Raw genomic sequence first — 144,179 nt, 5'->3', positions numbered from 1 at the left:
TCCCCCCCCTCCTCTCCTCCCAGTCCTTTCCCCACCCTGACTCCCTCCCATCCTTTCCTCCTCCATTTCTCTTCAGAAAATGGGAACCCTGGCATATCAAATTGCAGTAAGACTAGGCACATGCTCTCCTATTAAGACTAGCCTAGGCAGCCAAGTAGGAGGAAGGGGTCCCAGAGACAGGAAACATGGTCAGAGACAGCCCCTGCTCCCTCTGTTAGAAGTCCCACTGGAAGACCAAGTTACACAAATGTAACCTATGTGCAGAAGGCCTAGGTCATTCAGGCTCCCTGGTTGGCAGTTCAGTCTCTGCAAGCACCTGTGGGCTCAGGTTAGTTGACTCTGTAAGTTTTCTTGTGGTGTCCTTGACTCGCTCTGGTTCTTACAGTTCTTCTTCTACAGGCTTTCCCCAGTCCACCTAATGTTTGGCTGTGGGTCTCTGCATCTGTTTCCATCAGTTGCTTGGTGAAGCCCTTCTGATGACGATTATGCTAGGCTCCTGTCTGCAAGTATAGCAGAGTGGCATTAGCAGTGTGTGGGGTGGGCTCCTGCTCATGGTCCCAGAGGTCCCAAGCTGGGCTCCTTCTCATGGTCCCATAGATCCCAAGCTGGGCTCCTGCTCACGGTCCCAGAGGTCCCAAGCTGGGCTCCTTCTCATGGTCCCATAGGTCCCAAGCTGGGCTCCTTCTCACGGTCCCAGAGGTCCCAAGCTGGGCTCCTTCTCACGGTCCCAGAGGTCCCAAGCTGGACCAATTATTATTGGCCACTCCCTCAACTTCTGCTTATCTCTTTATCCCTGCACATCTTGTAGGCAGGACAAATTGTAGGCCATAATGGAAAGAATCTCATTATGTTTTCTAGGCTGGCTGACTTTCAACTTGTGATCCTTTGCACACTTGAGGTAACTAAATTTGATAGAGTTCTGGACCCGGTTAAGTCATTCATCAAATGTGAAGATGGAATAAAGTCTTTTTTTTATTTTTTTATTTTTTGAGACAGGGTTTCTCTGTATAGCCCCGGCTGTCCTGGAACTCACTCTGTAGACCAGGCTGGCCTTGAACTCAGAAATCTGCCTGCCTCTGCCTCCCAAGTGCTGAGATTAAAGGCGTGTGCCACCAAAGTCATTGTGCGACATGCTAGATCTCAGAAACAAAGGAACTTTCCATGACATGACCCCTTCTTGGGGAGCTAGCAACTGGGATCAGCCAACTGGGTCCACAGGTCCCGATAATTTCTAATTTTATGTGTCTTTACATTTAAATGGTTACAGTTTACATGTTTGTTTAAAAATCTGCTTTTATTTTATATTCTGCCTCTTGATGCTTTATTCTCTGGCTTTTAATGGTGTTTGTTAATATCAATCCTGGACAAAGTGCCTATTGTGGTTTGAAACCAATACACCAGGCTTGTGTACTGAATGCTTGATCTGGACCTGGTAGCATTATTTTGTCGGGGGGTGGTTCTACAAAATGTTAGGAGTTAGGGCCTGGGTAAATGAAACACATCATCAAGGGTGAGTCCTTAGGTTTATCTTGTTCTGCCCTTGTCCTTTCTCCTCACTTCCTGTCTGCCCTTAGATGAGCAGCCTGTTTCTTTCCCCTGTACACCCTCCCACTGCCATGATGTTCTTCCCATGTTCATGGGGCTGAGCCACTGTGGACTAATCCTCTGGGCGTCCTTGGGTTGTCTCTGTCAGGCATTTTGTCACAGACGAAAAAAGTAACAGCACTCTACTGGGTCAGGAAGTGAATTAAAAAAGAGAATCATGACTCCAAGAACTAAGGCACAGAGCCAAGAAGAGGCGAAGGAGGAGGGAGACATCAGGTATGGAATAAAATGTGCTCAGACCTTAGCAGAGGACACACAGTTCCCAGAGGGGTACTCAAGAAAATAGTAGAAGTGGTCAAGTAGTTGATATATACAACCTGATGAGGAGGACTTTTGTGCCTCTTAGGAACTGGGAGAGTGTTTTAGCTCTAGCTGGATAGGGAATTAAACAAAAATAGACAGGCTGTGTCAACTTCTTGGGAAAATGAGATGAGTAAGAAAGGAAGTGCAGTCACAGACATCATAGAGCATCCTGAGCAAGCTATGAATGTTATCTACATCATAAGAACACAGCTGCCAAAACGGAATTAACCAAAGACCGACAGAGAACCAAACTAGAAGGTAGACAGAAAGACAAACGGGAAAGACAATGACATTTCTACCCTCTGTACTATGAGGTTAAAAGCAAGTAAAACCCAGAACTAAAAGTATAAGCATATAATTTAAATAGTGGAGGCCATTAGTCATGGAAACAGACAAAACAGCTTGGAGTGGTTTGTCTCGAAGGAGCACATCAGAGATGGGTCAGAAGATGTTTTATGTGTTTGTTATAAGTTTTATAGATAGGTTTGATTTTGAAATGATATACTTGCATTACTTTGAAATTAAAAAAAAAAAAAACCTAACTTATCAGCCTAGTGAATAGTGGTAGCCAGACCCCCTACACTGACTGGATAAGGAGCGCAAAGCAGGGACTTTCAGCCTCTGATGGAGGAAGCAGACTTCAGTATCCCAAATGTAAGCTAGCTCCAGATTATCACTGGTGTTCTCAACATGAATTCTATTACATGTTAGAACTGAGAGACGTTCACTCACCTAATGGTAGTTTTCTATATTTCAAGTTCAGGCTGTGGCCATTGGCTACATGAACCACTGTGATTTCTGGTCTCAAGGAGTTTAGATGAGTGGGAGTAAAAGTTGTTCATCCAGGCAATAGATGATTACTGATGACTAATGCCTAAAAGGTACCAAGAGTATGCTTAAAGATAGAGAACTGCAGGAAAATTTTTCTCAGGAGTCTGAAGTCCTTCAAGTGGAGCCCTTGGGGTTGAGGAGGAATTAGTCTGAGAAGGGGGTAAGGTGTCCTAGCACAGGCGACAGATTGAGCAGAGTCATAGAGGGGGCTTTGGTATTAAAGGTCATGGTATAGCTGAGACCAGAGTATAATGTCAGATGAAGATCTTGTAGAGGGACAGAGTGAACAGAAAGGTTGACAAACAGCTCAGAGTTCTAGGTGAGCCATGCCTGGGAATCTGAATAAATCTGTGAAGAACCCCAGAGTGCTGAGTGAGGATAGCAGAGACACTCCCCTCCTTGGACCTCCCCCTTGCAGCCCTAAGAAAGGCTCCATGCTACTGAAGAACAGGACAAAGACTGAGAAACCTATCTTGGCAGTGCCCTTTTCATTCCTTGCCTTGGGCTGCCCATTAGTTAGCAAATCTGCCCAGTAAAAGATGTAGTGCTCTTTTATTCACACATTACACACTACACACTACAAACAAAACCACCCTCCCTCAATTTCAGACACCCCTTGTGGATAGGTAAAAGTCTATTTGGTTGGCCAACAAATGTTAAGTATCATTAGCCATTAGAGAAATGCAAATCAAAACGACAGTAAAAAGACATCTCAGCACATCTAGAATGGCTGTTATCAAAAAGCCCAAAATAACAAATATTGGCAAGAATGTGGGAAAGTATGAATTCTCATTCACTAGTGGTAGGGATCTAAATTACTATAGACACTGTGGAAAAGTTTATGGAAGTTCCTTTAAAAAAATTTTAAAAGGAGCTAGAGAGATGGCTTATGGTTTAAGAACATTGGCTTCTCTTCTAGAGGACACGGTTTCATTCCTAGCACCCACATGGTGCCTCAAAACCATCTATAATTCCAATTCCATGGGATCCAGGCACTGCACACACTTGGCGCACAGGCATACATCCAGGCAGAACACTCAAACACAAAAGAAATAAAGTCTAAAAACAGACCCATTACCTGATCCAGCTATCTGATGTCTACATATAGATCCAAAGGAAATGAAGTCAGCACGCCAAAGATACCTGGGTGCTTATGTGCATCATGGCCCTCTTTACAATGGCAAGATAAGAATCAGCACAGGTGCCCATCAAACTTAAAGGATGAAGAAAATGTTATCTCGCTCTCACGCTTTCTCTCTCACACCAAATGTGTATGAATATGTATGTGTATATGTATATGATGAATATGTAGTAATTTAAGCCCTAAAGAACAGTAGAATCCTGTCACCAGCAGCAGAATAGAAGGAACTAGAATACATTATGTTAAGTGAAATAAGCCAGGTACAGAAAGGTAAGGACCACCTGCTGTGTTTCACACATGGATATATCAGTTCTGCCTGAATGTAGAATATTGATAGTTAAAAGCTAGGAGGCAGGGGATGGATAAAATAAGCCCGGATTTGGTCAGCACATGCTGCACACATGTACTAAACATCACACTGACTACCATCAAATGTACAGTTAATAAAAAAAACAACCCAGAAAATTAACTATAGCAATTAAATTGTATTTGACAGTGTTTTTCACTAAAAGTCCATTCATAGCACTGGCAACAGTAATCACCATTGAGCTTGGAGTGAAGGTGAGGAAACACAATGCTACTCCTCTGTGTCTTCCTGTGCTGATCCAGCTGCTATGTATTTCTTGAGGTTTAAGTTTATTACATGTTTTCCATGTGTCAGGGATATCCCTCTTGAAACTGCCAAGGAACAAACAAAGGCCAGTGAGAATTCTCCAGCTAGGCCTTCTGCAGAGTCATTTGTCCAGAGGAGTGTGTAAGAGAGTAAGCTGGACTTGTGCAGACCTGAGAGAAGATGTACAGTGTGGTTGTGATGAGTCTGGAGAAAATAGGAGTTTACATTTAGGGGAGACAGGTATGCATCATCTAATGGGGTAACAGGAAGAACTGGAGCTGAAGTTTCTACAGAGCCTGTGTAGACAGCACAGGACAGCTTGCTCAGGCCACAGGCTGGCAGAGTGGCAGTCTGTGGCTGAATCTTGGGTACTGAGGCTGGCACAGGAAGGGGCTTTGGGAGAGATCCTGCCAACTTCTTGTTCTGTGGTTGGCATACACAGAGGTCTGCTGGAGAAGTCAAGAGCCCCAGAAAATAAACAGGAGAAGGCCTTCTGTAGGGAAGCTATAGAAGAGGCACGTTGCAGGCTCTGGGGTGAATGTCCCAGGGATTTTAACGGAGAAGGCAGCATCCCGTTTCTAAAGACAGCAGCAAAGGGGGGAAATCTGCACAGCATTGAGAGAAGCACGGCTGTGACCCACTCCACACTCATACTTGATATCTACCCAGTGGTGGGTTTTGTGGATGAAAAATTCAATTTCTGCTTCTAAAGGGGGTCTCTATTAAACTGAGAACACAAATCACTGGTCTGCTTCCTTATTTCACCGACTAAGAAACCAGGAAGGTGAGGAGATTGTCACCTAGGAGAATTTGGGGGACTTGGCAGAGGGACAGGAAGTCAGCTCTCCTCCCTTCCCTGCCACCATTCCTGAGTCAGATCAACTTTGTTTTCTCCATCTTTGAGGAGTGACAGCTCTGGCATTGTGAGCCACAGGACAGTTGTTCTGTGTCCTGGAAAGACGACATGATAATTCAGCTCACAGTCCTTGCAGTAGTCCAATTTTGTGTTTCTTTAAAGTATATATATTTTATCCTGGGCCATTTACTGTCCTAGAGACAAACAGGGAGGGTTTGATTTAGAGAGGCAGAAACCTCCAGGAAGACAGACCTCCAGCAGCACAGAAATACGAGTGGGTCAGGCTGTGTTCAAGTATACAAAGCCCAGGATCACAGCCTCAGATCAAATGGATGATCATTCTACCGTCCACTGTGAACTGCATGCCCTGTCTCATCAGTGCTGTTAGTCCATAGCCTGATGTTGACCGTGATGATCCTGAATATTCCAGTGCAGCTTGACTCCAGTTCCAATCTTATTACAGCATATTCATGAGGGATCTCACAAGCAATATGTTACAAGTGTTCCTTTCCTGCTGTTCCATACATTAACAACACTAGATAGAACACTAAGAAAGATGCACTGCTCTCTGACAAATGGTCTCCCCTCTGCTTTCCTTTGCTTGCCTCAACTTCTCTAACTCAATTTACAGGTGTGTGTGTGTGTGTGTGTGTGTGTGCATGCGTGTGTGCGTTTATTTAACTGGGCTTTTACATGTTGCTGAATTAATTAGATTATAGTGCCTTTCAGGATTTTCAGTTTCATAAGCTTAAATTCCCACCACCTCAGGCTGTGCTTTATTTTCCCTGGAGTTTGTTCCAGAAAAAATGTCAACTACTAAGTTTACTAATAAAATTCATAAGCACATTAACTACATACATCAAGACAAGATAAAGCTTGTCATGGGAATGCACATATGATTTATGTTTAAAACTATTATGATTATTTAATTTGTGTATTATGAGATAAACAATCTCAACAGGCACACAGAAAATGTTTACTAAAATCAGGTATGTCATTTTCCTTAAAAGCAAAAAACTTTGGAAATAAGGAGCAGAATGAAGATGATTCTACCTGGTGTTGTCTATCAGGAACCCACAGCCGGGAACATGAAATTTGGGGTAACCTAGGTCTGTGTTCCCAGGGCCATCCATGGCTCCAGAATAAACTCACGCTCCCCTTAAGACAAGAGCTGTGTTTATTTTGTCCACAATTGTGGGGCCCCACATGGGTCTCGAGAGTCTTCCACTTTTCACTGGAGGAACCAACTGAGTGGAAGACGGGTGTCAGCACAGGCTCGTTCAGTCCAGATCACCTGGTGTCATTTCCTTAAGTGCATTGTTGGTTAAGTTCTTTCCAGGGCTTAGGGAGGCCCTTGGTTTGGTTGAAGGTCCATCTGTTTATTCTGAGCTGGTTATCAAGGATTCTACTTTAACAGAGACCTTTTGGGTCTGTTCCCAATGTATTTGGTTTATGAAATCTAGTTAATTTATTTGCTTTTAAAACATTTTGGTGTAGGCATGTGGTTTGGGTTGATTTGGTTTGATTGCTTGCTTTGGATCTCTAGAAGCATTTGTGTCAGCATTTGGTTTGATTTGGAACTTTGAAGGCATTTTCATGTGTGTGCAGTTTGTCTTGGTTTTCATTGTCTGAAATGTTTTGATTTATTATCCTTTGGCCTTGTCTCCTGACATTCCTCCTCAGACTCCTAATTCTGCTTTTTTCTTTTTCTATTGCTTCTCTTCTGACCTTGCTAAGCTTTAATAAAGTCTCCAAAGAGAAGAGGCACCTGTTTCCTTCTACCGAAAGGTGTGGAGATTTCAGGGAAAGCACCCCGTGATTTACCACAGACTCATGGAGAAACCTAACCAACATACCACATTCCTGAGTTTGAAGGGACTTTATTAGCTTGCCCGGGAAGACACCTATGTCACCAGTGTCTTGAGTCTCTCATGTTTGTGTACCCAGGAGGACATTGGAACAGGAAGCCCCTTCTCCTGAGGTATTCACACAAGTGGCCATTCCTTGGCAGGGACTGGAGAAGCAAGGGCCTTTTAGATCTCCACAGACTTTGTCCAAATTATTGGCTATGTCTAAGCAACAATTGTTGTCTTGTGGAAAACCCTTGTGCACAAAACAGTCCTAAAAGTCCCCTCAGGCTTAAAGCCAAAAATCAGTTTGGTGTGCACTGATGTCCTCACAGTTTAGGGGAACGCCTCAGGCTGTTAAAGATAATCAAGTGAAACTCTGTCTGTGTCACCTCAACAATACTCATGGGGATTTATGCTATGTCCCACCTCCAAGCTTCTTGGGTGAGCTTCTCTCTGTTCATTGACTGGTGGGTCCTGATAAATGTGGGTTCTGTGTTACTTTGCTTATGTTGCTGTTCTAACAAGAAAACCACTTAACATCTGAGAGATACTGACACCAAAAATACGTAAATCCTAGACCCATCCATTCTCTGTTCTTGGACTTTTCTAAGGAACAGTTTTATAAAGCCTGATTTCCACCCACCCCACTCATATAAAGATCCTGAAGAGACACTTATGTCTATCAATCTATCAGGCTGTTAGAAGAATGGGTCCTATGGATCGGGATGTTTTTCCAGGACTGCATTCTGGGAAAAGGAAAGAGCTGGAGCTAGAGGGATAACTTGTCTCTCTGAAGGAGATTTCAAACTGTTCTAGCAGCTGTTAGATCGCCTCACTGGTGAGACTAAAATCCAGATGTTGATGAGTCAGTAGTGGGTATAAATGCTCCTTGACAAGGACTGCTCAAATGTGCATATCCTTGGGCCTCTATTGAAACTCAGTCCTAAGGGTGGGCTTGAGAAGGGTTTGTAGGGTCTTTGTGACCCCTTCTTAATGTGACCACATTGAATAAATCTCTTCTTTAACCCCTGATAACTACTTTTAATTTTGATCTTTTAATTGGCATGGAGTAGAAAAGTGGCCAGTCCTGCTTGCCATGAGATGTGACCTCCAAGTTACCGGCTAGAAATTGGTCTGAGACACAACTAAAAAAACAAAAAACAAAAAAAAAACAAAACTGCTCCCCCGCCTCAGCTAGAGAAAGAGTTTATCTTAAGTGTATAAGACAAAAGTCACCTTTCAGTCTCCTGTTACTAAACCTTATCACATCTTAAAAAAAATAAGATAAGCTTTCTGGTTTTAATTTTCTAAAATGGGTGTATCTGACTTCATTTAGTTGTGTCATGTGTCTGTGATAATTGTTTTAGTATTTTTTGGTTGTTTTCACATATTGCTTGCATCAAAGATTTTTTTTTTACACACTGTGGCCACTTTGGTTCTCTTTTTAAATTATTTTTTATGTGCTAAAATTATTTTTGCTATGCCCAGCTAAAATGTACATACAGATTCAAATTTCAATACTATGATTTTGCATTGGGAGCTGATAAATACATGCTGTTTATACATTTAAGTGCTCTAAACATCTTAAAACTGATTAAATAATGTCTTTTGGAATCTTAAATACTTCATAAACCTTTATATAGAGAGATTTTGATAAGGAGTTCCTTCCAAAACAGATCTTTGTTTACGTAATGGCTACATAAATTCATGTAGTTTTTTAAAATTTCTTTTTTTTTTAATTTTTATTTATTCCTTCTGAGTTTTACACCACGCACCTCAGTCTTGCTCATCTCCCCATGCCTTCCTATCAACCCTTTGTCCTTGCAATCTACCTCCCAAAATAAAACACCCACAAACAAACAAATGACAAACAAAAATCAAGCATAAAATCCATCTCACTGTGGAAGCTATAGTGTGTCACACACAGTGTGTCTCACCTTCGATCCCTCTGTCCACACATCTTCACTTGAAAATGTTCACTGCAGCAAGTCATGTCAGGCCCGAGACCTCTGGCTTCTATGACATCCCATTGCTGCTCTGTATTGTGGGAGATCCTATAGCCCTGGATCAGCAGAATTGGCCCCTTCATGCATTTTAACTATTTACAGATTTTGAGGTGGGCCACCTCAGAGCCCTGGATCTAGAACTGGGTGGCAGCTGAGCTAGTCAGTGTTCAGGCCTTCCCTTATCTGCACCACTGGGGCAAGCTTTCCAGCTTTGCTCCAGCTAGGTCACCCAATGCCACCATCTGTCGGAGGCAGGGTCAGCTCTCTTGCTTTCACTTGGAGCCGGCTTGCCTGCACCCAGGCCTTCAAAGCCTGCTCTACTGTGCTGCCCAGGCAAGGTGTGTTGCCCATTCTCCCAAGTGCTGCAGCCTGTGAAGGGCTGGGCTAGCTCTCCTGCTCTTACATCCTAAGGCTCACCTGTGCTTTTGCCATTAGGGCCAGCTCCACTGCGTTGACCAGGCAAGGTCCAGGACCTACTTTCCATAGTGCTACACACAACCAGGGAAGGTCAGGACCAGCTCTTCAGCTTTCATGACCCTAGGGCCAGCTCTCCAGTCTACTGAAGGTGGTGAGGAGGGGAAGGGGGGTATGACCCCTGCAACCCCACCAGCACCCATGCCACTTCACCAGACAAGTGGTGGAGCCAGCTCTCCAGTGCTCTCACCCTTGGAGCTGACTTACTCACTTGTGAACCCTCCACCAGGGCCAGCTTTACTGTGCTGCCCAGGGCCCTGTCACCCGAGTGCTGCAGCTGGCAACGGACAGAACCAGCTCTCTTGTTCTCATGTCTTCAAGGCCAGTTCTCCTGACTGCCTCAGGTGGTGGTGACTGGGAGGAGAACATCTTCCCTACACCCACACCACCTCACAGCAAAGGAGTGGCAGGGCTAGCTCTCCCATGTTCTCTCCCTTGGGGCTGGGTCACCTGCACCTTGACCATCAAGGTCAGTTCTGGTGTGCTATCCAGGCAAGATGCAGGGCCCCTCTCCCAAGTGCTAGAGCTGGTGAGGAGCAAGGTTAGCTCTCTTGAGCTCATGACAGGAGGTGGGGGCATCACCTCTGTGCCTGTGCCACCCCCATGGCAGATGGGCTAGGTTAACTCTTACACATACAGGCCACCCAGCTGGCTCATCCATTCCTCTTCCACAAGGGTCAGCTCCACTGTGCTGCCTGGGCCAGGCACAGGGCTGGCTCTCCTGAGTGCTGCTAGCAGTTGAAAGATAGGGCCAACTCTTCAGAGCGCCATATTCAGGCTGATTCAGTGAGCAATGGGGTGAGCTAGGTATAACCTCCAGACATCCACGTAGTTTCCAATGGCTGTCCTGACCAGGGAGTCCCCATGTTTTCCAATGGTAACATAAGCCACGGATGTCAATCAACACTGATCCCTGCCACTGACCCAGACATGGCACTCATTTGGGGCTGGGACTTCACCATGGTCCCAAGTGGCAGGGTTGGCCAGTCACAAGGATGACCTTTCTACTCTCAAATCTCCAGTTTCATCTTTCTTCATAAAGTTGAAGTTTCTTCGCTTCTCTTTCTCATTTGACCACCACATACTTGTACTTTGTGGTTGCTCCTGCTGCAGGCTGGACACAAAGTTGGTGGGCCCCTGGGTGACATTCTCCATCTGTGCTGTATGGCTTGGCAGCAAATGGGTGCCTATGGACCCTCCTGTGTGTTAGAGGGAAGGCCTGTGGGTGGCACAGGCGACAGTAGGTCTCTGTCTTCCTGCTCCTACACTTCGCTGCTGATATTTGATTGGATTTGATTGATTTGATTTTATGAGTCTAAGGCATAAGACAGCTTTGGCCACCAAGCCAGGCATCAAGCTAGGGCACACAGGCCTGCCCTCTGCTCTGCTCTGACTGATATAGGAACACCACCACCATCTAGGGGTCCCTTTGCCCATTGCCAGGGATAAAAAAAAATCTTAGCATACAGCTTAAATGCTTACTGGAGTAGACGAGTACTGTGTGACACTTAAATGTAAGGTTTTCATTATTGTTGGACTATAAATAAATTAGTAGAGATATATGTTTATTGACAATCTCTGTGCTTTATCCTTTTTATAATGAACATCAGAAAAAATTCTAGCATAATTATGATAAAACATATTGGTTTATTAAAATATCTCTTATGTAATATATATTGTCTCCATTTGGCTATGTTTTATTTTTACATAATGTATGTATTGACAAATTGGTTTATAAGTAAGTGCTTATGTAAACTAACTTGGTTCAGCTTCATTTTGGTTAGTGGTAAACTAAAATTTAAAAAAAAAACATAGTAATGAGAAAAGACAAACATGTATTTAATCAATGTGGCACACAGGTAAAAAATAGAAGTGGCTGGTCCTCAGTCTCTACTCAAGACAACTAACAAGAGCTTCCAAACTTAAAACTTTGAAACTGCTTTTAATGTCAAGATATACATAATCATGCAATTTTGGCCAAGATGTTATCCCTTGACCTTCATCCCAGTTCATGTTCTGCAACACTGGTCCCATTGCTTGAGGGTACAAATAAACCTTAAGAGGTGCTTACTGCTACTGCAGGGTATGGTTTTCCTATTAGACAATTGCTCTCCCTTGAGAAACTGAGGTCATTACTACAAGGATTAAGAAATGTAGCTCATTTAAAAAATGCCTACGTTTTTAGATATGATATATATGTATGTATATGTATAAAAACACATGTTTTAGGAATTTTAAGGATTTTTTTTTAACCAAACATATAAAAAATGTGTTTTCTAAGACCCTTACTTTAGTTAGGTCTATGTAAGGAAAACCTCCAAGCATTTTTAAATTATCATTTTGAAAACCTACTTTGAAGTTTAGGCAGACATCTTAGAGTTCACAGATCATCATAATGTATTACACCATAGTGATATATATACAATATATATATAATATATACATATACACACATATATATTTTTAAAAGTAGTCATCTCAATTTTTAGCAATATAATAATAATAATAATAATGATAATAATAATAATGATAATAATAAATAATAATAGTAAGGGTCAAATGTCATCCTGCCCTGGATGCCTCACACTACTTTTGATGCTTCAGAAACATCAAAAATGTGAATACTTTTTCTAACTAAAAGCCATTTCAAGCTATCTTTTATAGCTTATGTCTTTAACAAGTAACTAATTTAAATTTGGTTAAGAAAACAAGAACTATTGATGTACTTTACCTATGTTTATAATTATTACACAGCTAAGATATCATACTTTTTATGTTTTAGATATAGCCTCCTGAGCTTCATTTAAAATAACCTCATTTAAATTGTTTTTGAAATTTTGTAATAATAATAATAATGTTGATATTAAAGTATGCTGTAATCAGTTGTGTAAAAAATAAATGTGGTTATAAATAAATTAAAAAATAATGTAAAGACTATAAAAGTTATGAAGGTTAATTCAATGCCCTGAGATAACATTAATGCTCGCTTTTAAATAATAATCTTTTCTAAGTGACAAATTGTTCTTAGCCTCCTCTGACTACATGAACATTTAGGAGCTGTTATTAAACATGGTTTCTTATTGCACAAAGCCGTCTCTTCTTAAGTAGCCGATGCTTGCCATATAGTGGACAGTCGAGTACTAAACAATTTCTCACCATTTCTGTTTCTGAAATATTTTTTGTAATTAGATTTTTTTTTTTTTTTTTTTTTTTTTGGTTTTTGGTTTTTCGAGACAGGGTTTCTCTGTGTGTCCTGGCTGTCCTGGAACTCACTCTGTAGACCAGGCTGGCCTCAATCTCGGAAATCCGCCTGCCTCTGCCTCCCAAGTGCTGGGATTAAAGGCGTGTGCCACCACCGCCCGGCTGTAATTAGATTTTTAAAAATTGTTCATGACATCTAATATTTTGCCTAGCATATCTCTAATTGATAAAATGCTAGTTCTGGTTTTAGTGGTGATACAAATGAAGGTATCATGTCCTTTCATTTGGTCAAACCTTCAGCCATGACTATTTGCTCATCCTAAACCCTTAGATAAGTCATACATAAAACAAATGTATGAGAGACTCAAGGTTTTTCATTGTCTTTGTATTTTGGAATAACTTGGGTTAAAAAAAATCCAGTTAAGTTAAACTTTAACTCCATTTACTCTAGCTAGAGATACCCACAAAGTTTGGTTAATTCCTGTTCAGATTATATAAAAGATATCAATGTCTAATAATATTCACGATGTTTTGTACCTTAAGTATTGGTGTTTCTTGATAATTAGTCTCTAGAATGTTCTATAATATAATTTCCTGGCTTAAAAATTAATTACATAATGTTTACATTTAAGTAATAAAAAGACAACACTTCAGTGACTTCTTCGAAAATCTCATTTCTAACCTTCTAAATATAAGTAAGATAGTTCATAGATTACAAGTAACTATAAATATAGAAGGAAGTATATAGTCAATCTCATTGCAAATATATAAATTTGGGCTATTTTAGACGTTTGATTCATCTGTAGACTTCACTCTATTGTGCCAAACTGTGTTCTTGACTGCTTAAATTTAGGTATGGTAATCTGTCGCACATAAGTGCTATGTCAGATACAGAGGATATAAAAATAATTCAGATCTAAATCCTAATGATCCAAGGGTTTCTTTCTTAGTGACATTTTCCAGCTCTCCTCTCTCCTGGAGACTGCTGTCCGGTCCACTACTCAACCTCACCAAGCTCACATCCTAGAATGAGCTTCCTAGCTATGCGACACCTTACAATATTTCACAAATAACATGCAGCCCCTGTGTGTGCAAAGTGCATTGCCCAACAAGGGGATATGTGAACCAAGTCTCCTAAAAAGGAGTTGTGTCTGCAGAGACTGGCTGAGTAGAACATCAGCTCTGTGGAGAGACTAGAATGGTGTAGATCCAAAGACTTGTCACCTTAGTGTGGGTTCACTTTAGCCCACCTCTGGGTTAGAACTAAATTTGTGATTAATAGATTAAGACCTTTTATAATCTATTCATTTTGATGACTACTAGCTTCCACAAATCCAAAAGCTAAGAATGTCATCAGACAGCATCATGGGTCCATAGAAAATCTTGCTGTACACCTGTCTGTCTGACATACCCACCAAAGTATTTCAAACTTGTCTTGATTTATGACTTTCTTTGTTCTAAAAAACTATAAAACCCTTACAAGAACCACAGCAGCCATCACATTTGATGGAAATGGTTTAGAGGTAATAATTTTGAAGTTAGGAATGAGACAGAAATACCAGTAATTCTCATTTCCCAAGACTGCACTGGGTAGTTCCACCATTGTAAAAAAAAAAAAAAAAAAAAAAAAAAAAAAAAAAAAAAAAAAAAAAAAAAAAAAGAGAGAAAAAAAAGCAATAAAACAACAAACAATAAAACGTGGGGTAGGGGATGATGAATACGTGTAGGCAACATTAGCTACCTTACAGTATCAAGGAATGCTACATAAAGCCGACTAGAGCTGTCGGCAGAGCCCAGCATGCCAAGTAACTGGGAGAAGTGGAGGTGAGCTCGTTTTCTTTGATGTGGAAACTTCATTTCCTTTAAACATGATTTCCTCACCAGATTTTTCTCTCCCCTCTGATCACGCTTATAAAGCATTTGCAAATTTTGCTCACCAAATATCTTTTGATATAAGTTATGGTTAGCGTCTTGATTATTTTTGTGTGAGTCAATGCGCATGTGCAGAGGTCAGAGACCAACTTCCGAGTTCTCATCTTCCACATGGCTTCTGGGGGATGAAACTCCCAGTCATTAGCGTGCACAGCTATCTCATTGGCCATTTCTTGCAGTTAACTAAATGGCTGTTAATGACTGGATTTTTCTGTATTTATCACCAAGACACTTAGCTTGCTGACTTCTGTTATTAGTTCTAATAGATTTTATGCATTTGAACAAATGATTTGAAAGTTCATTCCGGAGAGGAAAAAAATTATCAAGAGAGTTTCTAAGCAGAATATAGGGGAATGTGTACCTACTGTATTAGCAACTAAGTTGTGGTATTGTTGTTGAAATAGACAAACTAAAGAATACACTAAAAATTTCAGAAGTATATCCATTAAATGTGGACGCTTGATATGGACAAAAGAAAGACCAAAGAGGTCTGAGAGGTCAGTAGCAAAAGGAATGTGTTCCTTAATCAAAAATAAATAAATAAATAAATAAATAAATAAATAAATAAATAAATAAATAAATTGTGTGGAGAAAAGTAATTCAAACCTCATATAATATACAGGTATATTTTCCAGGTAGATGGAAGACCTAAATGTGAAAAGCAAAACCTTAACATTCTAAAACATGTATGGAACTTTTATTACACCATGGCAAGAAAGAATTTTTTAAAATCAGATTTTAAAAACTCAAGGGGCTTGTTGGCCAATGTCTGTTAAAGTTTAAACCTTCTATATACCGTCATGAGAGAAAGGTAAAGCTGCTGGCTGAGAGCAATGCATGTTAAAATACCATTTTTGTCTCATTCATATGGGCAAACCATTTTAAACATGGGCTATTGATGAGGAAGCTTAACCCCAGGAACTCACTACTGCTGGGAGTGAAAATTGGTGCAGTCTCCTGGGAGACCAGTTGGCAGCACTTCCGCCAGGAATTGGGAGGCATGTTCTAGATGCAGAATCTGGCAGACTGCTGCTGTGTGTCTGCAGGGAGTGTAATGAATTTAAATGTCCAGCCATGGGAACGATGCAGATATGTTCATACTAGGTAAATCTTGAAGGCGTGATGTTGAGTGAAATGTTCCTGAAGGGTTTATGTGACGCCTCTTATGACAAGTTTAAAAGTATTCATCTATAAAAACCAGAGATCAAACACATCGCGTCTAAAGTCAATTAGATTCAAGAAGAGAGAAGCAGGAGAGAAGTTGAACAAAGAGACCCTCACCTCTCTCTGCCTTGGAGGACAAAATATTAAGAACTGCTCCTGGGTGGCCATACTGCTTGCCTGGTAAAGTGCTTGCCTCACAACCTGATGACCCTAGTAACGACCCCAAAACTCATGTAACAGTGGAACAGAGGACAAACTACACAGAGTTGTCCTCTGACCTTCTGACCTTCATATGTAGGCTTTGGCACATGTACATACCCATACGTACATATCATCTACACACAATAACAATACATTTAAAAATAATTTTAAAAGAAATTGTTTCTGGGCATTGGCCATATAGGTGTTATATTTTCTTCTATTTTATTTATATGCTTGAAATGCTTTATTGGTTCAAAGATTTGTTGTAGTGTGTGTGTCTGTATGTGTACATATGGGCTTGTCTGTAGGAGAGTATACATGTGCCCATGGAGGCCAGGAGAGGGTGTTGGAACTGGCCCATTGGAACTGGAGTTACAGGCGTTTCTGAGCACCTGATGAGGAAGTGGGGATCTGAACTCTGGCCCTCGTGATAGAGCAGTAAGTAGTCTTAACCATGGAACCATCTCTCCAGCCCCAGTTTTTTAAAAAGAAATTCTTCTGAGGGAGACAAAACCAATCAATCTTTGTTTCAAAGTGGGCAGTAATTCAAAAGATCATTTAAACTAATTGGTTTGTCCCTCATGCATGGAAGTTTAGTATGTACTGAACTTAGTTTGGGGTGAAACTCAGGATGATGGGGCAGACTGCAGGACCCAACTCTGTTACTTCTTCCTGCATGGTGGATTTAGAGAAGTAACGCCTCTCTCTCTCTCTCTCTCTCTCTCTCTCTCTCTCTCTCTCTCTCTCTCTCTGCCTGTCTCTCTCTCTGTTTCTCTCTGTGTGTCTCTGTCTGTCTCTGTCTCTCTCTGTTTGTCTCTGTCTCTGTCTGTCTCTGTCTCTGTCTGTCTCTGTCTCTCTGTCTGTCTGTCTCTCTCTCTCTTTCTCTCTCTCTTTCTCTCTCTCTGTATTTGTCTATCTGTCTGTCTGTTTCTCTCTGTGTGTCTCTGTGTGTCTCTGTCTCTGTCTGTCTCTGTCTCTGTCTGTCTCTGTCTCTGTCTGTCTCTGTCTCTCTGTCTGTCTGTCTCTCTCTCTTTCTCTCTTTCTCTCTCTGTATCTATCTGTCTGTCTGTTTCTCTCTGTGTGTCTCTGTGTGTCTCTGTCTCTGTCTGTCTCTATCTCTGTCTGTCTCTATCTCTGTCTGTCTCTGTCTCTCTGTCTGTCTCTGTCTGTCTGTCTCTCTGTTTCTCTCTGTGTGTCTCTGTCTGTCTCTGTCTCCCTCTGTCTCTGTCTGTCTCTGTCTCTGTCTGTCTCTGTCTCTCTCTCTGTCTCTCTCTGTCTGTCTGTCTGTCTGTCTCTCTGTTTCTCTCTGTGTGTCTCTGTCTGTCTCTGTCTCTCTCTGTCTCTGTCTGTCTCTGTCTGTCTCTGTCTCTGTCTCTGTCTCTCTCTGTCTGTCTGTCTGTCTCTCTCTCATCTCTCTCTCTCTCTCTCTCTCTCTCTCTCTCTCTCTCTCTCTCTCTCTCTCTCTCTTGTTTTCCTTGAGTGTAAACTGCTGCTGCTGTCATGTACATCATAGAGTTGCTGTAGGAATAGGGTCAGTTATATGCATAAAGTACTTCAGTGATCAAAACTACCCCATAGGAAACACTTTTGTTATTATACCCAATGATAACCTATCATTTAAAGGGACCCCATGCAAGGATGAGGATTGACTAGGCTTTGTTTAAAATAATTATTTAAGTTGATGCTGGCTTTGCTGATGGATGCTCTTCTGAGGTATAAAAATCTCTCTCAGATCATCAGAATTAACCTGTCAAGTTGGAAGTGATTCAGTCTCTAGTTTACCTGCTTCAGATAACTCTGGGAAAAGAAAGTGATCAAAGACTGATTTACTTTACAGCGCTAGCTATAAAACTCAGTAAGAGAAAAATCTACATAATTGTTTAAAACAGACACAATTCTGTCCAAAAACAAAAACTGTATCTATTTTCTATCTTCAACTTCTGGTAAATGTGGTATTATTTGATCAGAATGCTGGTTTGTTTCTTTTCTTTTCTTTTCTTTACTTTTGGTGTGTTAAATGACAAGTATTAACTTTCCTAGCTTGATGGAGATTTAAAATGAGGTCCCTTTAATGTTTCACATAAGGAAGAAGCTTTTTAGTTACTCTTCTATGTCTGTGAAGAGACACCATAACCAAAGCAACCTACAAAAGAAGGCATTTAACTGGAGACTCGCTTACACTTTCAGAGATGAGTCCATGGCAGATAATGTAGTGGCAGAGCTCATAAGATATCTTATAAACCAGCAGCAGGCAGGGGTCATGAGGAGGGAAAGAGAGATGGAGACAGAGACAGAGAGAGACAGAGACAGAGACAAAGGAGACAGAAACAGAGACAGAGACCGAGTTGGGTTTTGAAACCTCAAAGCCATTCCCCAGTGATCTTCAATAAAGCCACACCTCCTAATCTTTTCCCAGAACGATTCCACCAATTGGAGATCAAGCGTCCAAATAGATGAGCCAATTGGCTCCTTATTCAAATAACCTCAGGTACTAAGGCCATTTCCTGAAGGAAGATGTACAAAGACAAAGGATGCAGGCTCTGTCTGGAATCTTGTGAGTTAGGCTCTGGAGCTCTGCTACTGACTAGCCATGTATCGCTGAGTGAACTAACTGCTGACATCCACTGAGCCTCAGTTTCTTAATTAATGAGCTGGGGCACACAGGCCTTCTCTTACAGGTCTGCGAGAACCAAATGCATGGTCCACTTGGCCTCAGGTTCAGAATCGTGGGTTGAGTTACAGATTGCTCAGTGTAGGCTGGTTGTTGGCTGGGGTGGGTTAGAAAGGATGAGATAAACTGAAAACTTGGGCAGCTGACTCCGCCAAAATTTCTTGATTTCACCTAAAATGAAAGGGGGAGGGGGAACAAAACAAAACAACCCCTCCCAAAAAGAGGATGAGAAACCTTGGTCTTCACAGTGACTGTCATAAAACACTGCTTTTCTGATGCGATGATTTGGAATCCAGTTCCGCAGCAATCTGAACCTGCTCTCATGCTTTTGCTATTGTGGCTTTTGTGCTTACAGCACCCTAGATGTTTAACATAGGTCAGACATCTCCCCAGCTCACGAATCCCCACTCCCAGGACTCAGCAGCCACCACAGGTAAATCCAAACTCTGCCTGCTCACAAGCTTGTGAGAGGAGCTACACTGGAGATTTCAGGGCTCCCTAAGTGCCAGATGAGAGTTTAGGGGGCTCCTGAGTACCAGCTGAAAGCAGGAGCACCAGCTATAGGACAAAGGAGGAAGATGCTGACACAGCACTCCTTGCTCTGTGAATACAGTCTCATAATCTAGTCTTTCCTTATGTTGCCCTTCACCCTGTGATGCTCAGATCTGCCTTTCCTACCTCGTATAGTCTTAAAAACACCCATTCTCTTGGTTGGTGATTAAGGGGTCTTACTTAAGTGGTAGGCTACAAAAGGTATAGGGAATCCCAAGATGGATACAACATGGCTCCAGCGGGAATATTCTTTAGCAGGACAAATGTCTGCATTTTGGAGAAAGCCAGCTTATCCTTCAGGGTGGCTAACGGTTTGTTACAGGAAGTCCGAGTTCTCATGCTTGTTAGAAAACAACAGGGGACCTATGGGAAACTTAGAGACTGGGGGTCAGATAAGTGAGATTTGAGGTGCCCTGTTACTTAAGCCAATTCGACTTTATCTGCATCTTCATGCCAATGCCCACAAGTACCTGGGACTCAGGGCTAAGTTCATCTTCTCCCTACACTGGCTTTTCTTGTTTCAGCTGGTGACATTTCAATATCCTCCTACTCCACCTAGGCTACAAAAACCAGTGTCATCTTTAACTTTTCTCTCCCTCCAAAGCAATTGATGTGGTTGCTTATCTCTCTCTCTCACCCAAATGACAAGATCAAACCCAAAATTTATGTAACTGTCTACCTAATTACAGTGGTTTGCCACTCCCTTTTGGAAATATCTCAAAGCAAGTGACAACACTGAAATACAATCTGTATTTCATATATAATTTTATTAATTTTTGAAATTTGTATGGGTATTTTTCATTGTTAAGATATGCTAGTATCTTAGTGTCAAGCTCACAGCGATCCTTCTGCCTCAGTCTCCCAGTGCTAAAATTACTAGTGTGTACCATCATGCCTGGCTTTATGGCTAATTTCTTATTAGATCATGCTGGATCGTTGCTTTTACCTTAAAAATGTGTCGTGAAGAGATCTTGCCAAAGGGACAGTCATTAACCCTGCCGTCTCTTCTCTGCTCATATGCGCTTGCGTACAAAGAACATAGTCCCCAGTCTTTGGTTTTGGGTCTCGCAGACCAACACTTTTTGAACTCACTGTGGAAGAAGTTAAGTTCAGAGTTGTTTGTGAGCCTGTCCTGCTTGGAATGCCTTGAATTCTCTATTCCTTGGACTGAGACCTAAGTGACTGGCCGCCAAATCCACGAGATCTCAGCTCATCGGCCTGAGCCTTACCTTCTTTGTGGTCTTGGCCTTACCACTTTCCTTTCACATGTGATTCCCGGCCTTCACAGATGGTCTCATAAACAACATCCATTGCTTCCATCTGGGTACCCTGCCCACTTCTAACTTCTACTTAACATTTTGCAGATATTTCTCTTTCCTGCTGTCATCTTGAACTGTCAGTGGAAGTGAAGCAATGCTGTTTGCTTGCTGTTGTGAATAATTGTCTGTTGCAAAAAAAATATGTCTCTCTGTACTTAATATGCAAGTTTTCCACACACCTTTTAGGGAAGTGACAAAGGTGGAGAATCAGAGTCCTGTGAGGAGGAGGACAGAAGAGTTGTGCTCTGGCCCTTGCACCCCCACATCCTGGTGATGCTTGGGCGCACTTTCCTGGGCTCTGGTGACAGCTCAGTGTCTAATGCCTTTTATAACCATCATTTGCTTTGACTCTGATGAAGTTTATTACCTGATTCCCACTAGGCTCCTCTGCCTCTTTCCTGCCCACTCACCAAACTTGGTAAGACGTCCCTGCTGTTCATCACTATAAGCATGACATTTTGCCATCTGGGAGGGCTTCGTGTTTTCTAGAAATATGGAAGCATAACTTGTGTGCTGACTGAACACTGATTTTAAAGCAGCCAATCATTGTGACCCCAGGCCTTTTCCATGCAGTGAGGTGTCCACTTAGATATTTGGTGTTCTTTCTCTAGACTATGTGATTCCCATTGTCAGACTATAGTCAGAAATCCTGAGGCATCATAAATTACTCCTTACCCTTCATGACTAGGTCATGGGAAGTTTTGTTCAGAAATAACTAAGAAAAACATCCCCAACCAAAAGCACTTTCTGAAGGCTTGTAAATAGGAATAAAAACTAAAGTACCAATACCTATTCTGGTTATTTTGGTGTTTCCCACTAGCCACAGTGAAGGTTGTTTTCCAAATCAGCTTACCCCTGGCATTGGTTCCCAAATTTAACTCATGTTTTTCCTTCAAGCCTACAGTCTCTTCCTAGTATGTTACTAACATAGTTCTTCTATAGACTGCAAATACATAAGTATGGATAGAAAAAGCCCAGGATTTTCATGTGAAAAAATACCTCTGAATATGACCATACCCTCAGGTCCATACTCCCTTAAATCATTACTAACATTGTGTATCCTCTCCTCCATAGATCTCTGTAAAAATGTTCTGTTGATCAGGTTGTCTTGATTTTACTTCTATTAATCCTGTCCACTGTTTCCAATAATGCATACCACAGGATGTGTTTTACATATTTATATGTATATGAATTGTGTGTGTAGGGGGTGCCTAATAAGTTTGTGACTGGGTGATTAAACATACCCATGGGCCCATCTTTACTGCAGGACTTCTTAAAGCCTTGACAATATCTTATGTGGTGAACCATCAAGAGCCTTCATTCCCAGGACACCTAATAGGATAGATTATATGTGGCATTTGTGTTGAGGTACATTCATAGAATGCAAAAATCTGTGGTCACATGGGAATCTACTTGGTGATATGGGATTTTTTTTGTTTTGTTTTGTTTTGTTTTGTTTTGTTTCCTTAAAGGTTTCCTGGTGGATTTGATGGTCCATACACTCAGCTTTTTCTGCTCAAGGCTCACAATCTTTAAGTCTTTGTAGATGTTCATATTCTAACCCTCTAGAGTTATGAGAGTAGAAGACTGTAAATCCTGTTTATTTGCAGATAAGTAATTTTTCTTCAGAAGAGGTGGTCAAAAGCATGAGAGAAATAACCTAGGAGCTTGGTATCATGGTAAAAGTGGAAGATCTCATTCTACCCACCTAAATTAACCTCCTGCCACCATAACAGTTTGCCATTAATGTAGAAACTTAAGCCACTATTAGCTTGTCTTCATGTTTCTGGAACACAAAAATCTGAAGTAGGTTCATGGTGTAAGGAATAATGCTTCGTCTTACATTTTTAGCTTCTACAGGCCACCCAGAGTCCTTAGTTCACATCCTCATGCTCCATCTGAAAAGCTAGCAGGCATGTCATTCCCTTGCCCCAGCCTTCCATTCTCACTCTCTTTTTCTCTTGCTCCTTTCTACCCCTATCTTCCCTTACAACAAGATGTCATTTTATGGGCCTGTGGAAAGAACAATAAAATCCCTCTTCTTCAAGACCCTTAACTTAACCACATCTGTTTTGTCATGTAAGATAGCACTGATTCCAAGCACTGATACAGGACATCATGGTGGGATCAGGCATTATTTCCACCAATCATCTCCTTCTCTTGGAATTGATAGAAAACCTTAACGTATTTATTAAGCCTCACAGAAAATACTCTATTTCATTCTGTGTAATAGCCAGTGCTCTTCAAATTTATTTAATTAAGGAACTCTTTTTTTCTTCACAAGGTGTAGAGTCTAGCCAGTGGGTCCGGTCCCTTCAGCTCCTATTTTTTCTTTTTATACAGAGCTCTGTGTCCGACAGTGTGGTCTTTTAATCCATTTCTCTCATGTCCGAGCCCCACATTGGGTGCCATTCTGTAGAGTCTGGTCAGCGGATCTACTCAGGTCGTGGGTAACTTCAAACTGGAGGTTGGACCAGACCTGTGGGAATACACGGGTGGAGAACAAAAGACAGAGAGACGCTAAGTAAATGTATCAAAGCGTGCTTTACTTGGGGTGAAATGGGTTTTTATATCTAGGTAGCAAAGTGAAACCACAATATCCAAACATAGCACATGCATAACGTAAATACGACAGCAGACGTAGAGAGTGGTTCTCAGTGGCATCACATCACAGCAAACAGTCTGTTTATGGTGAGCAGAGACTTCAAACAGGAGTCTTAGCAGAAGTTAGTTGTAAGTCCATCTTTTGATTTCAGGAGGAGCTGCAGTGTTTGTGGGCCATTGTCTTGTACCACAGTTGGCAGGCTTCAGCCCGGGGCTGTCAGTTCACTTTCACTTTCAGAATTCCGCAGCCAGGCAGCATTGGAGGGAGACAACAAGGCACACTTTTTTGTCTAAAACAAACAAACACAAAAACCACCCAGATTTATTTTATTTTAAATTTCCTATCTGTCTGTCCATCTGTCGGTATGCATGTGTATATGTGCACCTGAGTACAGGTACCCACAAGGGCTAGAAAAGACATCCTCTGGAGACAGAGTTACACAGTTGTAAGCTGCCTAGTATGGATCCTGGAAACTGAACTTGGGTCCTCTGCAAGAGCAGTCATACTGCTATTAACTGCTGAGCCATGTCTAAGCCTGATTTCTTGTCTTATTTTGAAGCTTCTCAATAGCTGATCTCAAACTTTGCTCCTCCTCCTCCTTAGCACAAACATGCATCACCTACCTAGCTCAAAGAGAGTTTCGAAGGAACAGACTTCCAGATACAAGTTCTCTTTCTATACATCCTCTCTGTGAAGACTTTATACAAATTCTTTCACCTGGGAAGGTATACGAAGCCAAGGCATGGTGATCATCCTTCTTTCCACAATTCAATCATGGTGTTTCCTCCTAGGGAGAACTTCAGAGGAATCTGTAGTTCTGAGATGGAGAACCTTCCCAGACAAAACAGCAATCTGAAATTCACATTGATGATATGTCTTTTAATCAAAGTACCTTAACCTACTATTCCACATGCCATTTAGAGATCCGTTTTTAATAAAACTTTTATTTTTAAAAGATTAATAAATATCCATCCCAGGCTAGTCTTGGTATGAACACTATGTCTGCTAAAAGAAAATTATCAATCCTTGGGGGTTTATTGTCACAGAATCTTCCTTACATTTCAGTTTACCTGCACACTTTAGTTGTACATAATTATGATGGGTTAATAAAGTGTCTTTAAGCATTAACAACAGACATGAAATTAAAGTTCTGTGGGTGAGACAAGTATAATGGCCCATTCCTATAATCCCAGTACCAAAGAGGTTGGCATATGAGTATTGAATATCAAAGCCAGCCTGGGCTACATAGACCATTTGTAGAGTTTGTAGTGTATTTCAACAAATTCAGGATAGGCTTATGTAGACACAGTGTTGTAGGATAAAAAACAAAAAACACATATGCTCTCCTTTATTCACAATGTGGATAAGAAAAAAATAAGTTGGCTGTAGTTTTCCTAAGTTTGATTCAGTGTGCTAGTCGTACAAGACATATTTGATTTGTCATTTGTTGATATTTCTATTTTCCACACAGTACCATTTTATGCCCTCAAGATCTGTAGTGAGATGGGCATAGTGATACACATCTGTAATCCCAACTCTTTGGAGAGAGAGTCAGGAGGATCTAAAGTTCAAGACTAGCTTATACTACGTGAGAAGTTCTAGATCAGCCTAGGCTACACAGTGAGACCCTGTGTCTTTGTGTGTGTGTGTGTGTGTGTGTGTGTGTGTGTGTGTTATTGTGGACCATGCCTAGAACTTGTGCTTGCTAAGGAAGTGCTCTCCCACTAAGCTAGGTCCCTACCCGTATGAGATTCCTAACTCAAAAATAAAAATAAACAATTAAATAGGTAAATAAATAATAAGCAAGTAAGCATTGGTTGGTAACATTTCTTAACAGAGTTCTTTTGACTTTCCAGTTTTTTATATCTATTGTATAAGTTGTTGTACATATAGGTAATGACAACCACAAAACAACAGCTGCCTGGCATCTGTAACATATCACAATTTCCAAGATCTTGACAGTGAAAATAATATATCTTAGACTCAACAAAATATAGATCCTGAGACTCAGCTTTAAAAAGTAGTTTTATGATCAACTGCCCCTATGTCTCTGGAACTAAGATTAACTACTACATTACGCAATAATTCTCTTGTATAAGTTGCAAAACTGAATAGTTTCCATGGAACCAGCAGCTATAGGGAAATCTTTGGTAAGTAGTCAAGTTAGAGAAGCTGTATGCATGGAGTAGGTCTAAAATGGTATGATTTGGTCTGGATGAGAGGAAAACACTGGCACAGAGGGTGAGCATGCCTGCCATTTAAAGTTCTCAGGATGAGCAGGCATATGTGAAGAGGGCAGAGCAGCTGGTAGTTTGGCATGGTTGGTGTCCATTTCCCCAAACAGTCCTTCCTTATACTGTCAAGAACCATAGCAAGGGCTGTTGACAGTGAATCAGTTATTATAAAGGTGTTTACCAAGCCTGACGAACTGAGTTTAATCCTTGGGACCCACACAGTAGAAGGAGAGAGCTGACTCCCAGAAAAACACGTGTGACCACAACATACATGCCCACACATGTATGTGTAAATTCACAGAGTGAATAATTCAATGTAATTTAAAGTTAATAACATTGGTGACCAGGTTATGGTGACACTGGGAAGATCTGGGGTACAGTTTAGTTAGGGTAGTTGTGGATATAGGCATGAGGTTTTGCTCTAAGAATGTAAGTTCAACTTAATGTGTTTTATTTGAAAAAAAAAAAAAAGCAACAGTTCTCATGTTCCTGCTTGTATCTCTTTACTATAGGTCCTCATGTGTTTAGTTCCAAGAATCTTGCCCTTCAAGCCCAGAAGAAGATTCTGAGCAAGATAGCCAGCAAAACTGTGGCCAACATGCTGATTGATGACACCAGCAGTGAGATCTTTGATGAGCTGTACAAAGTCACAGAAGAACACACCCACAACAAGAAGGAGGCCCACAAGATCATGAAGGATGCAATCAAGGTGGCAATCAAAATTGGTATTCTCTACCGGAACAAACAGTTCAGTCAAGAGGAGGTTATAATTGTGGAGAAACTCCGGAAGAAACTGAACCAGACTGCAATGACCATGGTCAGCTTCTACGAAGTAGAGTACACCTTTGATACGAACGTGCTCTCTAAGCTTCTGCACGAGTGCAAGGACCTGGTACATGAACTGGTACAGCGACACTTGACACCCAGAACCCATGGACGCATAAACCATGTCTTCAACCACTTCGCTGATGTGGAATTCCTTTCCACTCTCTATGGTCCGCATGGAAACTGCAGGCCCAATCTCAAGAGGATTTGCGAAGGAATCAATAAACTGTTAGATGACAAGATCCTCTGAACAGCTTCCCCTCTCTTGGACTTTGCTGCTTCGAAGTTAGAATATTCAACCTCATCCAGTAAGAATCAAGCAGCAACCCTTGTTCAAGATGTTTTTGTGTCTTCTTTGTCACTCTGATGCTGATTCGAACCCAGACTTGAGTGTGTTTACTCCCTGGACACAGGCAAGATCTCTCAAGTCTAAATGAACTGTGTTTGGAAAGAACAGTCAACTGTTCTAAGCAGAAAGCCTGCTTTGGTTACTGTCCTGAGCTCTGTCCATCTCAAAATGGAAGGTGTCCTGGATTAGGATAAGGAAGACACGGGTGTGGATACCAGCCCTGCCGCTCTTAAGGAGATCTTCTGCGTTCTGGAACTTGATGCTTCCTGACTACCTCACAGGGTTGTAGTGAGGACTGAACAGGAAAGCTCACATTCACAGTTTTGTGAAACAGAGACCAGTGACTATACATAATAAATGGATGTGGCATAATTGTTCACAGTTAGTTAGTGGGTTTGTTTGTTGCCAGTTTTCACAGCATATCTAGTAATCACAGTACCATGGAGGCTGGGTTATAAGAACTATGATTGGGGTTGCTGGGTGTACAGACTGTAGAATGAGGTTCAGACAAACCTGGCCTGTACAGAAAACTCTCAGGAAAGAAGCAGAATAAAAGGAAGAAGAGTTCCTTGCCTCCTTTAAGAGAAAGGAGAGTCAAGGTGATGCTGCTCCGTCTATTCTGCATATGGACTGGGGACACCCGTTCAAGGCTGCAGCGATGACTCTCGGTTTAGGAAGAGCAATGCTTTCCTTATTTTCTGATCCTCTCTGGTTTCTCCGACTCTCCAGTTTCATCTCCAGCTACATCTGTTCAGAACCACTCTACGTCACAGGCTGCGTTGACTCACCCTCTCATGTGTCCTTTCCTTTCCTCTTACACAGACATGTTCTGTTTGGATGAATGGTTTTTAATTTCCCTAATGAGATGATAAATTCTGTTTTGTAAGGGGTGGGGATTCTGCCCTTAAATTTTATTTATAATTGATCTGTACTCATTTTAAGTATTTGTTGTGGTATAAAGCTTTGGTAGATGTATATATTGTATTATCAAATCAGTGTAATTAGCAAATCTATCACAAATATTTATTTTTTCTGGCAGTAATGTTCAGAATCCCTCCCTGGAGCTATTTAGTAATATGTAGCACATTACTGTTAGCTATAACTACCCTATTATGAAACAGAACAGTATAATTTTCCTATGTAAATGTGACTATCAACCCCTTCCTATCTCTTTCCCTTTTCACTTCTCACTCTGTAATAACTGATGTTCTACCTTTTATTTTTTAGATATTGACTTCTGAATTATTTCCTGTTTGTGGATTACTCAGTGTTTGTTCAATGTCTGTCTCATTTCACTTAACATAAAGTTTTGTAATTTTATCCACATTGCTGCAAATGTCAGAATTTTTTTTACAATAAAAGAAACCACTCCATTCTGTTCAAATGTCACTTTTTCTTCTGTTGCTCATCTGTTGATGGGTGTTTGAGTCTGTGTCTTAGCTATTGCGACTATTGCTATAATAAATATGGGGAGTCCCTGTAGCTGTTTTCAACATGATTATTTCATTTACTTGTCCTAGAGAACCAGTAATGTAGTTTCTGTTAGGTTGTAGTTTTTTCCTTTATGTTATAGGAAATATCCACTCTTTTCTGCAATGGCTGTTTTGCTGTGTATCAGCAGCAACAATATATAAAATTTCCATTTCCTCCCCACTCCTATTAATATGTGTCATCCTTTGTCATTTTTTATATTATCATTGTATCCTCAGAGAAGTAAAATCTCACTGTGATTTCTATGTGTATTTTCCTAGTAATTAATGATTTTAATAATTTTTACAAATATTTTGGCTATTGGTGTGCCTCTTTTTGAGAAATTTCTTGTCTTTTCCCTTTTAAAATTCAGATTAAGTTTAATATGCAGTTGAGATCTTTGGTTATGTTAATAGTAATATGGTATTAGAGTTAGTGACTAGGGCTATGTAGTCTGTAGATAGAAGGGCCAGTGAAGCTGAGCTGCCTGGGTCAAGATCTGAGTCAATTCCAGATGTGGGACCTTGAGCTACAGGATTTAATTCCCACTGTTAAACGTTGGCTTTGCTTTGATTTATTGTGACTGTCCCGGTTCTTCCCTCTTGGAATAAGAACTATGTAACTTGTCTGTGATTTTAAAGGAGCCCAAACTTTGAAATTTTATAGAGACTTTGGATATTTAGAGACTGAACTTTTAAACACTGTGCGACTTCAAAAGTTATATCGTGTCTTATATTGTGACACTAATATTAATATGAGATCTTGGGATAATCAAAAAGGCAAGGTTATGGATTAATAACAATATTTTAGCAATGGCTAGCATGACAAGGGGTCCAGTGACAAATATTGGTTGAATATTTGTCAACTTGACATAAGCTGAGGTTTTCTGGGAAGAGTGATATCTATTGAGAAAACACATACATCCAATTCTAGGCAAAAGTCTAGGGCATTTTCTTAATCAATAATTGATGTGAAAGGGTCTAGATTGCTGGAAATGGGTTTCACCCCTAGGTGGGTGTGTAAGAAATCAGGCTGCGCAAACCATGGGCCAAGCCGGTAAGCAGCATGCATCAATGGCCTCTACTTCAGTTCCAGTTCCTGCCTTCAGGCTCCTACTATGAGTTTGTGCACATCATTCCCTTCATAGAGGACTTTAGCCTGTGAGGAGACATAAACCCTTTCCTTCTCAAGTTGCTTTTAGTCAAAATGTCTTATCACGCTAGTAGAAAGCAAACCAAGAAATAAGATATAGAGTCCCGTAAGTATATCCTGAGTACAACCTGAAGTCTGGGGTGGCAGACCCTCCAGCCATCTTTCACTGTTTAGGGGTTTGATTGTTGTGAGTCTTTTGTATTTTCATATAACATTCAAGTCTTTTTCTGTAAAGAATTGCATTTGAATTTTGGTAGGAATTGCATTAAATCTGTAAGTGGCTGTTTTTTATAGTATTAATCCTGCCAATCCCTGAGCACGGGAGCTCCTTCCATCTATCGCCTGGTATAATCAACCATGTCCTCTTTTCAGTGTCTTCAAGTATTTATTGTACAAGTCTTTGACTTTCTTGGATTTATTCCATGATTTTTAAAGGCTGTTATAAACTTGTTTCCCTGATTTTTTTCTCTTGATATGCTTGTCATTTGCGAACAGAAAGGCTATGTTTTTTTTCAGTGTTATATTTGAATCCTACTACTTTTCTGAATGTTTTAATCAGGTGTGGGATATTTCTTGTGGACTCTTCAGGGTCTTTTGTGTATAGAGTCATATCTACAAACAAGGATACTTTGCTTCCTTCTTTGTATCTTCTCTATTGCCTTCACATGTCTTATTGAGCAAGATAAGGCTTTCAGCACTTCAGTAACTAGGAAAAGGTGGCATACTTGATTTGTTCCTAGTTTTAAAGAAAATGCCTTTAGTTTCTCATGTGCTCCCTTCTTCCTTCCTTTGTAACTCTTGAATATCGTTAAGATTAAATAAAACTAAGAAGAGCCTATTAACTTTGATTTAATTTGTTTTTCAGTTTAGCTGTACCTTGTGTAGAAAGTTGAGAACAGCAAGTTCACCTATTTCAAGTTAATTTAAATAAGCCTCAAAACACCACAAACTTGCAAGTATCACCAGGTAGCAACTGCAAAAACAGAGATCCAATGTTAGAGCCATTTTAAAAAAATACATAAGAAGAGGTCCCAAGGACATGAAGTACTGAGCACTTAGAACGGGACCCTTCTTTTATCTACTGCTGAGGTCTGTGGTTTCCCAGGAGAGACTCTGTGGGACTAAGGCTAGATCTGTGAGCAGAAGGATCGATGCCAACTGCCTGGTGGTGGAGACACTTAAAGGCTATGATAAAGCTGGTCCATAAATATTAGAACAACTACAAACTAGATTCAGCTGCTGCTGCTGAAGTAAAGAGGTGTTGCTATGGTGATACTAGAGCAAACAACACAAGCAGACTATCTCCTCCCCTACTCAAGCCCTGCAAACTCCGGAACTATAGAGTCCAACAGGAAACCTGACAATGCAGAAATGTGGTCTGGAGTTCTAGTCCCAGTATCACACAACAAATATTGAAGAGTGGCCTTAGAACTCAAAGCTAATGGATTGAATGACATAGATACCTAGGTATATAGAGTCACTTTAGGTAATTAACAAATGGAAGACAACTGTGGATCGTTAACTAATATAAATAAAGTTAAAAGCTGAGCTCCATGTATTGTGTTCTGAGTTATTCTGTGTATTATTCATGATTCTATAGGATCAAGAAATTTCCCCCTTTTGATCTTGGTCTTTAGCATATATATTAATAGATTAGGTTACACATTTTTATTTATGATAATGAAGCTTTTGTAAAAATTATCAACATAAGTTTGTTTCTTAGAAGGAAATGAATAAAAAAATGAAAGTAAATAAGAATTCAATTGAATGAAAGAAGATAGATTATAAAGTGATGGTATGTTGTAAATCTCCAATATAGTCATAAAACTAACTCAAGACTCAGTAGGAGAAAAAAGCTTATGGGATAAAAAATTTTCAAATTTATGAACATAATTTAAATTTTTCCTTTAAAATATCCAGGAAAGAAGTATTACAGGAAGATAGAAAAACAGAACTGAAAATATGGAGGAGTCCAGGTACATTTCACATCACACAAATCACTGATTAGATGAAAAAGAACAATAAATGAAGCATTTTACTGCCACAAACATCAAGTGTCACACACACATGTGTACGTGTGCACATGCACACATAAGCACCACAGACACACATACACACATATAACACAGACATCTACTAATACATGCATGCATGCACACATAATACAGATGCACACACACATAATATAGCAATCTACTAACACACACATATACACATTACACAGACACATACACATATAAAACATAGATATCCACTAACACACATATACACCTGCAAAACATGTACAAAGAGGTACACACACACACAGATACATAACACAGACACACACAAGCATACACATATAATACACCCATACACATAGACACCCACAAACAGACAAATACACACAGAGACACACCCACTCTTGAAAGAACAAATAATTTGTAGAGAGAAGATAACAGTTTATATCTAACTTAGATGTCCTTTGTTGTAATTTCATCAGTGCATTTACATTAAGAAATAAAAAGGCTGTCAAAAATTTTAAAAAAATGTTAATCTATAATTTATTAGTGCTTATAAAATATATTGCTTCAGAAGTGTTAAAAATTTAAGACCTCTTGTTTAGGTGTCTATGATGTGTAGTATGAGTATATAGGCTAGTGATGACATTTGATTCCAAGTGTTTTACACTAAGAAGGAAAACAATGCTTTGGAATTTCAAAGTTCAACTCCTTGAGTATATGGATTTAAAAAAAAAGGCTTATGTTTTTTCTTCATTTTCACAATATGATAAATTGGAAATTCATGTGTGTATTAGTATTCAGTACATTTCTGTGAAACAAGGCCTCATCGTACAACCCAGTCTACCTTGGAAGACATTCATAGCCTATTCTGGCCTCAAGTTTTCGGCAACCCTTGTCCCTTGGCCTCCTGAATGCTGGAATTACAGATGTGAAGCCTCTATACCCAGAACATGAGTACGCCATCCTTTAATTGACCTTAAGAGATCACTTTCTAATGGTAAGCTCCATTAGTCTGTGTTCTTCAAGATGGGCACACTGACACACAGAAATGACCAAACTGCATTGGAAGGTTCCAAGGGGAGAAGGGGAGAGCCTTCAGCCTGGGGGAGAGTTGTGGCACCTATAGAAGGAGATGGGAAGGAGGGAGGGCAGATGAACAGTAACTAACTACAGCACAGTTTTAACAAGGGTTGAGCAAAGGATGGAAAGATCCAAGACCACAGTGTGGTGAGTACAGGCAATCTTCTGGGAGTATGTATTGTTGACATGGGTGCAGTTGTGTCCAGAACTCCAATTCTTGAGATCTGTGGGAATGCCAAAGTCTTCCTCTGGTCCCTAATTGGATTTTGAAAGTGTGTGAAGCAAATGTCATCCACAGCTTCCTCCTCCTGGATGTTTACAGTGTGAACTATTCCCCTACAGAATGCCCCCTACCAGGATTAGTGAAATATGCTTCCTCTTTTGGCTACATGCAATAAACTCACAACCTTGCTCAGCTGTATATAATAAAACATGCTGGCATTTTGGCCTGCTCTTGGTGTGTCTCTATCAGAGCACAGGCTTGCCCAATCCTAGCTTTTCTTTTTTTATATATATATTTTTTATTAGATGTTTTCTTTATTTACAATATCTCCTTTCCCAAATTCCCCTCCAAAAGAAAAAAGAAAAATAAAATAAAATAAGAAAAAAACCAAAAACTAAAACAATTCCCTGTTTCCTCCACAGTCCCTCTGCTCACCACCCTACCTTTTCCCATTTCCTGGCCCTGGCCCTGGCATTCCCCTACACTGGGGCATAGAACCTTCACAGGGCCAAGGTCCTCTCCTCCCATTGATGACCAACTTGGCCATCTTCTACTATACACATGCTGCTGGAGCCATGAGTCCCTCCCCCCATGTGTACTCTTTGGTTTAGTTTTAGTCCCTGGGAGCTCTGATGGTACTAGTTAGTTCATATTGTTGTTCGTGCTAAGGGGCTGCAAACCCTTCAGCTCCTTGGGTCCTTTCTCTAGCTCCTTCATTGGGGACCCTGTACTCAGTCCAATGGATGGCTGTGAGCCTCTACTTCTGTATTAGTCAGGTACTGTCAGAGCCTCTCTGGAGACAGCTATATCAAGCTCCTGTCAGCCAGCACTTGCTGATATCCACAATAGTGTCTGAATTTGATGATTGAATATGGGAAGGATTCCCAGGTGGAGCAGTCTGTGGATTGTCCTTCCTTCGGTCTCTGCTCCATAGTTTGTCTCTGAAAAAAGGACACATGCTCCACTATGTTCATAACAGCCTTATTTATAATAGCCAGAAACTGGAAACAACCCAAATGTCCCTCGACAGAAGAATGGATACAGAACATGTGATACATCTACACAATGGAGTATTACTTAGTTATTAAAAACAATGAATTTATGAAATTCTTGGGGAAATGGATGGACCTGGAGAATATCATCCTGAATGAGGTAACCCAATCACAAAAGAACACACATGGTATGCATTCTCTGCTAAGTAGATATTAGCCTAGAAGATCGGAATACACAAAGTACAATCCACATACCACAAGAAACTCAAGAAGAAGGAAGAGCACAGTGTGGATACTTCCTTCCTTCTTAAAAAGGGGGAACAAAATGCCCATGGAAGGATTTTCAATCCTAGCTTTTCTGTAGGTATATCTGTTGTTTCTGTGTTCCCTGTTGCCCCGGTTAGGTTAATCCCTAAGCTGTGAAGGTCATGACAAATGGAGCCAAAGCAAGGATACCTGACTATGGGAAACTTCAATGGCCAGAAAAAAGGAAGGCTCCAGTGAGAAACAACCACATAAAGGTAAATGTGAGGCGCAACTCAATATGTTGAGCATATAACATGGGACCAGTAGAACCTATAGACAAGCAGTTACATATTAGTACTTTAAAGATTTTGAGGAACCTCAGAAGTAGGTAGAACATTATAGCTTCATCAATTGGTTCTTATACTGTGTTCCGGAGACATGCCCCTGGTTTCCTGAGGGAAGGACAGTAAGTTTGGCTATTTAAAAAAGAACAGGAGAGGAATTAGGAGCTAGCTACTAGGCTGAAGGACCCAAACTTAGTTTCATTTTCACTTTTGGTTTATGGAGTCATGTATGTAATCCCAAAGATTGCAGCCATTTCCTTACAAAACAGAAATCTCTGCCTTAATGAATCATGGGTGAGTCTGGCTTTGTAGGCCTTTGTCCCTAAGAGATAGCCATAAATGGTGACCGGGGGTGAGGTTCACATCTGTAACTCCAGCAGTGTCTCTGCAACCTGGAGAGGTAGAAAAGTGAATTTGATTCACATGCCATGCTTGCCCTGGCCTTGTGCCTCGGATGCTGTGCCGCCAAGAGATTGCAGGGGAGTACTCTCCTTACAGCAAACCTTGTTTAAGTCAGAGACTTAGAGGAAGGGTTTTTAATTGCTTTCCTGTGTTTGAGCAGCCTGATCTGCATAATCCAAACTAGGTGGTGTTCTATCATGAGACTGTGCCTTTCAATCTTTAAATGAGATCCAACAAGCCTGTGCAGCCTAAGGGCCTATGGCTCTTTATGCTTAAGGACCTACTCAAAGTGTCCCTCGGTGACAATTCCTGCCCTATGTCTTATTGAAGGGGATAAAGCCCAAGGCATTACTTTTGCTTAGTAATGAGTAACAGTAATAAGTTAGACTGAGTTACAGAATTATGTCAGGACTAGGAACAACATAATCTATCCTGTGGAGTTGCTATAACCAAAGGACCTTACAAAGGGTCCATCAATGAATTAATTACACTAACCTTTGCAAGCCTGAGAACATGGAAAGAATTGCCCAGCAAGGGACAAAAATCTTTGTCAATAATTGAGGTTCATCAGGGTCCAGAAGAATTGTACATGGACTTTGTGGCCCAGCTCTTACAAGGGCACCTTACAAATGGTCCTGAGACAGGGAAGGTACTCATAAAACAGCTGGCTTTTTAGAAATGATCACAAGACATGTAAAGACTTGGGGGATTGTACCAACACTTAAATTTGTAAGAGAAGATTAGATAATGTACAGACACAGGTCCTCACCACCTTCCAGGTGTTGCTCTCAGAGCAGCCCTTAAGGAAGTTCCATGCCTTGTGAGGGATGGGACACCGGCTACACATGTGAAAAAACCTTTCTGCTTGTGACTACCACCACAAGGATTTACCATGTAATAACAAGCAGGCCTCAGCACCATCTGGGTAATCATCATCGCCCCTGTGTTTATGCCACAATGTCAGAGAAGAATCCACTGGGTTAGCAAATCCCATTGGCAGACAGATATACAGGGCGATCTCTGGCAGGGCTAGGAAATGGAAAATGGAGCCTGCCCTAGCCCCATCAAACTACAAGGGCTATCACCTTGTGAGTCCCTGTGAGACAAGAGGGCTGACAGATGACCCTCAGCCACCCCAGTACAGCATCAGTCAGCTCTGTCAGGTAACTTCGGGCAGTGGAGGATTGGACCTCATTTCCACCACATGTCTTATACTCACCTCTACATGGGACTCCAAGCCATCCCCACTGGCACAGTATGTCTAAATTTAGGGAAAGCAACCAGACCCTATGGGGACTACTTATTTACCTCGGCATAATAGATGAGGATTATACAGGGGAAATAATAAGGTTCTGACTCAGTTGCCCCAAACTTAGTTTACATTATACAGGAATTAAAAATAGCTCAACCGGTGATATTCTCCAATAATAAACAAGGAAATGTGCTCATGGCTCATCCTCATAACCTTCTGTCATCCAATCTATCTTCACATTGCTTCCGATGGAAAGTTCTTCCCCGGGGTATGAAAAACAATCCTACAATGCATCAGGAATCTGTTGAGGCTATCAAGCCCATGTATGACAACAACCCTAAGGCTTGTATCAGTACGGTATGAATGATATTCTAATCAGCCATCTTGACTCCTAAATTGGCAGCTGTCTTTGTCCACCTCAAAAACAGCTTTTAGGCCCATAGGCTTCAAATTACTCCAGAAACAAACAAGCAAAGAGGTTCAAAAACATCTCTAGTCCAACATCTAAGTATAATTATAGAGGAATATACTCTCTGCCCTCAAAAGTCTAGAAATCTGCAAAGATGGTCTCAAAATTCTTAGTGATTCTAAAACCTGCTGGGAGATAATAACTGGCTCAGACCCTCCCTGAAGCTTACACCCAGAAACTTCCTACACCTTTCCAGTCTTTAGAAACGAATGCAGATCCCTCTCATTTCTGAGGCTGAGATGGCTTTAGCCAAAGTGGAAGCAGCTGCGACCCCTACTGGGCTATTGGAAAACTGTAGGACAGTTTAGAATAGCTGTATTTGGAACAATCTACCTCCAGGATTCTAAACCTTATACTATGGTTGGGTGGGAAAATCAATCTCAAAAGGGTGCACATGTGCTATGGAAATGGTGAGTAAAAACACAACAGTAATCACCATTCCATATTCAGGAGATCAACAACATCAGCTCTGCCAACAGCCCACTGCCTGGCAATGCTCTTTGGCTAGTCACCCTGCCCAGCTTAATTCTCATTTTCCACCATTCAGGATATTACATTTTGCATCCACTCATGGATTTATTTTTGCCAAGGTAACACAGTCTCAATGCTTTCCTTTGGCTAAACTGTCTTTATGGACACCTCTGGCAGTGACTTGCCGCCTACACTCTTCCTAGAGTTCTAAAGTGCAACAAATTCTGCACTGCAGCTCAACAAAGCAGAACTCTTAGCTTTCAGCATGATTTTAGAGATGTCTGCTTTCCCCATCAATATTTACAGTGACAGCTCCTATGTAACAGGCGTAAAGCAAGCCTCCGAGGCAGCCAATATTGCTTGAACCCCAGATCAAAAGTTAGACCATCGTCAGGTGTGGTCCCACATTCTGCCTTGTCGCTGGGGTGGGGGACTGCAGCTTGAGCAGGTGAAAGGAGAGAAGCTAGATTGCATTTACCCTATGCTGCCATTGGGTGCTAGGCTTGTGGAAAGCACCAAGGTATAGCTCAGAGGATGGGAAGATGCAGCCCAGGCTGGGGGTCTCAGCTGGAGTGAGAAATGGCACAGGCTGATGTGGAAGCTGGGGTTCCCAAGTTCTCTGGCAGCCAGTCACCACTGGAAACCTCATGGAGTCTGGAATAAAGGAGGCCCTCAGGCTGAGGAGGATGAGCCCAGGGCTGGGATTCAGGAAACCTGTCTCAAGAAAGAAGGAAGAAGATGGAAGAAAAAAGAAGAAAGGAGGAGGAGAAAGAGGAAGGGAGGGAAGGAGGGAGGGAGGGAAGGAGGGAAAGAGGAAGGGAGGGAGGGAGGGAGGGAAAGAAGGAAGGAAGGAGAAAGTAAGAAAGAAGAGTTATACCATCTTTCCCACAGGACCCAGGAACTCTTATGTTGCCACCAGAGTCCTTACTGTGTTGGCCATATTCAGTCACGCTCAGGTCTCCCCAGGCCATTGGCTGAAGGTAATGCACAAGCTGATGCCTGATGCACTTCTATGCTGCTCTGCAATCTGACTTGATAAAAGCCCATGAAGAGTCATGATCTGTAACATCAAAACACTGCCTCTTTCTGAAAGTAATTTGCTATTTCCCAAGGAAAATCTGGGCAGATAGTTAAGCAATGCACCCACTGTGTCCCTTCTCAGTCTGTCAGGCACGCTGCCATTACTTACCCCAGACGATTACTTCCCAGTGCTCTTTGGCAGGCGGAGGTTAGTCATGCCTCCCCTTTGGGAGAGTACAATTCATGCTCATTTCTAGTGATGCTTATTCTCATTTAGTTGATGCCTCTGCCCACATGGAGGAAGCTGTAAGATGTATTGTCGCTCATTACCTTGCTCCATTGGCTGTCATGAGCTATCCACAGCACCTCAAGACGGACAATGCCACTTCTTATACATATGCATCTGAAAATGTTTGTGCCCACCATAATAGCTCACAACGTGGACATTCTTCAGCATATGCACAGGGGGCCTTAGAATACTGTGGTAGATCCAGAGAGACATCAACTGGGGCTGTTGGTTACACTCTTTACAACAGAAGGCTCCCCTAAAAAATGTACTTTTTATGGCCATACATAAAAATAAAATAGTCCAATCCTCTGTCATGAGATTCAGTCTGAAAGTAAGGGACAATGCTTATAAACTATTTTCGCTTTTCTCAGCTCTGCCATTTCACTGCCACACAAATCTGTATTGTGATGCACAACTGATGAAACGACAGCTGAAAAATGGAAGACATTTGCACCATAAGAATGTTATCGAGGGTGCAGATGATGTAGAAGCAGTATTACAAGTTGGCAGATGATGCTGAATTGAGGAAGATGGTAATAATGAGATCACTGAATCTGTACACAGAGCTTCAGCCACTTAGACACTGTACTGGGCTAACATGATAACTGCACCTGGACATAAATCAATGTAAATGGTCCCCTGAACAAAGCACTTAAGAAAGGCATGTATACTAAGTAGAGTTCACAATAGGCTGCCAAAAATGATTCTAACATTGGGGCACAGAGTTAAGACAGCAAAATTCTAATTACACATTAAAAATGACTCTTGTAGGGAAGTGAGCTTCTAACTGATTACAAACGTATTGTTTTGGAAGACTCAGCAGGGCTTGGAAATGAAACATAATGTCTTGGTTTATAAGAATAAGTGGCTACCATTCCTCTTTATTAAATCCTCATGAATCCAACACCAAGATTTATTGCAGTAATAAATTCCAATAGGTGAGATTCATGGCCTTCTGAAACTCTTTCAAGAATAGAAGTATGTTAGGGAATTAGCTTGGTGTAGCATTAGGGTATGGGGTACAGTTAGTGTTAGAGATCCATTTATGATTGTATTTTAGAACTACTTTTACTGTATAGGCTAGATGTAGAGTTAGAGTCAGGGTTTTGACTAGGTTCTGACTAGAGTCATGGTTAGGGTTAGTCCATGGATAGTTTCAGTTTTAGTCCTAGAATTAGATTTAGAGCTAGGTTTAGTCTTGGGATTTGGATTGGTGGCATTACCAGGGTAAGGATTATGAATGGGCTTAGATTAGAAACCGATACAAGTTAGTGTAAGAACTATATATAGTTTATGTTAGTTTTAGGGTTATGTTTAGGTTTAACCTTAGTTTTAGGGTTCTGGATGGAGGTGTAGTTTCAATTTGGATTATGTCAATGGATGTAATATTTGAACTAGGGTTGACTTTACTGTGGTAACTAAGGTTTAGATTAATGATGAAATTGGCTATATGGTTAGAGGTGGTGTAGGTTTAGGATTAGAGCTAAGGTCAGGCTCTGGTTAGAAGTAAGTTAGGGCTGGGTTAAGAATTAAGTTTGATGTTAAGCCGTATTAAGAGTCAATGCACAGGCTCAGTGTAGAGTGTCAAAAGCCAGTTTTGACATATCAGGGTCTGAAGGGGAAGCATGGAATCAGTAGAAAACATGGACACAGGAATCTTTTTGATAGTTCAAAGAGGTTCTCAGGGGTTGGGGATTTAGCTCAGTGGTAGAGCGCTTGCCTAGCAAGCGCAAGGCCCTGGGTTCGGTCCTCAGCTCTGGAAAAAAAAAAAAAAAAGACAAAGAGGTTCTCAGGTTCTCTAAACTTTACTTTTTCCCCACAGCTTATATCCCCCAGCAAAATCTTCCAAGCAGTATAAAAATTACAATATGGTTTCCTGTTTTTCTTTAAGTGAGCAATTACACATACAATGAATATATGTAAAACAAAACAAAACAAAACCCAGCATATTCCCCAACACCCTCACATGGTTAAACATTTTACATATTACAGGTGAAGAACAAATCATTCCCAAGAACCACATGTGTTTGTGTCTAAGCAACTTATTATAGATTAACCAAGCAAGCATGGTATTCTTCTCAGCCAGTTCTCTTACTGGCAGGCTGCAATTTGCAGTTACAAAGAAAGGATCAATCATTTTATTATTTATCTTAAAAAGTAATCTTATAAAAAAATCTTAAAAGAATCACAAGTCTAAACTTTTATATAAAAAACATCAGTCATTTCTACTTTAAATCCTCAGAGTACACACCCACTCACCAACAATTTGTTATTAAATCATATCAGGAAGCCAAAGGCAAAATGAGTACCAAAAAAAAAAAAAAACTAATCATCACATTGATCACCAACTCAGCTTTAGCAAGAAAGACATGCCAGCTAGTACTAGTTGGGCTGCCATTGTTCTTGTTCCATGTCTTCAAAAACTCCCTTGCTCAATTATCAAGTTTGCCTTTCTGAACTTTAAAATTTCCCCCAAGATTTTCTACATCAAATCCACAAACAAAAACATCCTAACTATACTATCAATCTACATCTCTAAATTCTTTCCAAGGGCGGTGGCTGAATCATCAATCTGTTCCAGTAGCAGTGCTTGAAAAAGATCAATCACTATTATTGTAAGTGCCAATGACACTCTCCAGTGAGGGGCTAGAAACCCCCTTAGGGATTTCATACAACCCATAGACTGGAAAGATATGAAGACTGCAAGGGCAACAAGCAGAGAGATGCTCCACAGCAGCATGAGGTCTTCAGGATACGAAGCCCTCAAGGCTCTGCCTCTCTGAGGCACACCCACTGGGGTTGTGCTAACCAATGGGCAACCCTCCATGAGTTCTAAAGCTGTTTGCCATTCTTCTTGCATAGGCCCCAACAGTATAGCTTGATTAGAATTATGGATACAATGGGGTTAGGCTTAGGTTGTGGTTACGATGACCATTAGGGTTAAGGTTTTGGCTTATGCTAGTACTAGGTTTTGTATTGTGTCAGTATTTGCAGTTCTGTTGAGTATTGGCTTAGGGTAAAGTTAGATCTAGGATGTAGATTATTATTGGATCTGAACTTACAAATAGAGCTTTGTGAGAGTTATATTTGGGTTTGGAATAATGGTTAGGATCAGAGCATAGGACTCGGGATAGGGAAACGGGGGAGCATTAAGGAAATGGGTACAATTAGCATTAGAAAATGATTTATGGGAGGGTTTTTGGACCTAGTTTTAGTGTTGTGGCTAGATAAAGTACTAGGGTAAGGGGTTTGTATCTGGCCACAGATATCCCTCTTACATTATCCCCAAAAGTTGAGTGTTAGAAGTTACCCACTTGTGTGTGTGGTTCCTTAACTTCAGGGACAGTGGGAATAATCTTGGGAAGAAGTAGAATAATTTCTCAAGGATTATTGTGCATCCACGTATAGTAGATGGGGATATCAAGGAAGAAATAAAAATTATGGCATGTGTGAAAAAGGAGATGTACCCATACATTTTGTCTGCAATTACAGGGAAAGCATATAAGGACATTAGGGGTGATATGGTAGATGCTTCTGGGGAAGGTATTGATACAAGTGATTGAGAACACCTTAAATTTTAACAGATTTAAAAGCAGTTAATAAGATAATTCAACCAACGGTCCTTTACAACTTTCTTTGCCATCTTTGTTACCAAAATCATGGCCTATTATAATAATTGATTTGAAAGATTGTTTTTTTTTTTCAATACCCTGGCATGAGAAATATAGGAAAAGGTTTACTTTCTCAGTACCTTCTTTGAATAATAATCATCCACTAAAGAGATACTACTGGAAGGTACTTCCACAGGGAATGTTAAATAGTCCAAATTTATGTCAGTATTTTGTGCAACAACCATTAGAAATTATTTGTAAGCAATTTCCTTGATATCATTTATCATTATATGGATGACATTCTGTTGGCTGATTCTGACAAAGATGTTTTAGAGAATATGTTTAAGGTAATACAAAGAATTCTGACAACTCTTAACAATTTTCAAAACTTAATGAGAGTTATTAACTGGCTAAGATCTTCAATTGGATTAAGTACATATGAGTTAAGTAATTTGTTTCAAACATTACAAGGAGATTCTATTTTAAACAGTCCAAGATGTCTAACAGCTGAAGAGTTTTTATAGAACAAAGACTAAAAGAGGTGTATGTGGATTGAACTGATCCTAGCCTTAATTGTATTTTGGTCATTTTATCTTCAACTCATTCTCCGACTGGGCTCATTATGCAAAGGGAAGATAGTATTATGGGATGGATTTTCTTAGATCATAAAAAAATAAAAAATTGAAGACATATATAGAAAAGATTTCTGAATTCATTATAAAAGGTAGAATAAGACTGCATCAGTTAGCAAGAACAAATCCAGCTGAAATTGTTGTACCTCTTACAAATGTTGAAATTGTTTTTCATTATGGTTGATTAATGAGGATTGGCAAAAAGCTTGTAGTAACTTCTTGTGTGAAATTAATAACAAATACCAAAAAAAGCAAATATATATAGAACTAATTGGATTCTTCCATGTATAGTAAAGAGAACACCAACTTCAGAGGCACCAACATTTTACACTGATGCAAACAAGATGGAAATGGCAGGCTATAAGTCAGATAAAATAAGTAAAGTGGTCAAAAGTCCAATATGCATTGGTTCAAATATCAGAATTGTATGTAATCCTTATGGTATTATTAGATTATCCTGAGCCTCTTAATTCCTGCTTCCTTATATGCAGAAAGTCATTTTGCATATAGAGACAGCTAAATTTGTACCTGATAACTCAGAATTAAGTTTGTTATTTATACAATTACAACAGGCCATCAGAAGTAGAAATTATCCATTATGTATTATTCATATTCAGTCTCATACAGGTTTGCCTGGTTCATTAGCTCAAGGAAATGAGGAAATTGACCAATTACTAACAGGAAATATGTTAGAAACTTCAAAATTTCATGAGAAACATCATATTAATGGGAAGGGTTTAAAAAAAAATCTACCACTTGGCAACGAGCCAAAGAAATAATAAAAAAATGCCCTATGTGTTCCCTATACAACCAAACTCTGTTACCTGGTGGTAGTAACCCTAGGTACCAAAGGAAATGACATCTGGCAGATGGATGTTTATCATTTTGCAGAACTTGGAAAACAATAGTATATACACCATACCATTAACACATATTCAGGGTTTCTATGGTCAACTGCTTTAAGTTCTGAAAAGGCTGATTGTGTAACTACATATTTATTGGAAATAATGGCAATTATGGGGATACCTGCACATACTACAATTGACAGTGTTCCCGAATATGTATCCAATAAGATGAAGCAATTCTTTGCATATTATAATATAAAACATGTTACTGGCATACCACACAACCTCACAAGACAAACAGTTATAGAGAGAGTCAATTGGACTTTAAAAGAGGTGCTTATTAAACAAAAGGAGAGAGTAAACCCTTTCCCAGAACAGACTAAATAATGTTTTGTTAACTCTCAGTTTTCTTAATGTTGGTGAAAAAAGGAACAACAGCAACTGAAAGACACAGGGTTATCGAAAAACTGAGGAACTAGGCCAATCAAAATACTATAAGGAGTGTGTTGACATTAGAATGGAAACCTAGAATAGTTTTACAATGAGGACATGGTTATGCTTATGTATCTACAGGGAATGAACAAAAAATACAGTTACCAACAAAACATATAAAAATCAGGTCTGACCTTGGAAAACCTCTTATCACCTGAGACATGAATGTCTTCACAAAGCAGGTAACCCAGATGACTCACAGACTGTCTCAGTTACTGATTTCTAAACAACAACAACAACAACAACAACAACAAAACCAACAAAAAAACCCATGCAAACCAAATTCAAAAGGGCTAGCACAAGTGATCAATCACATTGAGACTGGACAATACATGAACTGGATAGACAGTATAGAGACTGGATAAACACAGACACTGAGCAGTAAATACTACAGCTAGCTTTAGACTGACTATTTTTTCCCTTAGGGCCCCAAAACAGGAACTCTTCACCCCAATTCAGCAGGAAAAGAAGACCATTGTCCCAATGCCTTGAATTGGAGTAGGTAGTTTTGGTTACTTGATATGTTATGGTTGTTATCATCTAGGATGGTAGATTGTTATGTTTCAATTATCGTATGTTAATAGAAATTTAAGGTTTTAATTATTGTATATTAATAAGGTTTGAGGTTTTTGTTTACTTATTATATTCTATATTGATAGAAATACAAGGGTTTTGTTTAATTACTGTATATTGATAGAAATCTAAGGTTGTTTTGTTAGAGTATTGTTTGACTATATTGTACATAAGCCATTTATTGAAAATGTGACAGTTCTTATAATTATTCTTATTGTGTATAGATTGTTAATGTTTGAGAAAAGGAAAATTCTTAAACAGAAAGGGTGATACGAGATGGAAAGGTAAGGGTTCTTAGGAAAGTCAGTTATGTCAGTGGTGTTTTGCTGGGACAAACATGGGAGGGAATGTTTTCCTGAAGAGGACACGAGTGAAAGGTCTTTTGCTAAGGCAGACATGGGAAGGAACATTTTACTGAAGCAAAGCAGATGCAGGTGAAAGGATGTTCTGCTAAAGCAAGCACGTGAAAGAACACATGAGGAAGGATTCTCTGCTAATGACACACATGTATTGGTCCGCCTTACATTGTATAGCTGAGCTTCATTTGTTGGGACTCCATAGAGAGACCTACACCAAAAAAAAAAAAAAAGAAAAAGAAAAGAAAAAAAAGAAAAACAAAAAACCAACTTCTGGTGGTGTGTGCTGAGGCTTCTTATCACTTCTGAGAACTCTGGCCAGTTGGCAGAGTGATGACAGCTGAGACAGACTCACATGGAGTTTTGCTAAGATACTTATGTGCTGAGGAAAGACTTGTGGTGAGGCAAGACCCAGGGGCTTGCTGGTAGAGCTAGCTGTGCGTTCCTTGCTGGTCTCACATCTTCACTGATCTCCACTTCCTTGAGAGAACTTCTCCTGGTGTTCCTGATGCTCCTAATCCCTCCGGCTGACTGGTGCTGATTTGGTTGAGGTCTGCCTGTTCCTGCTAGGTCGTGCCACCACTGCTGCTATCCAGACACTACTGAACTGGACTTCTGGTGTATCTGTGAAGTGTTTGTGAGTGAATCAAGCTGCTGCTGCTGACCTATGAACTGAACTGCTGATTCCTGACAACACAGATGGGATTCGTTCTAAAGAACCACTTCTAAACAGGTCTACTTGCCCCATATCCTTTTTTTTTTTCAACTACCTCTGGTGAGGGGTGGGTTAGAAGAGAGGTTAAAGCTTTTAAGAACCATCATTAAAAGTAGGCATTGAAAAAATTAAAGTTACAGTAGTTAGGTTTAGTTTTAGTGTTGAGAATATATTTAGAGTCAGTGTTGTAGTTATATGTACTGTTAGGATTAAAATTAGCACTACCTTAAGGGTTATTTTTTCTGGTTAAGTCTAGGTTAGAGTCTGTATAGGCTTAGGTAGAACTTTGCTAAATATTATAGTTAATGTTATGATTAGGTAGGGCTAGTTTGGGGTTTTATGGTTATGGTTAACCCTATGTCTAGTTTTGTCATTAGTACTAGATTTAGGGTTAAAATTTCTCTATGATTTTAGTTATCATTAGTTGTAGGCTTAGTGTATGTATATCTAGGTTTAATTTGGGGTTCAATTTAAACTTACAAATAGAGCTATCTGATGGTTAAATTAAGAGTAGATGCTATGGTCAGAGCTAGACTTAGGATTAGGGTAGATAGAGTTTGCTGTGGCATTAGGGAAAGGACTATAGTTAGTGTTAGAAATTGGTTTATGGTCAGTTTTAGGATACGTGATCTTCATGCTCAATGTATTTTGGACAGTGGTAGGATTATGCTTATTTTATGGCAAAAGTTAAGATTAGGGTTAGGATTGGGGTTAACTAGGGTTATGATTAGTTATGGTTAAGGTTATGACTAGGATTAGTTTAAGTTGGAGAGAGTAGTAGCTTTATTTTGTATTACGGTTAAGATAGTGAGCAGAGTTAGCTCTAGGCTTAGGTTAACTCTGGGCTTATGGTACATAAGTAGTTAGATTAGAGGTAGTACTAGAACTGAGATTGTCATCATGGTAAGTTGTGGGCTTAGCATAAAGTTGAAATAGGTATTAAGGTGAGATCTAAACTTTAAAAATACAGGTACTTGAGGGGTAGGGTTATGAACTAGGCTTTGACTCACGTTAGGTATAGAACTAAAGGTAGGATTTGGGAAGAGGTACAGTTACTGTTAGATATTAGTTTCTGGTCAGTTTTAGACCTAAGTGTAATTAATGTTTGGGCTACATTTGGGGTTAGGGTCAGATTTACTGCTGTGGTCTGTGTCTGTTTTAGGGTCAGGATTATTGTTAGGTTAGGTTTAAGGTCAGGTTTATAACCAGTGTTAATGTTAGGGCTAGAGACCGTTTAGCTTTATTTAATCTATTAACATTAGAGTTAGAGATAGTGATAGGATTATACTTAGGCCTTGGTTACGATCAAGGCATGGAGTTTTAGGTTGTAGGAGGTCTCTGCTATTGAAGTCTCTGTCCACCATGTCCAGATATCTCTCTGAGCCTGGCATAAAATGGAGGACTCCGTTTCTCAGTGAACCTTCCTTTTCTCTGCACAACCTCAACTGGAGAGTATCTCTAAGCACAGATGCCTGGTCTTACTTGGAAGATGACCCTGCACAAAGCTTCCTGCAAGCATTGCTCTTTCCTCCTGCCCATAGGATAATTAGGTGCTGTGTTGTAACCAATCAGCCCTTCCCACCAGGAACCCTAAGAACCTTTATATACCTTACCCCTGGAACAATAAACTGAGCTGTCTCTCTGATGCTGATTCCGGAAAGCTCTTTTCTGTCACACTCACAGGCATTGAACCCTGCTTGCCACTCCTGCTCCCTTCGCCCTTGCCGGCCAGTGACCAATGACCTGCAAGGAGATCCACAGCTGTCCCACTCATACAGGGAATCCTGGAATGCACCGAGCTTGTGAGTATCCCCCTGCGGGAACTGGCATTGACTATTCCTCCTAAGGTCGAGTGGCCTTTCCTTTCTCTGCTTTACTTTTGGTCTGCGCCTTTACTGGGAACTGGATATGGTTTGTGGACAACTGAAGCTTCTCAGTTAGGGCAATTCCCTGACATCCCCCTAATTCTTTTTAGGGACATGGCAGTCTGAGTGGGCGTGGGCAATAACCTTTTGCTTCTCTTTAAAATCTGGCACTGCAGCAACCAGTTGAAAGTCCCTAGTAAGGTTGCCAGTCTCTTAAATCTGCAAGCAGCCCTGTGCTTATTGGTACATTTTCAATCCCCTGCTGGTGGATTTGCCTCGGGAATGTTGAGTGCCGGTGGCACTTCCTCTCTTTTCTATAATGGAATTCAACATCACCTTAGAGGGATTTCCAGATTCAGTCCCTTAGAGCCTTACTTAAATCAAAGGCCTTAAACATCTCCCAAAAGGAGAGCTTAGAATTTTGGTGTGAGGTCTTCAATTCAAACCCTGGGTCCTGTCAGTGACTATTTCCCAACCTGATGTCTAGACCTGTTGTTGCCTACCTGGCTAATAAAAAGGACGTCCAGGAAGGCTACCTTTTGCCCCCTCTCTTTCCTCCCTGTGATAGCTACCATAGCAATGCATAGGGAACGCCCCCCCCCAAAGCTTAAGGATGATCCATTAGAGGAAAAAACACAGAAGGACAAAGGAGGAGACTCTAATGAGGAAGACCCTGAGGATTGTACCGTGGCTGATTTAACTGCTCTAGAAAATGAAATTGATTTAATCAGACAGAAGTTACTCCCCAACCCACAAAACCCCTCTACTCTTTATCCCTTTCCTTTCTATGAGTCCTCATCAGCTACAAAGACCCGGAAGTTAAGACCAAGGCTCCTAAAAACACCCAAATGAGCCCTCTCCAACCCCTGAGCACAGCCATTGAGCAGCTCTGTAATCTTTGTTTGTTTTGTTTTTCTAGACAGGGTTTCTCTGTGTAGCCCTGGCTGTCCTGGAACTCACTCTGTAGACCAGGCTGGCCTCGAATTAAGAAATCCACCTGCCTCTGCCTCCCAAGTGCTAGGATTAAAGGCGTGTACCAGAATCTCCACCCATATGGATCATTCCCATTAACACACATGTATCAAGACAATATCTACTGGTTTGATGTATCCCATCTTGGCAACAGACTTAAAAGAGTTGTATCAAGCTATCCACAAGGATGAATGTATGCCGCATGGGCCATTTTATAAAGTTTCAATAGCACCTCCTTTTTTTTTTTTTTCAACACCAACTTCTTAATTCTTCAAGACTGGAGAAATATATGCCAATCTATTCTCCCTAGTCTTCTGTTTATAAAATGAGAAGCCTTATTTAGAGATGAATGTCACATGCAGAGTAGTAAAAAAATGAATTACATAATTAACAAATAGGATCATGCCAAGGACAAAACCACCCCAATTCAATTAATAAATTGGAACCGTGAACAACTGTTTGACCAGGGTAACTTCCTGCCTTACCCCCTGCTGGCTGCTTTGAGCAGGTGCACCTATGTGCACTCCAGGCCTGGGGTGGCTTAACCCCCTTGTCTGCAGGGCCTGGAGAGGCTTTCAATTACTTTCCTAAAACAAAAACCAACCAAGACTCTTCAGAATTTTATACTAACTGTGCAAGCCAGTTTAGACAGAAAACAAAAGACCCTGCCGGCCAAAGCAATGCTCCTACACAATCTTATCTGGGATAGATGACCCTAGAACATAGACAGGCATGCCAGGAACAAAAAGTGAGCATTGTGACAAAGGGGTCATGGCTACCTAGGACACTGGGTCTGCCTCATCTCAGGCATCCTCTCTCACTCAAGCCTTTGCGGCTGCAACACAATCTAATTCAAAATGTTTTAAATGTGGAGAGACTGCACACTGAAAAGCAGGCTGCCCAGTCAATGACCTGACTGCCCTTAAACCTCCTAAACCAAGCTGTCCCCTCTGTAAGAAAGACTTTCATTAGAAAAAAAGGACTAAAAATCCATATATGACAAAGATAGCAAACCCCTGCCACTATTAAACTCCTTATGGGGTACACCTCAGACTTATCAGTCAGAGAGGAAACCCACACAACCACTGGGTAATTAACATGCTGGAAAAATCTCACCTTAAACCTTCAATAAAATTTGACAGCAAAAGTTTTAAGTAGCTAATGGACATAGGGACAGATAAGATCATCCAAAAATGAGCTAAGGTTCCTCCACATTGAACCCTCCTATCAGGGCCTCAACTGATGGGGGTAGGTGATCTCTTCTGAGCATTCATTACCCAAACCTTTTGGGTAGACCCAGATGGAACAAACAGAACCATTATACCCATAGTGGCTAACGTGGCCACTAACTTGCTGGGTAGAAATTTCTTAGAAGATTTAAATGTGGCCCTTGCTAGTGGAGAAGAAGGGAGAAGCCTCCAAATTGAAGATTACCAAAAATATCAAGATCAAAAGAACCCCCAAGTTTAAGGGTCTCTGTTGAATACCTTATTAATGAATCACAGAAGATCCTCTGTGACTGTAACAATGGCCATTAAACATGGAGAGATTAATAATTTTAGAACAATTAGTTAAACAACAGTTAGACATGGGACACATTCATCCCTCTAGAAGCCCTGGAATATCCAGTTTTTGTAATTAAAAAGAAGTCCTGGACCTAAAGGCTCCTCCAGTATTTAAGAGGAATAAAGAAAACCATGAAGATTTGGGACTCACCTCAACATGGCCTTTCCCTTGCCTCTGCCCTACCTATAAATATTTCTACTATTAGTCTTAGACATTAAAGATTGCTTCTTTTCAATACCACTTCGTGAACAAGATTGCAAGTACTTTGCCTTCTCAGTACCAAGAAGTTGTGCTGATTCACTAAAGTCCCTTATTAAGTCAGGTCTCTCTATATATATCATCATATGGATGACCTATTATTACAGGACAAAAGACAGGACCAAAAATAACTTTAGAGAATCTTAAACAAGCTATAAAAGCCATTACAAAAAGAGGCTTTACGACAGCAGAAGATAAGATCCAAGTCATTCCTCCTATCACGGTCCTAGAGACAGAGATTACCATAACATCAGTCTGGCATTGACATTCTTAACCCATCACCCTAAATACCCCTCAGAGCTTTTTAAACAAAATTAATTGGCTTAGGCCTTGGCTCTGCAGATCAACCAGCCAATTACAGCCTCTATTTAACTTACTTAAGGGTGACGAAGACCCCTCCTCTCCTCGTTCTCTGATGTCAGCAGCCAAGGAAGCCTTTGTTCTATTAACAACCAAGGTAAAAAGGCCTCCCTGGCTCACTATGATCCACAACAACCAATCCAGATCCTTATATTCAACTCATTCCCAATGGTAGTCAGAGCCTTATATCAACCTCAGGGAATCCTAGAATAGCTCCAAACACCAACAGGGGGAGTGCCGTGTCTACTAATGATGCTTTATCCACTATGACAAAGACGGGAGGAGGGCACACCTTACACATTACAGGTAAAGAACCTGATGTGATTGTTTTGCCTTTCCCACTCCCATACATTCAATGGCTCCTGAGAAAACATGCCTCTTTGGCTAAAGAGCCAGCTTCCCAGGATAGATAGACAACCACTACCCCAAGGATAGATAGCTGGTGACCATACCACTCTTTAGGTGGCTCCCTCTTTACTTTTCCTTTCAATCCCCTATCCTAGGGCCCCCACACAGCTTTTATAGACTAAGGGCTGACAGGGAGCTACCTACACAATATATCAAGGAGGCAATGACTCTGAGTCACATTTTTCCCCTCACAGATAAATCTCCCCATGTATGCCGTGTTCCTGGTCCTAACACACCTAAAAAGAACCATTTAATCTATACTCAGACAGGATTTATGTGATCAGCCTACTCCCCTGGCTAGCCTACTTTTATGTCAAGATTGATGGTATGCATCTTTCACTCCTATTAATAAATATTTTAAAAAACACTCCAGGGGCTGGAGAGATGGCTCAGTAGTTAAGAGCACTGACTGTTCTTCTGAAGGTCCTGAGTTCAAATCCCAGCAACCACATTGTGGCTCACAACCATCTGTCCAACTACAGTGTAATCATATACATAAAATAAGTAAATAAATCTTTAAAAAAAATAAAACATTCCAAAACAAGAGCACATCCCGTTTTTATTAACCATATATGGTCACATACATTCCTCCCTGAACCCCTGTCTGGTGGAAATGCCTTAGTCAATAAGATTGTCACAACTGGAGCCTTTACTATGTCATGGATCACTGCTCAAGAAGTCCATCAACAAACTCATATCGGCCTGAGAGGGCTACAACTTAAATTTCCCCATATCCCCACAGAACACTTTAAACGCATTCTCAAAATGTATTCCTCCTGTGCTTTTCTAATCCATAGCCCTGCTATACAACAATTGGACATCAGCCCCAGAGGCCATAAGGCCAGTGTCCTCTGGCAGAAGGATGTCACCCATTTCCAATCAGTTGATAAACAAAAATTTATATGTTGCCACAGATATCTACTCCCATTTCATATGGCCTCTGGCACAAACCAATGAAAACTCAAAACATTAATTAATTAATTAATCACATGCTATCCATTTTCACTATTAGGCAGGGGGGTTTCATCTTTAAATCAAAACTGATGATGGACTGGCTTTCAAGAGTTGCCAATTCTAAAATTTCTGCAACACTTAGAAAATTGTCTCCCACATTGGTATCCCTCACCACCCTCACGGCCAAATCCTTATTGAGAAGACATGTCAAACACTTAAAAAATGATTAATTAAACAAACATAAGGCTCCCTACCTCCAAGCACAAAATTAAATCTGGCATTATTTACACTCAATGTGTTATACATTTATGCCACCCAAGACAAACTTCCCGGTTGTCTGTTACTGGAGTCAACCAGCACATAGACCACCCATTCTGGTCAGATGGAAGGACCCACTTGACTGCTGTTGGAGGGAGTCTAACTTCCTATTAATGGTATGAAGGAGATCTATTTGTGTCTTCCAACAGGACCAAACTTGCCCTGTATGGGTACCAGCCCACAATGTCCAACATGACCCATCCAGTCAAAAAGATGGCATGCCTGTTGATCATAGAGAAGACAAAGAGGAAGTGGCACAGACACCCAAGAACACACAACCAGATCAACTGGAAGGACATTCAAGTCCTCATTGACACAGCCTTATGCAGATGCCCCACGCTTCTCCCCAAGCCTCCTTCTCTGTCATTCTCATGGCTGTTTTTACTCTGCTTAACATCAATGCTTGGGCTAGCTGCACCCCAACCCCAACATTATGCTCTGTCAGTTTTATGTCAGGGAAATGTACCAGGGGAGGAGTCAGATAATTGGGACAGGAGACTGCTTGCTAGCAAGATGTCCAATGCCCATAGAGACTCCAATACACCTGAATGCCACTTCCGATGTTGACTCCTTTGCTAGCTCTCCTTCCCCACAATCAGGCCCATTGTGCCTTTTGGATGTTAATATCTGTGGGGAATATCCCTATTGGTCCTCTAAGATAGAAACAGGAATGAGAGGGACAGCCCACCCCACAATGTATACCACTCTAAAAGTGCTAACATTAATTATGCTTCAATAAACATTGGAGATCCTTGGGATGAACACTGGGAAATGGGGGTGATGGGTAAACCTTATGTCTCTCTTGATACCAAACCCTCTGCTGACCTTCATTTCTCTTGATAGCTTGTACCTGCAGCTAAGCCAGTGTTGACCTTTCATAACACTGTGCTATGTGAAAAACAAATGGATGAACAAATACGATCAACAGCATCCTGGAGTCGATATGTACAATATGATACTGACTTCCTCCTGTTTACCACACATCCAACACCCTCCCATTGTTTCTTTGGTGCCTCTAGCACCTGCCCCCTGCTTGCAGCAGCGCCCACCAATAGTTCTGTGATAATGCCAACTAAAAGAAATGACACCTGTCTGAACCTTCATGACAATCCCCTTTTTAATCAAATTTCTACCCTGCCCCTCTGCCTTTCTCCTAAGCCTATACAAATGGACCACCAATGTGACCAATCAAACTGTTACCAGCTTGACTTCTGTATTACCCCCTTTCTTCTTTTGTTGTAAGGGAAAGATAACCCCCTGCATAGACACCCCCTGCCAGGATTTTTTACCCATGTTGTGATTATTCCATAGGTTTGTTTCTATGAAGGAAAGGAGGCAACAATACTACTACAAATGAGATGAAGATGAGAGATATTTCTCCCTTTGCTAGTATGAATAGGACCTGATATCTTCCATCAGGGCCATGACAGCTGCCATCATCATCCAGATGTACCATCTAGCTCTGGAGACTTTCCAGACAAGCTTGATCAGGTGACGGCATCTACAGCTGATAGCCTTGAATTCCTCCAGTTGTAGTTGAACTCTTCTTTCCCGGGTCATGCTCCAAAACAGGAGAGCAATAGACTTAATAACTGCTGAACATGGTGGGACTTGTAGACTACTGGGAGAAGAATGGTGCTTTTATGTAAATGAATCAAATGTTCTTGAGACTAATGTTAAAACCCTTAAAAAATTTATATAGATCTACTGTCAAGATTTCAAGTCACAGAACATTTAGGTTGGTTTAATAACCCCTTGTTTTCTTGGCTTCTGCCCTTTATGAGCCCTCTAATTATGCTATGTTTTATTTTGATGATTTTTCCCTGATTTATACAATTTTTCCAATGATATATTACCACCATTTCTAGAATTACCACCAACTAGGCTATGCTATCAGACCCTGGACCCCTCTGATACAGATTATAAGGCTCTCAATGCCTATGATGATACTCTCCATTATAAAATAAAATAGGGGGAGATGTTGGAGGGGCCTGCTATTAGGGTCACAGTCTACCATATCTGGGTAGCTCTCTGAGCTTGACATAAAATGGAGGACTCCGTTTCTCAGCAGAATTTCTTCTTCTCCACATAACCTTGGTTGGAGAGTATCTCTAAGCACAGATGCTTGACCTTATTTGGAAGATGATCCTCCACAAGTCTTCCTGCCATTGCTGCTCTTTCCTTCCACCCATGTGATGATTAGGTGTTGTGTCATGACCAAGCAGCCCTTTCCGCCTGTAACCTTAAGAACACACACCTTACCCCTGGAACAACGAAATGAATTGTCTCTCTGAAGATGACTCCCAGAAGTTCTTTCTGTCATACTCACAGCCGTCTGAACCCTGCTTACCACTCTTGCTTTCTTTGCTCTTCTGGGCCAGTGGCCAACAATGTACAAGGAAAATGGAGATCCACATTAGGTCATTTCTAGGATTAATATTAGAGTTAGCACTGTGGTTGGAGTTAGTGTTTGTGCTGGTCTGTCACTGGGTTTAGTGTTTAGTCCTACATAGGGCTAGAGCTAGGTTTAGGTTTAGGGTTAGCCAGATTCAGGGTTATAAATAACAAATAGGGTGGAGTTAGGGTTAAACAGATTAAACAACATAGGGTTAGACATAGTTTTAAGTTTAATGTTAGAATTAGATATAGATATGGTTAGTGTTGGGGATACTAACAGTCTTAGATTAATTTTAAAATTAAAGGTATGGTTAGGGTTAGTGGCATAGCCATATTCACTATAAATGAAACAAATCATGAAGCCAGCACAGCTGTTTGACACAGCAGCACAAAGCTGAGCCTAATGCTGTGGTCACCATCATTCTGTCTCTCACTTTTAGGTTTTGGTCTCTGCATGTTGCATTCTTGAGGACTTTCTGCATTATGATCCACTTTATGTCTTTCCCCCAAAAAAACTATGTGAGTCTTTTAAGGACAGTCCTAAACTCTTTGGCTTTCAGGAAAATAACTATCTGATCCCATTTGGAAGTCTTTCTTATGCCCTGGAGATTACAAAGACATTAGGAATTTCTTCATGAGGCAATGACTCCAAGAGTTTTCTTGGGATACCCACCCCTAAGCAAACTAAAACAGTGTAATTGAGACAAGGTAAACCTAGAGAGAGTTGACAAACTCAGACTGTACAGGAGAATTGGTAACAGATAAAAGACCTCCTTTTACAATACACTTAGAGATCTCTGAAACTGTAGTTGAAGGATAGGGGATAGTAAAAGGTATGCCTCTGGAGGAATAGAATTCAGTAAATGAAATAAATTAACTAAAATAACTTTTTCTACATAATAGCTGTCTTATTTAGGGTTTTACTGCTGTGAAAAGACACCATGACCAAGGCAAACCTTATAAAGGGCAACATTTAATTGGGGCTGGCTTACAGGTTCAGAGGTTCAGTCCATTATCATTAAGGTGGGAGCATGGCAGCATCCAGGCAGGCATGGTACAGGAAGAGCTGAGAGTTCTACGTCTTCATCTGAAGGCTTCTAGGAGAATACTGACTTCCAGGCAGCTAGGACTAGGGTATTAAAGCCCACACTCATAGTGACACACCTACTCCAACAAATCTACACCTCCTAATAGTGCCACTCCGTGGGCCAAGCATATACAAACCATACCAATAGTATAGATGATGCAAGGATAAGTAAAAGGAGTTAGGTGTTAGTATTCACTGTTCACAAAAAGAAAAGTTCAGATGTTTTCTATTTGTCTGGAGTACTTTAAAACTACAAGTACTGCCAGCCTAAAAGATGTTTGTTTTGGTGGAGACTTTCCTTAGATTCTTTGAATTGGAGTTATGGGGCTGATAATAAAAGTGAAATCTGTTCTAATTGTACTTTCTAATCGTGTCTGAACTTATAACCACAGACATGTAATGGAAAATCAAACACATATTCAGGACAAAGTGATATAATCTGTACCTCTTAGAAAATCATGAGGCTGTCTTGGTTCTATGAAATCTGTGTAAATAAAGAAACTACCTGACTGCTAGTCAGTCAGAGTGGCAAGACACCACTGTGCCTGACTCACTCCTCTTTTACTGACTCCTTATCTCCTCTTGGAAATCTGTCCACTGCCCGGGGCTGGCCCCCAGCAGTTAGGATATGTGCTAAGGACAGTACAAATGTACATTTAATAGTAGTGATAGAGTTAGAGATTGGCTTGGGGTTATAGTCATGGCAAGGTTTGATGCTAGGATTGGCTTTAGTCCTGAGTCTAGGGTTAAAGTAAAGTTTATCTTTAGGTTTATAATTGGTGGCAGAGCCAGAGTTAGGAGTATGGGTAAGATTAGATTAAAGCTTGGGGTAGTGTTAGTGTAAGAGCTGCATTTAGTGTTAGCATGAGGGTTTAGGTTCGTTTTTAGGAATTGAACTAAAGTTAAGGTTAGAATTTTGTTTAGAGACATTTATATATTGGGGACTAGAAGTTTATGGTGCCATCTAGGGTTTGTTTCAAGTTATGTCTAGGATTCCAGATGGTGTTGAGTTACTATTAAAGTTAGGTCTAAAGTTAGAACTTGTTTGGGTTAGGGTTAGGGTTCAGTGTCCAGGCTTAGGTTAGAATTAGGGCTATGTTGAGGGTTACTTTTATGGTTAAGTAGGGTTAGAGCCAGTATTTGGGTTAGTTGTAGAGCTTTGGTTAGTTTTCTCGTTAAGTTGTACATAGGGTTAAAGCTAAGTTCATGGTGTGGCTATTGTTTGTGCTAGGTTTATAGTTATGATTAGTGCCGGGGTTATGGTAGTTAAAGCTGTTTATAAGGTTACAGTAAGGTTAGAGCAATGGTTAGAAATAGGGTTAGATCTAAACCAAAATTAGAGCTATATGAGGGTTAAATTTAGGCTTGGGTTAAGGTCATGGCAGAACTAGGATTAGTCTTAGGATATAGTGTAGGGGTAGAGCCTAGTTTAGCATTAAGGTAAGGGATAAAAATAATGTAAGAAATTGGCTTATGGTGATTTTCAGATATAACTAGTATATAGGCTAAATATAGGGTTAAAGTTTTGCTAGAGTCTCATTAGAGTCATGGTTGGGTTTAGTGTTAGGACTAGAGATAGTTTATGTTCATTTCAAATATTAATGTTAGAGTTAATTTTAGATTTATGGTTAGGTATGAGGCTGTTAGGAATTAACCCTTCATTTAGGGCTAAGTTAGACTATGGTTATTTTTAGCTCTTGTGCTAGGGTTGTGATTAACTCTAACTCTAGCTTTAAGGTAAGAGTTTGGACTTAGGTTGTACTTACAAATAGCTGTAGGCTTAAGGTAAGGCTAGATCTATAGTTAGGTTTCAGGCTAGATGTAAATTTACAAATGGAGTTTTGTGGTTAAATAGTTATATATGTGGTTATAGTAAGATTTAGAATTATGATTAGTTTCAGAACTGAGACTGGAAATAGTGCCCAGTAAGCATTAGGGTAGGGCTACAGTTAATGTCAAAAATTGTATTATGGTTAGTTTCAGAGCTAGTTTTATTGTTTGGGATAGATCTCAGTTTATGTTTTGGGTGTTAGCTAGTGTCTGATTGTGATTAATGAAGGATTTGGGTCAAGGTTAGGGTTAGACAGGATTAGGATAAGGGTTAGGGTTAGGGCTAGTGACACTCTTTTTATTTCTAAGATTGTTGTTAGAGTTAAAGGTAGCATTTTCATTGTGAATAGGGTTAAAGAAAGCATTGGTCCCATTTCTAAGGTTAGTTTTCTATTTAGGCTTAGGGGGAAAGGTATGGCTAGGTTTGTCCTTAGTATTTGTGCTGGTCCTCAAGTTACAGACCGCTGTCAGCTGCCACTTAGGAGCTAGCACTAAACTTAGATCCTCTGGGAGGGTAGCTAGTTCTTACACTTAATTCCTGATCCATCTCTTTAGATCCATGAAACTGAATATTTTTTCCAAAGTCATTCTATAGCACAAGGTTTTTTGATATAAAAGCATTTGAGCCTCTGAAATTTGTTCTTATGTATTTTATAAAATAATAATGCCAGGCACCTTCTACATGTTTACTGAGTGATTTTGAATATTTAATAAAAGACACATGTGCTAAACTGGATGTGGTGGCCTATTATTTTAATCTCATAAGGCACACACCAGGAGATAGGTAGGATCAAAGCCAGTCTGGTCTACATAGCAAACACAAAGAACAACCACAAAAATCTTCCTATATTTCTGTTACGAGTTGGAGATGCCTTTAGTCTATCTAGACACTTCTGCCAGTACTACAGTTTTTGACACAGGGTGGATTGGACTGTGAAGTGGAACCATGAAGATTTAATTCTGTAGAAACGGAACTTGAGCCACTCTTGCTAGCCTCTCTTCTCAACCTGGCCCTCGCTGAGGTTCTTCTGACTTGTGTCAGAAACCAGCAATGGCTTTTAACTTTTTATTTTCTGTGGCTGGGGGTGGAAACCATGTGTTCAATACCCATTGATTTACTTGCTTTTTTTTTTATTTATTTTTATTAGATATTTTCTTTATTTACATGTAAATTTCTCCTTTCCCAGTTTCCCCTCCAAAAAACAAAGAAACAAACAAAAACAACAAAAACAAACCCCTGTTGCCTCTCCCCTCCCCATGCCTGCCACCCCATCCTCTCCCACTTATTGGCCCTGGCATTCCCCTACACTGGGGCACAAAACCTTCACAGGGCCTCTCCTCCTATTGATGATTGAATTTGCAATCCTCTACTATACACATGCTGCCAGAACAATTAGACCCCTCCATGTTCAGTCCTTGGTTGGTGGTTGAGAACCTGGGAGCTCTGAGGGTACTAGTTAGTTCATATTGTTGTTCATCCTAAGGGGCTGCAAACCCCTCAGCTCTATTGGTCCTTTCTCTAACTCCTTCACTGGGGACCCTGTACTCAGTTCAATAGATGTCTGTGAGCCTCTACATCTATATTAGTCAGGTACTGTCAGAGCCTCTCAGGAGATAGCTATATTTAGGCTGGCTTGCCCTTCCTTCAGTCTCTGCTCCATAGTTAATCTCTGCAAATCCTTCTGTGGGTGTTTGGTTCCCCCTTTTAAGGAGGAATGAAATATCCACCTTTTGGTCTTCCTTCTTCTTGAGTTCCTTGTGGTTTGTGGGTTGTTCTTCCTGTATTCCAAACTTCTGGGCTAATAACCACTTATCAGAGAGTTCATACCGTGTTTGTTCTTTTGTGATTGGGTTACCTCACTCAGGATGATATTCTCCAGATCCATCCATTTACCTAAGAATTTCATAAATTTATTGTTTTTAATAGCTGAGTGATTTACTTGCTTATTTAGTGGGGATATAGGCAGCAAGTTTGTCACAGTGAATATTGAGAGGTCAGAGGGCAAACTGTCAGCTGGTTCTCTCCTTAATTATCTATAATCCCAGCTCTAGTGAATCCAACACATTCTTCTGGTCTTCAAAGTCACTCTGTCTCTTTCTCCATATGTCTGTCTCTGTCTCCATCTCTCTGTCTTTAAATGAGTAAATACATAAATAATCAACAAATGAATAAATGTTGTAGGTATGAGAGGAAAGAATACAGGATGATACACTGGAATGCTTCTTCTGGCATGAAACCTGTGGTTCCAGGTTCTGCTCTCCTCTCAGGGTGTCTGGACATCACTGATAAGCCTGCTCAGAGAGGATTGGGTGAATTCTGGAACAGGTGGAGTCCACAGTCCATCTCTTCCCTCCAAGATATCAGATACCACTGCCAATCAGGGTGGGATGAAGTGAAGCAGAGTCTGGGATGGAAAGGATCCTGGTCCAGTTGGGATGGAGGTTGGAGATGGGGATGGGAGATGGAGGGCATGGGAGGGTAGAGAAGATGGAGAGATGGGAGGAATGAAGGGTGGGGGATGGGGTCAGGGATGGGAGGGGCAGCAAAGGGGGAAACCTTCTCCAAGGATCTTAGTGTTATGGTCCTTTCAGGCAAAGGCCTTCTCCAACAGTGTTTAATGAAGCAGCTTTCTGAGATTATCTTAGTTTGTTCATATTTCTTTATTTGGGGTGAGTTTGTACAGTTTGAGTGAAGGGTGTGAGAATATCTAGGGAGGAAAAAGGTCATTGGCTGAAGGCTAAGGCTACTGAGATGCCACATTAACATTGGAGAGGCATTCCAGGTACTCAGTAAGTGACTGATTACCTGTGACCACATGGTTTGGGGTTGCCTGGTTACACCTCCAAGGCAGGCACGGAAACGGAGGAAGTCAGTTCCACTCTTGTTGGTCCCAGGTTCTGAGATTTCCAGGGTTTGAACATGCTCTACCTCGCCAGTCCCACCAGTTCTTCTTGGGGCGCCGTCCTCATGCTCCACAGAAACCCACCAATCAGAATGGAGTATATCAGGCACGTACTGTGCTGCTCAGAGTTTCTCACTGTTGTCTTTGGGGAATGGAGAGATGGGTTACTCTCTATAGAGCAGGCTTGTCTAAAATTCACAGAAAGAATGTAGGGCAAAGCAAAACTGAGAATCCAAAGAATCAACAAAAGGGGAGGGAGGAGGCAAGAAAAGAGATGGTTGAGAGATTGCTATGCTCCATCACACTCCACCCCATACTAAAGGGAGCTTGTGCCATCTAGTGTACATTGTGTGTAGTTAACTACAAATTGTGCTTCAGATGGCTGGTTCAATGCCTAGCAGGGATAGATAGGGACCCTCTCTTGTAGAAATGAATGCATTACACAGGAATAAATAAGCAAGTAAAAACCTGGAAGAATCAGTACATGCAGAGCTGAGAGGTGTCGGGGAGCTAAGAGACCAAGATGATGGTAAAACGCAGAACAGGGAGATTTATGACCATACTGGGAAGAGGGCCATCTTACTAGGCCTCTTTCCTCTCCCCTCAATAGCTCCCAGAAATAATGTAAAGGTTAAAGATATAATGATACTTGGTGATTAGTAATGTGTTATAATAATAATAAACTTAAAATACTTCCAATTCCTTTCATGGCTCACTCAACACTCAGGAAGAAGTCCTGGGCCAGGTGGTGACATAATGTGTCCTGAAGGTAACAGAGGCAGGACAATTAGTAGGACTTGCTGAATTCCAGATAAAATTCAGTTACAACAAGTTTAAAACTAAAGTAAAAATCAAATAAGTCAAAATGAACTTAAGCACAAGGTTTGCTCAAAAAAGCTGAGTCTGGAAGGCAGCATGGAGGCCCCTCTTCCCCCACACCCCAGCAACAGATAAAGTTTAACTGGAAGGTGAGAGCTGTGCTTGTCTAAGCAGTCCTGTCCAACCATGGCCCTGCACATCATGCCCCTGGTACAAGGGCAAGGTGCAATGAATGGATGATGATCTCAGTTTTTGGAAAAATAGACAGGTGCCACCATGTCCTATATTTTCCCATTCAAGTCTGAGATAATAGAACTCCATGTCACCCAGCTCATTTACCTGCATACCAGCAAACTCACGTATCTGTATACCAGCAACCATGTAGTTGATATGCCACAATCAATTTCAGAGGCCTATAGGATAATGTAAGTAGTTTCAGGGCCTGGGTTATAGAGAGAGATCTTAGGAAAACCTTTCCGGAGGTCAAGAAGGGCACAGACAGACAAAAACAGGTATGCATGCACAAGCACCAAATACATAAATAAGTAAATAAAAAGGGAAAAGAAGACAGGACTGTCATTATCACTCTTTCATGACCACCACAAATGAAATGGTGAGACTATGTTACTGAGGACAAAAGGCAATTTGGTAACTGGCTGGAGAAATACACTTTGAAGTGATGTAAAACATCAGCCTATCCAGTTGGCTTGCATGTATCTGAAAAGAAGGATCCTAGTGGCTTTCCATTTATAACGTTTGTTTTTGTGTTATGGCAGGAGTCATTTTATGTAGTCTGGGCATTTGGAAGAGGCAAGGATCAGAGAGGAAATGACAACATGTGCATCCACCACTCTATACACTACAGAAAGTGCAAGCGCATCCATCATTCTATACACTGCAGCAAGAGCACATGCATCAGCCACTCTATTACACTGCAGGGACAGCAAGTGCATCCACAACTCTATACACTGCAGAGAGAGCAAGTGCATCCACCATTCTATACACTACATAGAGTGCAAGTGCATCCACCATTCATTCTATATACTGCAGCAAGAGCACATACATCCACCATTCTATTACACTGCAGGGAGAGCAAGTGCATCTACAACTCTATACACTGCAGGGAGAGCAAGTGCATCTACAACTCTATACACTGAAGTGAAAGCAAGTGCATCCACAAATCTATACACTGCAATGAGAGCAAGTTCATCCACAACTCTATATACTGCAGTGAGAGCAAGTGCATCTACAACTCTATACGCAGAAGAAAGAGCAAGTGCATCCACCACTCTATATACTTCAGCAAGAGCACAGACTCTCACCCCTTTCAGAGGAGAAGGAAAGGCAGGTCCTCTCCATTAAGATGCATCATCACCTCAATGCAGAAAGAGCAGGCAAGTTATCATAATTACATAGATACAATGACAATTGATGACCCCTGCCTACCACCATGGCATGGGTAGGATGGGGGACACCCAAAGGTCTTAGAACCACTATGATGAGTGAGTAAGTGCTGGAGAGATGGAAGAGAAAGAGAAGCAGAGCGGTATGTGCATGAGGAAGAAGGGCAGAACTGGAAAAGTGAGAGTGGTGAGGAATAGCCTGATGTGAGCAGCCTGGACTGCCACCTGAGGCCATATGAGGCCCAGCCCATGCTGCTACTGAGGACCATGTCTGGGTCCGTGGCCCTGCAGCAGCAGGGGTCTGTGTTGATGTCCATGGTCCATGGTACCACCAAAGGCCATGTGGAGGTCCCTGGTGAGGGCTGCTGCCTAGGGCCATTTTGTTGTCCAAGGGCTGCACAGAGCTGTCCCTGTCCCTCCATGGCTGCAGCACTAGGGAGAGTATCTCCACTCTACCCCCACTCCTGGGGCAGCATGAGAAAGCTGGCCCTGGTGATGGAGGCACAGAAGAGCAAGCCAAGGGTCTGAGAGCAGGACCTCTGGCCCCACCATTGCAGGGACAGTACTGGAGAATTGGTCCTAATGACATGAGCTCAGGAGAGCTGGCAGTCTGACCAACTAACTCAGCTACCACCCAGGCACAAATCCAGGTCTTTGAGTTGGCCCACCCCAAGGTGATCTGCTAGAGAGCATGAAGGGGCAGTCCTGCAGATCCAAAGCTGCAGAACCTCCATGACACAGGGCAACAACAGCATATCCAAGAGGAGTCCCAGTAAGGATCCTGTAGGATAGCTGTAGCAGAAGCCAGAGGCCCCAACCAGACCAGTAACTCATTGAGATGAACATTTGCAAGTAAAACTGTTTGGGCAAAATGGTATTCTGTGTGACACGCTGTAACATACCACAGCTTCTTTAACAAGATAATTTATTTTAGTTTTTAAATTTCTTTTGTTTTCTTTGTGGGGGAGGTTGCAAGGGCAGAGATCAGATATGGAGGGGTGGGGAGATGAGTGGGATTGGGGTGCATGGTGTGAAATTCACAAAGAATCAACAAAATGTTTTTTTTTAAGAAATGATAATTATACTAACAAGAACTGAAAATAATCATGAGGCTTAGTCATTCACTCCTTTTTTATTTTTAATTTTATGGAAATAGTTGTTTTGCCTGCACTTATGTCTGAGCACCACATGGGTGCCTAGTGCCCTCATAGGACTTAAGTGGACATCAGGTCCCCAACAACTAGATATTAAGCAACTCATTCATTACTGCATAATGAACAGGTCAAGAAAGAAATAAAAATACAGAAATAGGAGAGTTTTCAAACTCCTTCTATAAAGCTTTTATTAACCAGTTTTGGGCAATTAAAAACCAGATAAAGACACAGGGAAGAAAGGAAGGAAGGAAGGAAGGAAGGACAGAGAGACAGAGTGTCCTGATGATCACAGAATAAAAAAAACTCACTTGAAAACAAAGTACAGATATCCATCAAAAAGAGTACCCACCATGACTGAGTTGGCTTTATCCCAGAGATACAAGGATGGCTCACCACACTCAGGTCACTAAATGCAGTGAACCACATAAATGCTCTGAAAGACAAAAAACAACCTGATCATCTCCATAAATTCAGGGGGAAAAAAACTTCCATGAAATCCTACGTCCCAGAAATAGAAAGGCTAGAGGGACCTTAGGGACCTGTTCCTACACATTAGAAGCTGTAGATAAGAAACATAAGCCCCATCGTAGCTAAGCTGAGAGTTGATAGTTCTGCTGCACCAAGAAATGAATTGTAGGCTCGATTTTTGAATACAGACTTCCTGCTATGCTCAAAGCTATTTGACTTGAGTGAGTGACTTCATTCTCAGCCCACAGAGAACAGGTTACATTTATTTAAGAAATGGTGTAGGTATTAAGATGGTCTATCCATAAAGTCATTCAACAACTGTTTCAGTGAACAATGGTTCTGCTTGGAGGGTGGCACAGACATTAGGTGAGGGTAAGAATTTGGTTCATTAGCTGTGATAATTTGGGAAAGCATTCATCTCAGAGAAAGAGTAACTTATAAAGTCCTCTTCTTCAAACTTGATACAAGAGTTACAAATGTCAAGCAAAGCATTCAGTCTCACTTTGTTGTTCTCTTACAAGCCACCTCCCTAGTTAATCATCTATGTTTCTTTTGGGTATATAAATACTTTTGAAATATATAAGCTGTTCTGAAAACCATAGTAAAAACATGTAAATAGACAATACTACTAATAGAGAGGCCGAGATAGGAGAAGCAAGATTTCAAGACCCTTATGTTGTACACAGCCAGACACAGTCACAAACAAACAAGCTAACAGTGTATGTAGATTGTACAATGTTGGACCTATTTCTCCAATTACCAAATCCTTTGGTGATGTGAGGGTTATTGAAGTACAGCCTTATTACAATGAAACCCAATGTCTAAAAATTGTTCTTATTTTGGGCTTGTACCACAGTAAGAGCCAAGATTTTAAACTCTACTAAATACAAAACAAACAAAAAGACTTTATATATTCATGTTCATTTAAGAAAATACTAGTAGTGATGTATTATTTTTAAGTATACAGTTAATATGTTTGGAGTTATTTAAAATTTATATTGAGAAAAATGTATTTTCACTATTGCTGTAGACGAGCACCTACGTAAGACTGTTAAATTGTTGTCTTATCTCAAACAACTTTTATAATTCTTATTTTTATTGTTATAATATTTTATATATTTTAAGGAATATGACAAAAAGATATTGTAGGTATTGAAGGGGGGTCTCAGGGAGGAGCAGTGGTACAAAAGGGAAACAAGAATGTGATTCAATTATATTTAATTGAAATATGTTTTTAAATGTTAACAAATTCAGATAAATTGAAATCATGTAACTTTTCTCATCATAATGCAATAAAAGTTTAAAAAAATAAAAAAGAAAGAAAGAAAGAAAGAAAGAAAGAAAGAGAGAAAGAAAGAAACCTAAGCCCAATGTCAGTCTAAATGGAAAAAGCTTGAAGCAATCTCACTGAAATCAGGAATAAGACAGGGCTGTCTACTAAACCCATCCTTTTCAAGACTGTGCTCACAGCACTAGAGGGAGCACTAAGACAGGAGAAAGAAAGTGAAGGGACACAAATAGGAAAGGAAGTCACACGTCCCTGTTTGTGGATGATGTGATACTATCTGTACGAGATTCTCAGTATTCTGACAGAGAGCATCTAGAAATGAAACACCATGTCAGCAAGGAGCCGGTATATAGAATCAACTCGCATAAGTCCATAGCCTGACTATGCACCAGTAAAAAACATAAAGTGGAGATGGTGAATATGCTCCCTTTTGCAATAACCTGAAAGAAATGTAAATATTTAGGAATAAACCCTAGCCCAGAAGGTTTAAGACCTCTACAAGGAAAACTTTAAATTTCAGAAGAGAGGAGGGGAGGGAGAGAGATGGGGGGGGGACAGGAATTGCAAAGGCAGACCCTGCTCTTGGATCAGTAGAATTAATAACTTGAACATGACGAACCTATCTGAGGTGTAATCAGATTCAGTGCAACACAAATGAAAAGTCCCACCACATCCTTTACAAAGTAGAAAAGAAAGAAAAATTAACCTAAAACTTTTTTGGAATCACAAAAGACTTCAGTTAGTCAGAACAATCCCAATGCCATTCCAAACTTCAAATTATAGTACAGAGCCTTAGGCATTAAAACAATATGTTACTGGCTCAAAAATAGATACAGAGACCAGTGGAGCCATATCCAAGACCCCAGTAGGAATACATGTAAATATTCCATCTACAACACACACTGAAAAAAAGACATTTTCTACAATGATGTTGGGGAAACTGGATGACCACATGTAGAGAAATGAAATTGGATTCCTATCAATCACCAGGCACAGAAACTAATTCTAAATGGAGAAGGGGATCTGGGAGAGAGGAGGGGGAGGAAATAAGGGGGCACTATCAGGAACTGGAGGGGATGCGAGAAGGGTACACAGGGTCAGGAAATCGAACAAAAATATGTAACAGAGGGGATGTGGAACTGGGATAGCTACTGGAGGGTCCCAGACACTAGGGAAACATGAGGCTCCCACGACCCAACAGGGATGACTTTAGCTGATATCGCAGAGAAGGGGGGATAGAACCTGTGGAGACCGCCTTCAGTGGATAGGCATGGCCCCTGGTCGAGGGATGGGTCCACCCACCCATCTCAAAGATTTTTAACACAGATATGTTCCTGTCCTGAATAACAGGGACAAAAAATGGAACACAGACTGAAGGAAGGGCCAACCGGTGACTGCTCCACCTGGAGATCCATCATGGTGCAGACACCAAACCCAACACTGTTGCAGTGGTCAAGAGGCGCTTGCTAAAAGGAACCTAGTGTGGTGTTCCTTGGGAAGTACAGCCAGTAACTGACCAACGCAGATGTGGATGCTTGGAGCTAACCATCAGATTGAACTCAGGGAACTGGTAGAGGAGCTAGCAGAAGGACTGGAGGAACAGAGGGGAATTTCAACCCCACTGGAAAAACAACATAGGCTGGCCTGACCACCCACCCAGTTCTTCCAGAGTCCCGAGGAGCGTACCTGGAGGGATCCATGGCTCCAGATACATATGTAGCAGAGGAGGGCCTTGCCTGACAGCAGTGGGAGGGGAGGCCCTTGGTTCCAGGGGAGATTTTATGGTCCAGCATTGGCAGAAGCTGGAGCAGTGGGAGAGGAGAGTGTGGGTGGGTGGAGGAGCAGCCTCATACAGGCAAAGGGCAGGGGGAAGGGCAGATGTGGAATTGGAGGTTGGTGGAGGGGTAACCGGGAAGTGGGATATCATTTGAGATACAAACAAATGGAATGATTAATGTAAAACAACAACAACAACAACAACAACAAAACATAGATGTGAAAATTGAGACACTCAAATGGAAGGAAACAGGCAATACCCACAGTGTATAAGCATGGGAAAAGATCTAGGGCTCCAACCGCCCAGTGCTCCGGGTCAAGGCTTTACACATAGGGTGTCATATAAAGAAAAAGCTCTGTACAGCTAAGAAGATAATAGAACAAGAGATGATGGTCTCTTTTTTTTTTCTTTTTATTAAATTAATTTACTTTTTACACTCCTCTTTCCATACCCCGCCCCCATCTGCCCTTCAACTGCTCCACATCCCACACATCCTCCGCACCCCCTGTCTCCACGTGGATGCCCCCCACCCCACCCAACCTGGTCTCCTTTTTAAAGATTAATTTAATTTTCTTTTACGTGCATGGTCTGTGTACATGTTTGCTGTTCCCTCGGAGGCCAGAAGAGGGCACTGGATCCTCTGGAATTGCAGTTACAGACCACTGTCAGATGCCACTTAGGGTCTGAAAGCACCCACATCCTCTGAAGTGCAGCTGAAGCTCTTAACCCCTGAGCTGTCTCTCCAATCCCACAACAAGGAATGTTTTCAAAAGCACTCTACATCCAGAGTTTTCCCATGGAAATGTTTGATTCTCTGAAGTTTATTCCTGTGTCTACTATGAAGTAAAATTCCAACCATCCTTTCTTCTAGATGGTTATTGGTCGATGTCCACTACATAAGAAACACTTACTATGCTGGGTAGATGGGTAGCTGGGTAGCTGGGTACAGAGGCATATGCCTTTAACTTCAGCACTCAGGACATCCCACATGCTGGGATGTCAGTAAGGCCAAGGCTAGCGAGTTCCAGGCCAATTATGGTGACCCAGACCCTGTCTCAAAAATCAAAAGTGTTTCTGTCACTGCGTGGAGATGCCTTTAATCTGTCTGGACACTTCTGTCAGTACTACAGTTTTTGGCACAGTGTGGATTGGACTGTGAAGTGGAACCGTGCAGATTAATTCTGTAGAACCAGAACTTGACCCACTCTTGCTATCTCAGCCTGGCCCTCGCTATGATTCTTCTGACTTGAGTCAAAAAGCCAACAGTGTTTCTCTAAATTTTACTATATGTGACTGGGAGTGGGGACCATACGTGTGATACTTCTAATTATTTAGTTGGACGTGGGTAGCATGTATGTCACAGAATGGAAAGGTCAAAGAACCAACTGTGTTAGTTGATTCTTTACCATTTGTGACTTCAGCTCAACTAGATCCAATACATCCTTCTGGTCTCCAAATTCTCTGTCTATCTCTACCTGTCTTATTCTCTTTTTGTCTGTCTGTCGTTGTACCTCATAACACACACATTAATTTTCTAAAGAAATTCAGACGTAAATGGGTATGTATACACATGTGCATGTATATGTGTGCATGCATATATGCTTGTGTAAATATGTATTTACATGTACATGTATGTGTATATTCATATGTGCTTGTGTGCATGGTCATATTGTATATATATTCATATGTGCATGTATATCTTACCTGCATGTATACGTGATCATATATGCATGTGAATGTTTGTTTTCATATATATATATAGGTATGTATTTATATGGCAATTTATGCATACATATATGTTTGTGTGCTTTATATGTACATGTATTCATTCATATGTGCATGTGATATATTCTTATGTATATATTTGTAATCATGTATTTATTCCTATGTTCATATTTTCATGTGTATTTTTGTTTTTATATGCTCATGGGTGTGTTTTAGGTGCATGTACATGTGTATATATGCATTTGTGTTCATGTGTGCAAATGTATGTGTGTGTTCATATGTGCATTGTTTATTCATATATGCATGTGTATGTCTATGCTTATGTGTTCATGTGTTTATATAGAGGTTTACATTTATGTGTGTGTACATATGTATATGTGTGTATACATATATAAATGTAGCTGTTCATTTATATGTTCAGGTGTCTTAGAGTTTTATATATATTAGGTATGTGAAGAGACACCATGACTACAGCAACTCTTATAAAGAAAAACATTTAATTGGTGCTGGCTTACAGTTTCAGAGGTTTAGTCCATTATCACCATGGAGAGAAGAATCCTGGCAGAAAAAATGGTGCTGGAAAAGAAGCTGAAAGTTCTATATCTTGGTCTACAGGCAGCTGAAGGCGACTGCCACTCTAGGCCTAGCTCAAGCATATGAGATCTCAAAGCTCACCTCCACAGGGACACACTTCTTCCAATAAGGCCATACCTATGCCAACAAGCCCACACTTACTAGTAGGCCTCTCTTTATGCGCTAAACATTCAAACACATGACTCTATGGGAGCCATTCCTATTCAAACCACCACAAGGTGCAAGTGTGATTTCATGTGTGCATGCCCGTGTGTGTGCATTTGTGTGTTCATATGTGCACATATATGGGTGCATATATATATATATATATGTATATATATATATGTATATACCTGTATAGGTTTATAGTCATATGTACATGTGAACATTCACATGTGCATGCTTGTGTTCATATATATGTGTGTGTACTCCTATGTGCTTAACTATGTTTACATGTGCTGGACTTGTGTATATGCATGATCATAGAGATGTATGAATGTGTTTGCATTTATATATACTTGTGTGTGTGTGTGTGTGTGTGTGTGTGTGTGTGTGTGTTCCCATGTGTAGGCTTCCCATTATACAACCTGGAATCTGGCCTCTTCTGTCATTACTAGAATGGCAGTCTTAATTTCTTTCTGCCTCAGTTCATCATCTATATGTAAAATGGGAATAATAGTAGACTTACCTTTATGGCTGTTATGAGGATGAAGTAGATACTATCTCTATAATGTTTTGAATAAGGCCTGCCATAAAGTAAGACTCTATAAATGTTAGATGCAATTCTTTAAATGCTTCACTTTAAAGCTGTAAGGCTCTTCCTTAATCTCTGTCAGCTACATCATGTTCCCTCATAAATAAACTGCCTCAGTCCCTTATAACCTTACCAGGCCTACCACAGCCTAATACACATTAATGGTACAGGATGGCAAGCCTTGGGGGGAAGTTGACTTGCTGGCTTCTCCCTGTGCTGCGTTTATTAAATACTCTCACCATCATGCTAACTCTGAACTGACTTCACTTGGGCAAAGGAAGGAACTAGCCCGATGAGGCCAATCCAGAGAAGGCCTGCTTAGAAGGTCCCACCTGGAGAAGCATTTTATTACTTTATTTCTTTATGGAACAGGCTATGAAGCAAATGAGACTTGGTTAATACTTTTAGAGAACCAGACTTCTATCCTGAGTGTTTCTTAGTTAGCTACATGCACCAGAATCACCTAGGGGAGTTTTCACAGTACTCAGGCCTGGGTCCATACCCGAAGCATTCAAATTGGAGGGAACCAGGTAGTGCGCTGGCTGCTTATTTGGAAGTCATTTATCCAGATAATTCTGAATCAGATCTGCTGGACCAACTTTCCCATTTCCTTCCTACCCATTCAACAAAAGCCTGCTTCAACTGGAATATACCCTATCTACCGTGTTGATGGCACTTTCCACAATAGCTATAGCATTGACAGACAGTTCCTCTCAAGTTCTCAACTCCACAAAAGAAATGCTCTGGATTCTTTCTTTTTTCTTTTTTCTTTTTTTTTTTTTTTTTTTTTTTTGGTTTTTCGAGCCAGGGTTTCTCTGTGTAGCCCTGGCTGTCCTGGAACTCACTCTGTAGACCAGGCTGTCCTTGAACTCAGAAATCTACCTGCCTCTGCCTCCCAAGTGCTGGGATTAAAGGCGTGCACCACCACTGCCCAGCTCTGGATTCTTGTTTGAATGTCCCATGTGACTATGAATGATGCTCCAGGAGGACCAAGCAAGTAGCAGATTTCCTAGTGAATTTTCTGCTCTTTGAATGAGATCAGCACCTTTGAGTTGTTTGCCTGGACTGGCTCCTTTGACTGTAGGCTGATACTGCACCAGGGTGCGGAACTCATGGTGGCATTGCTGCTGCAATATCTAGTGTTCTCTTTGGGTGCTGCTCACAACTTCTAAACTTTAGGATAATTGTCTACCTTCTTGTTTAGAGTCCCTCAAAACTTTGATTGGGGGATAAAAGTGGAACAAAGAACAGGAAAGTATAATTGAGTTCTATCCCCTTAAATAAATCATGTTCTTAATCTTCTTTACCTTTTTAGGATTCATTTTTATGTTTGTTTATGTGTATGTATGTGTGTAGATACCCACAGAGAGCAGAAGAAAGTGTCAAATCCTTGGGAGTTGAGGTTACAGTCAGTTTCCTGATGTGGATGGAAACTGACTTTGGATCCTCTCCATGTCCTTAACCACTGAGCCATCTCTTCAGACGTAAACCATGCTTTTCAGGTCCATAAAAGAATAGAAGTTATAAAACAAACAAACAAGCAAGCAACATATATTAGGTCCCAGCTGATGGCTTCTAAGCCTCCAAAGCTCTCTGTACCTTCACTGGATACTTTCCTGCCTCTAAACACTGTTGATTGGTGTGGAAATTTAGCTCACTGGTAGAGTGGTTACCTAGTATGTACAAGGCCCTGGACTCAATCCTAGCACTATAAATAATAATCATGATCATAGATGAAAATAAAGTGTTGCTGATTTTGCAATCTGTTGTCCTTTCTATATATGCTCTAAGGAAGTCATGGCTAAAGTGATTTATCAAATTCAAATATATATATATATATATGTATATATATATATGTATGTATATATACCCAAACTCCAACTGTTTCAGGAACTGAATGGAAATCTTCCCTGGAAACGAGTCTCATTTATAGCAGGCACTTGAGAACTGCTGGTTGAATTGAAGTAAGAGAAGTTAACAGTGCTAAGCTCCCGACACTATACTTCAGAGATGCTTCATAGAGGAAATGCTCTTTCTGCAGGACAAAAAAAAAAAAGAAAAGAAAAGAAAAGGTACTCTCAGCTCAGCTTTTATGTCGGATTCTAAGAGCTGAAAGGTTAGAGCTTCAAAAATGCACCACTCCAGGCTATTCAATGTTGTAATTAATACACTTAAATAAAATGCAAAGCTACCGACTTTCAAAGGAACTACAGAACTGGGCTGTATGAAGCACAGGGCCCTGGCACAGCAGCTATGAAGCTAGAGTCCGCCTGCTTGGGAGTATTGCTGCTGTGTGTAGGAAATGCCTGTACGTACTGAAGGTCACAGACATTCCCTGCAAGAGAGTCCTATGAGAATATTGTCTAATCTAGAGTCCACAGCTTTATCTCTTGCCTGAAGCTGAACTGTTTCTGTTTGTCCTTTTCTATTAGATTGTGAGCCTTTTGAAGTCACACTCCATGTGTTCATCTGCGTGTTCTCAGTGCCCAGCAGAACCAAACATAGAGCATCACAAAATGTTGAATGGCAGCATGATGTTGAAGTAATTTTCTCGTTTGGTCCAGAATTAAGATAGTAGAAGAAATGTCTCCACAGACATAATAGTGTGTGTGTGTGTGTGTGTGTGTGTGTGTGTGTGTATGTGTGTTTCTAGGAATTCAACCCAGTGCTCTTGACACAAAGGCAGGCAGATACCTGTAGGTTCAAGGCCTATAGAGAGTTATAGAGCAGCCAAAGTTTTACAGCAAGGTCCTGGCTATAAATAAATAAATAAATAAATAAATAAATAAATAAATGGAGATATGCCATCTGGAATACAGACAATGGAACAAAATATATGAAATTTAAATAGTCTCAGAAAGTTCTAGAGAGATGAGGGCCTGTCTACATATCAGCGATGTTATTCACTCATCTGTCCAGTTCTCTCTCTCTCTCTCTCTCTCTCTCTCTCTCTCTCTCCCATCTAATACTTACCTATCAATGTTCATTTGCAACCCATAGTTCTAAAAATATACATAAATACATTGCTTTGACATTTAAATAAGTAGGCCTGGGCTGGAGAACATTCATTGAATAAAAGCACTTGCTTCTCTCTCAGAGGACCCTGGTTTGATTCCTAGCGCAGAATGGTGACTCACAACCATTGCTAATTCCAGTTCCAGTAGATTAAATGCCCTTTTATGGCCTCCTTGGGTGTCTAGCATGTGTATAGCACATATGCATACATGCAGGCAAAATGCTCATACACATAAACTAAATTAAATCATATATACACATATACACAAGACCAGCATGATGGCTTAGCAGGTAAAGACATCTGCTTTAAAAGTCTCAAGACCTGAGTTTGATCCTTGAAGCAAAGTGTCTTGTGACTTCTACATAGGAGCCATGGCCCATGCACTCACACACACACACACACACAAAACACACACATGCACACCATCATCATCACAATTATCATTATTGTCACAAAAAAGTGAGATTTAAAATTTAAAGATAATTATAAAGACAAAAAAGTGTATCTTTCTGCTCTTAGTATAAATCAAACTTTTCTCCCCACCTAAACCGCGACCATGGAAAAGAATATATGCTCTGTATCTCATTTCATGTCCTTCTACCACAAGCTGTTAAGAAAAAATAAATTCAAAGCCCCAATAGCTATAACAAATTTGACCTTCAATGTTGCCTCATCTAAAAGGAAATTAACTATCTAGATATTCAAAAGAATTAGATATCTTCAGTTTCTGAAACTAAAAAGCTCTCCATCCTAGCTAAGCCTGAGGCTCACATCTGTGATCCCAGCACTGGAAAGGCATAGGTAGGGTGATGGAGAGTTTGAGGGCAGCTTAGACTGCATAGGAAAACTTCATCTCAAAAATAAACAAGCTGGGCACAGTGGTACACACTGATCCTGCTGAGCCAGGAGAAATGCTTTGAGTTTAAGTGCAGCCTGTGCTGCACAGTCAGTCCCAGGCCAGGATGGGCCCCAGGGTGAAACCTTGTATGAAACAAACAGGCAAATACACAACACTTCTGTTCATAGCAACCCAGGTAAACCTGTAGGTTTCCTCCCTTAATTGTGGAGTAAAGGCGGCCTTCAACATTAGGTCACATGATATGATACACATCATCAACTACTTTGGCATCCAGTCTTTGCTCAATACCTCTACAAAATGTTATAAATGTAAAAGTATCAATCTTACATTTGAAAATTTAGAAAGAACTCCCACCCAAAATATCATAACATGGTTTAGAATGAGCTCCTAGAAAAGGGATGTGTGTGTTGGCCTCCTTCAGGAACCTTCTGCCAGTAATTTTATGTGGCCAAGCCATCTGTTTTTAATGTAATTTTACACAAGTTTTTTGCTTATCCTTTTCCTTTGTTCTGAACTGAATGTCCACCAGAATTCTCCCAAGTAGACTAACTCAATTTTTCACTATCTCTACATTGTGGGACCATATTCATCTCTCTCCAAAGCCAACAAAGTTTACTGTGACAGAAAACACAACAGGGAGGAAAAGGCCACAATATTCATGAAGATAGCATGCAACGGCAGAATTGTTGAGATTACTTGGATACTCACTTCTGGAAAAAGACCAGTTATGATATTTTGCATTATTGATTACTGATTATTGACTCTCTTCCATAACTCCTTGTTTTCTTCTTTCCCAAATGAATAACTATTTTCTTCCCAGGTATGAGATCTGTCTTTTCTCTAGGGTAGAGAGTTCCTCCCCAATGGATTAGAAAGGGGACAGATTTTGCCACATTGACCATATCCTGCTTAAGTCTCCTCCAAGTCAATGTTAGGAGTAAATTGAGAGTTCTTGAAAGACAATGAGTCCTTCAAGCCTGACCAACTGAAAATCCAGGACTATCGCTGATGATACTTATAGATATTAATAGCCATGTTGAATCCAGCTGAAGATCCAGGACTATTGCTGATGATACTTATAGATATTAATAGTCACGTTGAATCCAGCTGAAAATCCAGGACTATTGCTGATGACACTTGTAGATATTAATAGTCATGTTGAATCCAGCTGACACTTCAGCTTTGTACCCAGAACCCCACTGGTCTATAGAATCCATTCTTCTACAAAGCATGGTGAATTTCTCAACTTTACACAACTAAGCAAACTTACACAAGACCTAAAACATTTACATCCATGGATTTCCTTTTTTTTTTTTTTAACTAAGAAAATTCATCCAAGAATCCTCTCAATTCCTAGTTCTCCAAATCACAATACTCAAAGCTCAGGCTAGACTGAGAATAAACAGATGGGTCCCAGCATCCACCCCACCCACAAAATGATCTAGATGAGACATTCCTGTTTGCTTGTTGCTCAATCTAGTCTTGCTAAAGAAAGAAACCTTTGGGTGGGGAAATTCTTAGGCAAATAAATTCCTAAAGAGAGCGTTCAATAAGTGATGCCATCAAGGAGTATGTCACTACCCCAGAAAGACCTGAGTTCTCTGTTACTAAGGGTGAGTCAGCACCAAGCCCGTGGAGATGACAGAACACAACAGCTTCTAATCCTGCCCCTTCCTCTTCAGCTCTCCTGCTGTGACTCTGGATACAGATCTTCCTCTGTAGATCCTTTATGCATTATTTGTAAAAGATAATTCACATGGTCTCAATCTCTTTGTTGTTAATTGCATGTTAATCTTTTGATCAAGTTTGGATTTTTATCTTTTGCTTTTTGTTTGTTTGTTTGTTTTGTTGGTTTATTTTTCCTGAGACAAGGCCTAACTATGTAACCCTTTCTGGCCTGGAACTCTCTATGTAGAACAGGCTGGCCACAAACTCATAGCGATCTGCCTTCTTCGGCCTCCCAGGTGCTAGGTGTAAAGGTGTACAACACCACACTTGGTTTCTTCTTCTCCTTTTTTTAAATCCAAAAGCAACTCATAACCCAGAAGAAAAAAAAAGTAGATTTGTGGTTAATGGGAAATTCATAGATCAGGCAAGGGCCAAGTTAAGTTGCATGATGTGGAATTTATTCCACAGTTAGTAGGAAGACCCATTAAAAAAGAACTGTGGTGGGAAGGACCAGCATTCCTGTAGTTGGTAAACTCACTGAAGATCCCCTACATATTAGTCATCTGCTAAGTTCTTTAATAAAAAGATGAATGAGATCTTACCCTGGAGGTGTCCACATTATACAATGTCAAAGTGGTTGGTCATTAGCCATCATGGATACTCAAATACAAACAAACATAAGGAGAGTTGGTTCTCAGGCTCAGACAACAATAGGATCAGAGTGAAATACTTGCATCATCCAGACAGACAGCCAGAAGGTATAAAGACTCATATGATATATTATGGAGAATAACTATTTCCATAAATACAGGTATAGGTGGTAAGAGACTCGTGAGATCTGGGCATTTAGATTGACTTTGGCCACTTAACAAACACTGTTCCTTAAATTAGATAATAGATACAATAGTGTGGAGACTGGGGGTTCTGTCTCCCCCACACAGGCCTCCTACTCATTACTTGGGATGGCAGGTTCTTCCTACAAATAATTTGAGATTAGAACAGTTTTAGCTGATGGAACCAAATGAAAGGGGAAAAAAAATCAATGGTTTAACAACAGACTAGCCAGGACTTTGGTTAGCCTGAGGCCATTATTAATACTTTTATCCATTGTTTCAGAGAGATGAGTCAAGTCTCTGTGGATTCATTTGACAGGTAACACAAAGTCAAAAACAACTTGACCTCTCTCCTTGATTATACTATTTTAGGTATTTATTGCCTTTTTCTGTTTTTTATTATTTTTTATTTTATTTATTTATTTATTTATTTATTTATTTATTTACTTTTCTGGTTGTTGTTGGACTCACTATGTAGACCAGGCTGGCCTCAACTTCAGGAAACCCACCTGCTTCTGCCTCCCAAGTGCTGCCATCATACTGGCTTGCCTGTTCTTTTCAAAGATTGTAACTTCTCTGAGGAGAAAAACCTTGTCTGCCTCGTTTGTTGTTGTTTTCTTGGCACATTGTTCCATGCCTGCACAAAACAGTTGGCTCGGTTGTTCGACCTTCTTATACAGTAGTAACCAACTCTACTATGTGACAGCAGTGTGCCCGGATGATCTCTGACAGCCAGGCTTTAACTTGTATTGGAACCACCTTTCTGAGAAGGTGGCATTGATCACAGAGAATGAGTAGGTCTCATGACGTGGAACGGAAGGGGTAAGGTAAACCAGAAAGAACGGAACACCAAGAACAAAATCAAAGCCTTTTGAAGAAGTCAGTAGATGTTCTACATAAAGCTGAAAATAGGACTGAGAGAAAAGCGGGGGGGCGGGAGGGGTTCAGGAATGTTAGGCCATTCCACTGCGAGGCAGTGTCCCCCCCCCCAAATAACTGCAGACCAGGATATCTATAATTCATCCCATTATACTTAAACTTGTAATGAGCTGTTGTTTATGAAACCCTGCATGAAACAAAGGTATGGACCTGGGAAGACCGACCCGAGCTCTCAGTTACATCTAATTAAAGACAGCTTGACCTGACCTGTCCAAGAATCAAGAGAGGAAGGAGATACCTGGGAGTCAGAACACTCAGGAAAGCAAGTAAGGGTTAGGTATCCGGATTGGGAGGAGGTTGAAGATGAACTGAAAACAAACTTTGACTTCTGGATAATCCACCTCAGAGGAACTGGAGAATACGCCTTGCCCTGGACTGACAGGTCTCCCGGGGTTCACAGCCCGGGACTTCTTTAGGGGTGGTGGACTCTGACTCGTGCACAATTAAACTAGGCCACTGCGGGCAAGTGCGCAGTTTTAACCCTTTCTTCCCACACTCTGGCGCGGGGGCCTGCGCTCACTCCTCCCCCGCCGCGCCCGCGCCCCGGGGTTCCGCGACTGAGCATGCTCAGTAGCCGCCAGCGTCTTGCTCCCAGGGAAACCTCTGCACGCCCTCCCCAGCTGCTCTCGGTCGCCTCCTCTCTGCCCGCTGCCCAGGGTGCATCCCGACTTGCAGGGCTCCACGCGACCCAGATTCCCGCCCCGCCCCCGCCCCTCCCGCGCCCGCAGCCAGTGCGGCAGCCGCGGCCGCCTCTGTCCAGCATCCGCGCGGGGACCAGCCGCGGCGAACACGGTCGCTAGTGCAGAGCAGAAGCGAAGGCGGAGATGGAGAGCACACCGTCGCGATCCCAGAACTGCTGAGCCCACCGCCGTCTCGACCCCGGTGAGTCGCGACCCCACAGGAGCCAAGGGTGAATGCCCTTGGAGAAAAGAGAGGTGGCGGCAGACTTATGTGTGTAGGGTACAAAAGAAATGGGGACAGTGAGGGGACGTAAATGAAAGTGCGCACTACCTGGGTGCAGGGGCGCCGGAGTCACCCAAGACTAAATCCTCTTTCTCATCCTGAGTCGGGAAATTAACACCCGCGGCGCTGCGGGTCAGCGCTGGAAGCTGTTTGCGTCCCCGGGGGCGCGGGTCGCCTAGCGACTGAACACCACCGCCGGTGCTTAGGGAGGGATCCCAAGAGGGGACAAAGGGCGGCCTGGCCGGGGCCAGTGGAGGGTCCTGGCCTCTGGGAAGTCCTCTGTCCTGCTGGTCAGGCCCCGGGGCGGTGCCAGGCGGCAGAGTGGCAGAGCCGTAGACTGGAGGTCTCTGAGCCTCCACCCCGAGCCAGGTCTGCGGGGCTGGCGAGCGCACCTCCTCCCACTCGGAGAAACTCCACTCGGAGCATCTCCCGGGCAGGTGCAATTGAACAGGCGGGCGGAGAAGAGCCCTGAGAGCTGTTAAAACAGGAACAGTGGAGCGAGGTGTGCTGTTTTTCCTAGAGCCTTCATTTCCAAGTGTGGGCACCAACTGCTCCCCCTCTTCGTGTTTCTGCTCAACCTCTAAGTGGCGAGTCCGGTAACAGTCCTTATGAATATTTCAGAAACGACCTCACAGACTCGCTTGCTTCAGATCAAGTTTAATGAATATGTGTGTAAGCCTTTCTGCCCCGCACCGGCCACTGCTTGGAGCTTTCCAAATTTCATCTTTCCCCACATCAACCGAGAAAAAGACATCGCAAATCCCCGCAAGCCTTAGACTGGTGTCATAAATTGGGGCTGTCATTTGGAGAGACCGATTTTAGGCAGCCATCCAGGCTTTGTTCTGCATCTCAGCAGCGTGTGCATGTTGTGTCGGTCGCTTGACAACCGTCCTTAACTGCTATTGCCAATATGGTGGAAAGCAGGTACATTAGGATAAACGTCATAGTTCCTTGTTGTCTTATGACAACATGAAGTAATAACAGCCTTAGTCATTTTCTCCCTAGAAGTTTCCTTTTGAGATCAATCTGGTTGAAATGTTGCCAAAGGCACATACTCTTGTTGTTCCTCACCCTTAGGAGATATTTCTTCTTAACCTCTCATATGGGGTCGGTGAGGGGGAGAATGCTTTCTCTGTAAGACATTGCTGTTAAGAACAGCAGAATAATGTCTTATTTCAGGGAACTTTGTGGATTGTAGCAGACTTACACTTTGAGCTATATAACTCGTGTTGTACCATCACAATTAACCAGTAAGCTGGAACACTGCATAGTTGTCAGTATCCTAAAATGGTACTCATTTACAGACAGTCAGCTTCCCCCCACTCCCCCGCCAGCCCCAGGTGTGTGGGAGACACATAGGTAATCTTGACCCATCTATAAGGAATTCTTTTGTTGATCAAAAGCTCAAGCCTTCTTGTGAAGAATGACAGAAGCAATAATTCTCTCACACAAGTCTGCATGTCCAAGGAGGAGGCTGGGGGGCTTCAGTTTACATACATATGCTTCTCATTTAGGAAAGGTTCTACCCACAAAGACCTACTGCAGTTACATCACTGGCTCCACCTCCGCCTGCCAGGCTGCTTTTCCCAGTCGAGGACAGTGTGCGTTGCTGTGTTCAATTAATGAAGGGAAAAAAAAAACCTGAAATGAAAAATGTGCTCCTTTTCTCTATTGTGTCTTGCTGATTCAACTAAAAAATATATGCATGTTAGCTTTTCAAGAGATTTTGAAGGCAACATCACAATGTCTGTGCTACTGTGCCGAAAAATTGTTGCTAGGTGGTCTTATAAAGGAATTCTATAGCATTAACAAAATAAGGGAACTATTATGTAACAGGCAACATCTCCTAAAGCGTGTCACCAAGTTGCTTAGAAATAAACCCAGGTGTGTTCACAGATGTAAAAAAAAAAAAAAATCTGGCTAATTGGGAAGTTTGCAGAGCTCAGACACAAACTTCCAGGTGTACAAGGAAGCTGACCCTGCATCCTCCATGGATTTTTTTTTTAAATCATTTTTAGGGTTGTTGGATTTAGCAAATAAAAATTCAATTTGCTTCACCAAATTTGAATTTCAAATCAGCAGCAGATACTGTTGGAATTTAAATATGTCACTATGATACTTGGAATTAGACTTTTAAAATTATTAGTTGTTTCGCTGAAATTTAGTTTGGATTGGGCAGACATTTTTTTCTGGAAACCCTATAATGAAAACACTTCTTCCCTCCCTTTTTTTTGGGTCACTTATGGGTTGAAAAAAAACCAAAGTGGAGCAGAAGTCATATGCTGCTCTGCAGACAATCTGGGGCAAGCTCAGCTCTCGAGCTATAGAGAGTAACTCATCCCTGAAAGTGGAAATTCTTTGTTCTGCACATATTTGCCTAACTTCTTGTTAGGTTCTGTGGGAGTTGCCAAGACTCCAAAGATGAGAAGAGACAGGGGCTAGAGATGGATTTACATCAACTTATGTAGGAGTTGCTTTGACAGAAGAGTGTGTGTGTGTGTGTGTGTGTGTGTGTGTGTGTACGCACGCGCGTGTGCATGTGTATATATGTGTGTGCATGTGTGTGTGTGCATGTATGTGTGTGTGTGTGTGCGTGTGTGTGTGTGTGTGTGTGTGTGTGTGTGTGTGTGTGTAATGTAAGAACCTAGGGGAAGACACAGAATTCTGCTAGACACCACTCAAGGAATGACATCGTCAGCTGTCCAGCAGTGTTGACAGAAATGGCCTCAGATATGAGAATGAGTTCTTATCATAGGAGAAAGGTATGAAGAGAGTGTCATGGGAGCCAGATGGAGCTGGAGCTACAAGACACAGTCTCACTGGCCTCAGTCAAAAAAACAAAATGGCCTCTGATGTCCTGAACACAGTGTTTCACAGCACACTTCTCCCTATCTTTCGGCTCGTACCTTGTTTTCTCCCCCCACAAGAAAGTTCTTAGTGGGAAAGAAGGAGGGACTGAGATGAGACATATGTAGGGACTGGCAAATGGCAGTTTGGGCAAAGTTATCTCACTACATTTAAAAAAAAATTAAAACTACTTTTTTTTTTAATGTGTGTGAGTGTTTTGCGTGCATGTATGTCTGTACATATATGTCAGTATACCAAGTGTGTGCCTGGTGCCCTTGGGGAGTAAAAGAGGACAATGGATCTTCTGTAACTGAAATTACAGTTGGCTGTGAACTGTCATGCGGGTGCAGGGATCTGAACCTGGGTCCTCTTGAAGAGTAGCCAATAGTCTTAACCAATGAGCCATCTCTCCAGATCCTTTCACTGTATATTACAAAGCAGGTGACCTTCCCTTTGATTGACATTAGTGGGTCCTCTTTCATTATTCCACTGTCATGTTGGTCTCTTCAGATTAAAACAAAACAAAACAAACTAACAAAAAGACCATCCACAGTATTGAAATGCATTGTTCCTTTACGTTTTTACTTTTACATAAATGTAGATATTTAAATGTATCCTATGAGGTGCCAATCAATATTCCGTTTCTTTTGGTACAATTTCTTGAAATAAGATAAGCATATGTTTGGGTTTTAGAGAATCTGTTGCTCTGAGTGAGAAAAGACATTAAATTGCTATCATTTTCTGTTTCAGTTGAATTATCTTTGAGGAAGCAGATGCCAGTGATGGAAAGAAAGTATATTTTACAAAAATAACACCATGTGAAAATGACCATATGCTGGTAGTATCAGAGAGTACCTACTTAGTGTTCCGAAGGAAATTAATTCCTAAACAATGCCACAGTAAACACAACTGTGTCTGCAAAGACACTCAAAGTACTACCGGTGAGCGTCAGCGGAGGATGCTCCATGGAAGTTAAAGGTTAAATCCATGCAGTTCATGTAGAGACCAGCTACTCATTTCTTCATGATTCTAACTGGCAAAACTCCAATGCCTCAGGGATAGAACGCCAATTTAGATTACCCTCCCATCAAGACACCTAGTTATCCAGCAATCCCCATCAGAAGAGCCTCAAATGTGTGGCTAATTTTCACTTCTTTTTTCCCCTTTTTAAAATGGTGAGACATCTAGGGTCTCACCAGGCAACACACTTTAGTTCTGAGCTGCATTATATCCATAAATAGAAAAAAAAAAAAACTTTTTATTTTGAGACAGTTTCACTAAGTATTTAGTATGGCCTTGAACTTTCTCTGTAGTCAAGGAAGGCCCTGAACATGTGATCCCCCTGCCTCAGTCTTGAATAACTGGGATTAACAGGTCCAGCTCAGATTGTAGAATAAATTCTCAAAATCGTAAGAATTACCCTACACTGAAGCATATCATGAAATCGTCTTATTGAATAAATGATCATCAGATGGAACAGAAAATAAGATATAAGATGGAACAGAAAAATGCTCTCATCTAGGAACTTACACCAGCCCTCTTTGCAGAAAATCAAACATTTTCCTGCCTTAATTTCCTGCCACAACTCTGAGATTATATGAAAGAAAAAAAAACTGTGACCAAGGGACATACTGAAATTATTAAAGTTCAAGGCAATTAGAACCTTGGTCATATTTTCAACAAAGTTTCCTATGGACACACAGAGTTTATGACAAGAAGATTTGCTGTGGTGGTCCCCAGAGAGAGCTGATGTGAACTGTCACCCAGACAGCCTCAGGTGATGCCAGATGCTCATTCAGTCTAAGTCCTTAGTAAACATCCTGAATCCAAAATTCTATATACAGAGTGTTCTTGCATCCCATGAGCATGTAACCTTCCAGCCCCCTTGTGCTGACTGTGGGCAAATAGCATCATATCTTAACACTAGGTTCTTTGCTATTAAACAGAAGGTATGAAAGTTACAAATAATGTTATGATGCCAACCTTGATGTCTTTGATCTCTAAAATAAACTTGCTGTAGTTTCAGTAGCTGAGTAGTTTAGTTCTCAAGTAAGTTAGAAAACTTATTGTTGTTGTTGTTGTTGTTGTTTTTGTTGTTTTTCAAGACAGGGTTTCTCTGTTGTAGCCCTGGCTGTCCTGGAACTCACTCTGTAGACCACACTGGCCTTGAACTCAGAAATCTGCCTACCTCTGCTTCCCAAGTGCTAGGATTAAAGGCGGGTGCCAACACCGTCCAGCAGAGAGGGGGTATCAGATCCACTGGGACTGGAGTCACAGACAGTTGTGAGTCTCTATTTGGTTGCTGGGAACCCAGGTCCTCTGATAGAGCAGACAATGCTCTTAACTGCTGAGCCATCCCTCCAGCCCCTAGAAAAACTTATATTGAACACATTCTATATGATGTTTTCCATAGCACTGAAATGATAACACAGATTGGATTTTCTTAATTTTTACATTTTAGAAGTGAAACAGTTTGCTTGTTACCTAACTAGAATTTATTAAGTTCCTCTTCAAAATCAGTCTCAGCTGGAGGTGGCAGTGCACACACCTTTAGTCTCAGAGACAGGTAGATCTCTATTCATTCAAGACTATCCTGGTGCACATAATTACTTTTTGGCCAGGCAGGAACCCTATCACAAAAAAAAAAAAAAAAAAAAAAAAAAAAAAAAAGTCTGAGACAAACAAATCCCCCAAAACCAAAAGACCAAAAATTAGTCTCTTATAATGAAGATCCATCATACAGAAAAGACAATGTCAAGTCTAATGATCTGACTTTGATCACTAGGCTCCACATATTGGAAGATGAGAACCAAACCCAGAAGGTTGTCCTCTGATCTCCGTAGACACTATGATGCATGACTGTGCACACTCAAATACACATACACACCCATGCACACACACACACACACGTAACCAAAACAACTAAAGAAAAAGAGTCCTTTTTAAGATCAGTCACAAGTAAGCTAATGACGCAGATCCAGGGTACTTCACATACTCTTGCAATGACGTTCCTGTTTTAATTATTAGGCTGAACTTATTAATTAAATGCCTGACATAAGAGCTTACTTAAGCCACTCTCCTCCCTAGTTTTCCTTCTGCAACTACTTGGTGAAAAACTGACTTTTTACAAATATCTATGTCTGTGTATGTGTGAGGGTGCCAGAGTCCTCAGAAGCCAAGAGGACATCAAATCCCCTGGCACTAGAGTTACAGACAGTTGACATGGGTCTAAGAACTATAGTCCTCTGATACAGCAATGTGTGCCCCCAGACCACCATACCATCCCTCCAGCTCCTGCCATATACGTTTTGAAGGTTTTGTTCATGATGAAACCAATCATTTATTTACCTCACAGATGTTTTGATTTTAGAGCATTAGTCTAACAGATATCATGAAAGACAGGAACTCTGTTCCCAACATCATTTTTTTACCTGCCAGTTGGCATTGTAAATATTTAAAGTGTAAATCAGTTGTTGCAGTGAGCAACAACTCATATATTTATTGTATATATTTTCCCTTTTGTTTAAAATAGAGATATATTCTATTCAGAATTTGAAAGACAAATGTTTTAAAAATTGTGTAGTGTTGTAGACCCTTTATTTTTCTTGTTTTGTTTTTTCTTGTTTTGTTTTTTGGGACAGGATCTCTCTATTATAGAGCTCTGGCTGGCCTTGAACTCTTAGAGATCCTCCTGCCTCTGCTTCCCAAGTGCTGGAATTAAAGGTGTGCACCACCATGATGCACTTTGACAGCTACTTTTTTAATGTAATGTTTTTATTTATTCTTTGAGAATTTTATATAATTATACAATGAATTTTAATGATCCACCTTTCCTCCCTCCTCCAACTCCTACCAAACCCTACCAACACATCCTCTCCCAAGTTCATGTTATTTTATGTCCTGCTTTCTATGTTCCTTTCTTTCTCTTTTTCTTTCTTCCTTTCTTTTCTTTTTTAATACTTCACTGAGTCAAATTAGTGCTATCTATCTGCCTATGGGTCTGGGGCCATCCACTGGAGGAACAAGGGCAGCCCATCAGCAGCCAGCAGCCATACCCCAAAGGAGAAATGATTCTCTCTCCTCTGGAGGTCATTAACTGCCAATAGCTCCTTAGATGATGCCTTCTGAGCCCCGCCCATATCTGAATGGGATTTTGACTATCCTGATCTGCTGCAGTCATGAGCTGCTGTGAGTTCAGGAGTGCAGTGATGATGTCATGTCCAGACAGCACTCCACGCCACTCTTCCCATGCTCCAGTGACTGCATTCTTTCTGCTCCCTCCTCCATGGTGTTTCCCGAGTCTTGGGAGGGCAGCAATTGTTATAGATATCTGATTAGGCCTAAGCACCCACAGCCTTTATTCTCAGCACTTGGACCAATTTTGAGACTCTGTATTAACTGCTGCCCATTACAAAAAGAAGCATCTCTAACCAAGGATGGGAGCAGCATTAATCTGTGGGCATAACACAGATATTTAAAACGCAATTTGATAACATGACCACTTGGCAAAACAGCCATGATGGGTTCCTCCTGTGACCTACAGCCCTCTCAGAGACAGGCATGCATTGCCCCTGTGGAGCACGCCTGACATCCAATTAGGAAACAGTTGGCTACCTACAGAGCAGTCACTCCACTCATGTCCCAGCAGCCTAGCTTGCCTGGCAGGTCGGTTTTGTATTATGCAGCATCTAGTGCTAGGTAAGCCTAGTGTCTTTTCTCTTCCGGTGGCTTGCATGACACATTCTAGCATGACAAAAACTGACCAGCATGAAAGAAGTTTCCTGATCAGTTCCAGATGGATTTCTCTAAATCCTGCAACCAAAGTGGAACGCTTAGGTTTTAATTTTAAAGTGTCTTTAGTCTGAAGATCCATTAAAATTTTAAAGCTTTAAAAAAAATGTAAGCAATTACTTTTGGTTGTGAAACTTAATCATAGGGTATCTTAAAACGGTAAGCAGTCATTAGAACTGTGTTAATTGAGATGTATGTTACATGCCATAATTTAAAAGCCCTTTATTAAAATGCCTAACATAGAATGCCTATGTGTATCTGCATAGCCCAATGTGTGAACCCAATAAAAACTGGTCAAGATTTAACAAGACAGGACATTAAAGCTTAGGTGCCATTCTATACTGTACAAATATTTCCTCTACTATTCTTTTAAATAATAGTTCATCTAGGAATGTATATGATAGACTCATAAAAATACATATACATCGGATCTTTAGGGTTACAGAGCTTGTCAATTAGTCACTTGAACAGTCTGAGAGTGAGATACGGAATTTAAATCTGAGATGTGGTTTCAAGCTGACCATTTTGTCAGCTATGTTGACAAAATGTGGAAAAGGTTTACTTTAGAATTCCAGACTCGCCATAATATTTTTACTTTATCAATGATCCAGATCTACACAGGTCATCATGAACTTCTCAAAAAAATAGAGAATTTGGATAATAATCAGGATCCAACTTGATATTCCTTGGCCTAGAAAAAAAAATCAAGATTAAGATTATGTTATTAAAAGGATGGCTATGAAGTTCATTTAGGATTTAAAATCGATTCCAAGAGCAGAGTGTGAAAGTAGCAGTGCAGCTAGCATTGAATTACGGAGACAATTTTAGTTCACTGAATATGAGCAGGAGAGCTTTTAGTTGGGTTTATAAATGATGGAAGCTCAAATCAAAGAGGGTCAGGAAGAAAATGGACAGCACACTATCTATAAAGTCACTCAGTTGGAACAGCTGGGGAGATATAAAAGAATGATCCCCCTGAGTAGAACCTGGGCTCAGATGACCTAAAAATCACCATTGTAGGCTTCGAATTGAGTTCCTAGGTGCTTGCACACGTATCTGCCAGTGTCTAATTCAACTAAACAAACTATATTTAACAATTGCTATTGTACCTCTGTCCTTCATTTTTAAATTAATATCTAACTTTATTATTTGTACTTAACTATTGCCTAGACAACTAACAGTCATAAATCGATCAACAATTAAATAAGTGCATCTATTCTGGGACTACTGCTGGGTTATTTCCAGAATATTCCTTAATTATGTAATTCATATTTAAAATTGTTCATTCTTAAGGATGATGATGTTTTTTCAGCAGCCATACAATTAGGCATGTGTCTTAAATTGTACATCTAATCGAGCATGACAGTGGGTATGTAGTCTCAGGCATCTCTCTGCAGCATGATTTGGCTTTGGGGGACATTTGCTTATATGACAGAATGGACATTTGTTACTCTTTTTAAACAGGTGCTGCAAAATCCTATTTTCTACTGAGAACTGTATTCATTGTTATACAGAGAAACAGATCCAACAGGAGAGGGGCACATTTGTGCACACACATACACATGTATTGAGCTTCTCTCTCTCTCTCTCTCTCTCTCTCTCTCTCTCTCTCTCTCTCTCCCTCTCCCTCTCCCTCTCCCTCTCCCTCTCTCTCTCTCTCCCTCTCCCTCTCCCTCTCCTGTCTCTCTCTCTCTGTGTAGATTTATTATGAAGAATGGGCTCTTTTGATTGTAGCAGCTAAAAAGTTCACAGTCTGTTGTCTGCAAACCAGAGAGACCCAGAGAAGCTGTTTTAATTCTCTCCAAGGGCGAGAAGACTCCACTGTCTCAGCCCACCATGTAAGAGGCAAATCCCTCCTTCTTCCTTTTTGTTCCATTCAGACCCATAGCAGATTGGATAATATCGACCCACACTGGGAAGAGAAGTATGGTTTATTAAGTACAGGGATTCAAGCACTGATGTTATACAGAAAATATATTCAGAGCCTTACCCAGAAATACTGTAATTGGAGAACCTTGCCCCAATCAAATTGACACATGAAATTAACCACCACGGGACTCTCCTGCATTACAAAAGTGATGCCACTTTTCACAACAGGAGCTGAAAGTGCCGAATGTTTCCTTTTTTTACACAGAGTTGAGCCTTAGGCCAGTTTCTGGCATCCATTCCAGGGGTTGCAGCCCTTAAAGCCCCTCTACCAATGCTAGACAGTTTAGAAGCAGTACCAGCCCAGTGGTGGCCGTAGAGTTTTCTTTAGTGGTCTGCTTCTATGTCACATGTTAAGCCCACCTGGAAATCTGGGGAAATATTTTATGACAAATGAATTTTGTTAAGAGAGAACGAGTTTGTTTTGTTTGGATTTGTGTTTTTGAGATAGTAGCCCAGACTGGCTTTGAACTCTTGTCAATCCACCTTCCTTAGCTTCTTGAGTGTTGGGGTTATAGGTAAGATCTATCTTGGTTCACTAGTTTCTGTTTCTACAGTAGTGAACACTACATGGGAGAAACCCATGCTGATGGAGGGGTGTTCACCAGCCACTAGGACTTGAAGAATACCAGACATTCTGAGAGGCTCAAGGTAGGGGAGGTGTTGATCCATTCTCAAAGTGTTCATGAGAGAAGTCACCTTGCTGGGCATAAGCTAGTGGTCTGAAGACAAGTCAAAAAAAGGTAGGAACCCCAATGGTAAACTGAAGGTAGAGACATGAATCTGTAAGCACAGTGACTTTTAAATATGGCTCCAGTTTGAAAGTGGGAGGTTGGTATGCAAAAGGATATTTGTCAGAACAATAGATAATTGTGTTTCATCTCTTCCAAGAGGCAACCATTTTCTTTCCTTTTTAATGTTTAAAGTTTGGAAGTTTCTCGAGTGTGTCATGCCTTGATCACCACCATTCTGTTCCTGGAGGTTTCCCAACCATACTGAGCTGAACCTTGGATGTCACTAAAATACACGCTCAAGGTCTGAGTAGAAGGCTCAGTAAGGAACTGGGGAGATGGCTCAGTCTGTAAGGCGCTTGCTGTACACATGTGAGGACCTGACTCTGGATCTCCATGTAAAAATCCAGGTGCAGTGCCTGTAAACCCAGGGCGGAGGAGGTGGAGATAAGAGGGTTCCTGAGGCAGATCTTGCCAAATCAGTAAGTTCTGGGTTCAATGAGAGACTCTCTTAAAAGGGGGGGGGGCAGCAAGCAGTTGAAGAAGGCTTTGTCTTCCATGGCCACCTGTACTCATGTGCACATATCCAGTGACAGACATGCACACATACACAAAACTAAAACTAAGGAAATAAATACATGAAAGGGGGGCTTTATTTACACCAGGGTAGTGCTTTCACATTGCTTAAAACATCATAATAGTAAGACTTGATCATACAGCCTCCAATCCTTCTCCACTCCAAGTTTGTATTTATCAAGAAAAAAAAAAAACATTTTACTTTTAATGTGAGAAATCATGTCCACATATTTACTATCTTTTGTTGTGATCTTTCTTTAGAATTTTAATTTTCGAGATGAAAATATCAAGAATATTTTGTGTCAAGTGCACTATTCTATTTTTAGACTTCCAGGGGTCTTTTAAAAGTCAGAGACAAATTTCATCAACTCTGCTCGCGCATCCTTCACTGCCTTGAGAGGCCGACAAGCAAAGCGTATGCTGCTGAAACCTGTCATAAGTGAATTTATGGGTGACCTCAACTTCTACAGCGGACTGGACTGCCATTGCTATAAATCACAAAATAAGCCCCGATAAATGTTTACATCTGCGGAAGGGAAAAGCCTCCCAAGTTGTCATGTTCCTGCATGTCAGCAGGGCAGTTTTGAAGCTGATTGCCAAGGAAGGAGGAAAGAAAGGCTCTGGAACTTGGCCTCAGGGAGGTGGTTAGGTGTGTGAGCATGACACCTCTAGTGGACATGCTCGGTGCCATGTGTGAGCAGTCACTGTTCCATTACAAAGACTCTCTTCATTCCCTGGGGTGGTGATTTTTCATATTGCTAGTTTTCAGTCCTTATGTGAATACCTTAAACCCCAAATAGCATTTTATCCATGCTCCGAATGTGCACAACTTTAGGATTTTTTTTCTTCTCTTCTTTTCCGTTCCACTTTACCCCTCCATTGTCTTACTAATTCCTTCCATCCCCTGTCCTTTTTTGTTGAATGTGTTCTCTTGTTTGCATTATATCCTTTTAAAATCATGAGCCTCTCATCTTTCCGGGTAGAGATTTGTTACTTCTCAGGACTTGATCAGACATGAAGCAGGCTGAAAATAGACATTGTCTGAATTTGCTAATTTAGATCTATTTACTCACCCAACCTAAATCGGACACTAGGCCCGTTTGATCTGGAAGGATTGGTGGTGCTCTTGTTTGGCTTGTGGCTCTGCCTGTCACAGCAGTTCAGGCAAGTTATTTTTGCCCAGACTCCTCACCCACAATCTCTGTCCTTGCTTGGTGTCCCATGCAGATGTGTTCCCTGCTGGCATGCTCATTTTGGAGAGGGATTTATTTTTCCGGATTTTTTGGAAATCATCTATGGACAAGCAAGCATACATGCAGAGCGCAATACAGAACTGATGTGGGCTGAGTTCCTCTGATCTTTAAACCACATCAGCTTCAGGCGTTTGTTAGTGTGAGCCCTTTCTAGAGAGCTCACATTCCCTCCATTTTGTCTTCTCCACCTAAACATAGAGTGGATCAAAAAGAAAAACATCTACTTCTTTTTCTTAAAACAATACTTATTTCACATTTACTTTATGTGAGGGTGTTTTAGGTAAAACCCTGCATTATATATCTATGCACCACATGCATGCAGTGCCTAAGGAGGCCAAAAGAGGGTACAGGGTCCCCAGGGGCTGGCACTAGAGAAGGCTATAAGCTACCACGTGAGTACTGGAAGTCAAACGCTGGTCCTCTGGAAGAGCAGCCAGTACTCTTAACCACTGAGCCATCTCTCCAGGCCCACTTCGTGTCTGCTTTTAGTACATTCTTAAATCTCTACATTCTCAAAAGACCATAAACAGGTAAAGTCAGATGTTCCTGGAAGCTGGTCTCCCAGTAGCTCCCCCTGTGAAACTTGGGATCCCCGTGAGACCCACACCTTGCTGGCTTCCTGGCTTGGCACTATAGTGTTAATTAAATACAGTTCTTATTCTTTTTTGCCATGACTTATCTGGAATATTGTCCCAGTGGCTTCTAGAGACATCACAGAAGAAAGCTGAGCCCCACTGCCCCTGAGTCTCAACTCTGCCTCTGCTAACCATAAGTCCCTGAACCTCTCTAGAGCAATTTCCCCAGCTGCAAAATGGAGACAATAATTATGATTCACTTCATGAAGTGGCTAGGAGTGAGTTTATAGAAGCAAAACCCATTGGCTGTTGCCTGACTTTTAGCAAGTTGTGTGTAGATATTAGGTGTTATTAATTCCACAAAACCTTAAACAAGATTTCATTCTTAAGATTGGATTTTAGACCAGGCTGTGGTGGCACATGCCTTAAGTCCCAGGACTTGGGAGGCAGAGAATCAGATTTTATTTTTAAATGTACTCTATGTAAGTTTTTAATATAATGGGATAATCACATTGGGCAGATGTTAGAATGAAATGGTATTCACTTTGTGGGTTGTTTTTTATGTGTGTGTAGGTACTGTGAGCTCACAGGCATTTTGGTTGTTAGAGGATATAGTCAGTTAAAATTTGAAGACTGTACAGAAGGTAGCTTTTTTTCTTTTTCTTTTCTGCCCACACCCCCATATAGGGATTAAGATTTTGAAGAAAGGAGCTCTGCTGCCTCTAGTGGAGACTAACTCGTTCCCTGGGGTGTTCAATGGCTGGATGGAAGAGATGGGTTTACTCTGGTACTTTATAAAGAACTGCAGGGAACTTCATGCTCAAAGAAGGCAGCACTAGTCCCCTGATGCTGGGGGGCCAGGAGCTTTTCAGAAGCCACGGGCCAGCGATCACTGTCCCTTCCCTCCCAGCTGGAAAAAGAGAGAAGAGACAGATAACGGCACAGCCCCATACTGAAGTGCCAACCCATCTCTGGGTGTTTGATCAGCAAGCTCAATCATTTGATCTTTCTCTTTGGATCTGCTCATCTCCGTACACAGGGAAACCAGTCACTGCAGGGCCCAGCCAAGCTTCACAAGCCTAGTTTATAATCGTATTCATTATCATAGGAAAAATAAGAGCCAGGGTTGGTGGTTTTGTTTTGTTTTGTTTTTGGGGGGTGTTTCTTTTTCTTTTTCTTTTTTATGTTATTTTTTTGCTTCCAGGTGGGAAATTTAGAGTTTGTTTTACTAGTGTTATTATCGATTGATGCTTTTAACATGCATTTTCCTAAGAAAGATAACAGCATTCCTTCTGAAAAATACTACAGAGAGTTAGGAGCCTAGATAGGAAATAAATATGAAAAAGATCACTTGTTTGTGGGGAGGGTAAGAAGATGGCTTAGTAGATAAGAGTACTTACTGCGCAACTATGGAGACCTGAGTCCATACTTGATACCCATGTAAAAACTGAACATAGAGATAGGCACCTGGAACCCCAACACCGGTAGGGGCAGAGACAGGAGGATTTCTGGGGCTTAATGCCCCAGCCTCCCAAAAAAAAAAAAAAACAAGCTCCAGATTTAGAGAGAGGCCTTGTTTCAGGGGAATAAGCAAGAGAGTAATAGAATAGAACATTTGACATTCTCCTTTGGCCTCAGGCAAGCACATGGGTCTCTCTCTCTTTCTCTCTCTCTCTCTTTCTCTCTCTCTCTCTCTGTCACACACACACACACACGTATACATTTTTTCTAAGTTTTTGAAACAATATTAAGTATGCAGAATACAACAAAAAATTATTGTGTCCACCCTAGAATAACCTCCCTCTAGGTAGAAAGTCACGGGGAAGGGACAGTCCAGAGTGGGTTTGCTGTTTCTCTTAATTCCCATGAAAGAGGTAGCAATATTGTCTAGTCAGAAAAATTGGTGAACCTTTTCTGGATTGAACAAAAAGGTTGACATTTGTCAAGTAGGCAATCTCTATGGAATCATTAAAGTTAATAGGCCTGTGTGTACAGACACTCAGGATGTCTATTGTGGTCACACTGTGACAATGGTGGAGATGAAGGGAAATGGGAAATGCGCAAAATAATAAATTGGCCACAGAGGAGGACTATGGCTCTTGGCACCCTTACTCAAAGAATATTTCCTAGCAATAGCAACTCAAAGCACCGTAGATTGTACCCTATCACTTCTTAATACAAAGATAGCAGTAAACAGCACCCCTTTGAAATGTAAACAAACAGGGCATAGTACGAGCTAAGCATTTTTCTGTATAGATTTAGGCTAACTTACATAATCATTTGCCAATGAGCAATGCGTTACGTAACATTTTGCTTACTGTTTAACATCAAGCCATTTTTGATGTTTCTTGGGAGGAAACAAATAAAGTAGATCTGAGGTGTTACCATTGCCTCCTGTCGAGGGACAGATTATTACAACTGATTATTATTTTTTTTTCCCATCACTTTTTTTTCTACCCAACAAGCGAACCCAATTGATGCTACTTGATAAATATTCATCACCCGTTTGCTTCTCGCTCATGCCACCACCACTGTGCCAATTCAGGTCACAAAAGCTGATGAGAATTTATTTTTCCAATTTCTTAAGTGACCGCAAAGTGATCTTTTACTTTAGAGGAAGATATAATGATGATGACAAAGTAATGGTGCCACGGACGCTCAGGCCCTGGGTGCCTGCTATGTACCTTAGGGATATTAAGCACCTAGATGCTTTGGTCCATCCAGTCCTTGGAAGGTAGATATAACTCCCCCTTCCACTGAACCCTAGACAAACTAAAACTACCAGACAGTCAGTTGAAGGTTCAAGCTATGAACTTTCTGTCCTGAACTCTGCATCATAATGACCCTACCCTCTCTACCACGGGGCGATTGTTCCTGTACATAGTAAGTCTTCCCCTAGTTCCAAATTACATTGCTGTGTTTAGTGCAGTGCCAGCCACGTTTTCCACCCCCCACCCGTGTGGGTAAATTTACATCTTGATGTCTGGCCAAGAACCTGTGACTAGATAGGTCAGACTTCCTACAAAAGAATGCAGAATTGTTCTGGTAAAAGATTTTTAAGATAAACCAATTTTGTAGCCATATGAAATTGAACTACTTGAGAAGAACATGGCCTGCTGAGTCTGATGACATATTCCTGGCTGTAACTCCTTTTTTTTTTTTTTTTTACCACCTCTGCATTATGAGAACTCTAATTTAGTCTCATCCTCATGAAGAAGAATTGTTATGATGATCATGGTCTGTATATGTGGTTTGTTTGGTAATTCAAATTGAACTATAATTCTAATTACATGCTGAGAAAGCCCATTTATCTAAAGCTCCATACCATCACTTGACCCTAGAAACCTAGAATGTCCTAGATTGGCAAGTCCAACTCTGCAGAATTCTCAGTGAATTCCCTGACCAGTTGCCATCCACAGACAGGGGCCTGTGTTGTCTCCTCATTTTCCTTTGTCAACCGCACCATCAAAAGCCTTGCCAACTCTACCCACGTAGTATCTCTCAAATTCTTCACACTGTCTCTCTAGTCACTGCCTTTCTATACCATTATTCCTGCCAGGAACATTCTGAAAGCTTCTAAATGGTATCACTACCTGTAATTTCACCACAGTACATACAACTCATTCTTTATACTACAGAGTGTGTTCTTAAATTTTACTGTTATTTTATGTGTATGGACCTTTTGTCGGCACAAATGTCTGTACACCAGCTCTATGCCTTATGTACACTGAAGCCAGAGGAAGGCATCAGATACTCTACAAATGGAATTGCAGGTGGTTCTAAACCACCACGTGAGTGCTGGGAATCAAACCCAGGTCCTCTGGAAGACCAGTCAATGCTCTTATATCTCTCCAGCCCCAACAATCAAATCATGCTTGTTTTTGTTTGTTTGTCTATTTGTCTGTTTAACCAATAATCAAATCATGTTGCATACCAACTTGAAAACTTGCAGTAGCCCTCCCTACTAATGTGAGATGCATCAAACTCTTTAACATCCTTTACAAAGCCTTCTGATGAGCCTTCCACACCTCATTGTGTTCTCACTGAGGACGACCTCAAGCATAGGAACATCCTTTCCTCTATACACATTGTGCTTCTTTCACTTCTAGGGTTTTGTATGTGTTCTTTAGGGAGCCCCCAGGCCCCCGCATTTTTTGAAGATGGTAATCTCTCTTACTTGGTGTCTTAGGACACTTTACTACTTGTAATTCTGACCTTAAGTATCTATCTGCTTTTCTATTGTGGGGCCTGGGAGATGTGATACTGGGGGATTGGGAAGTGGGGGAGTAGGGTGTCAGGGTGTGTCCAAACCCCAGAACACCTTTCCCTCACCCCAGGCCTGCATATCCCAGCACAGGGCCCAACTTTACCCATTCCCTCCCCCGGAGGAAGTCTCGTAACCTGGTAGCCAGTTTAATTTCCTCTCCTCTTATAAGGTCATATCCAGCAGCATCTAGAATTTCTCCTTATGCAGATGAGGCATTCCCAGCATCCTATCCAGGGCCATAATGTACACTCATCCCAATAGCCCCTACCCATTCACCCCCAAAGGTTTAAGTTGCCTTTGTTCCCCAAAATTAAGCAAGCTGTCTCACTGAAACTGTCTCCTGAACAGTCTGTTCTTCATCAGGCTCACAGCTACCTGAGCTCGCTCTCTCTCTCTCTCTCTCTCTCTCTCTCTCTCTCTCTCTCTCTCTCTCACACACACACACACACACACACACACACAGAGCATTATTGCCCCCACTTCCCCTCTCAGGATCCACCAATCACAACAATGGGCAGGGAAACGGAGCCTGAATGGCATTGTCCTGCATCAGTCTGTCACTCACGATGGTTAGGTCTGAAGAATGCAGCCACACCCCTCTAGTTCATCCTGTATCTTTACTGTATGTAACTGTGTGTAACTCTGGGTGCAAGGCAGAAGAGTCGTTAATTCTTTAAAACACGTAAGTTTAGAGTGATATTCATTTACAAAGAAGTTACCAAAGTAATACAGGTAGGTCCTTTATACTACCTTCCTGTTTCCAGTATTCATATCTTGTACTGATGCATTATATACTTGCCACAACTAGCAGACATATATTCATATCTCATTATTAATCCAAGTTCATATTTTTCTTTTTATAAGTATTTTTGGGTTTGTTTTATTGTTATCACTCTGTGTGTATATGCATGATGTGTGTGTGTGTGTATAGGTGCAAGTACAAACATGCCACTCACATGTGTGTGTGTGTGTGTACACGTGTGCACACATGTAGGTCAGAGGTCACCTTTCAGGAGTCTGTTTTCTCCTTCCATCATGATCATTAAATTCAGGTTATCAGGCTTGCACAGTGAGTACTTCCACACACTGAGCTATGGCACTCTGGACCGACCTTTATTAACATTTCCTTAGCTGTTACTTTATTCCCCTCTCCTGCTTTCAGGGCCCTGACTAGGACACTGCCTTTAGAGGACCTTTCTCCTTGGGAACACAGCTCTTGGCTTCTGGACTTTACTGGACTTTACTAGACTGGACTTTTCTGTTCAAGGTATTCTTGATTACCTTGAACATTTCGAGATGTCTAGTTATGGGCTTTGTGGTATGTCCTCCCTTTGGGATTGTCTGATGTTTCTGTCCAGATTAGACTGGAATGATAGGACTGACAGGAGCAAGTATCATGTACATATTGCTGTTTGCTATCAGTGAGACCTCTTTGGTGACATTTGCCTTTAGCACCTGACTAGGACAGTGTTCGTCACGTTTCCCCATGTCACTTACTCCTCTCTCTTACCTCACAGTATTCAGGAAGACACTAGGTCTAGCCTTCCTTTAAGGGGCAAGAAGTTTTGCACAACTTCCTTGAGGACAAAGTGTCAACCTATGTAATTGACATTCTTATGTGGGGGAGACCTATGTAGCCTTCTTCCTGTTTTTACTGATCCAGTCTCGCATTTGCGCTGATACAGAGCCATGGATCTTCATTCCACATAGGTTCTAATTCAATGTTGTTTTATGTTGTTGCCCAGATTGTTCCTCCTCTGGCCACTGGGGCTCTTTCCATTTTTACTTGTGTTTATTTTAAATACTTCCTTTTATTGCCTTAGGCACATCCCTTTCTGTCATGATGTTTCTCAGCATGACCCAATTATAAATTGTCCATTTCTCCAAGACTCCCTGGCTCCTTGCAAAGGTGAATATATGAGAAACTGTAAGATCTCTGGAAGCATTACATAATTAAATTAAAAAATTGGATTCATAATTGGATTCATTTGGAAGCCACAGATATACAAAGAATGATGTGATGTTCCTACCACCCCAAATGAACAAATATTATTTTTAATTTTGTTTCTGACATATTTTAAGAGAAAAGCACTTACAGCATCAAAGGTCATTTCTCCCCTCTCTGTCTTGCCAGACACAATCAACCACAGTCTCCATGTGTAGATTTTGTTTTCAAACATGTAGACTGTACACTGTAGACACACATATGTGTTAAGGAGGAGACTGGCCTTTAACTGGGCTATGTCCCTGACTTGTGAGCTGCTCTGGGTGGTAGCCGTGACACAGCCCTCTGCCGTGTGCACACACATTTTGTTCTACTCACTTCTCCTGAAGCTGCCTTTTCCCTTTGCTCTTCCTTCAAGAGTATCTTCTCTCTGCTCTTATTTGAAGCCAATTCTCTGCAGACTTCGCCCTGTATCATCCTTACCAGAAGAGAACAGATGTGCCAGAAGCCAAAGGCTTTGGGAAAGCAAACATTATTGAGATTTTTTTTTTTCATTTAAATGAGTTGTTTGACAATTTCATACATGTCTATAATGTATTCTAATCATTTCTTATTCTCTTCCTCCCCTTTCAACTCATTCCCTCAAAACAAATCCCCTTCTCACAGTCATGCCTGCTTACTTTATTTTGTGATCCACTGACTTTAACCATAGCTGTCTCCTAGAACTTGGTGGCCTCACCAACAGATACACAACTAAAGACACTGACTTCTCCCCTCCCAGAATCCATCAGTAGCCAATAGTTGAGCAAGGGTGGGGGAGACTTGTGTTGACAGGATCAGCCTTGTACAGGCCAAGGGCATATAATCACAACTGCTGGGACATATGACCATAATGCCATGACACATCCAAAAGATGGCGTTTCATAGCCCCTCTCCCTGTCTTCTGCTCTCACAGTCTTTATCTTCCTCGTCTATGATTCTTCTATGATATCTCTTAGGGAAAATTTGAACTACAAAGAACTGTGCAAATGTATGACTTTACTCATCTGTTCATTGTGCAAAATAGATAAACAAACAAACAAACAAACAAACAAACTTTGAACTCGACGCATTTCTTTGTTTGTTAGGAGCACCTGGCTCTTGAGCAACTATTTAAAATCTATTAACACATACTGTTTGTACTGATTCTGATTTTAACAATTGTATCAGTTCCTTCCGGTTCTTTTGAATTATGTTTTTGGAAAGTTTAGGATGCTGGGGTTATGGGGCATCTGGAAACCATGATAGTGTTCTGGGCATAGAACGTATTGTCTTACCCTAGCAAGACAGGAAGACTTTGTTTGGAAATCTCAGTAACTCATCTACTTTTTCCCTGTAGCCCACACTTACTTTGCAAAAGCAAATTTGGAAGCAGTTGTTTGAAGACAGTTGGCATAGCATCTGGAGAGTCAACGCCTGCACAATGAAGCACTTCCTGAGGTAAGAGACCTCGGCTCCCTGGGAAACCCCTCTGAAGCTGAAACTCCCTTGCCAGTTAGAGAACAGTTTCCTCTGTTCCTCAGTGGTGGTCCCAAGTCAGATCTGATGGCCCTGCATCTTGAATGAGGGTAGTCTGTATGTGAGGCTCCTATCCTAACTCCTGTCTACACTTTGATGATGTTGAGAGAGCACTTGGAGATGACAGGAGAGCCTGGGCCCAAGAACATGAATGTTCTTCACAGCCTTGGAGACATGTGTCGCTGAAGAATGATATGCAGTTACCTGAAATTTGAAGTCTATGAATCATCTATTAAGGAATCAATTAACGTAATTTGTGTAAAATCACTGGTCTGAAATAAAGAATTCTAAATCTCCAAAAAGTTAGGGCTTGACTGACACACCAAACCACACTAGTATCATTCCTCACTACAGTCTGTTTTCAGCTTCTTCCTGCTGCCTGGTGATGTCTCTGCATTATCTGTTAACAGCTCCCAGACAGACCTGCGTGGAATTATCTATGCTAGTGTTCTTTGGACAGTCCTGCTGTTTAGAAAACGTCAGCTGGACATCTTGTAATTAACTTCAAGATTACTAATTGCCATCAATTTTTCTAATAATAAAATATATTGAATCATATTAAAATATGGCAAAATAAAGTCAGTCTGAGTGTTAAAAATTAAATACATTTTCAAAAAAAATATATGTTCTTTCCATGAAGTTGGTGACCTCCATCTGTTACACATCCTTTGTTCTTCTTTGGTCACCCTCTAAGCAATGGGTCTGCTTCCTTCAAGAAATTATCTGACTCTCTCAGAGGCAATTTAAGGCTTGCTTCCCCCTCCATTGGTTTTGTTTCCCCCCTTGTTTATGGAGGCATAGGTAAGGGTGTGAGGGATTCACTGCGCTTTGTAATGGTCAGTGGTGATTTCTGGGTAATTATGCAAAACTATCTGGAGATCACAATTATAGAGTTTGTTATCTTGAACAGAATACTCACTAACTTGTTCCTCTCAGCTATGCGAAAAGATATTATTTAAAGAATCACTAAGACATTTATTTGACCTGATACTTTTTTTGGTTGATATGGTTATGAACCTTCCTGCTTACACAGTTAAGAAAAAGCCTACATTTATGACTCTCTCCTGAATGCAAATGTGGATCCTTTAGCTGCAGAATCATGCTAGCGAGAAGCTCGATGTGATGTAAAGCTTAGCAGCCAGGAGCTTCCTCATCACAGAGATTAGGGTGATCGTGAGATTTGTGTCAAGCCTGTACTGGTGAACTTTTTCTTCTGTCTCAGTGCATTTCAGAAAAAAGTGAGCCAAAGCCAGGCATTCTACCAGAGGTTATAGCATTAGCTTCTCTACATTTCTTTATTAAATCGAATGGGTGCAATGGTGTGTTTGGGAGCAGTCCTAATACTTTATTTTAGAATCGATCTCCACATGATGATTGGGAACTGGTAAGATGAAAATCTATTGGTAAACTTTTGTGCCCACTCGGACCAGTGATAGAGAACCCCAGTGTCAGTTGTGTGTTCTAACACAAACTTCTCTTTTTCCTTGATGCATATATTTATAAAATTTATTTGTCATTGGTTTCTTATGTGAGACTGAAGATAGAATAGCAGACAGCACATTAAGAAGGAAATGAGGGGGCAGCAGGATGGCTTATAGGGTAAAGATAGTTGACAGAGTCTGATGACCTGATTTTGATCCCAGAACCCACGTGGTAGAAGGAGAGAACCAAATCCCGCATGTTGTCTTCCACATGTGTGCTGTGGCATACGAACAGGTACACACACACACACACACATGTGCACAAGCATGTGCCCACACACATCACAAACACAAACACCAAATGAATAAGTGTTAGAAGAAAGAGGGGTCTCCATGGATTATTTATTTTGAAAAAACAAAAAGAGGTTTGTTGCCCATTCTTAATTGATTGCTGGGTTTTGATTAAGATTTTGTTTTTAATATTTTTACTGTCATATTGTTTCAGTTTATTTTTTGTTAATATATAGGAATGTGAAAGGGTAGACATCAAGAAATTTACAAACTACATTAGGTTATATTACTATTTATTCCCCCAAACAGTTGTTAGGAAACTTTGAAAATCTTTTCATTTCTACCAAAAAAAGAAAAAGATATCTAACATCGCCTGGGTGAATCAAGTGTTAGTTTCTGATTCATTACACTAGGTGAAATGGGGAGCTGACTTTTACTAAGCAGAATTTCAGCATTACTTAAAAGGCCACAAAGAGATTAATCTGTCAACTGAAATGTCCTGGATGAACACCATAAAAACTAGATTATCTTTGAGGAATCCAGATTATAAGAAAGAATGTGTTTTAACTCATATTTAAACTATATGATGTCTGTATTAGTCCTTTTTTATCCTAAATGCCTCAATCTAAACAATTTATTAAAAAAATAAAAAAGGTTATTCAGCTCATGATTCTGGAAGCTGGGAGGTCCAAGGAAGAAGGACTACATCTGAAGAGGGCCTTCTTGCTGCCAAAGACCCTGAAGAATCCCAAGCCTTTACAAGGCTTTATGTGGTGAGAGGGCCCTATGACAGATGCCCAAACTAGACTACATAAAGAGCCCTACTCTTAAGATCATAAATGGATTGATCCACTAACCCATAAATGGACTTGCTCATGAGGGTGGTACATCCATAGTCTGGTCATTTCTGAAAGGTGTCACTGGTCCAACCCCTTAGCATTTCACAGTGGAAATCACTTTGAATATGAGTTTTGCACGGGGCCAATCAGATCACAGCAGTAGCCGCTGCTTCAGCTGCCACCGTGTATGGTAATAGTGGAGGTGTTCAGTGCATAAAAGAAAAAAGTTTTATGTGTGCCTCTTTAAATACATCAGATAGAACAAATAATTGCTACAGGAAGAGTACACCCAGCTAGAGGTTATGTCTGTAATTGAACACAGTTGTTCAGTGTTGGCTAACTGTCCATGGGTACCCAATCTGACATTAGCCACAGCTGCATAATAAGAAAGCGAAGGATACAGTGAATGAGAACAACATGCCCATACGACCCCAAAAGGAGGTCAGCAAGTTTTAGACCCCACGTGGAACTAAGGCTTAAGAGTTTAGGTTTTATTATATACTGTATTTATTTTAATTCAATTGATAGAAGTGGTAATGGGGCTCAAGACTTGTACTCAAGATATTTGCCCTCATTAGAATATCATTATTTTGAAATTAGATTTGTTTTAAAGCCATCAGAACATTATTTTGGAAGGTTCTGATAAAGGGAATTTTTAAGTCACCCCTCATAAATAGTTGCCACTGACTGTTCCAGCCCTAGTCTCTCACTTCGCCATTGTGAACCTTCCTGTGTATGTTCATTCTTGAAGTAAGAAAAGAAGGGCAAAAATTTGCCAAGCTCAAACCTCCAACCATGAGAGAAACTGAGCTAGCTACCCAGCAGACCTCCCCATCCCTCTGGGCTTTGAAGTAATTGGGGGAAGTATTTTACTGTTCTGACTGGCTAACTAAAGCCTCATCACTCACAAGCATAACTGTATGGGGCTTTGTAAGTCGTTCACACTTAGCTAACAGGAGACTGGTTCTTCCAGTCAGCCCTTGCTGAGATGACACCCATAATTATAGCGACTGGATGGGTGTCTTACAGAGGAAGACCAGGAAGCTTGCTTAGCATTTGAACAGACCTACTTTCAGTAGCTTCTGCACTTTGTAACCCCCTTACTGTGTGCCACTATGAGTCTTTGTGAGTGAGATGCATGACTGAGAGATGGTCTCTGCTCCCAAGTAAAAGAGAAGCTGGGGAGGCAATGCCAAGCTAAGATACAGGAGAGAGTGTGGTCTGTGGCAGTTTGGAGGTTTTCTGTGATGTTCACAGAGGTCTTTATTATGGTAACACTCGAGGAGTTGGGTGGTTAGAACATGGTTGTTTGATACTAGGAGTAAAACTTTGGGCCTTCACGTTCTAAGAATGGCATTGGTCACTGAAGAACATCTCCAGAACCTAAGACATTAATAGTTTAGAATAAGGACAGCTGGTGTAAGAGATGGAAAAGCCAAGCAAGCACCCACTTTGAGAGATGTGGACACTGTTGAGGGTGATCAGAGGGTAAATGGAGGAATTTAGAGATAACCCTACATCTGCAACTATAGCATCAAACAACCAGAAGAATGGTAGCATTTTCACCACAGCTCGAAGCAAGCTTCGAAGAGAATCCTTTTCTCTGCTAGCTTATCTCCCGTTAACTAAAAACCGAATCTAAGCCCTTCCCTTAACACACATGTGAAAGCAGAGACCCAGAGAGGCAAACTAGCTTGTCTGAATCCACACAGCTCATACTGGCAAATTACAAATGCAAGTGCAGTCTGGTTTCTAGACTATCCAGGCAAATGTCCACCCAATACCAACTGACTTCCTGTGTTTTTGAGGGGCAGCAGCACAGGGGTGCGTGGTTATGCCTGAATTTGCTTAGTATCACTCGAAGCATTGATGGAGTTTATTAGATAGAGAAGCTATCTCTAAAAAATAAATACAACAAAACCCAGCAAAGTATATGGATGACCCATGCAGCCAGTTCCTCTCACAGAAGTTGGGTGCTTGAATATTGTCATAATTTCCCCCTTTTCAGGATGTGCATATATGCATATATACACAAACATGTTTATATGTGTATATAAAGCATAAATGCATACAGCCACATAAACCATAAGTGTACATGTGCACACATATAGCTGATTGATCTATATCTATCCATGTGTACACATTGTAGTTTTTCCATGCATTGAAACAACTGTTTCTTCACTCTTGTATAATCCATTAACTGGAACCTTTTTCCCGGTTATTCCCTCTGGGTGCTGTCTCTACAGTGTGCTATTGCCAGCCCTGCACTGTGTTTTCCCTCAGCGTTTCAGGGGCCCACTCTTTGTCTATGTGACTATTTATTAAACCTCTTTCCTACAGAGGCAAGATCAATGAAAGCCAGGGGCTTCCCATAGAAGCTGCTCTGGATTCTAGTTATTTATCAATGGGAATTTTCCCTCTTCCTCTGGAAAAAAACACAATGACCTCCCAGGCATTTTCTTACCTCCCTGTGGGACAATCAAGATTGGCTTTCCTATTGCCTAAGAGATGGCCCCCTGGTAAACAGCACATCTGCTCTTGCAAAATAGTTGAGTTCCCAATGCCAACCTCTGTCAACACACAACGACCAGTAACTTCATCTCAGGTGAAGTTCTAGCCTTTGTAGGTAGGCACTTGCACTCATAGGCACACACACACACACACACACACACACACATACATACACACATACATACACACACATATACATACATACCACACACATATACACACTGAGAGACACATACAGACATTCACATACATACACACATGCCACACACATACACACACAGGCACACACACACATATAATTAAAAACAAAATTAGTCTTATATTTTAATGACTAAGCTTCATTGTACCATTTCAGAGGACAGAGCCATATCTTTTCCTCTAGAATTATTGTATTATTTTTCAATATTTTGGTTTTAAATTTTTATTTTTTATAGTTGTATATGTATTTGTGTGCATGTGTGTAGTCAAGTACAAAAGCATATATATATATGTATATATATGTATATATGTGTGTGTATATATATATATATATATATATATATATATATATATATATATGGGGGGGGCAAAGGTCCCAATGTTAGGTATGTTAGGTATTTTCCTCAGTCACTCTCCACCTTATTTTTTGAGATAGGGTCTCTCATTAACCCTGGATCTCACTGATTCAGCTACAGGAGCAGGAGAGGGACCCCGAGAGGTCCTCCTGCCTCTGCCTCTCCATCATTAGTGTTACAGGTGCACATTGCCACCCCTGCCTCTTTCCGTGGGTGCTAGGGATGGAACTGAGGTCCTCCTGTTTGTGAAGAAACCACTTACAGAATCACCTCCCCAGCCCCTAGTTTAAAAAGTACTTTTGTCAATAAAAGTTTATAGTTGATATGACATTTAAGTATGTTCTAAATGTCAATATATAGTGTTTGCTGTCCCCTCATGCATAGTATACCCAGAACAAAGTAATGTGACTTTTAAGAAAATGAACCTTGTAAAAGTATCAGATTTTTAATCTGAGTAATGATAGCATCAATAAGTTGAATTAAACCTCCATCTTCTTTTCCTTGGATGGAAGAGGATTAATTCATTCATTATTTCATGGATCCGATGATTCCCTGCGTATTCTCTAAACCCACAGATAAAGTCTCCCTGAAAGTAAACACAATGCCCACCACCATGATGGGCCACAGAATTAAAGATAGCATCTCACTAGAGATAGTTACCCACCAGCACCTTTAATTTTTACTTTTCAGAAGGTAGCATGGTCTCTTCGGAGAAAGAATGCTAGGAAAGACCGTGAGCCCCACTCCGCTGGTGACAGGGCCCAGGGACTCTCCGGTCTCTGTAGGAGAGAAACCGTTTTCCAACTGCTCACAGGTGTGATTTCCAACCCAGTTCACATATCAAATCTTCTGACTCCCTCTTTCCCTTTCAAGGCGTGTGAAGGAAAAGGCTGCTCCACTCACCCTTTGCCACGTTAATTCTATACCAATTGCGGGTCCCCTTAGTCAAGCACCTCAAGAGAACACCCACAGATTCCCAGGTCATTTTAGACTGTATCTGTGATGCTGGGGTGCTGAGTGACTCTCTGTTTAGTGCTTGTTTCCATTCGGGCCACTGTGATTTGAGCCAACCGCTGGTTCTCCCTTTGGATAGTCTAGTTTCTCACCAAGAATCTACTTCTTGTTTATTACAGGATTTCTTCAAGCAAGAATTGACTTTCATTAGCACATTCAATGAAACTATTTTTAAGCCTGTTTTCTCTTATCATTTCGAATGAAGACGTCAGACCCCCATATTTTAAATGATGGAGTAGCATGCAGCACAGGTACCCATCCCTTATCCTCAGGCAAAGCACCACCAGGCTCTAGCTGAATCTCCTCTTCCTGATGACTACCCCCCTCCCCAATTTGTCCATCAGCTCTCCTTTCATGAAGCAGCCTAGACAGGAGTTTGCTTTTATTTGGTGACAAAGATATGAATCATTTTTGAATAATTTACTCTGATTGAGGCTAGAGAGTGAATCTTAATAGTAAATATAGTCATAATTGTTTTATGGAAGAACATTGTTGTGAACTCGTCCAAAAACCCCACTATACAGTGTGTTAATAAACAACAATAGCTGAAAACATTAGAGATGGGAGACATGTAGTAGCTCTTATCGAGTCTCCTTGTGCTTCAGCAAGACCTTTCTGATCAGGGGCTGCAGCACTTCATTCTGGAACATTAAAAGAAAGACACGATTAAAAAATCAGAAGCAAGTGCAAAACTCTGCTGCCTATGCAAATGTGATTGTCAGAATCTTCACCTTCTAGCCCTGAGAATGCCTACAAAATTAACCAGACTTATCAGTAGTGAGTGGAGAAAAGCAAATGTTCTGAAAACTAAGCTTTTATCAGTTGCTGATTCAGGTGGAGAGAAGCCCCCTAGGCCTGTGTCATCCGTGGAAGGGGTCAGAGACAGAGGGAGATCTGTCCCAGGGTTGTATTTGCAATGCTCTCTCTCAAACCCAAGGGCATAAAGCACAATGGGAAAGGGGCAAGAATGAGCCCTAAGAGTTCCTCAACCCTGAGAAGAACTAGACAGACCCTGCTCCGCTCTCCCCCCTCCCTCTCCCCCCTCTCTCTATCTCTATCTCTATCTCTATCTCTCTCTCTATCTCTATCTCTTGCTCGCTTGCTTGCTCTTGCACTCTTTCTCCCCTTCCTCAATCAAAAAGGAAAAACATATTTATGTGTCTGTTTCTTAATTTCTCCCTTCTCTGAGTAATATGTCAACAGAGTTAACAATCCCACAAAAACATTCCACCATTTAAGATTTTGTTCTTCTTTTGATCATCAAGAATTTCCCCATGAATGTCATAGTTTTGGTAATTAAATGCACAAATATGGGAATTTTGCTGACCTGGGGTAGAAAGTTGGATATACCTACTGTGCCAATGTAGGGAGGACTTGGATCTTCTACTTCGAGAAGTAGACCTTGCCTAGACTAGCCTATGCAGTAAACACAAAGTAGATTATATCTCTCAAAATATTGATTGAAGATCTCGATATTTTTTAAGATAGTAGTTAGAATGGCAAGCTGTTCTTTAAATGAAGTGTCTGTGTACATTGGCTAATTAGAAAAACAAGGGACGGACTAGAGAGCTGTCTCAGCAGTTATAAACATTTGCAGCGCTTGCAGAGGACTTGAGTCTGGCTCCTAGCACCCACACAGCAGCTTACAAACATCTTACTCCAGTTCCAGAAGATCCAACTCCTTCTTCTGAACATTCGGGTACCAGGCACACATGTGATGCACGTACATACATGCTGGCACACTTATGCACATAAAATACATATCTTTAAAACAAACTTCTCTTCTTTCAAAAAATAGAGAAAAAGATAAGTGGAAATTTAAATTTATCTTGGATAGCAAATCGTGTTACAAAGACTGCAGGCTTAAAGCTCACAGCAGAGTAGGTAGCATGTGAGAGCCAGGTCATCTGGAGTTTGTCATTCATGGATTTCTGGGTCATTTATGCGACTGAGGGGCCGGGCTACCACAGTCTTCTGGCACATTGTCAGAGTGAGGCTTTCATCCTAAGCCCCACCATGCAATTCTACTGCATTTCAGTACTCTTTCTTTTTTCTTATGGTTTTTTTTAGATGGTTTCTCTGTATAGCCCTGGCTGTCTTGGAACTCACTCTATAGACCAGGCTGGTCTCGAACTCAGAAACCCACCTGCCTCTGCCTCCCAAATGCTGGGATTAAAGGCATGCGCCACCATTTCAGTACTCTTGACAATGTAAACATCTTTGAGGGTATGAAAAAAAAGAGAGACAAACAAGCAGAATATGATGTCTTTTTTTTTCTCATTTTATACAAAATTACCTGCTTGCAAAAGCCATGTGGGCTTTTAGTTCTGAAATATCCAGGCTCTAAGTCACTTCCTGACACCTCAGTGACAATTCTAAGTCTCAAAACACACCTGTGTGTCTATTGGCCTGATATGGCAGTCACAGGGGTGACGTTCCAGAGCCTAATTTAAGCTATAAAGTAGCTGTTGCCTTTACTCTGGATAGAGTGACTACGAAGGGACTCTGTGTGTTAAAAAGCATGGGGAAGTGGGAGGCAACAGGGGTTTGTTTTTGTTGTTTTTGTTTGTTTCTTTGTTTTTTGGAGGGGAAACTGGGAATGGAGAAATTTACATGTAAATAAAGAAAATATCTAATAATAAAAAAAAGAATATAGTAAAAAAAAAGAAAAAAGAAAAAAGCTTCTCTTACTATAATCAAGACCTGAGACCAACTTCCAATAGAAAGATTTTCACAATTTTGAAGTCATTGCTGTGTGTCACTTTGAACCTGTGGTGTGGCAGCAGTTCAAGTCTGAAGTCATCAGGGAGCAAAGCTGCTCACCGGTGACCACACAACAAAGGGAGAGGAAAGGGACAGGATCCCATGGTCCCCCTCACTGACAGGTCCCCAGTGACCTAAAGTCCTCCTGTTAGGTCTCACGACTTCCCAGGTGTATCTTCCCAGGGATCAAGACTTTAACACATGGGCATTTGGAGGGCATTCACGTTCTAAACAATAGCCCTCCATAAGCAATGTTCAGAGCCTTTAACTCTCTGGAGATTTAGTACTGCAAGGACCCAGAGGTAAGTGGTCTAGAGTCCTGCCGCACAGACTTGAAAGGGGGCTTTGATGGACACTAGTCGTTTGTGATCACAAGCCAGAACAGAGCAGGTAAAGGATTTCCTCCTCCACATTTATAATAGAAGTAAGACTTCCCAGAATTTCTATTGTTGGCTGGAGACCAGTCAACAAAAAGATAACTCAATTTTTTTTCTCTGGAATAGTCATCCAATGGTTAGAAAATATCATTCTTTTTCCAAATGAACACATTGAGGTTTTATAATCTTTTCACTTGCCTAATCAAAATGTTCTACTAAATTTATTTTTAGGATAGCTTTATTTTTTGAAACCTGTTAATCCGAATCCTACCAGAGCTTAGAATATATTTGACTTGAACACTTAAATGTCAGATATCATAGTAATGCTTTCATACTAATTGGGTGTGCACAGAAAAAGCATATCCTATTATGAGTTATGGTGATCATTTAATACACCTTAGGGTTTTATCATTTTTTAGTTCTTTTAAAAAATGTGTAGAAAATGTACTTAGTAAATCAAGAAAAATTACTGCTGCTGATTCCAATAATTAGCAATAAATCACTATTAAAATTGTTTTATTTCTTAGAGAGAACTTAGGTAATTGTGTGTATTTGAGTGCAGTTTTTCTGTTTAGTAAATATTGTGAGCATTTTCATGTTACTAGCTATCCTAGGGTGTGATCTTCTCACCTGCAAAAGTATTCCATCGTTTCTTTTGGTGGAGTAACTTGGATGCTGGCTCTTTCTTGTCATCATTGTGTCTGTGTGCTTGTGTGTGTGTGTGTGTGTGTGTGTGTGTGTGTGTGTGTGTGTGTGTGTGTATTTATAAGATCTAAAGCCTGTACCTTTGTACATATTAGACTCCTAACTTGTAATACAAGGTTGTTGATGATATTTGGACCAGAACAATTCAAACCCAGGAATATAAGCAAATAATTGGTTGACTAATCCGTTAACTAAATGTTAAGAATGTTAATTATTGTATTTGATCTGAATAATCCTAACCACCTTATTTTGGAACTAAAGAGAACCAGAGAGCATTCAAATCTTTTAAAACAACACCAGCGGGAAGTAATAGAAATCATTCTGTTTCCTAGGAACACAATGTGAAGAGATGGGCTGAACATAACATTGTGTGTGGCAGGTTGTCATTGTCTCTAAAACAAGAGGTACTGTGAGGTTTGGGACAATAACACAAAGGAGCAGGCACTTCCATTTTTAAAAAGAAAATCTACATAAATAAACAAAGTCACAACAAGTTCAGTTACATGCAAATACATGAATGTTAGAGACCACTGATGCCTAGTTTGCTAGGGTGTCTCTGGAAAGTTTAAATCAAAGAACACTATCCCTGTGGAGGAAGAGTAAAAGGTCAAAAGTGCCTCCTCTGCAAACTCACAGGGAGAGGGAAGCTTTTGGGCAGAAGCAATGAGTGTTAGGATGGGTCAGTAGCCACACAGCCAAAGGAAATCAGCAATGGGCAAGGGACCACATAGGGAGACAGGAAAGGTTAGGAGAGAGAAAGGAAAGGAGAAAATGCCAGCAGCGGAGTAGAAGGCCTTAAGGAATGGCTGGAGACAGCAGGGGTAGGGTGAGGGCTCTTGGAGGAGCTGAGCAGCCATTCATCAAGGCAATGGGAGGCACACCCACCCTATGTCTCAGGCACAAGCAACATTAACACCGACTGATTTCCAAACTACTTTAGACAAAGATGGTAGAAGAATCTCAGGGTTTTGCCCTCAGCTGGTTGGAGTGGTGTGGCTATAGTAACTGTCACTCGCAGGAGTGGAGTGATGAACACTGATGGACTCTGAAATCTAATGGCTGGTTTTCTTCCCCGGCTTCTTTTCTTGCTGGTGGTGGCTGCTTCTGTTCTCTCTCAGCTTTCTATCGGAAGGGTGCTGTCTTTTGTTCCCTACAGGATGTTGATCCAGGTCTGCCTATATTTTTACTGTAAATTTCTGTGGCGCTGCATGAAGTTTGTGATGCGGAAGCTCACCGGAAGGTGTGAACTGCAAAGGATTTGCTATGGCACCAAACCTGGAGCTTCCAGAACCATGAAAATTGGTGAGCGCCAAGCAGAAGGGAGGGTGGGATTCAGAGGTGGCGGGATTGGGGGTGCAATGCATATTTCCATAAGTAATATTCAAACACTAATAGAGCGTCATTTCTAATGGCATTTTGTGTGTATGTTATTGCCTTAACAGAAACGTCGCTGAGAGATTCAAAAAGCAAGGTAAATACAAATTATTTTCTTGCTTTTCAATAACTTTTCACTGAGGGGCTTACATCTATCATAAAACATGAAAATTGTGGGATAGTGAGATGACCCAGCCTGTGAAGGTGGTATGATGCCCAGGTCCCACATGGACCAACAGACTCCCTCGGGTTTGTCCTCTGACTTCTGTACTGTGTAGAGTGTGCACCCCACACAGGCATATATATACACAATGTAATAAAGAAAAAACTTTAAAAACAATAAAAACTAAAATAAAAATTTCTAATGTAAACAAAGTAGTTGGCTCATTGCTGACATATGTTTTTACGTATATGACAGTCTAGGCAGGCTTATAACGTTTAATTTAGTATTGAACTCACTCATTTTATACTCCCTCTTAAATCATAAGGATATAATAACCCAGCACCAGCTATCTGTTTGATAGCACAGTAATCAAACCATTTATACTTGAGATTTTTCCCACGAAATCAGAAAAGCCACTATATTAATGATAAGCATAGTACACAGGGCTAGAGAGAGGGCTCAGTGATTAGGAGCTCTTCAGAGGACCCAAGGTGGATTCCCAGCACCCATAGGGCTCACAGTCATCAGTAACTGTCTTCTGACTTTCAAGTGCACTTCACACTCATGATGCACAGACACACACTCAGGCAAAACACCCATACATATAATATAAAATAAATATTTTTTAAAACGATTTCACAATTGACTACACAAGGGAAAAAACACTTTATTTTGCAAGAATTTGGGTGATTTTATCTCATCTTCTTGAATTTTGGCAATCTTTACACCAGTTGTTCTCATCTTGAAGGTTGCCACCCCTTTGAGGGTCAAATGACCCTTTCATAGGGGTCACCTAAGACCATCGGAAAACACAGATATTTACATTATGATTCATAACAGTATCAGAATTACATTTATGAAGTAGCAATAAAAATAATTTTATGGTTGGGGTCACCACAACATGAGGAACTATGTCAGAGGGGCGCAGCACTAGGAAGGTTGAGAACCACTGCTTTGGACTATGTCTCCAGAGCCTTCCGTCTATCAGATGAAAAGAGAAGCATATTAGTGTAGTGTAAAGAGCTTTACACAATCCATGATGGTAAGGAACGATGCAAATTACAAACTACGCGCCTGCCGTATGCCAAGTGCCATAACCAGGAAAATGGCGCTTCCCCAGCTGCGGAAGCCCAGGAAGTACTGGAATTCAAGCACGCTGGATTCTGCCTTCAGCACCTGCTATCATACAGAAGGGTAGTACCTGAAGCCTCCATCCCAAGAGGTGTTTATTGAAGCCACTGGTGCTCATGATAGAAACTGACTGAAAGATATTTTTCCAGCTGTTGCAGACCTCAGTGAGTGTTCATCCTGATGCTATCGAAAAGACTATTGATGACATCATGGAACTGAAAAAAATTAACCCTGACATCAATCCACAGTAAGAATTAGACTAGTATTGAGAAATATAGAACACAGCTACCCCTCTCCCCCTCCCCTGCCTTCCCCTCTCTCTCCCTCTGCCTTCCCCTCTCCCTTTCCCCTTTCTCTTTAAAATAACCATCTGTAGTGTTTTGACTTTCAGATGAATTACAAATAAAAATGGGGGCTCTTCACGTTCGTAAACAGCAGTGAGACTAGGCTGCTGGTTTGTGAGCTTTATGGTCCTGTTGCTATGAAGGGAAAAGGGGATGTGTAAGCTGGTATCAAAATCTGAGATCAAGGAAGCCTATTGATCAGTAGGACCTGACTTAATGTCTGTGCTTTACATTAATTGCACGTGTTCAAATCATAATGTGCTTAAACTGGTTCTGCTCCATCTTGAATATTCCTTCAGTTCCGTCATGAATATTCCATCGTGCTGGGCTGATAATCTTAGAGACAGCTCCTACCTGCTTGTCAAGAAGACAGGCATGTGTGGGAGGAAGAGATGGCTTTTATATGAATATTTTAGAACTTTATAATTTATTCCTCTCATCTTGGAAGTATTAAAATGCATTTGGCAATGTTCGTGACATTTAATTTTAGCTTTATATTTTCCACCGGGTGCAGCAATTATTCAGTAAAATTTCGACCTTAAAGGTATTAGATAAAATAAATTCTAAAAGCAGGTATATTTAGAGATACTTTGAGGTAGGTAACAATCAAACTGTCTTTTGGATCTGTTTGCATGAGGACTTCAGATGTCACTGCTGAGAAAGACTGTTAATTAGCCAAGATGGAGACAGAGTTGAAGGGACTTTACAGTATGTGAGGCACTGCTCTGCGTCTTCATCTGTCTGGGAGCTCAGTCAGAAAAACTCCATTTCCTCCTAGGCTCTACAACATCTAGTCTTGTCAGCTAGTAAGCTGTACCTTTCCCTCATTCAGACGTTAAGGTTAATTTAACTACATAGTAACTAGTTTTAAAATCTTCTCATGGGCTGGAGAGATGACCCCACAGTTAAGAATACTTAATGCTCTTGCAGAGAACCTGAGTTTGGTTCCCAATATTCACATGGGGGTCTCACAGCCATGTATAGCTCCAGTTCCAAGGTATCTGACACCCTCTTCTGGCTTCTGCAGTCATCTGAATGCACGTGTGCACATAACCATTTACACACACACACACACACACACTAAATCATTACTAAAATGTTAAAACCATTTTAATTAAAATATGATTATATCATTTTCCCCCTTCCCCTCAGCCCTCCTACCCCTTCCATACTCTGTCCCCTCCACTCCCTCAAATTCATGGCTTCTTTTTCTTTAATTATTATTGTTACATTTGAATGCGCATAAATATATAGGTTCGATCTACTGTCCATTCGCAGCAGAATGTGTACCATTGTATGGCATGAGAAGTCATGCCTCATGAGAAGAAATTAAAGGAATGGGGATTTTTATTCTAGCCCTGGAAATGAGACTTGGAGAATAGATATTATAAAATGAGTAGTCCTGGTAGAGGAACGGTGGAGATCAGTCTGTTCCGGCTTCTCTTGGGACACCACACACACAGGTGATGTGGCATTTGCCACCTCTCTTATAGTCACCACTGCTGCCGTTGGTTTTTTTTTTGTTTTGTTTTGTTTTGTTTTTTAATTTTGTACAGAAAATTTCTTGTCCTGAATCCCCTAAGGGCCCCTCCCTCTTTCCTTCTCTTACTTTCTCTTCCTCTCATACACAGACTTATGAAGTAAATCTGATATACCTATAGAAATGGTCTCTTAGAATCTATTGTCAGCTCTGCTTTCAAATCTTACTTCAAACCACCTTCCTGAGGCCTCCCATGGTCTTGATTTTGGTTTGGTTTGGCTTGGGGGCTTTGGTTTGTTTTTGTTTTTGTTTTTGTTTTTGTTTTTCCAAAACAGTTGTACTTGCACTTAAGAAAAAGCTAAAATGAAGGAAAAAGATTTTTTTAAACTTTTATTGCATTGTGATGAGAAAAGTTACATGATTTCAATTTATCTGAATTTGTTAACATTTAAGAACATATTTTAAGTAAATAGAATTAAATCACATTCTTGTTTCCCTTTTGTACCCCTACTCCTCCCAGAGACCCCCTTCAATACTTACAATATCTTTTTTTGTCATATACTTTAAAATTTATAACATATTATAACAATAAAAATGAGTGTTATAAAATTTGTTTGATATAAAACAACAATCAGTTTAACAGTCTTATGTAGATGCTCGTCTACAACAATAGTGAAAATACATTTTTCTCAATATAAATTTTAAATAACTCCAAACATATTAACTGTACACTTCAAAATAATACATCACTACTAGTAGGAAAAAGATTTTCACAGCTCAGCCAGAATAGTGCTTCTAGGCAGGTATGACGGGAAGCTGAGACAGGAGGATTGCCGTGAATGTGAGGCCAACCTAGGCTATGGAATGAGTTCTAGGCTAGCCTGGACTGCAGCATGAGATCCTGTCTGGAGAAACCAAACAAAAAGGGATTTTGAAAAAGGAATGGTGAATGTATATTCCTGAATATATACATAAGGATGTTTACATTAAAAGTTCTATCATACAAGCATCGAGCTAGCAGATGCCAACAACACATGCGTTCATTTTTTTTCCCTCACACTTGATTCTTCTGTACTTTAGGTTGGGTATCTCTCTCCAGGCTTGCCTTCTGCAAATCGTGGGCTACAGAAACCTCATTGCAGATGTGGAAAAACTGCGCAGAGAACCCTATGATTCTGACAACCCCCAGCATGAAGAAATGCTTCTGAAGGTGAGTCCTTTGCCACTGTCTGCTAACGGCTGCCAAGCACTCAGGCCAGCCATTCGTCTGTGCACTGGGGGTACAAAGATGAATAAGGTGCGGGTGCTGTAACAGATGGGCCAGTCTGAGTTCTCTCCCTGGTTGGATGTATAGTTTAAAGCCTGTTGGTTGACTTTTATAATGTGAGAAAACATCAAAGGTGATTTGTATGGGAGAGGGGCATTTCGCACTCGGCTCAAGTGTGGATTGTTTCAAGTGTGTTGAAAGCTGTAAGAGAAACGAGAAGGCATTTGTCAGAGTGTCATGGGGTTTTTACTTACAACTTTAATACACATCAAAGACAATGAGGTTGATTCCTACTTCAACAATAGCCCTCTGGGGAAGTACCAAGATCTTTGTGCTGATTATTTATTCATGTAACTTGGCAAACATTCAAAGAGGAGGTAAAGGTTTGTACTTGGTGCATTAAAACTGCCAGCAAAGTAATGTAGAGTTGTAAGTACTCCTTGCTTCAAGTCTTATGAGAGCTGATACTGCAGCTTCATCAGACGGTAATAAAACTTTCCACAAAATACGAGGTAATTAAAGTCCAAGCAAGAACATTCAGACCAACATTTGGAACTACTAATTAAATTTAAATGTTTTAGACATTCACTTCTGAAAATAGATTCTCTTCTGGCATCAAGTGCTTCTCTGTCTCTTCCTAAAATTCAAATAGGCAGTGACAAAACGTAGGGAGGGGCTGAAGAGATGGCTTTTAGTAGTCAAGAGATCTTGGGGCTTAATGTTGGGTACCTGCACCCACTGCTGCAGCTCCAGAACTGATGCCCTCTGCTGGCCTCTTCCAGCACCTACACTCAAGTATGTGTAGCCATGCACAGATACAACACATTAAAAACAAATCTTTAAAAAAAAAAAAAGGAATCACTTTGAATCTTGTTTTAAAAATATCAACAAATGTAACTTTTTTAAATACATCTTGTGTTTTGTGTGAAAAAGTGTGTGTTTCCGCATGTGCAAGTACTTAAGCTGGTGATCAGTGTGTCTCTACTAATGAGTGCTGGATCAGAAGTGATCATTAAAAACTGGAGAAACTTCATTCTTGGCCATAGCATTCCTTCTTCACGTTCTCCCCTGTTAATTTCAGCTAGCCTACTAGCTGCCTTCTGCCTTCTCCTATTGCCTGTCCTCCTGACCATTTGCTGATGGAGGTGGTCAAGTTCAACAAAATGATGCAATAGCTAGGATCAAGGTGAATGAAAAGGAAAGGAATCAGTATAATTAAGGGACTGGTCATACATGTCTAAAGTGCTTCACAATGGCTGAGATAAATTCAACATTCAAATCCAAAATGCTAATAGCATTTGTGTGTCTGCTGTGTAGCTCATCTCATATGTGAGCTGGCTTATAGTGGATGTCCAGTAGGGGGAGGGGGCAGAGACAGACAGACAGACAGGCAGACAGACAGACAGATAGGTGGATAGATGCATGACTTACTGTAGTTCTTTAGTGTATTAGTCAGGGTTCTATAAATAACAAAACTGACAATGAATATATAGATATTAAAAGAGGATTCATTAGAGTGGCTTACCAGCTGGCTCAGAGTCCAACAATGGCTGTCTCCGGTAGATCCAGTAGCTGTTTAATCCACAAGACTGATGTCTCATCCATTCCAATCTGAAGCTGGAGTCCCAGGGTATTCCCAGAGAGCTGCTAGTTCTCAGGCTGTGTTGACATCCTGAAGTGAATGATTCACCTGATGGTTCTAGCACAAAAAAGGCTCAAGGCAGATGAAGTTGCCAATGAAGAGTAGGAACAAGAAAGGCCAGAAAAAAAAAAGCTTCCTTCTTCCATGACCTTTATTGTGGGAGGGAGGGGTCACCAGAAGATGTGACCCAGATTTAGGATGGGTCTTCCCACTTCAAATGATCCATCCAATAAAAATCTCTCACAGGTGTGCCCAGCTGCTTGGGTTCTTGTAAATTCCAGATGTAGTTAAGTTGACAACCAAGTTAGCCATCACACTTGGCTATATGTTAAAGCTAGCTAAGATGGCACAGGCCAGGCACCCAAATCCTATTTGCTAACTTTGAGTTTATCTCAACCAGTGTAGTGTACTTCAGACACACTCGGACAGTGTCAACGTTTATCAATGGCTAGGATTTGAGTATGTACATGCTATTATTCTGATGTCACAGCTAACAAATCAGGTTGGTGACTATTTATTTTAGAGATGAGAAAAACAACATTCATGTTAGTTAGGTTCTGACTATCACATATCTAGTAAATAATAAAGCCAGAACAATTTACCAATTAAGTTTGGCACATTTTTTTTGGTATTTGACTGTCTTGAGACAGTCTTACCTGTTATTGTGAGTTGGTCCTGAACTCATTATATACCCAAGTCTGTACTTGAGTTCGTGGCAGTCCTCCTGCCTAAGCATCCAAAATGCAGAGGTTACAAGTGTGAGACACCTTGGCCTTTAGATTCTTTCCTTCTATCTTCTAGATGCTGACAGAGAGGCTTTTGTGAGACAAGTCTAGCCATCTTAATCCCTAACCTCTACTGCACTGGGGAGGCTGAAGCAAGATGACTGGGTCTTGAAGCTCAGTCTAGGCTGCATGAAAGATCCTTTATCAAACAAAACAAAACATCTTCAGACTTCCTATGTACTACAGTAGAGAGTCCACATGCTCAGAGCTGCCCTTCAGCCCCTTCCCAATATATCTCTCTGAGCTCCATCTCCTGCATCCCCATCCATAACATACGGACCCATTCACCATAACACAGACTAAGCTGTGACACCCAAGTACCTAGGACCTTGTGCATTATTCCTACTGTTATTCATTATTCTCAAGGAAGGAGTCTCCTGACTTTTAAAATCCTTATCCGCTGAATTTTGAAATAGTCTCTATCCTTCCCAAAACACACACAGCAGCAGGATCTTTATTCTACCCTTCTGGGTATTTGAATTCCAAGTATAAAAGTAATAAAGTCATAATATTGAAACAACTACTGGATGTTTGCTGCCTTCCGATCACTACAGTAAATTTTGCATTGAGTTCTCCATTGTTAATTCTCGAAATAACTTCGTGCTGATCTACTGTCATTACCGTCATTTGGAGATGGGGAAAGGGAAACTGAGGCTGAGTGGCTAATAACTGTGCAAGCTCACATCATTAGAAAGGCTCTCAACTATGCACAGTTTCATCAGTGGAAACCATGCCTGGTCTGCCCTTGTGTCGGCAGAGCCTGGCCAGTGTTGATATAGAATTGCCCCAGTGAAAGCTTGGTCTTTAAGATGGGTAATGACATCCCTGCTTCCTACATCACTAAATTGTTTAGGACAAGAGCCAGCAAACAAAAGCCCACAGACAAATCCTGACCTTCCACCCATTTGTAGCACTTATGGTCATATAGCCATGTGGGAGTGTTTCTGTTATCCCTGGCTGCTGTTCTACTACAAAGACAAAAGAAAGCAATTACAACAGAGCCAACACAGCTCACTGCCCAAAGTAACTGTAAAGATCATGTACAGGGTGTGCTCAGCCAGTTTATAGCTCAGCTAACCCAGGCTGGCCTTTAATTCTCTGTGAAACCAAGGCTGACCTTGAACTCCTGATCCACCTGCCTGCCTCTCCCTGACATGTGCTATGATTTCAGGCATGTACCACCATGCCTGACATCTCTTATATGTCTAGATAAGTTGAACATCTGTGCTGTGACTCCAGCATAAATGTTGTGTCTTATGACAAACTAATATTAGCATCATTTCCATTAAAACCACAGCACTTGGAAATGAACTGCAGTGTATGAGTGTGTGTGTGTGTGTGCGCGCGCTCATACAACTGAGAGTGTATATGCACATTTATGTGTGTGACCATGGAGGGTGAGATGTCAACCTTGGATGTCACTCCTTGGAAGCCACCCACCTTGCTTTGTGAGACAGTGTTTCTTATTGACCTGGAACTAGCAAATTCCAGTGTCACCTCCCTCTCTACATCCCCAGACCTAGAATTAAAAGCATGAACCATCGCTCCAAGCTTTTGTACAGGTTTTTGGGAGTTGATCTCAGCTTGGAAAAAAAGGCCATCAGCCAAGTGCTTACTATGTGAGCATGAGGACGTGCAATTTAAATCTGCAACACCCTGCAAATCTAGCTGAATCAGTGAGCTCCAGGTTCCCTGAGAGCCCTTGTGTCAAAAAACTAAAGTAAGGTAAAGACCGATTGAGGAAGACAATACCAATCTCTGGCTCCACTCAAGTGAACAGATGTGTGCAGACATGTCCACACATACACACACACCGCGTACTAACACACATAACCACCACATACACACACAAAGAAATAAAATATAATAATTTGAATATATTTAATATTTGTGGGGCTGGAGAGATAGCTAAGCAGTTAAGAGAACTTCCTGCTCTTGCATAGGACCCAAACTCAATTCCCAGAACCTATCAGGAGGCTCAGAGCTGCATTTATGTTTGAGCATTACACACTTATAGAGAACCATGAACCTGTCCTCCATCGACCTATCTCTATCACTATGATGTGTCCTAAACCTAGTTTTCCATAGAAAACCTGGAAAATAAACTAAATTTATAACGCAGTGAGAAGTATAATGTTCCGCATTTGTACTTTCCACTGGTAAATATAGTTGATTTTGAATGGGATTATTTTAGGCAACTCTTCAAGATGCTAATGTATTTTGAGACTCACTCATGAACGATGCTGATGTTTCTTTAGCTGTGTGGTATTTGCTCTTACGCCCGTCACAGTAAGACCTAAGAAATGAAACTCAAACCAGTCCACTATTGTTCTTATTAATGGGGTTCATGCTAAGCATATTGGTGTAAGGTTTCTGTTGAACAACAGGTGACCTCGACATTTTCCAATCTCCTTTTCCCTTGAGGATTTCATATTTTAGAGCCCCCTCCCCAAGAGCATTTCTGTGAGAAATTATTTATCGCTTTACCTCATTTAATTAGGAACAAAACTATGAAGAGTTTAAACACTAGACTATACAGGTATACATCCGTTGTCTTCAAAGCAACAGCTCTGTAACAGCGTTCTACGGCTCGCCCTTGAGATCTCGCCTTGAGATGAGAGTAAAGGCCTATAGCCTCTTGCTCTCAGTGTGAAATAACATCTTGGGCTTTTTTTTTTTTATCATCCAACCCAGATAGGTGTTGGGTCACCTTTGAGGACTGCTATGGTAATATATGTGCATATATTTGCCTTTGAAAATCCCCTTGTTGGAATACAGCTCACAGCGTCTGAGGCAGTAAGACAGGGCACTTGTGTGTGCACACCCACGCATGCTTGCTTCTCTTTTCCTCTGTCTCCAGCTATGGGAGTTCCTGAAGCCCAACACTCCACTGGAGTCTCGGATTTCTAAGCAGTGGTGTGAGATTGGCTTCCAAGGCGATGATCCGAAAACAGATTTCCGAGGAATGGGCCTTCTGGGCCTTTACAATCTGCAGTGAGTAAAATAAAGAATGGTCGAGCGGGAGAGCAAGGTTGGGCTAGTCTGCCGGGGCTAAAACTGCAAAGAGGGGTCATCACTTTCAAACGTCATGTCCCAGGAGATGCTGTAAGATTATGCCTATCCTCTGAAGAAGGAATCGGGTTCCTACAATTTTAAAACTTGCCAGCTCCTTGCCTATCTTGCCTATAGTACAATAGACTTCATAGAAATGTTTAAAGCAGCTCTTAGATATGGATTTTTAAATTCTTTCATTATGTAACACTTTAAGCCACATGCAAAAAGCCTTTTATATTGATGGCCTAAACACAAAATTTGTGACATTAGTTTTAGACCAAAAAAAAATTTTTTTAATTAAAAAATTAAAAAAAAACTTAATGACAATCCTAGACCGTTTGTCATCTCATATTTCAATATATACTTCTTTTAAAAAAGGTCAATTCTGGGCCTTGAAATGCTTCAGCAGGGAAAATTGCAGGCTGCCTCATTCAATGACCTGAGCTTGAGCCTGGAAACCTACATGGTGGAAGGAGAGAACAGACCATTAAGCTGTCCTCTGACCTCCACATGTGCACAGACATACAAAATAAATAAATCTAAAACATACCCTTTTAGATATAGATTTAGAATTTCCCTGTGCCCTTTTAGATTTCTATAATAAATTATATACGCATGCATTAGTAACTTTGTGATAGTTTTACTATTACCAGTGTTACATACTTTTATGAAGCCCTTTTGAGGCTGTTGTGAGGTTTTTGTGTGTTTTATGAAAGTTCATTGCTAATCCGCTCCAAGGCAGAAATTTAGTTGTTGAATAGCATCTCTAAGTCCTAGGAGATGTTTTTTAATCATCAAGAATCCAAATAGAGTGTGACTGCTTTCTAAGAAAGATGCCTTTGATCTGGGCATCCTGGCTCACACCTGAAATCCTAACTCTTGGGAGACAGAAAAGTTCAAGGGGATCAGGGCTCATCCTTGGCTGTTTAATGGATTCAATGCCAACCTGAGCTGCAGAGGCACTGTGTAAGGGAGGTGGGGAATAGGAAGAAAGAAAGGACAGAAGGAAAACAGAGAATGAAGGGAAGGGAAGAGAAGGGACCTGGAGTGCCCTCTCCCCTTTGCCATGTTGCTTCTCTCCATCTTATGCCCCCCGGGGGGGTCTTCATTCCGTTCAATCACCTGACCCCTTATCTATAACTCTCAGTTATATACTTAGCTCCCTGGGTAGTAACAAAGTTCATAATTAAATTTTCAAGTCTGCTGGCTCAGAAGAGTGATGGTCTCATGCCTGTGTCTACCTCTGAGTGCCAAGTGCCCTCAGCACCACCACATGCGGTGGCTATCTCGCAGACGGTGCGGTCACAACGCTCCTTCCCTCTCCCTTCAGATATTTCGCAGAAAGGGATGCCACCGTGGCTCAGCAGGTTCTCTCCGACTCTGTTCATCCAAAATGCAGGTAATTGTTCAAAATAAAAGATGGATTAGGCTTTTTGGATTAGTAACTATCATTTCTCACATGGATCTATAGAGAAGAATATCAGAAGAGCCAGCTCACTGGAAGCCAAGTTTAAAGTGCTCTCGCTAGGTGCTAAACAAGAAGGTTAATACTTCAGATGCGCATTTCAGGATTTAGAACGTAGAGTGGTGTTCTTCAAGTAAGTGTGTGTCAAGAGTGTCTGGGAAAATCCAAAGGTGAGCATGGAGAGACATGTATGGAGGGAAGAATTCAGAGACGAGGGAGTGTGGCGTGGGCATAGAGGGAAATGGAAGTCACAAGTTCAAAGACCAACAGAGAAAGGGTTCACAAAGGCCATTTTGTTTTAAAGTTCGGAACTGTATTTGCATTTCATTTACTTGATTTTTTTTTTCTTTGACTGAATACTGAAGGGATATCTCTAAAGAGGAAATAAGGTATTTTTATTTGTTTTTGTGTTTTGTTTTTATTCTATTTTAGAATGAATGGGTTAAGAATTTCTAAAATAAGTAGATTTATGGAAAACACTTAAAAACAACGTCACCAACTTTTAATCTGATATAGTTTATAATTCACAGACTGCATTTTCATGAGCTAAAAGCCAAACTGATCTAATCTAATGAAAGGGTCAAGAAGCCAGAATTTGCCAAGCCTGGTTTGCAGGACATTTAATCCCTTCTTTTAAAAAGATGAACATCCCACACACATGACCTAATCCCCTCAAGAGACATTTTACTTGGATTTTTTTTTTTTTGCATAGTAAAAAAACTAATCTTTGATTAGTAACTTTTTGAGACACAGTCTCGAAAAACTTTATGTAGCTCTGGATGGCCTGGTACTCACTCTGTAGACCAGGCTGGCCTCAAACTCACAGAGATCAGCCTGCCTCTGTCTCCTAAGTGCTGGGATTAAGGGCGTGCCTCACCACTCTTGGCCCTTATTGATATATTTCCAATTTGATCATTCTGAAGAGTAGCTCTTCTCACAAGAGTTCCTTTTATTTTACCAGGTCCCATATGATTTCATTTGGTCTTCCACCTGATAGTGCTTAAATACTACTGGCTAAATAAACATAAAGTATTATTATAGCAGTCGTAAAATCCAGGAAATCTGCTGACCTGGGCTTATTATTTTTTGCCTCCTGGTTCCATTTGGCTAAGATTCATCAAATTACACTACTTTCCCAAACTTATGTTTATAGTCTTTCATAAGATTAAAAATTTATTTTCTGTACTTTTATTTATTTTAAGAAAAACATTCACATCAGCTAGCTGTTTCTTGATAGATTACATATTCATACTTGATAGATTACAAACTCAAACTATTTTGGATTTTAAACTGTCTTCTGGATTGCATAGTTGTACATTGTGGAGCCTCGGAATGCCCTGTAATTAAAGTTGGCTGAGGGTCTGGGGGTCTTTCCAAGTAGTGTTTCTGGATCAGAACCAGAAACCATGGATGCTCTGTGGATCTCGGGAAGTAATAATAAGCTTAAAATATTTTTCGAATAAACATTGAAGGGAGATTAATTTCATCAGTAAGCCATCCTCAAGCAAGGGGAAAGAGGCTTCACAATTGTGGCTCCTTGTGGTTGGAGAAACTGTGGACAACTCTTAAGAAGACCAGCCTCTCTGTGTGTGCTGTGAGGAACCTAGTTTAGCCCTCAAGCTACAATCCAGTCACAGAGAAAGAGGCTTTTGAATTAGTTGTTTCAAACTGATGGTGAAGGTCATCAAATGTGAATCAGAAGGGCTTGAAAATGCGGATATTTTTCTTATGTAATTGCCTAAAAGAAGTATATTTTAACCAATTATGGTATCATCATAGCTTCTATCAGGCCCTACATATTTTAGGTATTCAAGAGTGAGACAAAAAATGTATGTTCTAAGAGGATGTTCCAAGATGCCCTTCAGCAAACATGATATATTGTTACCTTTGGGACTATTCATAGTCCTACAGTAACTTGACAGATAAAGGTAGATGCAATTTTAAGAGTAGAATTATGTCTGTTGATTTTTGTTAATCTGGGAGATATAAGTAGTCAAATAAGTGGAAGCTACTTGGCCTTTTTTTACATTTCAAATGCAAAGATTTCACTTAATAAATGTAGAGACAGGATTTATTAGACACACTGTGGACTTTCAAAGCTTTGTTGAAGAGAAAATGGATACTTAAGAAATTTTTAAATTTCACATGCAATTCAATGCATTTTTGAAGATGAATCTTTTTTTAGAGGTGAAACTTTTCTGGTGTCTCTTTAGTTTAATTTGTTGGTTAGGAACCACACTTTTAAAATAGGAATATTTTAACATGAATTCCAACAGTGATTTGGCATCGTACTCAGTTATTCAGAGTAGAAAACACATGTGTTTTAATATCCTATACCCTCTCTCTCTCTCTCTCTCTCTCTCTCTCTCTTTCTCTCTCTCTCTCTCTCTCTCTTTCTCTCTCTCCATCTCTTACTCTGTGTGTGTGTGTGTCTGTGTCTGTGTGTGGTGTTGTGTTACATGAGTGTTTTCAGTGTGCCATTTGCTCTAGAAAATTCTCCTTTTTCCTGCTTGGGAGGATTTAAATTCGCATGTAACTCCAATGCTAAAGTTTGTTTGTTTTTGAGACAAGGTCTCACTATGTAGCCCAAACTGACCTAGAGTTCAAAATCTTCTTATGTTATGTTATGTCGACATTAACTATATGTATATGTGTGCTAGCTAAAACTGGTCAGTTTGAATATATCAGCTCTAAAAGCAACAATGCAAATGGAGATAGATGGGATTACAGATGTGTCACCATGTGGAGCTTGCACTGTTGCTCTCAGCAGCGATATATTCAGACTTAGTGTGATAATGGTGTTACGTACTTCTCTGTGTAGTTAACAGTTTAGTATAAGCATTCAAGGGGAGCAAGAACAAATTAATATGTTAAGTGTTAATTTGTTTATTCTTTCTTTCAGCAAATTCAGCAAAACAGAATGGGAAAAGAATAAGATGGATAAAGCGATCGGGTAAGTATGGGATTGTACATGAAAACCTTCAGCCCTGGTCCAGAGATAGCACAACTAGGCTTGATTCCCAGCACCACATGGTAACTCCCAACTGTTTATAACTCCAGTTCTGGGAGATCCTATGCCTTTACTTGTTTCCATGGGAAAAGGCACTCACATGGCACACAGATATACATACAGACAGAACACTAATACTCATTTTAAAAATAAAGTAAATTTTGAAAATTATTTACAATTTCTACTTTTGGTAACTTAGCAACATCGCTTAGTAGGAAAGGTACTTGCCACTGTGCCTGATAATCTCAGTTTGATCCTTGGAACCTATATGTAGAAAGAAAGGATGCTCAAATTGTCTCCTGATCTACACACACACACACACACACACACACACACACAAGATCATATGCACTCGCAAACAAACAAACAAACAAACAAATTAACCGATGTTATTAATGGCCTATTTCATTACTTATTTTTATGCTGGACTTATAACAACAGAAAGAATTTAAGTATTCTGTTCCCTTTCTGTAGAAAAGGGACATAAAATATACTTCGTGGTGATAACTTAAATCTTTCTGAGAGAAAAGTTAAATTTAGGAAAACATGGGAATATTGACCAGAACTCAGCCTGCCTTAGCACTTTTGCACACCTATAGTTACCACTCAGAGCCATTTCTCATTCACACATGTGCACCTACACTAAATCTTGGCATGTTCTACGAATGTATCTTGCTTTAAAGTCTCTACGAATGCAATTTCAGCTAGCTGTAAAATTACCATAATTTAGTTACCACCAAAATTTTCCATAATTTAGTAATCTTTTTAGCATATTTGAATGCTGTCTTAGTTAGGGCTTTTTTTCCAAGGCAAGTCTTATAAAAACAACATTTAATTGGGGCTGGCTTACAGGTTCAGAGGTTTAGTCCAGTATCATCAGGGCAGGAGCATGGCAGCATCCAGGCAGACATGGTGCTGGAGGAGCTGAGAGTTCTACATCTTCATCTGAAGGCTGCTAGTAGAATATTCAACTCCAGGCAGGACTAGGGTATTAAAGCCCCACACCCACAGTGACACACCTACCCCAATGAGGCCACTCCTACTCAAATAGGGCCACACCTTCTAATAGTGCCACTTCCTGGGCCAAGCATGTACAAACTATCACAAGTGGTTTCTGTGTGTCACCATAATAAATACTGCTGTAATAAATGGTCTTATATATAAAGCTGTGTCAAATTTGGACACTGACCTAACATATGTTTGGAAATGGAATTACCAGGTCAAAGCATGAGAACTCTCAATTCTCTTAGCACATGCTACTGAAACTTTGTGATAAAGTTCAAAGACAAGACTTTGTTATGGTAGAGATGACTGGGTGGCTTGTCACTTGTTGACTTCATTGGGATTTACAACCCAGGTTATCAGTGTTTGAAGTGCTTCTATCTCATGTTGTAACACTTGTGGATTTTGTGGATCCTACCTGCAGGTACTCCTTTGCAATTGTGGGCATCAATATCACCGACCTGGCATATAATCTGCTCGTGAGCGGTGCTCTGAAAACACACTTCTACAACATCGCCCCAGAAGCTCCAACACTGTCTCACTTCCAACAAACATTCTGTAAGTGTCTATTGTTTAATTATCAGTGTGGGTTTCTATGGAGTACTCCAGACAAGAATCAAAGCTGAGAGGTCACTGTGAAGGAGCCGCCTTAGGACCTTTGAGGAAGTTCTTTTGCACTTAACACTTTTGACTCTTCATTTTCTCATTGAAACACCGAGGCGTTATACTTCTGGGTGTCATGGATGTTTCTTTTCCCCAGCTCTTATAGAATATACATTGTGTCAACCTCTGGTCTGACCTTTGTCTGTCTCCGTCTGACTTAACGGGGGATTAACACTAAAGAATGTAACTCTAAAGACAGTCTGAGTTGATTACCAGGTCCTATGTTTTGACAGAAATGAAATTCACAAGGAGATTAGAAAGTAATGTTGAAAGTCTTGCCTAGAATATAGATTAAAAAGAGTTTTATGAAAAGTTTAAAAATAAAAAAGAAGGTTGAAGCACAAAAGAGCCTTTGTGGGAAGCCTCCTATCTGAAGAAGGAGGTGTCACAAAGAGGAGAAACTAAGGGAAAAGAAACAAAGAAATCAATCAAGAAAAATACCAGGCCAGCAAGATGGCTTTGTGGGTGAAGACACTTGCTTCTAAGCCTGAAGATCTGAGTTTGGTCCCCAACACCCACATAATAGAAGGCGAGAGCCAAGTCTTACAGGCTGCCCTCTGACTTCCACATATGCACTATTGTGCACACGTGCACGTGCACACACATATTTAATTAGTTAATTAATTAATATGATAAAGCTTTAGGCCTGAAGGATGGGTTTTTTTATTTTAAGTTCTAAGCACCAACATAATAGATTAAGATCTACCAAACCAAGGTCTATGTCACTGTAAGGTATTATGACATTGTAAAGAGATGATCCTGAAATTTCCCAAAACTGTCACTCAAAAACTTTGGAACTGAGATTATCCTAGACTTCCCAAAAGCAGCATTTTATTCTAAAACACCAAGGAAACGTGCCTCCTTAGCGCAGTAGGTAGCGCTTCAGTCTCATAAAACACCAAGGAAAAGTGACTACAAAAACTTAAGATGGGATACAGGGAATATGATTTACAATTTCAAATTATATTCCCAGTCTCACTTACCAATTGAGTATTGAGCATCAAAATAGAAGAGACTTTTTAAAAACTAAATGCAAGGTCTTCCATACTTTACTTCCCCATAACTTGATCAGGAAACTCTTGAAAAATATAACATTTCCACAAAATAAAAGAGTGATTCTAAAGCCAGGCAGTGGTGGCGCATGCCTTTAATCCCAGCACTTGGGAGGCAGAGGCAGGCAGATTTCTGAGTTCGAGGCCAGCCTGGTCTACAGAGTGAGTTCCAGGACAGCCAGGGCTACACAGAGAAACCATGTCTCGAAAAACAAAAACAAAAACAAAAATAAAAAACAAAAACCAAGAGTGATTCTGAGAAGAATAAATGAACCTAGACAACAGAAGATCTTTCCAGAAGTGAAGGGACCCTTCAGATGAAGAAAAGGTCCCCAAGGAGGGTCCCACACGATAGGCTGAGAACAGGTATGAGTTTTGACAAAGCTCTGAAACTGAGAGAGCATCCACCATATTCTAACACATCGAGGATGTTTTTGGCATCCTTGGGGAAAGTGGTTTGTGGTTAAATGGATCAGAAAAGTAAGTACATGAACAAAGTAGGCAATTAGTACTTGGTTAAGAAAACAATAAGAAATGGTATGGCAAGATCTGTGAACAGGAGCTAAACCCTTATGTTCTGTACAGAGGGGTTTCAAAAAACCCCAAATGGAACGTATCTTATGTAGAGCTGTCAAAAGAATCAGCTGACACAACTATAGAACAAGGGTCAAGATAGGAGAAGTTACTGTCTTTGGTGGGGCTTTGTTTTCCCACCAAAACACATTAAACTATCCGGTGCTGAACAAGATAAGTATAACTGATAAGAATGAAAGGATATTTAAAGAAAGATTTACTTTATAACTTGTCAGTAGAAAAGATAAGTCCCTCATATGACATTTTGTAGCACCTCTTTTGACCACCGGGTGATTATATTCACTCCTGTAACAATTCTATTTCCAACGGACACTACTGAAGAATCTTGGCCTCTAAACAAATAAGTACAACACACTGGGTAATAAAGGTATATGGCTGTCATTGCCCACCCAGTCTGAGAGGCAGAGAGAGCTCTCTAAAGCAATGCCACTTTCAGTGGACACCAAAGGATGAGTGACAGAAAGTAAAGTGATGGGTGCTGAGTGGTCAAGCCAGAGATGTGCCAAGGACACAGGCCATAAGACAGGAGAGCACAGCAGATCCAAGCAGTATAGTAAAGAGGGCAGTATTGATTAGATATGATACAGGAAGTATAAGAGAAGAATTCAGAATGAACTAAAGAACTCTGAATCACGTTGGAAAACATAAGCATAACAAATAAAAGCCCCTGCTCTGTGTTTCCTTAGGTTTTATAAGCTGCCCTATTCTATGCTTTCCATCTTAAAGAAATCATAGAAGCTCTTGTAAGGGGAAATACAATGAGATTAATTTGAGGCAAACCAAAGATGAGTTCCTCTGGGGAAATCTATTTGGAGATACAAAATAGACATTTCTATGAGATGCCATAGAGCTCTGACGGCTTAGAAGGGATCTGCCTACAGACTTTCAATTCATCTTCTTGGGGTTAAAAATCAAAACCACAAAGCAATCAACATCTCCCAGGGGGGAAAAAGCCTGGCATTTAAGGGTAGGAGTAGATGTTTTGTTTACTGGTATATGATCAGCCTAGTAGAGAGTGTTTAGTAACCATATGGTGGGTGGGTGGGTGGATGGATGGACAGAGAAGATTCTACAATATCGAATTATCCTTTTTTCAGGGAAAGAGAGGGTGTAACTGATATGGATAATGTTTTAGCATTACCCAACTGATAGGCTTTTTCAAAAGGCTCCTAGCCCAGATAAGTAAGCATAAAGCCGAGTCTTATTTCCCAGGATATTCTTCAGGTTGTAGAAAGAGCAGCAGTCCCTAACAGACTGGGCTATGGGCAGAGAGAGTGGGCATTGTTAGAAGAGGCACACTGCGTCCTGGATTCATTGTCCCTCCATTGGGCATGGTCACTTCTGAACCTCTCCACTGTAATATGCTTGCAGTTATCTGTGTCCTTGCACATGCCTTTGCTTTCAACTAACAGGAAGGATGCAGTGAAGCAAGGCCAAGACACATTTAAGCAGCAATAAATATGCAGCAGGCTTCAGATGGCGAGGCAAATTAGTATTCAAAACAAGTATTTCATCTAGAGGAAAGAAATAAGAATGTAATGGCTCTATCGTCCTGACTACAGTCTTGGTGAAAGCTGTGCCTCCAAGGCACTGTGTTGTAAAAATGACATCCAATCTGAGGCTCCACTGAACACAGCCCAGCTATAATGGGTAAGGCTAGGTGTAGCGATCAGAGGAAAGGACAAGTAGAGAAGAGGGAGGGGTTATCTTTTTCTCTGACCTTCATGAGAAGGAACTATTACATAGAAATAAGCACCAGAGGAACAGAAGGCACCAGGAGAGACAGCCTGTGCTGATCATGGGATGACAGCCTGCTTCAGCTCTGGCATCCAGCTGTTCACTGGGTGACTGTGTACTGTTCAAGCTTCCTTGCTGAACCCAGTGCTCACATCTGTAAGACAGAGATATAAAATCTGCTTGGGCAACCTACAGCACTGGGGAATGAATGAAATTGAAAGCTAGAAGCAATAGATTGACTCTGTTTTTTCCCTCCCCTTTTCACACTACTTTATTAGCTGTCTCAGATAACAAATCATTGTCAGGAAATTGAATACCCATCTCTCTCTCTCCAAAAGACAGAGAATTAGGAAACATGAGAACTCTACCTTTTTGTTCATCCTCGGTGGCTAATAGTGTATCTGTTACATGCATAATTGGTAGATGGGTCGATCAGACAACTGGTCAAATGAATCTTTGAATGCTGTGTAATAACACATACATGAATAGAGTAATATGTAATTTGGCATCCAGGTCACCATTCCTGTATATTGTAGCAGCCATGTTATATAGTCTCTCTTCATTTTCCTGATAACATAGGGAGAGTCTCGGGGAATCTGTCTACAGTTCACATTTGTACTTATAAAGTATTATGAAAATGGTGTCAGATTGTGAAGCACCATCACTCTCGAAGATGGTCTTCTGTCATTGTGTGCACAAGAGAAAAATGGGGGAAACAACCGTGTTTAAGTTCTTCTAGAACTGTGTGATGTATTACATCCCGATAGGAGTAAGGTGGGCGTCTGCACAGTATAGAAAGGTGGGCAACTTTATGTGTACTATAGAAAATAAATTATTCATCAAAAGGAGCTAGAGATTCTACATATTTTGATTTGATAGTCCACATCATACTTGTGCATCAAATTATCACATTGTACCATGTAAATAGAGTCAAAAATCAAATTAAGAAGTTGGCTTTCACAGTACTTGTTTTTATTACTGTCAACGGGCGTATGCTAATGAGATGGATGCATCGTGGATGATCTTAATTTATAATATTAGAAATCTGACTCTCACCCACAGGCAGACATAAGGCAGACAGAATGTGAGGAATCTCGTGGAAGAGGGGGAGGAAGGATTGTAGGTGCCAGAGGGATCAAGGGCACTACAAAAACATTCCCTGCGGAATCAACTAAGCAGGGCTCGTGGTGGCTCACGGAGACTGAACCTACCTACAATCAGGGAGCCCGTATAGGTCAGCACGAGGTCCTCTGCACATATATTATGGTTGTATAATTTGGTATTACTTGTAGGACTCCTAACAGTGGGCATTGGGGGCTACCTCAGACTCTTTGCCTGCATTTGGGACCATTTTCCTCCTCCTGGGTTGCCTCATCCAGTCTTGACATAAGAGCATATGCCTGGGCTTATTGTAACTTGCTATGCTATGCTTGGTTGGGATCCCTGAGAGGGCTACTTTTTTCTAAAGGGAAACAGAAAAGTGGATATGAGAGGAAGGGGGGCTGTGGGGAGGGACTGGGAGAAGAGGAGAGAGGGGAGACTGTGGTTTTGGTGTAATATATGAGAAAAGAATAAATAAATAAGAAAAAAAGCAATCTGACTCTCCTAGCAAAAAGAACTCAAGTATGTTTATTTGAGCTCCAAGACCTATTGGGGAAAGTATCTGTGTGTTTTATATATTAAGAAACGTAGAAATTGTGAATTCTCATTCATTTCTTTTAGAACAATATCAATTGAAACATTCCTAGAAAGAGCCTGGGGTGGAAGATGTAAAAAAAAATGGAGTCTACTAGACCTAAAGTTTTTAAACTTCAGTGGTATGTGGTTTATCTGGCTGAATCTGGGTTCATCTGCATATTTAATAAATTACTCTAGGTCAGTCCTGAGATATTTTAGGACCTTTTGCACTCACTGAAGTGGGTGGAAGATTGAGTTCTTTTGGGTGGGTAGGGCAAAGAGTCTCCATCACTCACTCACTGCACATGCGCTATGATGGGAAGGCCAGGCACTTAGCCTGAAGAGGAGATGGGGGCTGGGCACAAAACACACTGCAAGTGTCAGAGAAGGACTAGATTTGTTCCAATAGCTTTCAGCTCTAGAACCATCTAAGACTCTTGGGATGAAGCAGGAGGATTACAAATTAAAGTCTAGCCAGGGCCACATACCAAGGTCTTTTAAAAATACAAAAACCAAATCATTCCCCCATCTATGTAACTGTCAGTGTTTTTCCTAGAGATGTCCAAGCCTGGAAGCAGCCTTGGGCTGGGTCATATGAGTAGATACAGATAAGGCAACTCCTAGAATGGGTAAGATGCAAGATGGTGGACTTGATTTGCAGTTTTCCTGGTAGTCAGTTTATGTGTAGCCTGATGGCCAGCTGGGTAAGGGAAGTAAATACCTCCATCAGATATGTTAATATGCAATATTTTCCATTGGCCTGGAAGAAGTAGAATGGGGCTGGAGATGTAGTTCGCCTGGTAGAGTGTTCTCCTTGCACACACAGGGTCCTAGGTTCAATCCTCGGTATTATATAAACCAGGTGTGATAATGCACTGGGGAGGTGCAGACAGGAGAACCAGGCAAGCATTCAAGGTCTTATGCAATTTAGTGAGTTCAAGGTCAGACTGACCTGCAAGAGACCTTGTCAAAAGAAAGAAAGAAAAAGAGAAGAAATGGAACAGAACAGACAACCCAAAATAAATGTGAAATAATTGCTCCCTCAACCATTCCTCCCACGCTTTAGTGACTGAGTTCTTAAAAATGTGCAAATATTCCTAAACAGGCAACATGGGGCAAAGAAAGGGTGAGAATGGGTCCCCATTGAAATGTATATTGGGGAAGAACACCTCAAATACTGTGCAGTGAGATAGGAATAAATGATGTTTTCAAACTGTTTATAGGGTTGTGTTGAAAGTATTTGCATACATTGTCAGTTAAACAGGAAAAGCTACTGGCTTTCCTTTGGTATTCTGTTGAATATGTTTGTTCTGTGTTCTCTTCCTATGCCCCTATTCCTCCCCCTGCTCCTTCCTCCCGGTTTCTCTTTATATGTGAACCTAAAAGAACGGAGATTCCAGCCAGTGTCCTCTCCAGGGTTCTGGCTCTCTTTCCTTGTACCTTCTAAAGTCAAAACAAAGAACAACTTTGTAGCATTCACTTTTTCTTTTCTTTTTAAACTTGGATTGTTTTCTTATTTATTTTCTTATTTTATATTTATTATACATTTATTATTTTAGAGAGAGGCCTGCATTTGCATTCGGGTTTCCCCACATACAAATATATAATACTGCCTTTTAGAGGAAGTACTCACATTTCATCGTTTTAAATCGTGTGTGAAAACAGAAAGAAAGGGAAGAAAGAAACAACAGATTCAGATACTCGACATTTATTCCCCAGAAATTTCCATTCTCATTCAGTCTTCATAGATAAGAGCTTTGAAAGACAAGAGCAGTTGAATATGAAACCACATAAGGACTCTGAGGCTCAGACTTGATTCACAGTTCTTACTGTCTCATAATAAATGGTTAAATGGACCTGTTTGATGTGTCTGGATAATTTAAGATTTTAGGTAAATTGAATATCAAGAGGGAAAAAAGGCAGAGTGGAGTAATTCTGAAAGGGTGGACCATTGTGTTAATTTAGTTGGAAGGAAAAGGATGAAGGAGGCACTGTCAGCCTTTTAGAGTAAGTTCTTGGGATGGAGGGAGATGGCTTACTTGCCTTGCAAACACAAGAACCAGCGTTCAGATCCCCAGAATCCACATAAATGCCAAGTGGGCATGGTGGCCCATCTGCAGTCCTGGTGCTCAGAAGATGTAGAGTGTAGGACCAGAATAAGCTAGCGAGCAGGACCAACTGAAGTGGCAAGCTCTGGGTTCAATTGAGAGACTCCATCTTGATAAATAAGATAGAGAGAAGACACCCATTATCCCCTGGCTCCACTAACATGTGCACACACATACACATACCCATGTACTTGAAAACACATACACAAACAAGTGTAATTTTAAGAAACTATTTTTGAAATATTTGAAAATAAAGGCATGGTGGTGCAGCCTTTAACCCAAGCACATGGGAGGCAGGGGCAACTGAACCTGTGTGAGTTGAGGCCAGCCTGATCTACAGAGCAAGTTCCAGGCCAGCCAGAGACCAGAGAGAGAGAGAGAGAGAGAGAGAGAGAGAGAGAGAGAGAGAGAGAGAGAGAGAGAGAGAGAATAAAAAATCAAGGTTGAGCTAGAGAGGTGGCTCAGTGGTTAAGAGCCCTGACTGCCCTTCCAGAGGATCCCCATTTCGATTTCCAGAACCCACATAGCAGCTCACGGCTGTAACTCCAGTTCCAGGGGATGCAATGCCCTCTTCTGGCCTCCACGGGACACCACGCCATGTGGTGCACAAACACACATAACAGGGAAATACTCACAAGCATTTAAAAACAATTTTTACTTAAGAAAAAGGAATACGTTTCCAACGTGACTCATACTCATATGCATGTTGTTTTGTTCTCCTGCGTTGTGGAGTAAAAATTCCTCTAGTACTAGCTGCAAAAGGAGAAAATTATAGACAGCTTGGTACCTTCTGCTCCACTGATCTTATTGAAACTGGGTGTTTGCTGTGACCAACATGGAGTCTGTTCTGGTTTTACTCATCCACTGAGGTTTGGAATGTGGCTAAGGACGATAACCTTGCAAACTCATCACTGTCTTGTCCCTAACAGGTTATTTGATGCATGAGTTTCACAAGTTTTGGATTGAAGAGGACCCCATGGACATAATGGAATTTAATCGTGTGCGGGAGAAATTCCGCAAGAGGATCATAAAACAGCTACAGAACCCAGATATGGCACTGTGCCCGCATTTTGCTGCATCTGAAGGTTTAATCAACATGTAGTGCCCACACTGGTTTCAATGGATACCCCAGAACACTGCCTCATTGTCATCCTAGATCTCTGCTTAGGTGACAGCTCACACACCTAATGCACATAAGTGATTATATATATGTATACACATATATATGTGTATGCATATATATAAATGCATGCCTTTTGGTACAGTATTTTCATCTCTTGGTTATTATTCCAAGATTCCCCCAAATATCACAATTTCTGGAGCATCTACCCTCCAGCCATTGCTCATATTGTGGCATTGTGCAGTGTTAACATCTGTCCTTGGCACCCAGGTATGAAGAAAGTTTTCTATTTTTTTAGATTTTTTCTCCCCCCTTATCATTCCATATTAAAGAATGTGTAATAATTCTGTAGCTGTAATTTGTATGTAAGAGAGTTAGCTGAACCTCATTCTGTGTTCATATTTATTAAACTGTTTCACAAAGACTGCTGCTAGCATCTCAAACTGGGCTCTTGCTTGGGCCTCATCTGGGTAAAGCGTAAGACTTTGAAAATAATACAGACACATGATAAGCCAAACTCTTCCTGCACAGATAACCGCTCTTCACCAGAATGTAAAGAGGCTATAAGAAACTAGCTTAAATAGGAAACATCTTCGTGTGAAATCCTGCAGAACTGTAGCCTAACTTAACCACAGTTGCAACTGTGCTGTAGTCACCAAGATAGAATCCTACTATATTCCCATCAGTCGTGGCTTGGATGTCTAAATATGTATATGATGCTTGGAGCCCCCAGAAAAGAAGCCATATCTTTCTAAGGCTACAAAGAGTTTCTCACTACCTGACTCTTGCTGAGCCCAGACTTAGTTCTTAGCACTCCCCAGATTTGAGTATCCTTGCTTAGGGGATTGAGTGCTGACTAGTTTGTTTCTATGTCAAGGGGCAATATTTTAAATTTTTTTGCAAGAAAATGTGTTACAACACAGGAACCTAAGCAATGATATCATGCAATATTTCCTGAAATTAGCATCCTTACATCTGTGGAAGAAGTTGCTTGGAAGAAGAAAAACAAAATCATCCTCAAACTGCTAAGAATCACCTTCATTAAAATGTAATTTAGTTTGGAATTATGATTGTAGTCTGTTGAATAGTATTTACCATGGTATTTCATACCCATGGTATTTTATACTTTGGGACTATCGATTTTAGTATTATTAGATGTTTGTGTAATCACTTGCTTATTTAAATAAATTTTGAGTACTGCCTAACTGTCAGTATATGAATAAATTGCATATCATTCTACAGTAATGGAGAGTGGGTTTCTTTCTGAAGTCTGTGTGCTCTATAGGTCTTAAGATATGCAAATATGTGACTGGGTAGAATGTCAAAGACAAGCAGCCAGGTGTAATTCAGAATGTGCTATGGCTGAGAGATTTCCTTAATCTTGAGGCTCGATGATACTTTAATGAATAAGCTATTTTTATTTTTATTTTTTAAATTTTTGACAGCATCTCATTATCACAGCCCTGCCTGACCTGTGACTCACTGTGTAGACTAGGCTGGCCTGGAATGCACATAGTCACCTGCCTCCATTGCCAAAAAGCACTAGGATTAAGACATGCATCCCCATGCCTTGCCCTCCTTACTTTTTCTTCATTACTTCCTATAAAATCTGACTTGATTACTGCAAGACATCTGCTATTTAAAACCCCTCAGCTGCCTGTGGTTGCTTGGTGGGATTTCCCCATTCTAGGATTCTGCCATCCTTTCTCTTTCCCAGAGCCAGGTGGTAGCCTTCCTACTTCCTCTCCTTCAGCCTGTGCCCTTGGCTAGTGCAAAAGAGAGAGCTGGTCAACACTTACTGTGTCCCAGGAATAATGTCTCTAGAAGAAGGAAAAGCTATGAGCCAAGTAGATGCTTTGTCTTGAACACAACAGTACTTGCATTTGCAGATGAAGGCATGGCTCCACATGCTGAGCAGACTTTGCCAACAACATCTTTGTACTGCCTCTTCCTTTCTAATGTAGAACTGTATCAGCAATGCACCTTAATGGCATGTGATACTTAGCTCAAGTTATGCTGCTCTGGTGGAGATAGCAGATGTTACAAAGCTAAGACATTCCCTCCTGGTTCCTTGGAAGCATTCCAATAGTATCTAAACATGGCTGCACGATTTTAGGATGAGCAACTGCTGCCAGCTCCCTCGATGTGTTATTAGCCTCCTCCTCATTCACACCTCATTGTAGGAGATGCATTCTACCCAGTAACCCAGAGCAAGGTGAGAAAAAGAAAAGGAGGTTTCAAAAGCAGCAGAGATATATGATGTATGCTCTATGTGGATGGGTTTCCCTAGAGTATTTTTAGCTTGCTCATGTTTATTCCACTGAGCAAAGGTTGACCGCATAAAATGTAAATTGTGCAGCATACTTATTTCAAGGTTTCCAAAACACTATTTGATATATGATTTTTAAAACACTCTAGTTTGCACTACAGGGGGAAATATAAAAAATACTCTTTGAAGTATCGTTTCTGAAACTTGAGTCTTTGCCTGGATTTTTTCTTCTCCAAGTTCTTGTTATTGTGCTGTAGTGAAAAGTATTTACATGGTAATCCATCATCTTGTCTGTATTTGTGAAGAAGCTTAGATAGACATCATTCCAAAGACAGCTGGGATGGTTTCACATCCTCCAAATCAGGGAATGTTTCAGAGAGAGAGACAGAGACAGAGAGAGACAGAGATAGAGACAGAGAGAGAGAGAGACAAAGACAGAGACACAGAGACAGAGATGGAGGGAGGATAGAAGGAGGGATGAGAGGGAGGGAAGAGGGATGCTGTTGACATCTTTGCTATGACAGGTTAAACTGGAGCAGTTTAAGGAAACAGATGTTACATGACCAATGTAGACCAAAAGGCAGATATAAATAACACTTCTCTACTCACAGCTCAATGGTGAAGATACAAGTCCATCTGTTTGCTTCCTCACTGTAGCAGAAGTGCATCATGGGATTCTGCATGCCCATCGGAGGTATGGGTTTTGTCCTAGTTGAGAATTTCAACTCCAGTGATTGAACCTAAAGTGTGATGGAGAAATGAAAACCAATCTCCATGAGCACAAGCTTTACTGATCTGTAAACATAGGAGGCCAGGTGCAGACTGAATAGGCGTGAAGAAGAGACCAGAGTTCATGGAGTGAGGGTGGAAGAAGTAGAGGGTTCTAGAGAAAACAGAGAAAAGGGAGAGAAAATGGAAAGCAAAAAGTCTTAGCCCACTGAGTCTAGAGCCACATGGAAGAACCTGAGGCACAGTAATACATACTCGGCCAAAGCACTGCCTCCAGCTCTCCTGAGAGCATAATCAAGCGGGCAGGAAAGCAGAACCGAGTGCAACATGGACCCAGCATGGATTCCATTTCTGGTGCTAGCATTTGGTGAGCTCCATTGCCATGAATGAGGACCCTGCTAGCCCTGACCTTGCATGGCTGCAGCTCCTAGTAAGCATCTGAAGTCAGGTAGCTTTTGTTTGCCTCCTTGCTTGCTTTTCCTTCCTTTTTAAATCACTAGATGTATTCATTTTATTTTATATGTGTTTTGCCTGCGTGTATGTATGCGTACCACATACCTGCTTGGTGCCTACAAATATCAGTTGGCTGTAAACCACCATGTGATGTCTGGGAATTGAACCCAAGACCTCTAAAAATGCAGCCAGTGCTCTTAACCTCTGAACTATCTCTCCATCACTGCCCCGATGCTTTTCTTGCCAAGCAGGCTTATAATATTTCAATGCAGTGCCAGAGGATTCAAGAAAGGGAAGGAAATGAGCAAGGCATGGTGGCTCACACCCATGATTTCAATACTGAGGAGGTTGAAGGAAGAGAATCACAAGGTCCAGGCCAGACTAGGCTACAGACTGGTGTCCTATCTCAAGACCCAAAAGTAGAAAGAGAAGAGGAAGAGGAGGAAGGGAAGAGGAGGTGGATGAAGATGAAGAAGGCTAAGCTAAACCTCAAACTCTAAGGCTATAAGCCAAGACTTCTAACTGCTCTACCATCCACTTAGAATTCTACCCTACTGCCCTGGGGTTCTGGTGGGTTATAAACAGGCACAGATTCTCATGCCTTGCTCCTAAGTGATATTTCTATTCCTAAGTGATGATAATATTTCTCAGTCAGATCTCTGCAAGGTAAATTCATCTCTACAAGTATTGTTTCATTTTCTCTCTATTCACCATTAGGAAATTTCCTACTTTGATACACAAACAGTTGTGACAGCATCCTAAACTCTTTATCCAGATCCTTGTCTCCCTGGGAAAGGAAGCTGTCTCCTTTCTTCCTGCTTCCTGGTGGGGAGCCTCAGAGAGATGACCTTGCAGAGCTTAGGCTGGGTCGTGCTCAGGTCAGATGCTACAGGGCATGTCCTCGGAAAAAGAAACATGTGAGACCATCAACATGTGGACTCTTCATTAATAATACATTTCCCCCCTGCCCCTCTGAGCTGGCACAGCCTCCAGAATGTTAACACTTACAGACACACTAGTGAGCATTATATCATCCGCTTAGATCCCTGAAAGGCTTCACAGAGACCCAACAGACATGGTAAGGAAAGAAGTCAGAGAAAGGTCACAGACCCAAATCTATTTTTTATCTAAATACATAAGACTGTGTTATGCTTTTGGGACAAACCATAGATGAGAATTCATGACAATTTGGGAAGTATAGCAAAGATAAAAGAAACTGCGATTAGAGTCAGAAAAAACAGGGCTGGAAAGATGGCTGAGTGGGTAAGAGCCTTGTTCTGCAGCATAAGGATGTGAGTTTGAATACCCAGAACCCACATACAAAGCCATATGCAAGCTTGTAACCCCAGCATCCGTGGATGGAAACAGGTGAATCCCAAGAACTCACTGGCCAGCTAGCCTAGCTGAATGGTAAGCTCCTGATTCAGCAAGAGACCCTGCCACAAAGCAGTGACACGGAGAGCAAAGAAGACATCTGGCATTCTGTCCTGGGTTCTGCATGCTTGCACACAAGCACGCATACCTGCACACTCACTCATGTGAGCATACATCACATGCACATACAGACACACACACACACACACACACACACACTTAAAAAGAAAAAAGTTAAACCCTCTCTACCCTCTAAGTCAAAGCGTCCCTTGACGGTTTTCACCTGCAGTACATACAAAGACTTAAACGAACTACTCTGATTCTAGACATTTCTAAAGCCAGAAGCCCAAACTGAGGAGAGCATGAGACTTGAATTGAGGTGTAGAGAGCCCCACCCCTTGCTGTTCTTTCTTTTAGAGCAAGCATGAAAGCAACTGTGAGAGCTGTTGTGAACCAGGCAGGCTAGACCTGGCTGCTCACTGGCAGGAGTCAACCCCTCATGCTTAGAGAACTTGGTATCTGTGGGATGCTGTTCTGGGGAAGGCTTGGGAGAAACTGAACGGAGATGCAACTGTTCTGTTGGGACAGGGATAAATCATCAGCGGCCCCTGGTTTGCCCAAGTACCCCACATAGAGCTCAACGGAGTTATTGAGAAACGTTTCATATCATACACTTACATTTCGGTCTTAATAGTGTGTCTGTGCTGAGTGTGTGACAATAGAGAAATGGGGTCATTAACAACCTCAAGCTGACAAAAAAAATCACTTAAGTCTTTACTTTTTCTACAGAGTATAGCAAAAAATCCCTGGCAACCAATAGGTCCATTTCCCAGTGTCTGTAGTGCTAGTCTTCCTTGGGGCCAACACTCAACCTGTCCAACTTTGTTTTCATATCCATAACAAATGCATAATGACCATTCCTCCTGAGAGCATTATAGAAAGCATGAGAACTAAATAAGTTATTATTAATTAAAGCACTTTGTGACTTCAAAGTAATAAATACGTGCTTAATCGTGGTTTGGTTTGTATCTGTTTGGGTTTTGGCTAGAAGCTATCACCGGGAGGAAATCTATAAGATTTGTCCTTCTAGCCAATATCGCCATTAATTCACTTCAGCAAATACTTATTGAGAAATTATTCCTGTGCCAGGCATCAGGCCAAGTCTGGGAATCAAATGGGAAATAAGATAGTGGCTTTGCTGTCAGGTTCACCCGAGTATAAAACTAGGGACTTTTCTGAATCTGTCCTGTGGATCCCAAGCATGAGTGCTGAGAAAAATTAATAACCTGGGGTGCTCCTCGACAACACCACTGCATTAACTGCCTGTCTGGGTGGCCTGTGAACATGTGAAGCTGAGAAGTTCTGCTCCAGGGGTATTGATCTGATGGCTCTCCACTGAAACCTGACAAGGTTTGGCTTGCATTGTAAATGACCTGGAAAACAAGCAAGCCTTCCCTTTGTTTGTCCTCTGCTCTTGCCAGTACAACCTGACACTGTGCCTCCCTCAGCCACATGGCTATCCCTCAGACGTGGAAGATCTTCTCCTGGGAGTGAGGAGAGAGCTTCATACAACTTAGCCAGTAAAGGAGTAAAGGACTCCCAGTGCTTAAAAAAATCACGGCGTTCACAAAGCCTCGCTCACAGTTTTATAAGTAGTAAGGAGAAGCTGGAAGCTGGGCCTCCTGCAAGTTGTACATGGAGCTCCAGTGATGCATTTTTTTATTTTTATTTTTATTTTTTTTGGTGATGCAGCTATCACTGAGTCACCCATGTTCCTGTAGGTTACCTTCTACCTCTGTTTCTGTAAGTCACTTCCATGAACTCACTGGCTCACTAAGTTAGATTTTGGTGAGATCACATATATTGGGTTTGTGTCAGAACACTTTGTTCACATGGTACAGAAAATGTCACACAACAATCACAATCATGAAAAGATTGTTGTTCTGTTGTTCCCTGTCTATGTCACATGCAGGCATGGTGAGGGAAGGGGCCATCATGAGAACAAGTATTTGCTTTCTGTTGACCCCTAACCACAGTTTTTATCTTAAAGGTAATAAGAGATACTCATTTATTCTGGAGCCATTTTGAGTGGCCATGGCCTGGGAACATAGATTTGGGTTACCCCAAGTTCCATGTTCCATAGTGGAAGAAGTTTCATGAAGTTTTACAGAACAAAGAAAGTTATAACTCAAGGCAAGTTTAAAATATATTAGTGAGTACATTAGAGAGAGAGGTATAGAGGTAGAGAGAGGTGGGGGAAGCCTTTTTTTCTTCAAGACAGGGTTACTCTGTGTAGCCCTGGCTGTCCTGGAACTCATTCTATAGCCCAAGCTGGCCACTAACTCAGCAATCTGCCTGCCTCTGGCTCCCACGTGCTGGGATTAAAAGGCCTGCACCACCACTGCCTAGCTGGGGGAAGCTTTCTACAGGACCAGGACACTATCTGATGACATGCTTAGTTTTGGATTGGTAGGAGTTAGTGATCTGGTAAATCAGTAGATTCCAAAAGACTTTAAGTAACCACAAGTTCCAACTCAGAGGTGGACCAGGAATGGCTACTCTGGAGGGAGGTAGCCCAAGCTAAGATAACTAGCCCAAGCTAAGATAACTAGTCTTTGGGCCTGCAACCTTCCAGTCTCTCCAGAGCACTGACATCCTAATTAGCCAATCAGTCTCAGGAACGGCTTCTTTTCTAGAGTTTCTGTTCACACTTCCCACTGATGTGTTTCCCACGAATCTTCCAACTGTAGCCAAAGCTGGTGTTGCCGGTGCAAACTCTCACTCGAGGGCTTTCTTTAAATTTCCTTCTCTCAAGTTGTCTGCCAGAATAGCCAGCCTCCTAGCTGCTGGTAAAATAACAAATAGACTTCACATGTGAACCAACGTAATAAAACCACCCAGTTATACTTGGCAGCTGTTATCATCTGCTTAGGCTATAACTCACAATACCATAGACAGGGTGGCTAAATCATTCTCATGGGTTTGGAAGCCAGAAGCCTCAAATCAGCATGTCAGGCCAGTCACGTCTTAGTGATGGCCACCTTCTAATGTGTGCCCATATGGCCTCCTTAGTGTATTCTCCCAGAGGGATGCATATCAGTCTTTTATTACAAGGACACCAATGCCATTAGATTAGTGCCTCACCCTTGTGGCCACATTTGACCTCAATTACTCAGATACAGTTACATTAGATATTAGGGTTTCAGTGTATGAGTGGGGTGGGACATACAATTCAATATTTAGCAATAACTTTTCGTAGAAGTTATTTGAAGTCTGAGCCTTGTACTTCCTGAAGTGGATCCAGGACCTTGAAGTCACCACCAATTCTACCAAAACAATGAACTCTGCTTCTAATTCTACTGACCTTATTTTAAAAGAGAACCAAAATAAGATAGAATCAATATTTAAATCAAAAGACTAGCAAACATTTGCTTCTTTTTTCATAGTCTATAATATAATGTGTGTAAATTCAATTTAAAATATCATCCATTTACAAGAAATCTACTTAAGTGTTCTTATCAAACTGTAGGTTTGGTCTACATCTACCCTTACTGTAAGCCACATAGCTAATTTCTTGACTTCAGGTCTTTTTTGTTTATACTTACATTCCTGGCCTTTTAAGTATGAAATGAATTAACATGAATGACTGTACAAATGTGAGAGACTCTTCTTAATTATCCCTATGTATCCAAATATGAGTCTGCATGGATGGCCTAAATAATATTTTTCTAAAACACTCCTGATTTTCTGTGTGTTTATTTTTATTTTTTTTAACACCTTAAAATCATATTACTTGTTCAGTTTTAAACCCAGGTCTCTAGAGCATTTTTATGAAACTTCTAAGAATATTGCCACTTAACACTCAACTTTCATGAATGACATGAATATATATCATCTAGCCTGTGCTTTCCTCCTGCCACGATGTCATATCTAACTATATGGTAGTCAGGAAACAGGCACTGATACAGTCCACTACTTCACTCATTTTTCCATGAACCAAAGTGTCTGTTGTTTAGTTTTATGCAGTTTTAACATAAGGGCAGATTTGTGCCATCATCAACACTGACAATACTTAGAACAATTCCATCACCATAAAGATTCTCTGTGTTAGTAATGTTATAGAAAATGTAATTGCTTTTTATGGGTAGTGTGGATAAAAGTAATTCGTTGGAGTGTGTGTGTTTTGTGCAGTCTTATATAACCACTGTGGCCTCCCT

General features: G+C 40.9%; 2 protein-coding genes across 5 annotated transcripts in view; both read left to right on the top strand.

Annotated features, from left to right (window-relative positions):
- Positions 1 to 28,105, top strand: part of Tnfaip8l3 (TNF alpha induced protein 8 like 3) — a 40,396-nt gene extending 12,291 nt beyond the window's left edge. The window contains exon 2 of the mRNA XM_031343731.1: positions 26,071 to 28,105. Coding sequence (XP_031199591.1) covers positions 26,071 to 26,633 — 563 coding nt within the window. The 3' untranslated portion in view covers positions 26,634 to 28,105. The remainder of the gene's footprint in view (positions 1 to 26,070) is intronic.
- A 50,019-nt stretch (positions 28,106 to 78,124) lies between these two features.
- Positions 78,125 to 136,382, top strand: Elmod1 (ELMO domain containing 1). Of its 4 annotated transcripts, XM_031343970.1 has the most exons (12): positions 98,815 to 98,916; positions 105,744 to 105,875; positions 109,802 to 109,873; positions 110,588 to 110,771; positions 110,912 to 110,940; positions 112,287 to 112,384; positions 115,042 to 115,171; positions 120,516 to 120,649; positions 122,040 to 122,108; positions 125,077 to 125,127; positions 126,611 to 126,744; positions 134,947 to 136,382. In XM_031343970.1, exons 4-12 carry the CDS (start codon positions 110,627 to 110,629, stop codon positions 135,117 to 135,119), a joined length of 963 nt encoding a protein of 320 aa, XP_031199830.1. In that variant the 5' UTR covers positions 98,815 to 98,916; positions 105,744 to 105,875; positions 109,802 to 109,873; positions 110,588 to 110,626; the 3' UTR covers positions 135,120 to 136,382. The 4 variants fall into 4 exon arrangements, with proteins under 4 accessions (XP_031199827.1, XP_031199830.1, XP_031199828.1 ...); XM_031343967.1 differs by lacking the exons at positions 105,744 to 105,875; positions 109,802 to 109,873 and adding an exon at positions 78,125 to 78,445 and having other exon boundaries at positions 98,816 to 98,916; positions 110,626 to 110,771; XM_031343968.1 differs by lacking the exon at positions 109,802 to 109,873.
- The last annotated feature ends 7,797 nt before the right edge of the window (positions 136,383 to 144,179 follow it).

This window comes from Mastomys coucha, unplaced genomic scaffold (genome assembly GCF_008632895.1).
Source record: "Mastomys coucha isolate ucsf_1 unplaced genomic scaffold, UCSF_Mcou_1 pScaffold23, whole genome shotgun sequence".
Taxonomy (NCBI): domain Eukaryota; kingdom Metazoa; phylum Chordata; class Mammalia; order Rodentia; family Muridae; genus Mastomys; species Mastomys coucha.
This window is presented reverse-complemented; position numbering and strand designations above follow the sequence as displayed.

Coding starts and splice junctions, on each gene's coding strand:
- Elmod1 (XM_031343967.1), top strand. Junction 110,941..112,286: donor TGAGAGATTCAAAAAGCAAG/GTAAATACAAAT, acceptor ATATTTTTCCAG/CTGTTGCAGACCTCAGTGAG. Junction 115,172..120,515: donor ATGAAGAAATGCTTCTGAAG/GTGAGTCCTTTG, acceptor CTCTGTCTCCAG/CTATGGGAGTTCCTGAAGCC.